Source organism: Sapajus apella, unplaced genomic scaffold (genome assembly GCF_009761245.1).
Source record: "Sapajus apella isolate SASKATOON/1434 unplaced genomic scaffold, GSC_monkey_1.0 scaffold53, whole genome shotgun sequence".
NCBI classification, from domain to species: Eukaryota; Metazoa; Chordata; class Mammalia; order Primates; family Cebidae; genus Sapajus; species Sapajus apella.
Window position 1 is genome coordinate 3,668,707 of NW_022436993.1, and position 123,146 is coordinate 3,791,852.

General features: G+C 41.8%; 1 protein-coding gene and 1 pseudogene across 2 annotated transcripts; one reads left to right on the forward strand and one right to left on the reverse strand.

The window, feature by feature from the left end:
* Nucleotides 1-17,125: 17,125 nt before the first annotated feature.
* On the forward strand, nucleotides 17,126-113,924 carry PRTFDC1 (phosphoribosyl transferase domain containing 1). Of its 2 annotated transcripts, XM_032243859.1 has the most exons (9): nucleotides 17,126-17,301; nucleotides 28,148-28,254; nucleotides 34,231-34,414; nucleotides 89,314-89,379; nucleotides 104,279-104,296; nucleotides 105,670-105,752; nucleotides 107,289-107,335; nucleotides 111,120-111,196; nucleotides 112,652-113,909. In XM_032243859.1, exons 1-9 carry the CDS (start codon nucleotides 17,254-17,256, stop codon nucleotides 112,697-112,699), a joined length of 678 nt encoding a protein of 225 aa, XP_032099750.1. In that variant the 5' UTR covers nucleotides 17,126-17,253; the 3' UTR covers nucleotides 112,700-113,909. The 2 variants fall into 2 exon arrangements, with proteins under 2 accessions (XP_032099750.1, XP_032099751.1); XM_032243860.1 differs by lacking the exon at nucleotides 104,279-104,296 and having other exon boundaries at nucleotides 112,652-113,924.
* On the reverse strand, nucleotides 99,401-100,428 carry LOC116527091 (annotated as a pseudogene).
* Nucleotides 113,925-123,146: the final 9,222 nt, after the last annotated feature.

Below are 123,146 nucleotides of genomic sequence, written 5' to 3' on the forward strand. Positions count from 1 at the left end.
AAGTGACGCTTCTGCCTCAGCCTCCTGAATAGCTGAGATTACAGGTGCATGCCACCATGCCTGGCTAATTTTTGTGTTTTAGCAGAGATGGGGTTTCACCATGTTGGCCAGGCTGGTCTTGCCCTCCTGACCTCAGGTGATCTGCCCACCTCAGCCTCCCAAAGTGCTGGGATTACAGGCATGAGCCACCATGCCCAGCCCCAAACTATTTTTTTTTAATAGAGACAGGATCTCATCCTGTCACCCAGGCTGGAGTGCAGTGGCACAAATATGGTTCACTGCACCTTGAACTCTTGGGCACAAGTGATCCTCCTGCCTCAGCCTCCCAAGTAGCTGGAACTACAGGTGCACGCTATCACACCTAGCTAATTTTTTATTTTTTGTAGAGACAGGGTCTTGCAATGTTATGCAGGCTAATCTCCAACTCCTGGCCTCAAGTGATCCTCCTGCCTCTGCCTCCCAAAGTGCTGAGATTACAGACCTGAGCCACCACACCCATCCCCGGATATGCCAATATCTTAAAGAAAGCATTCTCTCTATAACTCCTCTCTATAATCTGCCTATTTAAAATAGTGTATAAATGTGCAGTAAGTTGGATTTGACTCCCAACCAATGCTTAATTTGAGTAGCTTAGACATTTATGTGGAAATTTACGACAGCGATTACCCTTCCATCTAATGGGAAAAAATTTTGTTCCTATGGTAACTGTTTCAGAACAGTGCATACTTACTATACTTCTAAAATATGCAGCCCATCCTATGGGAGGAGAGATCATCTTGAAAGGATTTTTCCTCCTTCAATAAACATTGAATTTTCCCCCTTCTTCACCTGATTTCAGAATAAAATAGAACTTTGTAAGAATGGCTAAGGAAGAGCTTCAGGAAATGAGAACCATGAATGGGGCTGGACTCTTGCAGCTGTCATGGGAGAGAAGCAACACCATCCTCAAGCGGTTTCTGGAAACACAAGCTGGCCCCTCTCTAGCTGTATTTCTCCCAGACTCTTTTCATTTTCCATGCATCATCATGTTTGCTGTGTTTGGGATGTTGCTATGCAAAATGATGTAAAAGAGTGAGTTTTTTCTAAGGCAATCAAGCTTAGCAGATGCAAGTTCAAGATGATGCAAAAGTTTCTTAGAAAAGTTTTAGGCTTCCTTAGGGAATGTCATAAGAAATATTCCTGATAAAAGATGATAAATATCGATGAAGGCCTAAAATGTCATTCCACATGATAAAATTCATCAGCTACAGGGCTTTGTAACTATGGACAGCACTTAAGTAGCCGTTTTGAAAACTGCTCTGATTTGTATTTTTGCAAACACAGGGCCCCCTCCAACATTTTTCTTCAAATTCACTGCTCTCTGTGAATTTTTTTCCTTTAAAAATTATATGGTACAATCTTATTAAAGCAGAGAAATAAATACACCAAAACTACAGCTTGTTGTATTTGTTAGAAAAGTCAGCATCATGGTCGCCTTTTTCATTTTTTCCTTGTTATATGATTTTTTCTTCAGAACTCACTTATAAAAAGAGATCTGTGGATTCTGTAGTTCTGTGATGGACATGCAGAAAAAGGATTATGAAACAGTCATAGTATCTTGAGTATGTAAGACCTATCCTGAGCAAACACGACTTACAGACTCTAAAACTGTGACTCTTCACAGCCAAAGGACTGAAAACATTCATCTTGCTACTTATAAAGAAGTCAAATGTTCTGGTCTTGGGGGCTCATGCCTCATACACACATCATACACATATACACACACATATCATACACACACATCATACGCATACATCATACACATACACACATATGCACACACTATACACACACATATACTCACATCATACACGCATCATACACACATCTTATGTACACACATACAACATATCACACACACACACACATCATACATACACATGCACATCAGTGTCACTACTGTCCAATCAAGGTCATCAAAGGCATAAAGGAGGGTCAGGATTACAGTGAGACTGATGAAAAGTCTCTAGTAAAATTTGTTCGAGGACCTAAACATAGAATTAAGCAAAGAGTAACGCAATGAGAACTATAAGGCTTCAGTGAAAGAAAAAGAAGAACTAAAATTCACGATCCTTCCCGCTCTACCTCCACAGTGAGTATTCAGATCATTTGGGGGTTTATTCTCATTTGTCAGAGCCAAAGTCTTTCATCATTTCTGGGCAGAACATCCATTAAAGGCAGACCAGGTGGTACCAGCTGCACATGATGAAAGAAATCACACAGTTTTATTATGTAGAGTAATGACAGAAGAACAAGCAGTCCAGACCAGCTGGATCTGTCTCTGCCACTCTTTAGTGCACACACACACACACACACACGCACACACGCACACACATGCACACACATACATATGCATACACACAAACACACACACCAGAAAAAGAAGACTCAGCCGCTCTAAATTCATGGAGGCCAAAAATTAAACCTGGTACCCATATGGAATCTGGAATCTTTCTGGCCTGTTATGATGTGCAAAGCATCAGGTCTTCCTCATAACTGGCAGTAAATCTGATTATTTAATTAGGTAAAAGATAAATAAATAGTTATGATTTTTCGAAGCCATGAATAGCTAATAAAGTGAAAACCAGAGAAACCGCCACATTTTCTTCTCTGTTATAGAAACAATATCAAACATATATAGCTCTTACTAGGGTCTGTGTTATTCTAAGTGCTTCATCTAAATTAACTCACTTAGTCTTTACAATAACCTTATGATGTAGATATAATTATCATCCTCTTTTACTGATAGGAAAACTGAAGCATAGAGAAGTTAGGTAATTGTCCAAGATCTCACCATCAATAATTCATAGTAGAGGTGTTGATGGGTGAGAGTGTGGATGCATAAATAAAGGAATATGCTCAGATGCCTAAAGGGTTCCAGAAGTACTCTTCACTAAGATTTCACTTCATCTCCAGCATCCTTCTTGTATCATATTCCATCCATTTTAATCCTGACGTCTGCGGAGTGACACATTCTAACAGAGCGTGATTCCATTAAGAGAATAATGAAAAGGGTGTTGGAGGACTGGGCTTGCAGCCCAGGCTGCTCAGCGAATGCTGGAAATTGTCTCAGAGAGAAGGTGGTTCTGGTGTCCAAAAATGGCCCACAGCACTGGGAGAAAAGACTGAAGAAAAACGGAGGGGGTTGCGGTCTCAGCGGAAGTCGGTGCTGCTTTCAAACTTAATGGGGAGGTTGCACGTTTGACACATTGGGGTCTCTCCTTTATTGGCCTCTTTATTATTAAGGCCTTTCTTTGCATGCATTCCATTTTTCTTCTTTAAATATAAAGGTGGTATTGATGCCAAAATGGCAAATTGCGTAAGTGACATACTGAATTTTCTATTTTCTGGATGCAGCAGAGAGGTTCCAGTTTCTACTCTCCTTGCACTGTGCTTCATACACATTCTTCTAGAGGAAGGTGATGAATCTGGATGTGTTCTTGAAAAAGTATTCTTATGGGCATCCTCTATTGAGTCAATATCCAAATACTATTGCAGGTAAGGCCAAATATAACTTATTTTCTCTGCCAATTATATCTCTTATTCTGAAATTTTAATGTTCATACTCTGTAAATTATTTAACTAAATGTTCATATTAACCTCCCAAGTTATACAACCTCTACTAGATGCAAGAAACGAGACCAGGTTTCAGGTGGTTGTATATCTGTGAAATGTGTTTCATAATTTTGTATTTGATGTATTCTCATATAAAATCTTTAAATGCAGCAACTTTACAGGCCCACAACTTGCTGATTTCTATAGCTCAGTAGTGAACAAGAAAAGAGATGCAACCAGTGTTGTTCCAGAAGAAAAATCAAGAGGAAAGTATCCACACTTTTCAATAATTAGAACTCCTCAAAATGAAATGGAGTGCCCTGCAAAGGACTGAGTATCCATCCATAATTCTTCCCAATATTCCTCCCACTCAACCCTAAGGCATTTCTGATTATATTTCACAAAGAATTTAATTTTCCAGATTCATAGGCATCTAAGCACTTGGAAATTTAAAGAAATCATCTCAAGTAGTAAGAATTTGACAGAGTCAATTTGATGAAGCATGTAAGCTGCTTTTTCTGAAAACCCTGCAGAGGTGTGACTGATCTCTCTATAGGGCTGGGACTCAGAATCAAGGTTGGGCAAGTCAGTGAGGGCTGTGGCCCCTTGGAGGCCTGTGGACCAGACACACGTGGAGAGGAAAGAAGGAAAAGGAGGAAAGGAGGAAGAATAAGGTGAGTAGTGTTGATAATGATACCAGCATAATCATCACAACAGTCAAATCAATCAATTACAGTTATTCTCATTTGTTGGAAATAGATGCTCAATGCCACAAAGAAAAATTAGCACTGGGACAAAGGATTTTTCAACAACACAATTTTTACTTCCTGGACGGCAGGAAGGGTATCTTCACTAGCCATCATGCCATGAGAGTACAAAGAACAAAGAAAAACACATAAATTTATTCCTTACTCATTTGGGGATCGTCCTTACTGCTGTGTCTGATTGCCATTGGCTGGAGTCAGACCTCTCAATCTAAACTAAAACCTGATTGGCTAACAACTTAAAACTTTTCTAAACACATAAAAGCAATGGAGAGCTGGGACATGCCTGTGAGCATGCATGTCCAGCACAGATATTTTGGTTAAAGTACAAGGACATAAAATGTACTATGTGCCTGTAAGCATGACATGTTTAACAGCTACATGGAATAGGGCTTAACAAAGTTATTAGCACACTTTAACAAGGAAGAAAATTTTAAAAAGGAACTTTTCTACTTCCCACATCATTTTTCACACAAAGGAACTGAACCTTAGGCCATGAGTCCCAAGATCACACAGTAAGTGACAGAGTCAGGACATGGTAGATTTCACGGTTGGGATTCCTGATTCCAGGTTTTCCCACAATTACAGGACAGTGGCTTGTTCATCTTAGCCTGGATGGTCCTAATTTTTTTTTTAGACAGGATTTCACCCTGTCGTCCAGGCTGGAATGCAGTAACATGATCATGGCTCAATGTAGCCTCAACCTCCTAGTCAAGTGATCCTTCCACCTAAGCCTCCTGAGTCGCTGGAACTGCAGGGATGCACCACCATGACCAGTTAATTTTTGTATTTTTAGCAGAGAAGGGGTTCTGCCATGTTGCCCAGGCTGGTCTTGAACTCCTGGGCTCAAACCATCTGCCCACCCAGGACTCCAAAAGTGCTAGGATTACAGGCATGAGCCACGCTGCTCAGCCTGGACAGTTCCATCTTAAAGGCAGGTCTAAGAAGGAAAGCTTACTTCTAGATCCTTCTGTAAGCCTCATGAATTGAAAATATCATTACTGTGAGTAGTCATAAGTACATTGCTTAGATTCCCAAGAGTCATCTTCCTTTATATAAAATGGAAGTAATATCAATGAATCTTGGATGTCTATTAATATTATAAACTCCAAATTCCAATTTTGAAAGACTAGAAGAGAATGGAAAATGATTAATATTATATTAAAAAGAAAGTGCAGGTTTCTTGACTTCGGCTTTGTGTTTTGGCCTGAGTTTCATTTAACTTATGTTTCTCTATGTTTGAAACAATTTATATTTTCTTTGTGTTTATGTTTTTTATTCTAGGAGGCATGAAAGAAAGAACTGCTCCCTTCCCACCCGATCCTGCCAGAAACTTTTCTCTCATTATTCCCATATTTAAGAGAACTATAGACCTGTTGTCTACCGGTCTATCAGCTATGAGCCTAACATTTTCATTTATCTCCTAAAAACAGAGTAAGAAACAGCTGAGGCCAGAATAAGGGCTGTTACTCTAGGGCAGTGATGATTGCAAATAGCCAGGGATGAGTTTGTGCTCCTACCTTCTACCCCAACCACCAGGGACATTTGGCATTTTCTGAAGGCGCTGTTGATGGTTACAACTGGGGTTGCTCCTGGGTTCCCAGGGGCAAAAGAAGCCAGGAATGTTGCTAAACAGCTTACAATACACAGGACAGTCCCACAACAAAGAATCATGGAGCTCCAAGTGTCTACAATGCTAATATTGGGAAAGCCTGATCTGAAACCAGGTAAAATGCATGGGGTTTTACAAATCTGGGTACTTCCATTGGCAAAATCTTCTAAGCCCTCAAGTCTAGAGAATAACAGCATGACAGAGCTGTCCACAGCTTTTGACAATAGATAGAGAAGACTTTCCTGCATTCTCCATTAATCTTCAGACACTCATAGAATGTGCTGTGTGAAATGGGGAATGTTTCTTAGATCATTATTTCCACCATTTTTATTTTTCTCTAGGAAACAGCAAACTGGCTTTTGGGAATTTTTGGTTGCCTGTCATTTTACATCATTTTTCATGGTTTGCTTTTAATGTCAGAGTTTTTCTTTTTATTTGTCTTTTACAAGAAGAAAAAGGAAATATGAAAGGAAATTTGGAAAAAAAACTTTTCAAAAATGTGTAATGTCTCTAAGAAATAAGAAAAATCATCAGAACTGTATGTTCCAGGTTTTCCAAACCAACTGAAAGAGGTTTCTGAATAATAACAACTTCAATAACCATTCTGCATATTTACCATTTTAAAAGGTCTGCTGCTTTTAAAAATCAACCCAGTTGATTAGACAGTTGGACTGGACCTGAGAACTATGCCTAAAGCAAAAGCTCAGAAACACAGACTAGTTTTAAGACTCAGAATAAATGTTGAAAAAGAATACAGAAAGGTTACAGGTAACACTGCACACACAGAAACAGAATGGGAAAGGTAATATGACTTGTCTAAGAAGATGAAAGGTAATGTGTACAGAGTCCAGGTATGACTTTACAATTGCTAAGACATTCTGTGTGTGTCATTTAAGCTTTGGCAAAATCCCCAGACCCACAGAGAAGTCTGAGTCACCCATCTCTCATCCCTTTATTCTCTGCAAAAGGTGACCTGAGTGACGGCTGTGCTCTGTGGCTGATTGTAATGAACATGCTGAGAAATCTGAGAGTGGAAAGCCAGTGACATCAATCTTGGAGGTAGAAAGAAATTATTATTTCTGGGTTCAGCATCTGGCCTTGCCTTGCAAACTAGATTTTTCTGGTGTCCTGTTCTTTGAATGGCCTTCATTTAAAGTGTGTTGAAAAATTCTCACCTGTGTGTGTGACTTTCAGGGTTGTTTTCTTTGTGGGTTTGGTATGAACCTAAGAGAATCTGAAGGTTCCTTCTCAAGCCAAGAGACAAAGTGAGATAACAACAATGTTGACCTGAGCCTTGGGTTCAGAAGGATCATGATTGTAAGGTAAATTGAGTACTCGGATAAGAAAACTACCAAGCACAGTAACTGAACAGCATATAAAATGGCTATGGAAAGAGAGAACTGCTTCAACCCAAATACCAAATTCAATGCCCACTTTTGCATCAGGAAACAATCTTTCAATATGTATGTAATGCTTTTTCTAATCATTTTTTACAGACACTTAGAAAAATGCTTAAACAATTAATTTAAAAAATTTGATCCACTTACACTGTTCCTTAGAAATTAAATATTGAGATTTAATGATGTAGTTATGTTAGCTATAGAGCTTATTTTAAGTATAAGCATTGATTTTGAACTTAATACATATTATTGTTCTTCACATTCCAAACATTAAGAGCATCAAATCAGGTTAATTTTTTTTACCTAAGATAAAAATAATAAAGCAATAATTTTTAAAAATAGGGCTCTTAATTCAGAATCCATCACCACTTATACTAACTAGACAGAGATTTTCTTGTAAATTACTTTTGTTTTACATACTCACATATAAAGATATGATATAACATGTATAGAACAAGTTGATAACACAAGACATAAATATAATTTCATGGAAGAATATTAGCTCATTTACATAAATAGGCTTTTACGGATTGTAGGTTAACTTTTTTTAAAAACTGCTAACTGACCTGTTTATTATTAGTAACACAGAACTTCTAAATTGACCAGGAATTCCACTACAATAATTCTATTTTGATATTGGGTAGAAGGTATTGAGCACTCCTTAGGTGCTCGTCACTCTGAATACATTATCTTCTTTAATCCTCAGGAACTGGCATGATCTCCATTGAACAGATACGAAAAATAAGGCAAAGAAAATAAAACTTGCCCAAGGTCAAAATCGGGTGGTAGGTGGTGGAATCTGGTTTTAAAGCTAAGTCTGCCTGAGTTGGAGCCAAAAATCTGAAACACAGCACCGTAAACTTTTATTAGTCTAGGTATTCCTTTATGGACTACAACAATAAAACCACATTGTTTTAAAGTAGTGTAAAGAATTAATCACAAATTCAAACTGACTTATTAGTTCCAATTACTATGCTTTTAACATGTTAGCTAATATTCTTTTCCCTCTAACTTCAAAGTATTTTCACAGTAAAATTTTATTCACTTTCAGTGAAAAATCTTATACGGTTTACTGTATTCTTCCATTGAAAAAAAAGACACTCATATTGTAAGCTAACTTTAACAATATATATGTCGAGAGCCTTAAAATATTTATACTGTCTAACTTAGAAATTCCATTTCTGGAGAGTTTATCCTCTAGAAATAGTTAAAATGCACATAAATGTTTCATTACAAACACATTTATTTATATATTTATAAAACCAAAATTTGGAAGTAATATATTTATACCAGGGAACAGTTAAGAAAGTGATGGCATTGCTATTTCAAATGATGTTTATAAGGAATTTATTATACCATGGAAAAACACTTGTGTTATATGTTTATTTTGCTTAGTATGTGAAGCAGACAAGAAGGGAACAGAACTACGGCTGGAGCATTTAGTCACAAATAGGTAAGATAAACTTTCCAGAACCACAAAACTGGAAGAAGGCACCAAAATATGTTTAACATGCTTTCATATTTTACTTCTGTTTTTTCTATATTTTCCAATTTAAAACAATTTGTACATGCTAATTTGAAATGGAAAAATACCATTGCACTTTCTTTCTAAAAAGTGATAAGCAGAACAGCTGAGACACTGACCTTCTATGAGGCATGTTCGACTTGCCATGAATCTACAGGTCCAGCTGAGGAAGGAATGTCATTAAGAGATGCCTAGTTGGAAAACACAAGGAATGACCAGGTGTGGTAGCTGACGTCTGTAATCCCAGCACTTTGGGAGTCCAAGGCAGGAGGATGGCTTGAGCCCAGGCGTTTGAAACCAGCCTGGGCAACGTAGTGAGACCTATCTCTATTTAAAAAAAAAAAAAAAAATAGGCGGGGGATGGTGCCTCATGCCTGTAATCCCAGCACATTGGGAGACCAAGGTAGGCAGATCACTTGAGGTCAGGAGTTCACGACCAGCCTGGCCAACATGGTGAAACGCTGTCTCTACTAAAAATACAAAAATTAGCCAGGTATCATGGCACACACCTTTAATTCCAGCTTCTCAAGAGGCTGAAGCAGGAGAATGGCTTGAACCTGGGAGGTGAGGTTGCAGTGAGCCAAGATCGCGCCACTGCACTCCAGCTTGGGTGACAGAGCGAGACCATCTCCAAAAATAATAATAATAACAATAATAATAAAACAAAAAATAAATAAAATACAAGGAACCCAGTTTCTTAAAGTGCAATCCATAGGACTATCAGTATGAGAGCTGCAATAGATTCCCACCAGGAGAGTTCCTTGGAAAGAACCTTGAGTCCAGTAGGCCCACACCTTTGTATGACTTTTAATACCACATCCCAGCTCTGCCTCTTGGTTCACTGGGATATTCCACAGGTTGGCAATGTCTAAAAACAAACAATTACCTTTGCAAGCTACTACATGGTCACTGCAAGAGACAAAGCGGAATTGCCACAAGGAGATGGCTTTCATCTCTCTTGCTATTCAGAAGGCTGATTTTGTTCACACATGAGGGAGAGAAAATGGCAAAAATGGGAGTGGGGGTGGTGGATGGAGGTGGGGTAGGGAGGTGGAAATAAGTTTCTTGTCTTCTCGGAAAACACCAAGTTGCATATCAACTTGAAGAATAACCCAAATTGCAAATCCAGGGTATTTCACACAATGAGAAAGGCCTTAGCCATTTCCATTTAAATTCCTATTACACACTTTTACAAAGAAAAAAATATCCATGCACAGTTTGAAAACAGTATTATATTTAGAATATTTAGTCCTTTTAGTGTATCTTTAAGAATACATAAAACCTCTTACTTGGAGATAACATTAAAAGCATAGATTAAAACATTTCATAATACTGCAATATTTTTAAAAACCTTTATAAAACACCTTCCAGAAAGGTTTGCATAGTCAAAAAAAAAATGCTTGGGGAACATTGCATTTTACAAGAGTCTTCCTGAATATTGGCAGTCCATATTGATAAATTAAAGACTCCTAGAAGACCTACAACATAGAAGTTGGCTTAACTTTGCTTATCTAATTGTTTCTCAAACCTAATGAATCAAAACACCAACTTCTTCAAACATAAAGTGGATCAAACACACAATTAGGGAAGCGTTGCTCTTTGTAGGTCAGTGTCCGGTTGCTTTTGCTTTCTCCATCTCTCCCACTCTCAAGCCACATCTGTCAACCTCTTTCCCAAGCTCCTCTCACCTTAACTCTAAGAAGCAACCCAGACCCTGGCAATAACTGGATCATGTCTTGGGATATTGCCAGTGGCTGTTATACATCAGCTCTGATCTGAAGAGAATCCATGTACAGCTAAGAGAATAAACAGCTCCCTTCCCATTCAAGTTGGTTGTTTCCCCAGGACACCAGCCAAAGTCGCCGCTGACTAAGGAGGCCCCCTTATTTTTCTGTTTTTGTTTTTGTTTTTGAAGCGGACATCTTTCCCTTAGAAACTCAGCACTGGCTGAGGCACAAATTAATTTTGCATAAGCCGCCACAGCACCATCAGATGCTAATCCATTTGTTCATAACCACAGGGTATTGTTTTAGGGTCATGTATGTGACTTCTGCCTCCAGCCCTGTGGATTTATTTACTGCTTAGTCCCTAGTTCCTGCAGCTGTGTCCTTTCAATGACTGCTTTATGGTGGCCAAGAGAGTTGAGGTCGACTGCCAGGACTCTGAGATCTGGAGGAACACATGGACACATTATTCTTTTGCTTTGAAGCTATCCAATTCCTGTTCCGGTCAGATGGGGAGATAGTGGGAGGATATCTCTGAAGCTGCCCAGCACTTACTGCTGATATTCCTTATGTCTGACATTATTGCAAGAGAACAGACTTAGATCTACCCTCTATGTGTTCTTCAGTGGAAGGTGAGTTACTAACGAAAGTGTAGTAATACAAAACACAATTGAGTGTAGCCTTGACTTTATTTGTAAGACCTACTCTGAAGACATTATTTTCTTTACTCCAAGACTACGCATTAGATCCAGTCTGCTTCAAACAAGAGGCCGGGAAAGACGGGTTACTATGCTAATTGAATACTAATAAGGCCTTTGCTTAAGTTGGGTTTTGTTGCAATTATTTGCCACTACATTTCTTTTGTATTTATGTAGAGGGAAAACTAAAGTACCTCAAAGGTAGAGAGATTCTTACTTAGCCTGAGCACTTGCAGAAAAAAAACGATCTTGCTACTCTTTCTTTTGTGCTTGTACCATTTGTAAAGTGTTTTGTTCAGCACTATGGAAAAGCAAAATATCACCATCATTATTACTGGCCTTTGTCCACAGTGGATTTCATCCAGATTCTAACCAGTGACTCTGTGACTAACAATCTGAGTCACTATGTTTCAGATGTTTATGGATTTCAACACAATTCCCAGGCTGAAGGGTTTTTTTAATTTGTTTTCATGTTTCAAGACTCAGAAAGAATTAAGTGCCTTTCTGTATTTCCAGTCTAGTGCAGATATGATTAAATGTCTTTCTGTATTTCCAATATAGTGTCACTGAGTGACTGGTTAGGAACAATTCAGTGGATAGATTGAATTGTTGCTTCAATTACAGATTTGTATTGATGAAAATCAAATAATTACCAAAATGTCAAAAAAAAATTAGTATGTACCTCCAGGACAAATGTCTCCAGGCCAGAAGAGAATTCAGTTAATTATAAATATTTGTGTTTTCACCATGGTAGTGGCACAGGATAATTACAGAATTTAAAATGCAAAAAACCATGGTGCTGGGAAAACTGAATATCCACACATGGAAGAATGAAACTAGACCCTTCTCTCTCACCATATACAAAAATCATCTCTAGGCTGGATGCGGTGGCTCATGCCTATAATCCCAACACATTGTGAGGCCGAGGCAAGTGGATCACTTGAGGTCAGGAGTTCAAGACCAGCCTGGCCAACATGGTAAAACCCTGTTTCTTCTAAAAACACAAAAATTAATTGGGTGTGATGGCATGCACCTGTAATCCTAGCTACTCAGGAGGCTGAGGCAGGAGAATCACTTGAACCTGGGATGTGGAGGTTGCAGTGAGCAGAGATCGAACCACTGTACTTCAGCCTGGGCAACAGAACAAGTGTCTGTTTCAAAACGAAACAAAACAAAATTCACTCAAAATGAAGACTGAAATGTAAGATCTGAGACGATGAAACTAAGAGAAAGAAAACAAACACTTCATGACATTGGTTCAGACAAGAATTTTTTTGGATAAGGCCTCAATAAAAAAGACTGAAATCCCGTCATTTGCAACAACAGGGATGAACCTGGAGGACATTATGTTAAGTAAAAAAAAAGCCAGGCACAGAAGGCAAATACTACATGATCTTACACGCGGAATTTTTAAAAGTTGATCACGTAGAAGTAGAGTAGAATACTGGTTACCAGAGTCAGGTGAAAGGTGGGGAGGAGTGGCGGAGGTGGGAGAGGTTGGTTAATAGATACTAGGTTACAGTTAAATGAGAGGAATAATTCTGGTACTCTACTGCAGTGGTCTCAACCTTTTTGGCACCAAGGACCAGTTTCATGCAAGAAAATTTTCAACGGATTTTGAGGGGGGATGGTTTTGGAATGAAATTGTTCCATCTCATATCATTAGTTAGAGTCTCATAAGGAGCACGCAACCTAGACCCTCCCATGTGCAGTTCACCATAGGGTTTGTGCTTCCGTGAGAATCTAATGTGGCTGCTGATCGGACAGGAGGCAGAGCTCAGGTAAGAACGCTTGCCCGCCACTCCTCTCCTGCTCTGTGGCCCAGCTCCTAATAGGCCACAGACTGGTACCAGTTTACAGCCCAGGAGTTGGGGATGCCTGCTCTACTGTACAACAGAGTGATATATGTAACAATAATGTGTTGTATATTTCAAATTAGCTGCAAGAGACGATTTTGAATGTTCTCACCACAAAGAAACGAAAAATGCTTGAGATGATGGATATGCTAGTTATCCTGATCATTATGTAATGTATACGTATAGTGGAATATCACATTGCACCCCATAAATAATATGCACAACTATTATGTGTAAGTTAAAAATAAAACAACAAAAAAGCAACATAAACACAATATAAACACTAAAAATAACCCACAGAGAACCTACTGCTAAAAGGTGATAAAGAGAAAGATAGAAAAATGCAAGTATATTGACTGGTTATTAACTTAGCAAAGATGCACATCTTTATTCTTACAACTCCTTCTAAGGAATATTAGAAAATGGACAATCTGACCAGGGCCTACTTGAGGGTGGAGGGTGGGAGGAGGGTGCGGATCAAAAATGTATAAATCAGGTACTATGCTTATTACCTGGGTGACGAAATAATATGTACAGCAAACCCCGGCACCATGCATTTTTCCCATGTAACAAACCTGCATGTGTACCCCTGAACCTAAAAGTTGGAAAGAAAAAAAAAGAAAATGAACAATCTGAGCTAAAATACTCCTTTTTATGGAAAATCCCATTATTTTAATAATTTTATCATTTTTCTGTATTCATTCTCATACTACTTCTTGATTATCTCTAGACTATAACTATCCCTGATTGATCACTTTATATCAATCTTTTATTACTATTATTATTCATTTGTAGGAACAGGGTCTTGCTCTGTCACCCAGCCTGGAGTGTAGGGGTGCAATTATAACTCACCACAGTCTCAAACTTCTGGTCTCAATCAATCTTTCCAGCTCAGCCTCCCCAGTAGCTAGGACTTACAGATGCCACACTACCATGCCTTAAAAGATGATTCCTTGTCATTTTTACATGGAATAATTTTACAAATATTTGGTCATACATTTTTATAGTACAGCATCTCAGGTTAATAATACCTTACCGTTTTATAGCATTTTGCAAAGAAGTCTCCTGCATGTTATCTCACATTAAACTCATCATCATATAGAGTAGAGAATAAATGTGTTGCTCCATTTTACAGATGAGAAAATTGAAGTACATGACACTGATGTAATTGACTTAGACTTATTGACTAAAGTAACATGCATTGTTACAGAAAAATAGAGGTCCTAGTCCAAAGCTATTCCACTAGACATGGGCTATGGTTTGGCTCTGTGTCCCCACCCAAATCTCATGTTGAATTGTAATTCCGAATGTTGGAGGAGGGACCTGGTGGGAGGTGATTGGCTCATGGGGGTGGATTTCTCCCATGCCGTTCTCGTGATATTGTGTTCTCATGAGATCTGATGGTTTAAAAGAGTGTGGCACTATCCCGTTGCATACTCATGAGCGTGCTCTCTCCCTCCCCCGGCCCCCCACCCCACCTCATGGTAAGACGTACTTGCTTCCCCTTTGCTGGGAGGCCTCCCAGCCATACTTTCTGTACAGCCTGCAGAACTGTGAATCTTTTCTTCACAAATTACCCAGGTCTCAGGTAGTTCTTTACAGCAGTATGAGAACAGACTAATACAACATATAACAGAAATTCAAGGTTTAAAAAGAGTATCTGCCTCTATATCCTCATAATGCAAGATTAAAAATAAAGCCTGGACGGATTAGCTGTTATTTCTGGATACTGGTCTTTGCAAGTGCTATTTGGGTTATCAAGTATTATCTTGTATTATGTTAATGCTCTCCAAAGTATCGAAGTGTAATCAGATTGCACAAATTATCAAAATATACAAAGTTAATAAAGAAAAAACATTAGATTTTAAAAAACTATTTATTCATCATTCTGTGACCGTTATAGGATGCCCTATATAAGTCTATGTAGGATGTTCCTGAGCACACATTAAGATTCCCATTGTCTTTAAATCAAGTTACATTTTTCACTATGAACCTGTTGGATTTTTATGTTTAAACTAACAGCCTTTCTAAGGGAAGATTTATCTACCATTTCCCTTACATCTTCCACAGTGTCTAGGCTGGAACCAAAGTTGTTGCTTTTTGACTTCTGTATGGCAACTACTCCTGTGACATACTTTGAAGTTCCTTGTACCCCCACCCCCAATCTGGCCCTGCACCCATACTGACCCTCATGGCTAAGTCTGATAACCAAGCAATAAGATAGTCAAGTGGAATCCCCTAAAGCATGGTTCATGAACCACCCTCATCATACATCTGGGTGTCTCTGCAGAATTCTAGGTGCTTCCACAGATCTTCTCAACCCGGTGAAGCTGCATTAACCAGCTCCCCAAGAGAGTATTGTGAACTCTAAAGTTTCATCATCACTCTAATGATAGCACTTTTCAGCTCCTGGAAATGTTAGCAACCTTGCTTGTGAATATGATTCCTGGGCGTGGTCTTCCAAAATAAAAATGGAAGATGGTCCTTGACCTTTGGGAAAAGAGGTAAGAGGCAGACTACAAAAATGGCTCAAAACAAAGTCCTTGGCAATTTACTAAGAGAAAATGTTTACCAGTGAGCTGGGAAACAACACCCCCATTTCCGTGAGGCAGTTCCCAAGCAGATGCTTGATCTTAGGGATCCCTGGAGCTGCACCCTCCAAGGTGCTGGCCCTTAGGAACGACATGAACAGCCAGCCCTGCTAAGCGGGACCAGGGAGCAGGTCTGAATGACTAATATTTTTCCAAACAGAACGTCAAACCGATTAATAACCATTTCCCCTCTAAACCAGGAAATATCAGCATTCCTCTCCCCTTTATGTGCCAGAATCCAAAGATGAATGAAAGAGGCCTGCATCAAGAAAACTGCGTTCAGTTCTCTTGGGTTCAGGGCTTCAACCTGAAGTGGGCTGAATGAATGAAGAGGCTGTTGCCTTGTCAGGAACCTGGGGAATGAAGACACACCCAGGAAAAGCAGGACCCTGCAGGAATGGGCAAAGATCCAGGGCATCGGGATGCGAGAGGGCTGCGAAGAGGGGTTGAAATGAACAACAGACTCATACAAGAAGGATTTCTAATCAGAGGAGAGCGATTGTTTTAATAAAGCTGCAACCTGGAACAATTACAATCTGATCAGATGTTCTTGCAAAATTGGTAAAGCAGAGAATCTGTAAAAATCTCTCCTCCTCCTCCCCTGAGTGCAGTTAACAAAAGGCCAAACGACCGGATTCTCAAAGCCCAGATCTGATCACTGCAGATCACAGATCGGGGCCACCCTAAAAGCAATCAGGTGGAATCTTTCCAGCTCCAAGCCTGGGGATGAGGGAGGTGGGGGAAGGTGAAGGAAGGTAGAAGGAGGTGAAGGGAGGTGGGGGGAGATGAAGGGAGGTGGGGGGAGGTGAAGGGAGGTGGGGGGAGGTGAAGGGAAGTGGTGGAGGTGAAGGGAGGGGGGACATGAAAGGGGGGAGGTAGAGGGAAGTGAAGGGAGGTGAGGGGAGGTGGAGGGAGGTGGGGGGAGATGGAGGGAGGTGGGTGGTGACTCCAGGGTTTGAAAACACATCCAGGACACTTCCCCATCCTTGGAGAGCACCCTGGCTCGCAGGGTCTTTCGTGCTTCTGCTTGGGACAACCTCCTGCATGAAATCTGGCAGGGGAGGAGTCGAGGAGATTGTTAGCCCGAGGGCTGGGACAGTGGATCTGGGAAGCAGGGGCTGGGGGACACGTTCTCTTCCCTCCGCGGGCTGCCTAGTGCTCCCGAGTCCCCCGCGGGGCCCGGCGGCCTGGCCGGGGACTGCAGGCGACCATCCGGCAGGCGGCGGCGGCGACTGAGGCAGCCGCGAGGGACGCGCCCCGGGCCGCGCTCAGGGGGAGTGGGCGTGGCTCGGCAGCTGCTCCCCGCTCCCCCGCCAGGGGAGGGGGCGTCACGCCTCGGCCTTGGATCCGCGCCAGGCCGCTGCTTCCAGCTGGCAGACCCGGGGCGAGCCGAGCCGGCGGTCCCTGTCCCCGTCCCATCCCCCACGCAGCCTTTGCCCTCCCAGCTCCTTCCCTCTCGGTCTTCCCTTCCCGCGTTCCCCGGAGAAACATGGCCGGGAGCAGCGAGAAGGCGCCAGACTGCGGGCGAGGCGTCGTGGTAAATGCAAACTCCCGATCTCAGGGCTCGCCCCCTCCCCTCCCTCCCTGGCACCCTGCTTGTAGATTAAATGCCTGCCGCGCCTGGGGAGAGAGCTGGCCACCGCTTTGTTCTCCCTCCCTGCGGGATGGCTTCCATCCTCAGACCCGGGCCTCCCCTCCCCGCCCCCAATCTGACTAAACGCCGAGTCCAGTCCCTTCACCCCGAGTTCCCAGCGTCCCCCCACCGCGGCCCCCGTCCGGGAGCCCGCTCCAGCAGCGTCCCGCCGGCGCCCAGCCGGGTCCCCACCCCCTCGAGCCACCGCTTCTGTGAGCCGGGCGGGGCCCCGGAGACCCCCGCGTGCTGCTCGGGAGGCCTCCTTCTTCCTATTTTGTTTTTAAAAGGACACGGAGGGGTTTTGTAGGCAGCTAGGAAATAAAGTAGCTGCAGTGGACGGAGTTTGAGCTTTGACGCCTTTGGTACCCAGGTTGGGACTCTGGCTGTGGAGGCCTCTGCAGGAACTCTGGGACAGCTGGCAGCTCCTGAGTGACCTATGGCTTATTCGTAAAAGGGAGGAACAGCAAGCTGGGCTGTGGAGCGAACTGGGAGGATGCATGTAAAATATCTAGCAGTGTGTCCGGATGGGAGGGCGTGGGGTGTTCAATTTCCCAGAATTGAACCCCTTTAACCCTGAGAATCCTGGCAGTGTCAGCCAGAGGGTACCCATCTCTCAGGGTACTAGGACCCAATCCGTTCTTGACCTTGTGGCCACTTCCTCCCGGCTCCCTGAGTAGTGGTTTTCCAAGAAGCTGGTGGTTATAACTTGTGTCAGGCTCAATGTGAAACTCAATGGTGGTGAGGATGGTGGGTGGGGCCAACTTGCCATCTCTTTCCAGGGATCGGCTTGTCATTCACAGACAATCTGGTTATGAATATGAATGGCCTGAACTAAAGTAAGTGGGTTGGGGAGGGAAACGTGTCACACTCAGACAGAACCGGTCAGGTTAAAATATGGGGCTCGGTGCTTAATTTAACAGCAGGATCTTTCCTTCTTAAAGTGTGAGGAGTTGGTTTATTTATTAATTCCTCACGTGTACTGTGCTGCTTGGTTCCAGGAGGTGTTCTAGGCTCTGGGGGTTCAGCAGACAAAGGCCTTGTCTTCATGACCTTGCATTCCAGAGAAGACACAGGCAGGCAGTATGTAAGCAAACAGAAAATTTCAAATAGGAATATGTGCAATAGGAGGAGGGTAACAGGATAGAGGGTAACAGGAGGAGAAGCGGGGAGTGATGCTTTTGTCCAGGTGGTCAGGGCAGCCTCTCTGTGGTGACCTTTGAGCCAAGATCTGAAGGGTACACAGGAGTAGCCATGTGAACTGCAGGCAGAGACCCATATACCAAGTGCAAAAGAATCACTGCATCCTATTTATGCTTTTGCAAAAATCATTCCAGTTTCCCAGTAGGAAGGGCAAGCCTCGTGTTGGGATGGATGGGAGGGGGACTAAAACCCAAAAAGGGAAATCATTAAGTTTATTCTGGACAAATTGAGTCTGCAGCGCCTGTAAGGCCCACAGGTCAGGATGCACTCTAGGCAATTTGAAATTCACATTTGGAATTCAGGACAGCGATTGGAGAGATTTAGAAATCATCAGCAGAAAGAATAATATTTAATGTTCATGAGTGTTCAGCGAATATGGGAAAAACAATTAAAGCAACTGTTAAGGATGGAGGGCTGGAAAGTCCCAAATGTAAGAGGCTGCCTGTGGAGGAGAAGCCGGATGAAGGAACCGAGAAAGAACCCTGAAGGGTGGGAGGGCAGGCAGGGTGGTCGGTGCCTTGGGAACAGAGCATTGTTGGGCAGGAGGGGTGGTGTCAAGAGGTCATCAGAAGTGTCAGATGCCACAGGGACAGCAAGTTGGATACCACAATGGAAAACAGCCACTCTATTTAATAATTACAAAGCCATCAATAGGAAGAATCTTTTAAACAACCACTCCATTGGTAGAATGGTTAAAATATAGTACAATACAAGTTGAGCATCACTACTAATCCAAAAATCCAAAGTCTCAAATACTCTCGAATCTGAAACTCTTTGAGCAGTGACATGATGCTCAGAGGAGCATTCTCACTGGAATATTTTAGATTTCAGATTTTCAGATTAGGGACGCTCAACCAGGAATTATAATGCAAATATTCCAAAATCCAAAGGGAAAAAAATTCAGAAATTGGAAACACATCTGGTCCCAAGCATTTTGGATAAGGGGTACTCAACTTGTACTACCATAACATACTAGATTTTTTTTTCTTTTTTTTTTTGAGACGGAGTCTCACTCTGTCACCCAGGCTGGAGTGCAGTAGTGTGATCTCAGCTCACTGCAACCTCAGTCTCCCAGGTTCAAGTGATTCTCCTGCCTCAGTCTCCCAAGCAGCTACGATTACAGGTGTGCGCCACTACATGCCCAGCTAATTTTTGTATTTTTAGTAGAGATGGGGTTTCACCATGTTGATCAGGCTGTCTCAAACACCTGACCTCAGGTGATCCACCCTCCTCAGCCTCCCAAAGTGCTGGGATTACAAGTGTGAGCCACCATGCCTGGCCTCTAGATACTTTTAAAAAAGAATAAGGTGAATCTAGATGAACTGATGGAGTAGGTAAATTGTTGCAGTCTAAAAAAACAAGTGAGAGAACATTGTAAATAACCCAATCTATTGGTGTCTGTGGAGGTCCTCTTGGAAACAAGGTAATCTTGTGAAAGATGCAAAGAGGTAGTGGGAAGGGTACAAAGAGAGTAGAAGGTGGGGTGCAGTGGCTCACACCTGTAATCCCAGGACTTTGGGAGGCTGAAGTGGGTGGATCACCTGAGGTCAGGAGTTTGAGACAATCCTAACATGGTGAAACCCCATCTCTACTAAAAATACAAAAATAGGTGGACATGGTAGCTTATTCTTATAATCACAGCTACTTGGAAGGCTGAAGCGGGAGAATCTCTTGAACCTGGGAGGTGGAGGTTGCAGTGAGCCGAGATCACGCCATTGCATTCCAGCCTGGGCAACAAGAGTGAAACTCCATCTCAAAAAAACAAAAACAAAAAAATGAGTAGAAACCGGACCAGCTGCCATGGGGCCTGGTGCTTGCATGAGAGCCCACCAAGGTGGGAAATCATCCATGTATAATGGAGATAGTCCCAGTATTTACATTGTTTTCTCCAGTAGAACTTGGAAAAATTAGATTAACCTCAAGTTGGATGTAAGTAGGCAAATTCAGAGTGTACCCAAGCTGCTGGTAGAAGGCAGTTCATGCCATGTAAGGCCGGAGGGAAGGAAGAGCTGAGGAGGGTGAGTTTACTGGGAGAACAGAGAGCTCTCAAGGATGGGATACAAAAAGTCAAATTAGTACCATTTTAAAAAGGGGGCAGGTGGCTGGGAGCAGTGTTTCACACCTGTAATCCCAGCACTTTTTGAGGCCAAGGTGGGCAAATCACTCGAGCCCAGGAGTTTGAGACCAGTCTGGGCAACCAACCTCGTGTCTACAAAAAATACAGAAATTAGCCGGGCATGGTGGTGCATGCCTGTAGTCTCAGTTACCAGAGAGGCTGAGGTGAGAGAATCACCAGAGCCTGGGAAATCAAGGCTACAGTGAGCCATGATCGCACCATTGCATTCCAGCCTGTGTGTCAGAGCGAGACCCTGTCTCAAGAAAGGGTTGGGAGAAGGTGATAATAGCAAGCATTTCTGGAGCACAAGTCTGTATGGGAGGTCCAGGGTACTCCCCATTTTACAGAGGAGGAAACTGAGGCACTGAGAGTAAATCACCCAGGTCACATAAGTAGCAAATGGCACGGGCAGGATTTGAACCAGCTTTCAATCACTATGCTACATAGGAAGCTGTGATTCCAGGGTGGAATTTCAGGGTTGGGGTTGTCTGTAGGACTGGGGTATGTGAATGTATTGCTAAATGGAGAATAAGGATGTAGTTTGAGCTAAGGCCAGTGAAGCAGCTGCAAGATCAAGTGGCTGGAAGGATCGTCCAGGTAGGTATTGGAGTAAATCACCTAAGGAATTGTCCAGGAATTAGGTACAGAAGAGAATTCTGAGTTGGTAGAAATTTGTTGATAAAGAATGCAAGGGAAGTAGAGTCAAATGATATAGGCATGAAACGAGAAGTTTGTACAAGAGAAGGGAATATTAAGAGATTTAAGATGCTCTTGCCTATAAATGGTTTTCAGTTGAACTGAGGAGGTAGTACATTTATACCGTTAACAATAAATGGTAGTAAATGCTAAGTGCCACATAAGAGAGGTAGAGCCTAAGGTCAGAAATTTTGCTCAGAGTTGGCTTGTCAATTGATCTGGAGCAATAAAGTCACCAGATTCCTGGTTGATACCTCTTTGCTACTTCTCAGGGAGAGATAAAGATCTTCTCTAGCCACTGGCTTTTGGGGATTGGGTTATTAAACATGTTTTTGTTTGTTTGTTTTTGTCTGGTTTGGTTTTTGCCAAAGGATTATCAACTGAGCCACTGTCAGCACTTAACTGAGTTTGGTAGGAATGAGGAGAAGAGAAAAATCTGAGATGATTGTTGTGTTTCTGTTAGAGCTGACTTCCCATTACCCCCCAATTCATGAAAATATGGCAGTATCTGAGATAAGTAATAAGGCATAGCTTCATCAAAAGCACAGCTCTACTAGGTGGTAATGAGTTTTCTTTCTGAGGGGCAAACACACCACAGAAGAAGGCATGTGGATACAAGGTAGCTGGGCTGTCAAGCTTCCTTCGTTCCCCTGCTAACAGAACCTGGGAATCTTTTAGCAAACCACTTGTTCCCACTTTTCAAGATGTGTGGGCCCTTCCTAGGCCCCCCCGGGTCTGGGACTAGGACAAGAACCCCAGAATTCCTGCCTCGGATTCTGTGAATCAGAGTGAAGGGATGAAAGCCCCTTCCTCCTGCTGGTGGAGGAGAGATAACAACTGTAGCCTGAAGGAGAGGGTAGGGCCAATCTATGGAGCTCAGCAAGGGACAGGAGCAGAGATGAGATTCTTATATGTGTTTTCTCCCTTATATAATTTATTCTCCCTTATATGTGCAAAAAAATAGTCTAAGAAAATATATATATGTGTATATGTGTGTGTGTGTGTGTGTGTGTGTGTGTGTATTTAATGATTTAGAAAGTTTTCAGTGCCTCTTCAGTGAGAAAAAGAGAAACAGAATTAGTTCTGGGATTTGGATGTTGCATAAAATGACTCAGTTAATGAGTTTGTCACCTCCCCCAGCTTGGCTATGTTTTGCTGTTTTGAACAGAGAAAGCATTGTGCTGAATAAACGTAGAGCATATTATCCGTGATACTGAAACTGTCCAAGACTCTGGTTTTGATTTTTAAAAAAGCAGGTGAATAACAATTATCTCCGGTTATAGCAACCTCTATTCCTGCAGGTTTCAGCTTACTTACAACATGATTTGCATGCACCATTGAAGTTAACAAAGCATAAACCAGCATTTCATCATCTCAAACTTTCATCTCAACAATGAAAACTATTTCAGATTGCAAATAATGGCCAATTTGGATTATAGAACAGTTTTAGAGAAATATATTTTTTCTACTTTTATACTTTTGTGTTGTTTTCTTGAGACAGTCTCCCTCTGCTGCCCCATCCGGAGGGCAGTGATGTGATCATGGCTCACTACAGCCTTGACCTCCTAGGCTCAAGCTATCCTCCCACCTGAGCTTCCCAAATAGCTGAAACTATAGGCACATGCCACCACACCAGACTAATTTTTTTTTTTTTTGGTAGAGATGGGATCTCATTATGTTACCCAGGCTGGTCTCGCACTCCTGGGATCAAGTGATCCTCCCACTTCAGCTTCCCAAAGTGTTGGGATTACAGGCATGCACCAATGTGCCAAGCCCCAAATGTATAGTTTTAACTAAGATAATATGACTGGTACATAGTTTGAGGCACTTCTTTAGATGAATTAAAACATATAATTTGTTGTTAAATGATGGATGTTTCAGTTCATCTAAATGATTAGCATTTATTGCATAAGTACTGTAGACCAGATACTGATACGAGTCTTACATTCATTATCTTATTTAATGCTCACCATAGCCATATGAGGCAGGCACTAAAACTCTGTTTCCCAGAGGAATACACTAAGACTTAGAGAATTTAACATGCCCAAGGTCTCGTGGCTGGCAGACTTGTCCCAGATGTGTCAGACTTCTGCGTCCATGCTCCTAACACCCTACTCCTGCCTCTGGGCTGTGGATCCATGTTTCAGTTTTAATCTATAGGTTTGTTTCATTTGTCATTTTCTTATCATCATTTCCTATTTTTGGTATTCATTTTGGCACTTTTATTCTCTTTCCTCTTTTTGGCATCGTGTATCAAGCATGGTATTATACACCATGCAGTGTCCCAGGTATTCTAAATACATTACCTTACAACAACCCTATCCATAGGTTTTATTGTCTTATTCAAAGCAAGGGGATACTGGATTTCAGAGAGGGTAAGTCATCTCCCTAACATCACAGTGGTAAGTGCTAGAGCCAAGCTCTTGAACATGGAGTGGAGAGTATTCTCCGAGATTCAACCAGAATCTGTCCGTAAAAGATTGATGTGGTTGGAGGAATGGATTCAGAAGACCACTGGTTAATGGTACCACCACTGGAAGAGCTCCAGGAAATGGGGTAGTTAGTATGTGTGGTCTGGAAAGGGATCCAGAAAGTGCTATACACCTGGATAATCCCCCTGGGTCCTGGGGCCAGTCAGGGTTCTGCTGGTCTGGTCTTTACTGTGGCCTGCCAGAGCTTCTCCTAGAATTTCCTCTTGTACAGCGAATAGTCTAGACTCTGGTCAGCTGCTGTGGTGTTAGACGTTATAGTAGATACAAGAAGTTCTCCGGGTGGCAGCCAGAGGAGCTTGGTGCAAATCCAGCAGTCCCACTGGCCAGTTTGATGGTAGATGGAGAGCAAATTGGACACTTTTCAAATATGCAGATTGTCTGGGCATGGCGGCTCACACTTGTAATCCCAGTGTTTAGGGAGGCCAAGGCGGGAACATCCCTTCAGGCCAGGAGCTCAAGGCCAGCCTGGGCAACATAGCAAGAACTTGTCTCTACAAAAAAATTTAAGAAAATAAGCTGAGTGTGCCTGTGTACTCCTGTATCTCCAGCTACTTGGGAGGCTGAGGTGGGAGGCTCACTTGAGCCCAGAAGTTCAAGGCTGCAGTGAGCTATGATTGTACCACTGCACTCCAGCCTAGGCAACAGAGGGAGATCCTATCTCTTGAGAAATAACATAGATGGCCGGACATGGTGGCTCACACCTATGATCCCAGCATTTTGGGAGGCCAAGGTGGGTGGATCACCTGAGTTCGGGAGTTCGAGACCATTGTGACCAACACGGAGAAACCCTATCTCTACTAAAAATACAAAATTAGCCGGGCATGGTGGTGCATGTCTGCAGTCTCAGCTACTCAGGAGGGTGAGGCAGGAGAATTGCAACCAGGGAGGCAGAGGTTGTAGTGAGCTGAGATCGTGCCATTGCACTCCAGCCTGGGCAACAAGAGTGAAACTTGCCCTCAAAAAGTAAAAGTATTTTAAAATTAAAAAAAATTTAAAAACAACATAGATGATATATACCATGTGGCCATCAGTCAGCCAATGGATATGACACATTGGAATCTCCAGAACCTTGAACAGTGGTAGTCTTTACACAGGGAGACAAACTGAGAGCTCAGGCTGGAGTTCAGCTTTTCAGGCAGTCAGAGGATGGAGACTGTGTCATCCATTCATTCAACATTTTTGAGCACTTACCATATTCCAGATCTACATTCTGGGCACTGAGAGATTCAACAATGAATCAGAAAAAGGCTCTGCCAGAAGGAGCTCATGTTCCAACAGAACATACCCAAGCACTCACAAATCATCCAGGGGTAAAACATGCTCTGAAGGTCAGGGAAGGCCTCTCTGCAGAGGTAACATTGCACGGAGACTTGAGAGAAGTAGAGGACAGTCTTGTGGAAATCTAGAGGAAGCGTGTTGCAGGCAAGAGGAGGTGCAAGTGCAAAGCTCGGGAGGGAGGGGCATGATTGGCAGATAGGAGGACACACAAGAGAACAGTGGCTGAAGCTGGGGGAAGAGGAAGAGTGTCAGGGATGAGTCAGACAGGTAATCCCTGGTGAGCCACAGTGAGGACTCTGGTCTTTACTCGGAGTAAAATGATAAGCCCTTGAAAAAAATCTCAGCAGAAGGCTGCCATGATAGGATGTCCTTTGTTTGTTTTTATTGTTTGACAGACAAGGTCTTGCTCTGTCACCCAGGCTGGAGTGCAGTGGCATAGTCATAGCTTACTGCAGCCTCGAACTCCTGGGCTCAAGTAATCCTCCCACCTTGGCCTCCTGAGTAGCTCTGACTACAGGCATGGACCTCGCCTGGCTGATTTTTTCATTTTTTGCCGAGACAGGATCTTGCTGTGTTGCCCAGGCTGATCTCTAACTTACGGCCTCAAGAGGTCTTCCCGCCTCGGCCTCCCAAAGTGCTGGGATTACAGGAATGAGCCATGTACCTTGCTATGATGTGCATTTTTAAAGGGGCATGTCCACTTCCATATGGAGGGGCTGCAAAGTGGAAGCGGGGAGACAAGTGGAGAGGCTACTGGGACAGTCCTGGGAGAAATGATGGTGGTAAGAGACTAGATAAATTTCCAGGGAATTGAAGATATAATTATTTAGTGGGTTGCCTGAGGGGAGTGAAACAAAGGAATCAGTGACACCTTCAAGATTTTGGTCTGAGTACTGCAAGTATGGATCCCCTTTAATAAAACAGGCAAGAGATACATTTGGTGAGAAATAGCATACATTTGGTTTGCCTGGCATTCCAGAACCCAGAACTGTACTATACGTTCCACTGCCAGAAAATGAACACAGGGAAACTGGCTTTGAGTCCTGCCTGAGGAGGAGGGTGGAAAGCGGGGAATGTCACAGCACACAGTGGAGCAGGAGGGGGTCTAAGACAGCAGCAAACAGATCAGGCCGAGTGAGCGAGGGGATGGAAGGGACAGGTGCCTTCCCAAGGAGCCTGCATGGGAGCCTTGGGTAAGACAGAGAGCTACAAGGGGCACCAGGAATTTGGGAAAGGAGGTCAGAGGCTGGGAGCAGTCAGCAAGGCCTCCAGGAAGAAGTGGGTTGTGACCTGGGCTTCTGAGTTTAGAATACAGAGGTAAAGGAGGAAAGCAGGGGGCGGGCAGGGGAAGAGAATGAAGGGGTGCACAGCAAATGAATGAATGAAACCCAGAGCTGGGAAGGATCCTGTTTTGACTGCAAACCATTCTGAAGGCAGGAAACAAAGGTGTAGGAAGTTGGGCTGGAAAATTTGGGCGGGTCTGCATTGTAAAAGTCCTGGGAAGCTCAAAGCTGGACAGAGGAGTCAAAGTGTGTGGGAGTGAGTAAAAAATGGGAAACTGAGGCCAGGTGTGGTGGCTAACACCTATAATTCCAGCACTTTGGGAGGCTAAGGCAGGCAGAAGCCTTGAGTTGAAGAGTTCAAGACCAGCCTGGGCAACCTGGCAAAACCTCATCTCTACAAAAAACACATAAAAATTAGCTGGGCATGGCAGCGCACACCTGTGGTCCCAGCTACTCAGGGGACTGAGGCCTGAGGATCACTTGAAACTGGGAGCCGGGGTTTCAGTGAGCCAAGATCTCACCACCGTACTCCAGCCTGGGTGACAGTGTGGGACCCTGTCCCAGAAATAACAAAAAATTTTTTTTTAAATAAAAGGGAAATTGTATACAACTCGAGTAGGATTTGAGTGTGCATCACTTCATTGTTGCATCTTTTCTTGATGTTCTGAAAGTAAAAGTAACTCTACCTTCACCTTCCTCTTCTCTTCCACCTCTTTACTATTCTGACTATAAAACTAGCACATCAAGTCCTAAGCGAGAAGGAGAATTGCTGTCAGTCCATCTACTACGTGAATAGGCCAATTTTCTGGACCACCAGTTTCTAATAGGATAGCTGAAGTGTGCAACATAATACATCCTTTTAAAGTGTTTACTATAACGACTGGACCACTCAAAAGTTTGGGTCTACTCTGATCCCAGGAGCTATGTACTTTTAATAGGAAATCTTTTTCAGGCAGATGAGGCATTTACAATGAATAGAAATTTAATAGTATGTAACATAGTAGTGATACTGTATTATTTTAGAATTACAAATATGTTGTTTACTATAATATATTCATGATAATTATTTAATTTGGAGATAAATTATATATTAACATATGCACTCATAAATAATACTATCAGATTAGCTATAAAACACTGACTTCATATTTTTATTGTACGATAGGCCAGGTGTGGTGACTCACACCTGTAATCCCAGCACTTAGGGAGTCTGGGGCGAATCACTTGAGGTCAGGAGTTCAAGATCATCCTGGCCAACATGGCAAAAACCTGTCTCCACTTAAAATACAAAAATTAGCTAAGTGTGGTGGCATGTGCCTGTAGTCCCAGCTACTGGGGAGGCCAAGGCAGGAGAATCGCTTAGACCTGGGAGGCAGAGGTTGCAGTGAGCTGAGATCGCCCCACTGTACTGCAGCCTCAGTGACAGAGAAAGACTCTATCTCAAAGTCTCAAAGAAAACAAACAAACAAACAAAAACAAATATTGTATGATGCCTGTCGTTGGGAATTGAGTGCTCTGTTCATTTTAGTACTAAGCCTCATATCAGGTTGTGGAAACAAATAACCTTGTCTCACTAAACTTTTCATAGGTTGAGGGGATTCTGTTTACAAATGATATTCTTTTGTTATGTTTTTAACATAAATTTCTGATGAAAAATACCATAACCAAAATAATTTGATTTGCAGATTATGGATGACTGGCCGGGGTATGACTTGAATTTATTCACGTACCCACAGCACTATTACGGAGACTTGGAATACGTCCTCATACCCCATGGCATCATTGTGGACAGGTGAGTGTGATTTCCTGTTTCCGTCTTGGTCCTGTACTGGGCTGGCCCACTCTTGCATGAATCCTGCAATGTACTTTAGAACCCTATTCCTGAGCTGCTTTTTATAGTGGTAGAGAGAATTTTATATAGGGCAGTGAATTTGAAATAAAATGAATTTATGCTTAAACTGAACGATTTACCTGTACATTTGTTCAGGTGGTACGGTAATATGGTAAGGAGGCGAGACATGCACAAGCTATTGTAAGTAACAGCCTCAAAATAACAATGTCCTAAGATAGCTTTTCCGTGGCATAGAAGTCCCGCCCTCACAGAGGGGGACCAGTTCCATGATCAAATAAACTTTGGAAATTTTGTATCTCCCATATTTTTGTCTTTCAGTTGACAAAGCAAACATTAGCATATCACAAATATGGAAATTCCAGCCAAAAAAAAAAAAGAACAAAGGAAAGAAAGCTGCTTGACTTTAACAATTGATCCAACGTTTTTTGTGCAGAGGGAGACTCTGTATTCAGTTTACCTATTCATAACTCTCAGAAGAGATTTCCCTTAACAGTTTTACCAGTTTGGGAAGCTCCTAATTTAAACAAATTCTTGCATTTCTTACTTGAACTTTCTAATTTTAAATTAATTTAAAATCAGTCGGGACATGATTGACTCTAGAGTAGGGTTACCCCAAGCCTTTTCTCTATGCAAGAGACTCATCCAGTGAACTTTTAAAAATGCATATTCTTAAGCTTTATGTCTAGAAATTTCAAATTGATATTCTGGGGTGGGGCCCAAGAATGTCCATCTTCACCTTTAAAGTAAATTTATTAGCTCGGGGCTATGGCATGCAACTGTAATCCAGGCTACTCCAGAGGCTAAAGTGGGGAGATCACTTGAGTCCAAAAATTTGAGACTAGCCTGGACAATACAGTGAGATCTTGTCTCAAAAAAAAAATTTTAAGATGTAATTTACAGGGCTGGATACACTGGCTCATTCTGGTAATTCCAGCACTTTGGGAGGCTGAGGCAAGAGGATCATTTGAGTCAGGAGTTTGAGACCAGTCTGGGCAATGTAGTGAGACCCCATCTCTATAAAAAATTAAAAAACATTAGTCAGGTATAGTAGCACGTGCCTGTAGTCCCAGCTACTAGGGAGGCTGAGGCGAGAGGATCACTTGAGTCTGGGAGGTCAAGACTACAGTGAGCCATGATCATACCACTGCCCTCTAGCCTGGTGAACAGAGCGAGATCTTGTCACACACACACACACACACACACACACACACACACACACACAGATTAATTTATATACTACTGTGGAAAATTCACCTATTGCAGGTGAACGACTAAATGATTTTTAGTAAATTTTTACGGTCAGGCAGCCACCAGCGCCATCCAGTTTTACAACATTTCCGTCACTCCCAAAAGTTTGTTTGCTTCCACTTCCAGCATCGTTCTCTATAAATTTGTCTTTACTGGCCATTTTGTGTAAAGGAAATTATACAATACCTAATTATTCACTGCTGTATATTTAGATGTCCCATTTTTGGCTGTTGTGGAAATGCTTCAATAAACATTCAGTTTCTGTGAATGTTTTTGTGTGGACATATCTTTTCATTTCTCTTGGATGGATTTCTCAACTTGGAATTTTGGGTTTTCTGGTAAGTGTAAGAAACTGCCAGTTATTTTCCAAAGTGACTGCACCTTGTGACATTGCTACCAGCAGTGTATGGTGGTTCCAAGTCTTCCACATACTTGCCAACATTTAATACTGTCTGTCCTTTTGATGACAGCTATTTTTGTGGCTAATGGTATCTCATTATGGTTTTAATTTTTATTTTCCTAATCATTAGTACACCTGTTAGCGGTTTACGTGTCTTCTTTGGAGAGAGGTCTTTTCAAGTCTTTTACCAATTTTTAAATTCAATTATTTGTCTTCTTATTCAAATGTAAGAGTTCTTTATATATTTTGGATAATAGTCCTTTATCAGATATATGATTTGCAAATATTTTCTCCCAGCCTATGGCTTGTCTTATTATTTTCTTACTGGTATCCTTTAAGAAGAATGTGTATCCTGCTGTTGTGGGATGAAGTATTGTATATGTGTTACTTAGATCCAGTCGGTTGATGGTGCTTGTCAGTTCAACTATAAACTTATTATCTATTGGTTCTGTCAACTACTAATAGAGGGTATGTTAAAGTCTCCAAATTGTGGAGTTGCCTGTTTCTCCTTGCAGTTCTATTAGGTTTTTGACACTTTGTTTTCAGGAGTATGCACATTAGAAATTATTATGTCTCTTTGGAGAGTTGACCTCCTTATTATTGTGTAATGATGCTCTTTCTTCCTGATAATATTCCTTACTCAGAAGTCTGTATGTCTGAAAGTAAAATAGCTACTCCAACTTTCTTTTGATTAGTGTTAGCATGGCATGTCTTTCTTCTCCATCCCTTTACTTTTAATCTATCTGTGTCTTTATATCTAAAGTGAGTTTTTGTTTTGTTTTTGAGACAGAGTCTCACTCTGTCATCTAGGCTGTAGTGCAGTGGCATAATCTCAGCTCACTGCAACCTCCAACTGCTGGGTTCAAGTGATCCTCTTGCCTCAGCCTCCCAAGTAGCTGGGATTACAAGCATGCACCACCACACCTGGCTAATTTTTTGTATTTTTAGTAGAGATGGGGTTTCACCATGTTAGCCAGGCTGGTCTCGAATTCCTGACCTCAAGTGATCCGGCTGCCAAAGTGCTGGGATTACAGGTGTGAGCTATAAAGTGAGTTTTTTACAGGCAATATACAGTTAGGTCTTTTTAAAATCCACCCTGACAGTCTGTCTTTTAATGCTATTTAAATTCATATTTAAAGTGATAATTGATATAATCAGTTTAGTATCTATCGTATTTATAACTATTTTCTATTCACTGCCGTTGTTCTTTGTTTCCTTTTTCTGTATTCCACTCTGTGAAATTCTTTTTTTTTTTTGAGATGGAGTTTTGCTCTTGTGGCCCAGGCTGGAGTGCAATGGCCCAGTCTTCATTCACTGCAACCTCCACCTCCCAGGTTCAAGTGATTCTCCTGCCTCAGCCTCCCAAGTAGCTGGGATTACAGGCGTCCACCACCATGCCTGGCCGATTTTTGTATTTTTAGTAGAGACAGGGTTTCATCATGTTGGCCAGGCTGGTCTTGAACTCCTGACCTTAAAAGATTCACCCACCTCACTGTATGACTTCTGATGTCTGTAAGGTTTATTTTTCTCTTGTTTTTATTTTTAAGCCTCACTTACTAGGTATCACCCAGTGTCTGACCAGCTTAGTGTTCAGTCTACATTTGGTTAGACGTTGTGCTTAAACACTTCAAGCCAATAAATCTTTCACTCTCTGCTCATGGGGGTGTGTGGGGACTTGAAAGTAGATTCAAATTTCCAACGATTTTCAAATCTTTCTGGCTTCTACTTTCCTCTGAGCTTTCTTGTGTCTTCTCTGCACGTGTACATAGCCTCCGTTGTCCAGGGATGTGTGAGTGGCTTGAACTCACTCTGTTGTGCATATGTGCAGTCTCTGGTCAACTTGAGGTGCATGAAGAACTTACTGTGTGCCCCTGTTCTATGACTGTCTAACCTCCCTGGAACTTCCTATCAAATCCCCAGCCAGCCGGCCAGTGCATTGCTCAAAGGGGACTGCACCTCAGGATAATGGAATCCTGCCACCAATGTGACCATTTTAACTTACAATGTTCCCAATCAGGTGAGCTCCCCCTGGCAGTGCTCCACCTTGGTGGAACTACCTGTTTGAACAACAGAGGTGGGAATGGGGGGGTGATGGGCGCATCCACACACAAGAATGCCCCAGACTCATGCTGTTTCCGCCCAGTGTTCAGTGCTTTTATAATCAAATGCTTCTTTGTTTGTTGTATGCCTTTGGTTGATTTCCAGTGTGATGAGATGGTTGTTTTTGGCAGTTTTGCCCAGTTTTATAGTTGCTTTTCAGGAGAGGATATGTTGACATCATTATTTCCTCACACTGGAAACAAACATTCTTTTTTTTTTTTTTTTTTTTTTTAGACAGAGCCTTGTTCTGTCGCGCAAGCTGGAGTGCAGTGGCACAATCTTGGCTCACTGCAACCTCCATCTCCCAGGTTCAAACTGTTCTTTTGCCTCAGCCTTCTGAGTACCTGGGATTACAGGCACCCACCACCATGCCTGGCTAATTTTTGTATTTTTAGTAGAGACCGGGTTTTGCCATCTTGGCCAGGCTGGTCTCAAACTCCTGATCTCATGTGTTCCACCCGCCTCGGCCTCCCAAAATTCTGGGATTACAGGCATGAGCCACCACTCTTGGCCCAAATGTTCCCTCTTAAGGAACAAGCCAGATATTCTGATGTACATTTTTTATGATCATCTTTTGAGAAATGTTGCCTAAAACCATGGTTACCATTTTTTATGGCTATGTGTATGTATATACACATATATGTAAAATACATTATGTATGTATATTATATGTAATATTTACATATGTATTTGTGTGTGCACATTTACATATGTATTTGTGTGTGCACATGTACATATACAAATATATGATTTAGTTAATCCATTTTACATCTAATTCTATGTGAAGTGCCAATGGGGATTTTTTTTTTTAAGTATATGCCTTAGATCCTGCCCCCATTTAAGATTTTAATGCTGTGGCTGGGCATGGTGGCTCACACTTGCAATCCCAGCACTTTGGGAGGCCGAGGCCAGTAGGATTTCAAGACCAACCTGACCAACATGGTGAAACCCAATCTCTACTAAAAACACAAAAAATTAGCTGGGTGGGTGTGGTGGCGGGCACCTGTAATCCCAGCTACTCAGGAAGCTGAAGCAGGAGAATCACTTGAACTCTGGTGGGTTGGAGGTTGTGGTGAGCCTAGATCATGCCATTGCACTTCAGCCTGGGCAACAAGAGCAAAACTCGATCTCAAAAAAAAAAAAGATTTTAATGTTGTATGGTGGTTGGGCAATGGACTTAGAGACATGAAACAACGGGAAAAAATACAAGACGGTTCTGAATGAGGTATCAGGTGGAAGTCCCAGGCTGCCGGGAGATCACATGCACAACTCCAGGGGGCGTCCTTCACTTTGGGTTCCATGGAAACACTGCCTCCTACAATTGAACTCTGGGGCACCTTTCACGTGGGCAATGTGAACTATAACATAATGTTATTTGTCAAATATAAAATACATGTTATTCTTTTGATATTACTATAGGCTTGACTTTTCCTTCTGTCTCTTTTAATGTTGTAAAGTGGGTGACTCACTCTCCATTTCCTTTTTCTCTGCTCTAGAGTGAGTGTAATATCACCAGATACCATCATGACCTGGTTAAGGGTTAATAACCGAGCTCTATAGTGATAAAATAATAACAATCAGGACTTTTGACATTCTATTTTACACCTTAATAATTTTTGTGGCATTGAGGACCACATACCATTGATTATGTGGTCCCCAATGTCTTTCAGGAATATGTTTTAGACCAGGCATGGTAGCTCATGCCTGTAATCTCAGCATTTTGAGAGGCCAAGGTAGGTGGATCACCTGAGGTCAGGAGTTCAAGACCAGCCTGGCCAACATGGAGAAACCCATCTCTACTAAAAACAGAAAAATTAGTGGGGCATGGTACAGGTACCTGTAATCCCAACTAGACTTGGGAGGCTGAAACAGGAGAATCACTTGAACCCAGAAGGTGGAGGTTGCAGTGAGCTGAGATTGTGCCACTGCACTCCAGCCTGGGCGACCGATCCAGACTCTGTCTTTAAAAAAAAAAAAAAAAGTATTTGAACACCTTCTGTTCAACCTTAACAAAGCTTTTCTATCTGTGGGTTTCTGTTTACCAAGCTTTTCTCCATATTCCCCTGAGTAATTGAACATGTATAATACACCATGCATTTTTATTAAAGCAACACAAATACTCAGAAGTAGTTGTGCCTTAATGTATCTTTTATCCTTGACTTCTTCAGAATTGAGCGGCTGGCTAAGGATATTATGAAAGACATAGGATACAGTGACATCATGGTCCTGTGTGTGCTTAAAGGAGGCTACAAATTCTGTGCTGATCTCGTAGAACACCTTAAGAACATCAGCCGAAATTCAGATCGTTTTGTCTCTATGAAAGTTGACTTCATCAGACTAAAAAGTTACAGGGTAAGTTGTTACAAGTTCCATTTTATGATATTTTGATTTAATAACAATGCTTTTGAATAAAAGAATCAATAATGTTATGAAAATGAAGAGTACAATTTTTAAAAATTGAGATAAAAAAGAAGGGTACTTTTTCTTAATTTGCAAGAATACTGCAACCTACTGTAAGAATTCAAATGATATTATTTAGGGTGTGGGGTGGGGACTTTCTCTATATTTTCACATAGATGGGAAGACTCTGCAGTAATGATTTGTGCTTTCTTTTATGGTGATAAATCTAGTTGGTTATCTCCTGGTGCCCAGCCCCACAACTGAGTGTGGTCAGAGTATGAACACTGATTTGTTGTTTCTACTCTGGATGTCACTGTTCGTCCTGGGGACCTGTGGGAGAGTGTCCAGGCCACAGAGGAGTCTTAGTACTTGGGTGGCTGCAACCATGGCCTGGAAGTGAAGAAGGAAAAGCTATGGGGACAGCACATTGCCACGTGTGAGGAAACATAAGCCAGGGAGCTCCAGCAGAAGGCCCCTCCACCAGTTTACCCCATTAATTCTGGCTCGCTGTGGCCACCACTGGGCAGAATTAATGGGATTATTCTCCAAAGATGTTTCCTAACCAGATGCAATGACTCATGCCTATAATCCTAACACTTTGGGAGCCAAGGCAGAAGGATTCCCTAGGGCTGGGAGTTCGAGAGCAGCCTAGGCAACATATGAGACGCTATCTATACAAAAAGAAAAATTTTTAAATTAGCTGAGTGTGGTAGTGTATGCCTATAGTCCAGGTACTCAAGAGGCTGAAGTTGGAGGATTGCTTGAGCCCAGGAGATGGAGGCTGCAGTGAGCTATGATGGCACCATTGCACTCCAGCCTGGATGACAATGAGACCCTTGACAAAAAAAAAAAAAAAAAAAAAAAAAAAAAGCTATTGTTTCCTTAGTCTCCCTCCTCCTCTCTCTTTGATGCTTTTTGATTTACTCCATAGTAAAACATTAAAAATAAGTTGCTGTTGGGTGAGGACCTCTTGGATTCAAAACATTAAAATATTAACTAACCTGACACATTTTAATTCATGAATCACTCTCCGAATTGGCCTTCTATTGCCGTGTGGCCAACTCACCACAAACATAGTGGCTCAAACCAACATACACACGTATTATCTTAAAGTTTCTGTAGATCAGAAATCTGGGCATGGAGTAGCTAAGTTTTCAGCTCAGAGCCTTATAGGGATGAAATCAATGTGTTAGCTGGGATTTTGATATCATCTGAGGTTTGCGGTTCTTTTCCCAAGATCACTGGCTGTTGTTGGCCAGCTCAGTTCCCATTTCCTTGTTGACTGTAGGCTGGAGTTGGTAGACTCTCCACTCCTAGGGGTTGTCCTTGATTGTTTGTTTCAATTACCCCACAGATCGTTCACAACACCATTAGCTGTTTGCTTCTTCAAGTCTGATGGAAGAATCTTAGCCCTTCTTTTAAAGCTCACCTGATTAGATTGTGTTCACCCAGGTAACCGGCCTTTGATGAACTCAAAGCCACCTGACTAGTCACCTAATCTTTGGCATGAATTCCCACCATGTTTACAAGTCTTACCCACACTCAAGTGAAGAGGATTATGCAGGGCGTGTACACCAGGGGACCGCAGTCTTCAGGGCCACCAATCTGTCTTCCCTATTCCTCATGTGACTCTCAGTTGCCTCAGTTCTAGAGTAGCTGGAAATTAATTCTGATTTCTTAAGAACATCGCGTTTTCCTGATGACCTCTCAGACCAGAGTAAAGCTGGTTTTTGAAGACACCTCAACTCTAATTTCTTGGTTTTATCTTCTCCTGAGATTTTTTTCTCTCTTTAGATTCTCTTCTTTCTGGGTTAAACCCCTGTGCTTCCTTCTTACCAGATTTTTCTCATTCAGTTGGCCCTGACCCTTACTGTATTTGTTCCTGGTTAACAGCATTTTAGAAAACCTTTTAAAATCTTTTAAAAATTAAAGTCAGGTTTATTGAGCCATAGTTTACATGCAGCAACATCCATCCTTTTTAGTTTACAGTTCAGTGAATTTCAACAAATGCATACAATCATGTAAATCACTGCAATCAAGATATAGAAAAGTTTCCTTAACAATACAAAGAATGCCCTGTGTTTTTCATAGTCGTCTCGTGAACGCCTAAGTCCTGAAAACCACTGATAGGTTTTCTGTTCCTAAAGTTTTGCCCTTTCCAGAATGTTCTACAAATGTAATCATATATAGCCTTAGTAAATACATAAATCATAACGTAATGCATTCATCCATATTGTGTGTATTGTCGATGAAAAGAGTCAAATTCTGTAAAATATTTGAACAGATGTATTCCAAGCCAAATATGAGTGACCAATAGCCTGAGGCACAGCTCTCAGGAGATCCTGAGAACATGTGTCCAAGGTGATCAGGACACAACCTGGTTTTATACATATTAGGGTAATTGTCTATTTATGGATACTGACATTCTTCCAGCAATTATAAAAGCTGACTTAACTGGGTTGGGTAAATGTCAAAATAACGCTCAGGAAAAAATAATGCTTATTCATTTGGTCAAATGTCCTTCCTTTTAGCCTAATTTATCTCAACACATCTCTATTGGGCTTTGGCATTGAACTTAGATTTAAATACTAGATCCACCACTTACACACTGCTTGACCTTGGGCATGTTACCAAACATCTCAGATCTCTGTTTCATTATCTGTAATACAAATATAATAAGGCTACCTGTTTCGTATTTTATATCTACTACTGAATTAATCAAGTTTGGAGTTTCATGTTGGTAACACCAAGAGATTTTTGGAGCTAAAATACAACTCACAGTGTAACCACAGTAGGTGGAGAGATTTGCCACACAGGGGTATGTGAGCCCCTGGAGAAGCCGGCATTCGTATTAAAGAAGCTCATTAGAGCTAAGGGTTAGCCACAAACCTACTCCCTTGAGGGAAGAGAAATGCTAAATACATTTTTTTCTCTCTCATTCCCACATTTCAGAACGCAGGGTTTAAATCAGTCAGCCCTTGATAATCTGTGCTAGTGAGGAATAGAAGCAGAATGGATAAGCCAGGTCCAGTGTCTTTAGCTTTAGTGAGTAGTCTTCACAGTATGCCAGGGTGAACTTTTGCTGAACTGTTTCCCAGTAACAAGGGTGCCTGGAATTGAAAGCCTCCTTTTCTTGGCTGGGCTCGGTGGCTCACGCTTGTAATCCCAGCACTTTGGGAGGCTGAGGCGGATTACCTGAGGTCAGGAATTTGAGGCCAGCCTGGGCAACATGGTGAAACCTCATCTCTACGAAAAATACAAAAATTAGCTGGGTATGTTGGTGGGCACCTGTAATCTCAGCTACTTGGGAGACTGAGGCAGGAGAATCACTTGAGCCCGGGAAGTGGAGGTTGCAGTGAGCTGAGATCATGCCACTGCACTCCAGCCTGGGTGACAGAGTGAGACTCTGTCTTAAGAGAAAAAAAGAAAAAGAAAGCCTCCTTTTCTTTTTGAAACAGGAAATCTGTCTTTAGCAAAGTTTCACCTTGGCCTTAGGGTGAGGAAAAAAGAATCCAAGTCTTTGAAGACAGAAGAGTTCCTTAGTTTTGGGGGGTGCCAGATGGGTGGAAAGCAGGATTATAGGTAAGCACATGCACACACACATTTTTAATAAAAACAAAGAGAAAAATAAAGGAATAGGAAAGTAGAAGAAAATAAAGGAATAGAAGAGGGAAGATCAGCGACCAAAAAAATTCTTAAACTTGCCATATTTCATTAAATCTAAAGACATCATAGATTGTTACTTTATATACCACTAAGAAAGAAAAAATGCTCTAAATTAAGCCATGACTTGACATGGATTGTATATAAGATGTATCTTGATTTGGGAGATATTATAATGTAACAAAATGTGTAACTTGGAGTTAGTGAAAGTTGCTAACCCTCTTTTTCAGCAATCTCATTTGCAAGTGTTCAAACAGCTGAAATATAACAGAAAACACTGTCCTTACTCTCCTCATTTAAAAATGTTGGGTCCTGTAACACCACTTCAATACTCTTGCAAACAGTTGGGTATTTCCTTTGAAGCTATAGATTTTTTCCATGTTACTGTCTAAAGTAATTTTTAACATCCTCAAAACATTTTTGCAGACTTCAAAGGGAGAGTTATTAACTAAAGAGTAAATCAGGAATAGGCATGGGTGGTTTGAATCAGTTCACATAAATCATTAAAAATTAATCAAAAGTATGTATGAAAACCAGAATATAATATCTATGTGACCTCTGGATAGAGACGTCGAAACATCTGTCTTGTTTCTATGTGTACTGAAACAAAGTGTATTGATGGACCTGTTTTCTTTTTGACTTGTGGTTCTTAAGATGTATTTACTATGGGCTTTCAGCAGGGTATGGATAAAGAAACTTGGCATTAAACAAGTACCTAGTTTGGCCTAAAAAGAAATCATCTAGCATTGCTCTAGGCAAGTTTACTCCGAGATAGTAATTCTATGAAGTGAAACACTTTTTGTAAAGTGAAACCAAAGCCCATTTATGTAATAAGGTTAATCCGAATAGTTTGCGTTATCACTCCTTACAATCGTTTTATTTTATACATATCCATGCATTTTCTTAATATACATTCTTTATATTCAAATTTAGTTCTCTATAGAGATTCTAGTTAGAGTTTGTTTTTTCTTGTGAAAAGCAAACACTAAGAAAGAAAATAAGAGAATGATGCAGAAGTAATTATTAAATTATAGCAGCACTCAAGTGTTGAGAGATCACCCTGAGGACAGAGCTGTGCTGAATTCAGCTGACTGCAACAGGCTGGGGTTGAACCCAGGACCAGGAACAGGACCCAGCCCTGGAGCGGGCGTCTTGGGGAATGGACTCACTCTGCTACAGATGAGAGTTGAAGTCCAGTGCAACAGAGGTCATAAGTAGTTGACAGATGGATGAAATGGCCGGGCGCGTGGCTCACTCCTGTAATCCCAGTACTTTGGGAGGCTGAGCTGGGCAGATCACTTCATCTCAGGAGTTTGAGACCAGCCTGGCCAACATGGTGAAATGTCATCTCTGCTAAAAATACAAAAATTAGCTGGGCATGGTGGTGGGTGCCTGTAATCCCAGCTACTCAGGGGGCTGGGAAGGTTGCAGTGAACTGAGATTGTGCCACTGCACTCCAGTCTGGGTGACAGAAGGAGATTCTGTTTCAAAAAAAAAAAAAAAAAAATGGGTAAAAGATTATAGCCTTTAGAATTCCAAGCACCAGGTAGCCAGCATCAGCTCACTTGTATACATAGGTACCACTCCTAATAAAACGTAATATTCACTGACTACTTATGGCCAACTGCTGTTCTAAGTGGTTTATATGTATTAGCTCATTAAACCCTTGCAAGATCCTTATGAAGTTTCATAGGTGAGGACATGGAGGCCAGAGGGGTTAGCTGGGTTCCCAAGGACACACAGCTAGGAAGTGGAAGTCTGTGTGGCTTCCAAACCAGCTCCTTTAACACCACGTCTGTCTCCTGGATCTGTGGAAGAGGAAAAGGACTCTAGACCCTAGGAGGTGGACTGGCAGGAGAAGAAAGCCCCTCAGTTCTGCAAGACAGAGCAGAAAGACCAAAACCATCATGAGAAGCATTAACATTGAGTTGCTGGGCATGAGGCTCCAGTTGGCTGCCTAGCAGTTCCAGAGAATTCCAACCCCAACTAAGGTCCAGTTTGTTCCTAGAGATTTCATGAAGTTGAGCCAGTAGGGGAGGTGGGGATAGGATAGAATAGGGAGCAACTGACTTAACAATTAGGAGGGAAGAAGCTGGAAACTAGGAAGGGTCAGACCCACAAGAAAGTGTCTGTGTTAGTATTAATCACAACAGATGCCTGAAGATTTCAGTTGTTCTCTGCATTTCCTCCATTTATCATTTGAGAGCTTGTGATCCCCTGAAACTTAAGCATGCTATGTATATAAACAAAAAGTATGCTTGTATTAGTCTGTTCTCATGCTATAATAAATACATAACCAAAACTGGATAATTTATAAAAGCAAGAGGTTTAATGGACTCACAGTCCTACATAACTGAGGAGGCCTCACAATCATGGTGGAAGGCAAATGAGGGGCAAAATCATGTCCTATATGGCAGCAGGCAAGAGGGCATGTGTAAGGGAACTCCCCTTTATCAAACCAGCAGATCTCATGAGGCTTATTCACTATCACAAGAACAGCGCAGGAAAAACCTACCCTATGGGAGGTGATTCAGTTACCTCCCACAGGGTCCCTCCCATGACATGGGGTGATTATTAGAATTCAAGGTGAGATTTGGGTGAGGACAGAGATCCAAACCATATCAATGCTGTTAATCACTTTAACTTATATATATCTGATATTTCGCAAAAAGGATCTAATGATGTATTTTATTAATTTCCCCAGATAATTTCTTGTTTTCTGCAGGAAAATAATTGCAGGCAGCAAAATATTAATAATTATCCTTATTTTATGTTATTTTTATCAACATTTCATAACTGATGAAGAATATAAAATTTAGCATCAAGACCATGAAGATCTTTTTGAAATTACATATTCCATATGTATTTTATAAAATACATGCACTTTAAAGGCTAGGAAAGTTACCAGGAAATAATTTGGATTTGGAGGGGGAAAAGAAACACAGCTGATATGTTATTAAATAGTTTGGGGAAAATATTTATGGAAAAATAATGCCTTTAACAATTGTTTATGATGCTCATTGTACTATAATAAAGTTTGAGTTTTATGGTTTTATTGTCATTTTAGCTCATAGTGTATATTCCTTTCTTGCATGAGTTTGCCATTATTAAACACAATATTAATGTTAACCACTTAGGTAATTTCAGCATGCTTACAATCTGTAACTTTCAAGGACAAGAATTATTTTTCTACTTATTAATTTGGGGTTCATTTGGAGGATAGTTTTGAAATTTTTTGTTTGCCTAGCTTTTTTTTTTCCTAGAGAACAGAAATGAACTCAAACAGACATTGACACATTAGAGAAAAATGTCATTAAAAACAGGATGACTCTCAGTGAGGAAAAGGGCACAACAGTTCGTCAAGGGCCCCCACAACCCACGCCACAGAGAGGAATGACTAGGCAGAAGTGGAAAGGAAAAGACCAGCAGTTGGTGATGAGTCAGCAGTACTTTTGCTAAAAATGCTAATCTAATACAGCAGTGGGAAGTGTTGGTGCGCATGTGACCATCAAAGCCGGGAATGACTCCTTCCGCTCTGTGGCTCTCAGGTGTCCCTGCTGAAGGACCGGGATGGGCTTTGGTGCCCTATAGACCTCTGTGTGTTGTTTTGGGGTGTGGCTCCTCTTCTAATTAGGAAAGAAAGCTGGAAGGCAGGCTCAGAAGCCTGCCGCCACTCGAGCTTCACAAAATTCACATTGGCCTGTTTGTAAGAGATCTAAGAAATGAAAATGTATACTATTCTCCCTCATCTTCGTATTAAGATAATTTCTTAGGACAAAAATAGATTTTTAAACACACTCCTTACTCCATCAATATCTGAGCTCACTCAGGAAGTGATAATGACATCTTTGTTGTTTTTTTCCTTTAAATCAGCCTGTCTAGTTTTGCATCTTGGCCCCGTTCTCAATTTATTTCCTTTAATTGTAACTGCTGTGTTATAGGCAGAGAAATACTTAACTGTGAAAAGTGACATATCCTAGTTTTATTCTTATACTTAAAGCAAAAGCTACTTACTTTCAGTATAGGTAAATACAGATCTGCAAAATAAAATACCATTTCACATGCTTTGAGGTGGTGTTCCTGTAAGAGTTAGAATTGTTCATAATTTTACAAGATTAGTGAAATATTTTATTTTAAAAACCATTATGGAATTCCATGTTTGTTTCTTTTAATGGTTAAATTTAAATATCTATCAAATGGATAGATTATTATAGACTTTTTCAGGGATAGTTATTTTTCCATCAGCAGTATTTTTAGACTATTCTATGCAGAACACATCTACTAGAATGACTTATTTCCTTTTTTTAAAAAAAAATAAATTTTAAGTTCCAAGATATATGTGCAGGACATGCATGTTTTTTACACAGTAAATGCGTGCCATGCAGGTTTGCTGCACCTATCAACCCATCACCGAGGTATTAAGCCCCACATGTGTTAGCTATTTATCCTGAGGTTGTCCCTCCACACACCCTCCATCCCCAACAGGCCCCAGTGTATATCGTTCCACTCCCTGTGTCCATGTGTTCTCATTGTTCAGCTCCCACTTATAAGCGAGAACATGTTGTATTCAGTTTTCTGTTCCTTCATTGGTTTGCTGAGGATAATGGCTTCAAGCTGCTCCTGTGTTCTTGCAAAGGACATGATCTCCTTCCTTTTTATGGCTGCCTAGTATTCCATGGTGTATATATACCACATTTTATTTATCCAGTCTATCATTGATGGGCATATGGGTGGATTCCATGTCTTTGCTGTTATGAATAGTGCTGCAATGAACATAAATGTGCATGTATCTTTGTAATAGAATGATATATTATATTCCTTGAGTACATACCCAGCAATGGGATTACTGGGTCAAATGGTATTTCTGATTCTAAGTCTCCAAGGAACCACCACTGTCTTCCACAATGGTTGAACTAATTTACATTCCCACCAACAGTATAAAAGCGTTCCTATTTCTCCGCAGCCTTACCAGCATCTGCTGTTTCTTGACTTTTTAAAAATCACCATTCTGAATGGCGCGAGATGGTATCTCACTGTGGTTATGATTTACATTTCTCTAACTATTCATGATGTTGAGTTTTTTTTCATGTTTGTTGGCCACATAAGTGTCTTCTTTTGAGAAGTGTCTATTCATATCCTTTATCCACTTTTTAATGGGGTTGTTTCTTTAATGTAAATTTGTTTAAGTTCCTTGTAGATTCTGGATATTAGACCTTTGTCAGATGGATAGATTGCAAAAATTTTCTCCCATCTGTAGGTTGTCTGTTCAGTCTGATGATAGTTTCTTTTGCTGTGCAGAAGCTCTTTAATGTAATTAGATCCCATTTGTCAATTTGTGCTTTTGTTGCAATTGATTTTGACGTTTTTGTCATGAAATCTTTGCCTGTGCCTATGTCCTTACTGGTATTTTCTTCTAGGGTTTTTATAGTTTCAAATTTTACATTTAAGTCTTTAGTCCATCTTGAGTTAGTTTTTGTGGGGTACAGTTTCAATTTTCTGTACATGGCTAGCCAGTTCTCCCAGCACCATTTATTAAACAGGGAGTCCTTTCCCCATTGCTTGTTTTTGTCAGGTTTGTCAAAGATCAGATGGTTATAGATGTGTGGTCTTATTTCTGAGATCTCTGTTATGTTCCACTGGTCTATGTGTCTGTTTTTGTACCTGTACCGTGTTGTTTTGGTTACTGTAGCCTTGTAGGATATTTTTAGGAGAATGACTTATTTCTAAAATATCCTAAGATATCTTTCTAGTTTAATAGTACAAAGTATAGGATTTTTAAAAGTTGAGTTTATTTAAACTAATAATATGTTGATCACTCTTGAAAGTACTATTTTAAGTGCTTTATAAATATTACTTCATTAGTGCCCACCACAACCTGATGAGTTAGGCAACTTATTATCCCCATTTTACATGTAACGAAAGTGATCCACAGACAGTTTAAGACAGAGCTGGCTGAGAGTTGGGCTAAGATGCAAAACTAGACAGGCTGATTCAAGAGCATGGAGCCCACAGTCTTTCCACACTGCCTCCCAGAAGGAGGGCCCCATTACCACCATTCACTTTGGCAAGGAACTCATTTTTCTGGGTTTTCCTTTGTTCATTTGTAAAATGATGCGGTTGGATTTCAGGATCTGTAAAGTCCCTGACAGATTTGAAATTGTATAATCTTTAATGTCTTGGAACGTCTGTTTAAAAAGGACAGATTGGACTAGGCATAGTGGCTCACATCTGTAATACTAGAGCTTTGGGAGGCTGACTGGGGAGGATTGCTTGAGCGCAGGAGTTCAAGACCAGCCTGGGCAACATAGCAAGACCCTGTCTCAACAAATATCTAAAAATTAGCCAGGCATGGTGGTGTGCATCTGTAGTCACAGCTCTTGGGAGGATGAGACAGGAGGATCCCGTAAGCCTAGGAGTTCAAGATTGCAGTGAGCTAGAATCCCTACTGCACTGTAGCCTAGGCAACAAAGTGAAACCCCATTTCTAAAAAACAAAAAATATATTGACCACACATATTTGATTTGCATTCTCCACTAAAATGACATGGATATGTAATATGATATGATATAATTAAAAGTGACCTCAAATGACAAACTGAACAAGAGAGAAGATAATGACATAATGAACCAGAGATAATGAACCTAAAAGCATTAAGTTGGACCCAAGTGCCTGCAGAGAATGACACCAAAGAAGAACCCAGTTAAATAGGGCCTTGAGAGACTCAGTGCTCCAGTGATATCAGGGACAGCAGGCAATGAGATGATGTCATTGTACAGATCATCGGGACTCCCTGGTCTTTCACCCCACTCCCATCGCTGGAAGTCAGGTGACAGCTCTGCTTCCCCTACCCCCACCCAACCTCATCCCCTTCTACCACTATTGCAGGAAACTAAAGATAAGTTTTTCAGAAAAAATGAACCAAAGAGGTACCAAAAACACGGACACCAGGTAAAACAGAGGCTTGGGGATATCCAGCTAAACTTTCTATATGAGATTCTGAGACAGTCATTTCCCTTCCTTAGCAGCCAGGCATGTGACCATTTCCAGCCCCCATCAGTGAGGCACTGAGGTTTGACAGTGAATGTTCTTTGAAGAAACTGAATGGTTCTGAAGAAAAGACCTCCACCTATTGCATTTGGGACTCCCCAAGTGTAAAGGACATCTGTCTCCATGGGAACCCACTAGTAAATCCATCTGTCATCAATCTCTGCTCCCTGATGGACACATAACTCTTTCCCATCAGCTCTTTTGATGTCTCACTTAGAAACAAGGAGAACAGTGTCTAGCATGAAATACCAAATGAAACAGAACAAAATAAAAATAAAAAAAAAAAACTAAAAAAGGAACCCCAAGAAAATAAAGCAAAACCGGAAAACAGAAGAAAACATCAAAACATTATGTTTAACATTCCCATGGAGACAGAGTAAAATTTTGGTATCTCTAAAGCAAGAACAAGAGTCTGTAACCGAAGAAGAGAAGACAAATAACAGGAGAAGGAAAATTTCTCAGAAGTTAAAAATATGTATGCTGCAGCAGACGCACTTGCTTTTCCTATCCACCAACCAACCCTAACCCCACCACACTTTCTGCATCCCACTGCAGAGGCTGCTCACACCAGCAGCTTGCTTTCCCAGCCTCCCTTGCACTTAAAAAATGGGGCATTTGACAAAGTAAAGGGAAGCCTGCTGAGAGTCCTCCCAGAAGGAATGGTTTATTTCAATGATGAAGAAGAGATTATAGGAGGAAATCTTGCTCTCTTTAGCAAAATGTTATTTTGTCTTTAAGTGACTCCTGGAACTACGGCAATCTCCTTGGGACAATAAGAAGACAATCATATGAATACAGCTAACTATTGAGGATGGCAAAGAGGAAAGGGACAGTGCCTGGATCCTTAAGGACACCATTGAGCTGAGGATCTACATACAGGGCAATGAGAAGATACATGGTAATGGCATATATGATATTTGGACTCTAAGGGAAAATCTAAAGTTTAGGTGGAAGAGACAGCTTTGTCAGGAAAGACATGATGCTACTGAGGGTTCCAACAAGCTCTAAATTGCACAGCCCATTCACTCGCCAGATAGTTACACTCTTATGTCAGGGGCTTACAGTCTAGGTAAAACAGACAGGAAATTGAAAATAAAACAAGAAAATATGAAATATACCAAAAAGTGGAAAATGCTATGGAGAAACAGAGACAGAATGGGCTGTAGGGGTTTTGGGGAGTGGCCGGAGAAGGTGTAAGTAGCGCCATTGAAGCAGAGACTTGAAAGAAACAAAGCCTCCCGATACAGAGAGGGGAAGTCAGTTCCAGGAAGAGGAAGCCACAAGTGCAATGGCCCTTAGGCGGGAATGTGCTTGACACTTTTAAAGAAAAGCAAAGGAGGCCAGAGAAGAGTGAGAAGAAATTAGTCAGAGGTGACTTAGAGAAGCAATGAGAGGGGAAATCTTGTAGATTCTGTCAGGCCATCGTATGGAGTTAGCCTTTTGTTCCAAGTAAGTGGGAAGATTTCAATGGGTGTTGAACAGAGTGTCATGATCTGACTTATATTTTAAAGAATAAGTCTGTGTGTTGGGCTAAGAATAGAATGAAAGGGGTAAAGTTCGAGTTGGGAGATGGCTGAAAAGATACTGCAGTAATTGCAGTCAGAAATAATGATAGCTTGAACCTGGATGGTCACGGAGGAGCTGGTGAGAAGTATTTGGATTCTGTATATATCTTACAGGAAATGACAAAGTCATCACCCATATGTGCTGATGAATTTTACTTTGGTGGACACTGACATGGCTGTAAGGTTTCTGGCCTGAGCAAGAGTATAAACTGAGTTGCCATTTACTAAAATGAGGAAGACTGTGAAAAGAGGAGCTTTGGAAAGCAAACCAGGGGTATGGTTTTTGACTGTTTTTCCTCCTAAGCATCCAAGACAAGCAGGCAGTTGGATATAGCAGTGTGGAGTTCAGGGAAGAGAGGTGGATGATGGAGATACTAGTTTAAACGTGGTCAGTGCATAGAAGGGATTTAAAGCTGTGCTAAAGAATGGCTCATCCAGGGAGCGAAGGTGGATAGAGAAGCACTCTAAGGACTAATGCTGGAGCTTCCCACTATTTGGAAACTGGGAGGATAAGAAGGAACTAGTAAAGGAGTCTGAGGAGGAGCAAACAGGGAATCATGTACTGGAAGCCAAGCCAAGCAAGGGCTGATCAACCATGGAATGCAGTTAACAGAACAAGTAAGATGACTAAATATTGATCACCATAGTAAGCATGATGGATCCTGTTGGTGACCTTGATAAGGACTCCAGTGTCTTTAAGAACAAAGAGGGAAGAACAAAGAACCAATCAGTTTCAGCCAATGATGATGTGTCAGCAGTAGCAGCCGATCTGGACAACCGGTCATGGGATATGACCGTGAAACAGTGAAAATGACTCCTTCCCTGGGAGTGGGCACAATTCTAACATTGCCTAGAGGGATATGGAAGCCAAATGTGAGAAATGGTCATGAAAAGGAGAATAAGAAGCTCAAGTCTAGCAGGTATGCCCTTTGAAGCTGTTATTTATTTGGAAGCACGTTAAAGGAAGCTAAAAGGACCCATTTTCCTGTCCAAATGTCAGGAGTCTTTGAAAAGGCAAGTATAATGAAGAGAATATGGAAACCATAAGTACAAACTTTAGAATAAAGACCCATCTGGTGCAAATTCTAATATCACTCGCTAATTTTTGATACCAAGTCACTGAACCTTTCTGAGCCTTAGTGTTCTCATCTATAAAATAAGGCCAGCCACTTGTATCTCATGAGACTGCTTCTTTTCAACTTTCATATTAAATGCAGGGGTTACATGTGTAGGTTGGTTACATGGGCATATTGCATGATGCTGAGGTTTACGTTTCTATTGTACCCATCACCCAGGTAGTGAACATAGTACCCAGTAGGTAGTTTTTCAACCCTTGACCCCTATGAGAAGATTTTTTTTTTATAAGCAATAATTGGATGGCATATGGAAGGCCCCTAGTACTGTATCATCCAAACAGGTGATCAGCAAGTAACAACTGTGATTATTCTTACATCTTAGCTAGGCCTGAGGTGGAAGTTACTTGTTTTAATGTGAGAAAGATGAAGCATTTGTTGACATGAACCTGGTTGGAGAAGGGGTTGGCTAGAGCTGTAGTTTTAATAAAATTCTTTAAAAGGCATTTGTTATGGTCTAGACCTTGGAAGCAGCAGAACAGAGGTCTCGAGGCCATATTTTCTTGATATATTCCAAAATAAATCTCACTGACTTCTCTTAAACTCTGCTCTTCAAGCCAGATCATAGCATGTATAAGGTTAAGATAATATCACACCCATGGGATGCTGAGGGCAAAAAAGTTCACCTTGCTGCCTGAGAGTGTTGCCAGATGCCAAGAAGTACATCTTTGTGAGGCACAAAATGGCCTTAAGCTCACCTTTGTTCTGTGTTTTTCTTCTCGCCCTTATGTATTTTTACTTTAGATCTCTGAGTACACGTGGGTGTTGGCGTTATTCTCCCTGGTTCACAAAATAGAAAGCAGATAGAAAATGCCTGATATAATTTTTTGAGAGCACACTATGACTTTCTTTTTATTTTCACAGTAACTCAGACCAAATTGGAATACTTCTAGCAGAAATAGTCACATTCCTCAATCTTGAATAAAATATTTAGAAATTTAGCAAATGGATTTTGTGTCCTAAAACAATGTTTACTTGTGGCTATGATTAACTCCATTTTCTTATTTAAATATATGCTTTTGAGTCTTGGTTCTATGATTTATTTTTTTTTTCTATCTGATTTGATTGTGGAACTTGATGGCATGAAAGCACTTTGGCCAAGAAATTCATAGGGCAGTACTAGTTTTGGATTTCAGTTTTCGTATTAGAGTTCATGGTCATTCAGTTTATCAATGTACAAAAATTTAGACAAAATGGATATTTCCCAGAAGTCAAGCAGTTTCCCCGGAGGGAAAATAAAATTTCGCCAGTCTCTGAATTTAAAAATCTCCTAACCCCATTTAAAAATAACCATAGAAATCCTATTTCTTCACATAAGACTCAGAGATTTGTTTGTACACCTTGAATCCACAACTGCTTTGTGTGTTTCTTGACCTTTACTTATATAAGTTCTAGTCCCCATTAGAGGTAAATGGATTATAAAATTTCCTTTAAAATCATTGCCAAAGTGGCCTTATCTTTATTAGTTTCTGACTATATAATCTGAATGAGAATACATTCTAATAGGGGCATTGGAAATCATTGAGATTAACTTCAAAGGATCATTTCTGGCAGAGATGACAATTTCTAAATACTCAGATAGGCAATATTAAGCTTGACTTGATTCTAACCTCTTTGTTGTCATGACCATGGTGGAAATTTACTTAAACAATTCTCTGGGACAAAGGATTATCAGCTTGGGCCTGAAATAGGTTACAGTGATAGGAATTAACAGTAACAAGTATATCACTAATACCCAATAGAGAACATTATTACAATTTAAAACTGCGCAATTAAATAGAAATACCATTTGATCCAGCAATCCCATTACTGGGTATATATCCAAAGGATTATAGGTCATTCTATTATAAAAACACCTGCACACGTATGTTTATTGCAGCACTGTTCACAATAGCAAAGACTTGAAACCAACCCAAAAGCCCATCAATGATAAACTGGATAAGGAAAATGTGGCACATATACAGCATGGAATACTATGCAGCCATAAAAACAGGATGAGTTCATGTCCTTTGCAGGGCCACAGATGAAGCTGGAAACCATCATTCTCAGCAAACTGAGACAAGAACAGGAAACCAAGCACCTCATGTTCTCACTTATAAGTGGGTGTTGAACAATGAGAACACATGGGCACAGGGAAGTGAACATCACACACCGGGGCCTGTCAGGGGATGGGGGTCTAGGGGAGGGATAGCAGGAGGTGTCGGGGTTGGAGAGGGATAGCATTAGGAGAAATACCCAATGTCGATGACAGGGTGATGGATGCAGCAAACCACCATGGCACACATATACCTATGTAAGAAACCTGAACGTTCTGCACATGTACCCCAGAAGTTAAAGTATAATTTTTAAAAACTGCACAATTAATCATCTTATAAACCTAACAAACACATATGCATTTACCCAAAGGGTCAAACTAAAAGAACAGTAAGAACCCCAATATTACCTGACATTATTCCTTGACAATATTATACCTTCCAATATGATAGCTAACTTAAGTGAACCAACATGGGCAAGCTAATTACAAGGTTATCTCTGCTTTGGCATTGAATTATTCTGCTTGATGACTTTTCTATGAAAGCTGGGCAGCCCTAGCAAAGTTTATGTTTTCTCCATAAAGTTGCTGACATTTCAGTGTCCAATGGGCTTAAAACTTTTAGTTGCCACACTTGAAATCCATTATATTTTATTTAGTGAAAATATTTTATTAAACTTATTGTCAAATCTGATTTCAAAAAATTCTAAGTGGGATTTTCTCTATTTCTATAAGAGTCTGTAGTTTTTGACTTAGTAAAGGGATGGCTGTGGATGTTTTTGAGTGGAAAGGTGACATGATCTGCTTTACGGGTTAAAAGGCTCACTCAGGATGCCATGTTTAGGATAGGAGGGATAAGCAAGGCCAGTTCAGAGGTGACCACAGTAATCCAGGTGAGAGCTGATGGATCAGGGCGGGTGGGTAGAGGTGATGAGAAATATCAGATTCTGGGAGCACTGGACATGAGGTAAAAGAGATTGAGAGGTGTTAAGGATGACTTCAAAGTTTGGGACAGCGATTGGGAGAAAAGATTTGCAAAACATATGACTCAAAGATTTGGTATCCAGAGATATAGAGTTCTTACAGGACCTCTGTAAGAACACAATCCAGTATGTTTAAAACAGGCAAAGGATTTGAATGACACTCTACCAAAAATGACATACGAATGGCCTGTGAGTACATGGGAAGATTTTCGCTGTCATTGGTCATCAGGGAAATACAAATCAAAACCACAAAGAGATACCGCTTCATACCCAGAGGATGCCTGTAACCAGGAGGACAGATAGGAACAGTTGTTGTTGAGGAAGTTGGAACTCTCTTACACTTCCGGTGGAAATGTGAGACAGTGTAGTATAACTCTTCCGCAGTTTCTTTTTTTTTTTTTTTTTTTTAAGATGAAATCTTGCTCTGTTACCCAGACTGGAGTGCAGTGGCCCGATCTCTGCTCACTGCAACCTCCACCTCCTGGGTTCAAGTGATTCTCCTGCCTCGGCTTCCTCAGTAGCTGGGATTATAGGCACGCCCTACCATATCTGGCCAATTTTTGTATTTTTAGTAGAGACAGGGTTTCACTATGTTGGCCAAGCCAGTCTTGAACTCCTGATCTCAAGTGATCCACCTGACTTGGTTTCCCAGAGTGCTGGGATTACAGGCATGAGCCACTGTACCCAGCAGGCAATTTCCTGTAAAGAAAACCCACACCCACAAATATGACCTACAATCATACCCTCCTATGTATTTACCCAAATGAAAACACTGTTTTTTTTGAGATGGAGTCTTACTGTGTCGCACAGTAGTGGCATGATCTCGGCTTACTGCAACCTCCACGGGGCAGGTTCACCTGTTTCTCCCACCTCAGCCTCTTGAGTAGCTGGGATTACAGGCATGTACCACCATGCCTGACTAACTATTTTTAATGTATTTTTTAATAAATATGGGGTTTCCTCAGGTGGCCAGGCTTGTCTCAAACTCCTGACCTCAAGTGATCCACCTGCATCGGCCTCCCAAAGTGCTGGGATTACAGGCATGAGCCACTGCATCTGGCCAAAATTTATGTATCTTGTTAGAATATGTCAGTAAGGTCAGGTTATGGGCATTGAGAAAGGCCCTATGCTGCTAGTTTAGACCCCTACCTAATTCCTGAGGTGCTAAGGGCATCATGAGATTTCAGTAGGAGGTGAGATAAAGCTAAACGGCATTTCTCAGTGTAGAGGATAAAATCTGGAACAAGAACATTTGAAATCTAAACTTACTGCCAGGTATATAGCATATTCATCTTTAACTCTTGGAACAAAGGGATTTTTTTTCTATACAAAGCTATACAAATTTAAAATATATATGCAATATTTTAAAATTCATCCATTCAGCTAACATTTCCTGATATTCTCTGCATCACTGATTCTGCTAGATCCTGTGAATTAGGGGGACAAAAAAAGCTATAGATAGTTCTTGTCCTTAAAGGATCTATAGGAAGCTGACTTGCAAACCATTAAATGAAAGCTGGACCATGAGATAAGGGTAACGGCTATTTTAAAAATAAAAAGATAGCTTATATCCACATATGTATTTAAAGTTCAACAATCTCTTATCTTTGAGGTAATTAGTTCTTTTTTTCCTGCAATGAAAGTCTCACTGTGTTACTCAGACTGGAATGCAATGATGCAATCACGACTTACTGCAGCCTTGAATGCAGGACTCAGGCAATCCTCCTGCCTCAGCCTCCCAAGTAACAGAGACTATAGGCATATGCCATCATGTCTGGGTGTTTTTTGGGTTTTTTTGTTGTTGAGATGGGAGTTTTACTGTGTTGCCCAGGCAGGTTTTGAACTCTTGGCCTCAAGCGATCCTCCCATGTCAGCCTCCCGAAGTGCTGGGATTATAGGCATGAGCCACTCCACCTGGCCTGAGGTAGTTATTCTTATCTCCACTTAACATAGAAGGTAGCGGAGGCTCAGAAAAGTTGGATGCCTTATTTAGAGCTGATCCTTCTAGGATGAGAGTTTACATTTAGAAAAACTGACCTCCATCCTGCATTCTCACCCCAGCCAGAGGTCTTCTGGTTTTCTTGAGGTGGCTGGAATCAAAGGTAGGAAAAGGGGGATGTCTGGGTGATCTGGCTGTGACATCAGTCACCCCATTGATCTCCAGGGTTGATCTGGCTGGCTAAGCGGGTATCTCCTTCCTCCCTCACTGCTCCACGTGCATCCCTCCAAAAGCCGTATGCTTGGTTGAAGAGGACAACCATGCCCCATAGAGGAGGACCGGTCTTCGGGTCTTCGGTCAAAGGTATATGAGTGGCTGTGCTCCCCTGTGAGAATCTCCAAATAAGCTCTCAAGGAAAAGGGTTACCTCCAAAGCGCTCATTCTCCATTTCCACATCCGGTCTCAGTTACCAGGATCAGAACAGAATTAGGTCTGAGTTCCAGTGAGGTGAACAGTGGCACCTGGACCACTCTAGGGCTCACCGTCTTCAAGCCCTGGCTGTGCTCACAGTCTTCAGGAAGAAACTGGATGCTATATTTGCTGGATGATATATTTCTTCTTGCTTGAGGTTGTGAAAAATGTCAAAATATGTAAAAAAAAAAATTGCTGGATAAAAATATTGCCTTGAAATACCATGTGATAGTCTTTCAGTTCTTTATTCCATAAAAGACAGAGGGCATGACATGTTCAGTTCAACCCAATGCAACAAAAATGTATCTGCCGCAATGGTGGGAATATGAGACTATGATGTAGCCCTGGGCCCTGGGGGACTTTGCTGTGGATCTAGCAATACTCAGTGAAACTTATTATAAAAGGCCCTATTCAACATTCATTTTAAATGTCTTGGACCATATCCTAGAAAGCAGCGTTGCCCTCAAGTAAAATTTTCCCACATTTTAATGTTCCAAACACTCGGTTGCTAGAAAACTCTATGAAGAAATTTTACTGAAAATCAAACTCTTAGGACAAAGGTCATGCCATTTTGTTGCTGAGCCCTAGAATGAAATAGTCTTTTATTCTGTGTTCTCTATTTATATGAGTTAGAATATTTCACTTCAAAATGAACTTGTAGTTTTAAAATAAAAAGGGACAGAAAATATAAAAAAGAAAACAATTATTCCAATTTTTTTGTTAGACATTACATTTGAAAGAATATAACTTCTTCAATAATGTTAGTGAAGCTACCCAGGATACTCAGAACTCTAGTGAAGTGTAATAATGCCAAAAAGCATTATGTTGCTATTTTCATAGGTGTTTTTTGAGGAATTTCCCTTGAAGTGATTTAAGATGAATACTTGATTTTTACTTTCATTTTTTTTGAGACAGAGTCTCACTCTGTCGCCCAGGCTGGAATGCAGTGGTGTGATCTCAGCTTACTGCAACCTCCATCTGGGTTTGAATGATTCTCCCACCTCAGCCTCCCAAGTTACTGGTACTGCAGGCATGAGATACCACATCCAGCTAATTTTAATATTTTTTAGTAGAGACAGAGTTTCACCATGTTGGCCAGGCTGGTCTTGAACTCCTGACCTCAAGTGATCCATCCACCTCAGCCTTCCAAAGTGCTGGAATTACAGACATGGGCCACCATGCTCAGCCTAAGGTGAATACTCTGCAGAAATTCTAACTCATACAAGTCCCCATCAGTCCTCATTTCCTGAGTAATTTTCCATTTTTATTTCGTTTTTAGAGACAGGGTCTAGCTCTGTTGCCCAGGCTGGAATTCAGTGGTGTGATCATAGCTCAGAGCAGCATCTGATTCCTGGGCTCAAGCGAATCTCTAGGCACAGCCTCCTAAAGTGCTAGGATTACAGACGAGAGCCACTGCACCTGGCCCCATTTTGATACTTATCTATGCCATCCTATTTTTCTATCACATGTTTGTATGACTTTTATATTCAGGAAAGTAAAACATAAGCTGCTTTATCTGCTAAATGTATATAATGATATGCCTATATTCCAAACATATAAAGAAAGACGAACTAATAGTAAAACCAAGTACAGTGCCACAGCCTCCTGACAGCTTGTCCATCTCTCTCCTCTTTGGCCCTATGCCTTTTAGAACCAAAGGTTGTGAAGTTTCAAATGGGAGCAGGTAGCTCAGCCTCCGAAGCCAGCTCTCAAGAGCAGCTGAGGGAAACCTTCATGTGGGCTTCGTGGCCACAGTTGTTCCCATGAAATGAGGTTTCATAGCAATCTCCGTTTTATTTCCTTGATAACTAAACTGTTCCAGTTAACTGGCCCCTTAGCAGAAATGCCACAGATATCAAGAAATTAAAGAGAGCTTTATATGTTCCTTCTGTGTGATCTATATTCTGTCCATTTATCAAGGGGGAGCCCTTTGCTCCTCTACATGGTAAGACACATCCATTTATTCATTCATACAAGTCATTTGTTCCACATATCAGCATACTCCCGCTGTGTCGGGGAGTGTGTGTGTGTATGCGTGTGTGTGTGTGTGATGTAAGCATTCAAGTTACCCCACATTTTTGTAATTCTTACTATTTCTTCATATTCAATATATCAGAGTCCCCGTAAGGTGGGTGGTCCAGGTGTAACCAGCACTTGCAGTGTGATCAGAACCATAGTGAAGCACAAGCACAAAGCACAGGGACAGAGGCGTAGGCTTTTTCAGCCTAGTTGTGAATGTGGAGTGGGGCTCTCCAAGCAGCCAAGAGGAGAAGGGGAGTCGGAGGCTCAGAAAGTCATGTGTGTAGTTGCCCAAGGCTACAGGAGGAAGCCTGATCTGGGATGGATGCCGCACGGCATGCATGGGAGGTGACAGGAGCACATCTACAAAGATGAGGCTGGACGTCCTGCCATTTGCAACATGGATGGCACTGAAGGTTATTCTGTGAAGTGAAACAGGCCAGGCACAGGAAGACAAACGTTGCATGTTCTCACTTATTGGTGGGAGCTAAAAATTAAAACAATTGAATTCATGGAGATAGAGAGTAGCGGGATGGTTACCAGAGGCTAGGAAGAGGAGGGTTGGGAGGGTGGAGCAGGGATTGCAAATGGAAATAAAAGATAATTAGAAAGAATGAATGAGACCTCAAAATGTCGTTAAATAATCAATAAATACTAATTCCTCTAAGTGATTAAATTAGTCGATAGCTGATAGAATACAGTTGATAAAAGGAAGAGATTTGTGGTTTCCAGCTTGGGCATATGATGGATAATGTGCAATCACTAAGATAATGAACAGAAGAAAAAGCAATCGTCCAGCAGGAAAGATAAAGATGGCAGACAAGACACTTGAAAAATGTTCTTGAGACAGGGTTTCACTATGTTGCCCAGGCTGGAGGGCAGTGGCGTGGTCTCAACTCACTGCAGTCTCAACCTCCCAGGCTCAAGCAATCCTCCCACCTCTGACGCCTGAGTAGCTGTGACTACAGGTGCACACCACTGTGCCTGGCGTTTTCTTTTTCTTTCCTTTTTTTCGGTGCTTGTAGCAACAAAGTGTCATCATGATGCCCAGACTAGTTTCAAATTCCTGAGATCAAGTGATCTGCTCCTCGGCCTCCCAAAATGCTGGGATTACAGTTATATGCCACCATGCCTGGCCGGCGGACTTTTACAGATAAGAACTTTGAAGCACCCATGTCACACCCATGTGGAGACTTCCAGTAGGCCATTAGGAAGATGAACCTCGGTACTGTAGAGACACTTGATGAACAATAAAAGTAAAAAAAGGAGTCATTGGTGGAAGGCGGAAATTGACACTGTTGAAGGGATTGACTAGGGAATGGGTAACTCCCTTTGTTCCCATCAGATAAACTTCATCCACACGAGGTACCTCTGTTAAATTTTAGGGTTTTAAAGTTTAATTAGTCCAAAGAGTTAAATTTTCAAGTTTACAGTTTAGATTGGGGTTGAAGGTGGAGGACAGGATTTTGGATGAAATCCACAGAAGGTAGCAGGCTGATGAAAAGGGGCATAGACAGGATCAGTAGTGCAGGTAAAGGAACAAATAAGAATGGTCTCTCTGAACCATGACTTAGTCTTTTCTCCAGAATTGTTAGAGATCCCTACAAGTTCGGATGTATTCTTAAGGCGTTTCCAGAAGAGAAGACCTGGAACCGTAAGTCAGGAAGGGGGATCCATGAGGTGGCATACAAAGTGACCAGTTCACGGGGCTGAAGTGTCCCCAGCCCTCCATGTAGCTGACCTGCTGGCCTCCCTGATGTGCTGTCTCAAAGACCAGCACACTGACCTCAAAGCCTCACAGGAACCCTTTGGTACTTTGCTCTTGATGGAAACGCATGATTCCACAGATGTCTTTGAGGAGGAACAGCTCAATAAAGATATATGTTAATGTGACCTGTTCCTCACAGGTGGGTCATTCCCACAGACTAGCTTTTGTCCGCTTCATAAATGTTAAGAATATTTGCAAATATTTGCAAGTGTGAGATTCCTCGTGTGTGTGTGTGTGTAACATTTTAGATGAAAGAGAATCTTAGTGGTATAGATGTACAGGCACCGAAACAACTCCCTTTTTTCCCATCAGGTAAACTTCACATGAGGTACCTCTGTTAAATTTTAGTGCTTTAAAGTTTAGTTAGTCCAAAGAAAGCCTAAAATTTTCAGTTTACAGTTTAGAAAGAACAGAACAAGGCCAAGAAGGAATAAAATGATACTATTTTTCTCAGTGACCCTCTTCAAACATAGTTCTTACAACAGAACTCCAGCTGGTGCAGTGGCTCACGGCTACAATCCCAGCCCTTTGCGAGGCTAAGGCAGGAAAATCACTTGAACCCAGGAGTTTGAGACCAGCCTGGAGAAGACAGCAAGACCCAGCTCTATAAATGACAATAATAATAATAAATCAGCTGGGTGTGTGGTTGTGCTCACTTGTAGTCGCAGCTACTCGGGAGGCTCAAGAGAAGATCGCTGGAGCCCAGGAGGTCAAGGCTGCAGTGAGCTGAGATTGTACCATTGCACTCCAGCCTAGATGACAGAGCAAGACCCTGCCTCTAAATAAATAAATAAATAGATAGATAGATAGATAGATAGATAGATAGATAGAACTTTATCCTGAGGAGGAGTGAAAGCAAAAATGAAGAGAATTTCAAACCAGAAGACCAGCTTCTACTCCCGGCTCTGCCCAAACCAGCCGTGGGACCTCTCTGGACTTCAGTACTCTCCTGGGACTTCTTTTTCCATAAATATTATAGGATGATTGTGTTAAAATAGAATCTTCTCAGGAACTAGGGCTGTGCCTACTGATGTCTTCTCATTATTTGCACCTTTTAAAAACTTTGAAGTGTAACATATGTTCAGAAAAGTGTCCACGTCATGAATGTTCAGCTTAATGAATTTTCCACCAAGTGAACACCCTTGTGTGGAATCATTACCAGTGAACAACAAATAGAACATTTGAAACTGTCTGCTTTATTAGTCTTCACTTTACAGGGGATGCACAATAAATAATTTACTTAGTGAGGATGAATCAATCATAGTTTCTCACAACAATCCCTCTATTTTCTTTTCTTTTTTTTTTCAAGACAGAGTTTCACTCTTATCGCCCAGGCTGGTGTCCAATGGCACGATCTCAGCTCACTGCAAACTCCTTCCCCAACCCAGGTTGAAGCAATTCTCCTGTCTCAGCCTCCTGAGTAGCTGGGGTTGCAGGTGCCCACCACTACACCTGGCTCATTTTTTTTTTTTATCTTAAGTAGAGATGGAGTTTCACCATGTTGGCCAGACTAGTCTAGAACTCCTGACCTTAGGTGATCCACCCGCCTCTGCCTCCCAAAGTGCTGAGATTACAGGTGTGAGCCACTGCGCCCGTCCCCTGTATTTTCTTATTCAATTCACAGGAAAGAACTTAGCCAAATAATCTAACTCAGTCTTTCACAGACTTCTTAAAATCAGCAGATATTTGACAGAAGAATAAATGAATAAATATCTGAACCAGTAATTACGTCAGAGTACCAAGGCAATGAGGAAGAAGGAAATCTAATTGCATCTTGTTAGACTACATTTTGCTTACTTCTTATCTTGTCACTGTGTGGCGAGAGAAGACAGTTCTCTGAATTTGTCATTCTCTTTGGTCTCAGTGTGAAATAAAATATAAAAGTCAGCTTTCTCTGGAGCACCTAGAAAAATCGCCGTTCCTAAGATAGTTTGCACTGGAATGAATTTATGAATAAGAGATTCGAGTCTTGGTTCTGATGTGACCCACCAGACCACCAGGTCTTGGACAGAAGTTGACGGGGTCTTTCATTTGTCAAAGGCCTGAACTAGACAATTCCTAGAATTCATTCCTGCTCAAGGTTCCAATGACATGTACTTTTTCAAGGTGACCGGCTGTAGTGAAGGGTGTAGTCTGAGGCCATGGAGCTTATAAAAATAAACCGGGGCCTTGTCATAGTAACTCATTGGCATATCGGTCCACAGCACTGTGAGTTGGCCAATCAAACTAACCAGGCAGAGATTAATGACTAACTAGAATGTGGATTGCTGCTTTATAAAAGAGCAGTTTAAAGATTAAGGAGAAAAAAAAAAAATTCCTGGACAATCACATCCCTCCTCCATCCGGCTAAACTGGCAGTTTTGATGAGTAGTCCATTGATTGCTATGAACCATCAGCTTTCCCCTTCCCTTCCCTTTGCTACAGCAGCTTTCACTGCCAGTAACCACTTCAGCTGTGCAGGGATTGTCACCAGGACACGCCCCTCCACTCTGCTCGCCACCACCTCCTAACCACCACCCATGCCTTAGATAAAGGGTGCAGGAATCGCAACGATGGTCTTTGGCCTTTGTGGGTGGATACCTGTGCAGTCACCGTGCCTTTAGACCATCTGGGTTTGGAGAGTTGGATATTCATGCATGTTCTGGAAGAGAAATTCACCGCAAATGCAGAGCGAGCAATAACAGCAATTAGAGAGTCTCCCTGTGACTATTACAACATGTGAAAGATAAGAAATGAAGTTGCTTTGTTTCAGCCTCTGTTTATTTGTTTACTTAGCAATTTGACACTGGGTCTGTCACCTAGGATGGGGTGCAGTGGTGAAATCACAGCTCACTGCAGCCTCCTCCTCCCAGGCTCAAGCGATCGTCCCACCTCAGCGTCCTGAGTAGCTGTGACTACAGGCATGTACAATCATGCCTGGCTTTTAAAAAAAAAAAAAAAAAAAAAAGAATGGCTCAAGCCTGTAATCCCAGCACTTTGGGAGGCCGAGGCAGGTGGATCACGAGGTCAAGAGATCGAGACCATCCTGGTCAACATGGTGAAACCCCGTCTCTACTAAAACTACAAAAAATTAGCTGGGCATGGTGGCGCGTGCCTGTAATCCCAGCTACTCAGGAGGCTGAGGCAGGAGAATTGCCTGAACCCAGGAGGCGGAGGTTGTGGTGAGCCGAGATCGCGCCATTGCACTCCAGCCTGGGTAACAAGAGCGAAACTCCGTCTCAAAAAAAAAAGAAAAAAGAAAGAAAAAAAAACTTTCTGTAGAGACAGAGTGTCCCTACGTTGCCTAGGCTGGTCTCACACTGCTGGGCTCAAGCAATCCTCTCTTCTTGGCCTCCCAAAGTGCTGGGATTACAGTCCTGTTTCAGTCTTTAAAATAAAAAACATTTCAGGGTGTGTTAGTAAGGTGAGGTGGTGGTGGTCATTCCTCTTTAAATGAGACTTTTCCTCTATAACTTCTATTTTTATTACACTCTCTTAGGCCTGCTGGGTTCCGTCACCCTGAATTGCTGACATTCTGCCAACAAAGAAACACCCGCTTAGTTTATTTGTTACATAGTTGCAGGTTCCTTTTTTCTTATTGACTTGATGTTACCCTGCTCAGCCATTCAAAAAACAAGAACTAAGAGCATGATCTGGCCCCAGGAGAAACAGAACAATTATAATTGTGGCCTTGTGATACACAAACATACAGGAACCAAGATACACTTTTTTGATAGATTTGTAATGATGTCTGAAGCATGTGATTCTGAAAAATTTGAGAAAACTAGACACATTTCCAATGCTAGAATACGACTTCTGGGTTGTAATTGCTTTGTACCTTGATAATTTCAGTTTCTATGCTGAGACCACAAATTTCAAAATCTAATTGTAAACACCTGTTAGTGACAAGTTGCCATGAAATAATCTCCTATTTTAGGGACTTGCCCGGTAAACAGGGTTCTTCCTCTTTAAGTACAAGCTTTATTCATAGATTTTTATTTACATAAAATGTTTGTCCTGAGTCTTTGTAAACAGCACTTACCTCAGTTATCTATTTTTTAATTCTAAATATAAACATGTACAAAATTTAGGAAATAAAATTTCCCAAACTCACTGACTTGCAAACAATATTCTATAGATTTGTTGATTTGGCTTGTAAAATGTTTTTTATTCAATGAATGATTTTTTTTCATTCAGTGAATCACTTTGATGAGAATATTTAAAAGAATAAGAGCTGTGTATCAAAAAGATCATTTTTCAGCAAGTTATTTTTTCACAAAATTATTCCACACATTCCTTCTCCCTCTGTTTCCACTCAAGATTCTAGAAGGATCTGAGGTATTGCCTTTCTGTTAATAAGTCAGAGTAAGAGGGTAACTTTATGGAGGTGCAAAAGTTGATGGGAAAAATTCAAATGCAAAAATTCTAAGTTACCTAAGGCTAAAATATCAGCCACAGAGTTTCAGAGTTTCTGGCTTGTTGGTTTCTCTGCCTCTTCGAGCCTAGTTATGGAACAGTGTGTAAGCTACACACCCAGAGTAAGCCACTGGTAATCAAGACCAGGGCAATGTTCAGTTTCTCACATCTGCTCAAGATTGGCTTAGGTTTTCTCAATAATTTATATTTGGGGGAAATTCTGTAGGGGCAAAGTTATGTAACTTCTCCCAGTTGAACACTGTGGGAAATGGTATTGAATAAATAGGCCACTTTCATCACACTACCTGACTTCAAACTATATTACAAGGCTACTGTAATCAAAACAGCATGGTACTGGTACCAAAACAGAGCTATAGACCAATGGAACAGAGCAGAGGCCTCAGAAAGAATGCCACACAACTACAACCATCTGATCTTTGACAAACCTGACAAAAACAAGCAATGGGGAAAAGATTGTCTATTTAATAAATGGTATTGGGAAAACTGGTTAGCCATATGCGGAAAGCTGAAACTGGATCCCTTCCTTACACTTTATGCAAAAAATTAACTCTATATGGATTAAAGATTTAAACATGAGGCCTAACATCATAAAAACTCTAGAAGAAAACCTAGGCAATACCATTCAGGACATAGGCATGGGCAAGGACTTCATGACTAAAACACCAAAAGCAACGGCAACAAAAGCCAAAATATACAAGTGAGATCTAATTAAACTTAGGAGCTTCTGCACAGCAAAAGAAACTATCAATAGAGTAAACCGGCAACCAACAGAATGGAAGAAAATTTTTGCAATCTAACCATCTGACAAACGGCTAATATCCATAATCTATGGCGAACTTAAACAAATTTACAAGAAAAAAATAAACAACCCTGTCAAAAAGTGGGCAAAGAATATGAAAAGACACTTTCCAAAAGAAGACATTTATGCATTCAACAAACATGAAAAAAGCTCATCATCACCGGTCATTAGAGAAATGCAAATCAAAACCACATTGAGATACTATCTCACTCGTTAGAATGGCGATCATTAAAAAATCAGGAGACAGTAGATGCTAGAGAGGATGTGGAGAAATAGGAATGCTTTTACACTGTTAGTAGGAGTGTAAATTAGTTTGACCATTGTGGAAGACAGTGTGGTGATTCCTCAAAGATCTAGAAATAGAAATATCTTTTGATCCCACAATCCCATTACTGGGTATATGCCCAAAGGATTAGAAATCATTCTATTATAAAGACACATGTACATGTATATTTACTGTGGCACTGTTTACAATAACAAAGGCTTGGAACCAACCCAAATGCCCATCAATGATAGACTGGATAAAGAAAATGTGGCACATATACACCATGGAATACTATGCAGCCATAAGAAAGGATGAGTTCATGTCCTTTGCAGGGACATGGATGAATCTGGAAACCATCATTCTCGGCAAACTGAGACAAGAACAGGAAACCAAACACCGCATGTTCTCACTTATAAGTGAGTGTTGAACAATAAGAACACATGGGCACGGGGAGGGGAGCATCACACACTGGGGCCTGGGGGTTGGGGGGCTAGGGGAGGAATAGCAGGGGATTGGGAGGCAAAGCATTAGGAGAATTACCTAATGTAGATGACTGGGCAACGGATGCAGCAAACCACCATGGCACGTGTATACCTATGTAACAAACCTTCAGGATCTGTACATGTACCCCAGAACTTAAAAGTATAATATAAATTTTTTAAAATGTACCAAAAAAAATTTTTAAAAAGAATGGAAAAAATAAAATAGTCAATAAATAAGTAGGTCACTTTTCAAAAGGGAGATTGCATCAGTAAATTAGGAGAACTGTGGAATTCTGCCCATTGATGAAATAGCTTCAGTTTTTTTTTTAATGATTTTTAAACTGTCACCAGTTAGCAGTCTCCACATATCTACCATTTTCTTCATAAATAAAATTTGTGAGTTCTTTTCCAATCTATTTTCTACCGATGCCCTAAATCCACCAATACCAGTAAATGAGAGTCCACAGATACCCATGTCTGTATAATAAAGAAATCCACAGAAGCAGCATTATTGTTCAACTCAGAACACTTCCTGCAACATTGTTGGCTGTTCTCTAACTGAATTAGAGCATTTCATTGTTGTGGGAACATGTTTAAAATGACCACACTGACCATCTGTCTCTATTATCTTGAAAACTTGGATTTTAAAGAGCCATGATGTATTTTTTCTTTGTCTCTGAAGTATATGGTTCAGATGTCAGATGTGGCATCTCTGATGATAGCATGGTAGAGTCTACTTTCTGGTTAGTTAAAAATCAGTTTTAGAAATGCTCTGCTTGATTTCCATATAATGGGTAAATAGTTGTTTCCCAAAATCAATTCCTACCTCCTAAGTTTTGTGGAGGATGTGGTCGTTTGTCAGTGGCAGCAGGTCATTCTGTCTGGTCCCACTCAAAAAGCATAGCCAGGAATGGTCATGCACGGCTCCAAGAATATAACCCCAATCCAGATGATCTCAAAGCATTTCCCAACCACACAGTCACAAAGGAATGCCTTTACTTGCAATAAAATAAGACAAACTTGCGTTTTAACCTCATAAGAACAAGAGGTCCAACTATTGTGGAAAGAAAGCACTGACCAATAATATTATCAACTGAAGTTGTGGGAGACACAAATTGAGGGGTGGCTCCCTGGTTCCAGCAATTTCCCCAGTCGCCCCCAACTGTGTGATTCCATTCACCCCACTGCTCTCACAGGGGACCCACACAGCCCCGTGATCACAGCACTCCAAGGAAAGGTATGTATTTTAGTTCGTTTGGGCTGTTGTAACAAAGTGCCACAGACTGGTTGACTTACAAATAATAAAAATGTATTTCTCACAGTCCTGGAGGCTGGAAGTCCAAGATGAAGGTACTGGCATGGCTGGGTTCTGGTGAGGACTTCCAGTTTGCATGCGGCTAGCTTCCTGGGTCCAGGAGGACAAGCATTCTGGGGACTCTTTTATAAGGGAACCAATCCCATGACTTAATTTCCTCCCCAAGGCCCCACCTTCTTACGGCATCACACTGGGGGTTAGGATTTTAATGTGTGAATTTGGGGAAGACATAAGCATTCAGTTCTTCGCAATATCTCATACACGGTAGGCTGATCCTTATGCTTCACGTATATGACTGGTCCAGGGTTAGCTGTGTCATCCAAGCCAGACCAATTAAGACTTTCTTGGAATTTTTGATGCTGGAGTTGGAGGCAGAAGTCCTTTCCTCTTGTGTGATGAGGCGAGAATGTGAGGAGAAGCAGGGACAAGAAAGAGAAAAGGAGAGGGACACCTTAAGCCAGCTGGGTCCCCAGTTCTATTATAGATTACCACTGCCACTTGAACTGCCTTACTAAGCCTGCTGGTCCAACTCTTCATTTCTTTCTTTTTTTTTTTTTTCTTTTTGAGACAGGGTCTCATTCTGTCACCCAGGCTAGAGTGCAGTGGCACAATCATGGCTCACTGCAAACCTCAATCTCCCAAACTCAATTGATTCTCCCACCTCAGCCTCCCAAGTAGCTGACACTCCAGGTGCAGGCCACCAGGCACAGCTAATTTTTGTTTTTTTGTAGAGATGGGATTTCACCATGTTTTCCAGGCTGGTCTCAAACTCTGGACTTAAGCAAACTGCCCACCTTGGCCTTTGAGAGTGTTGAGACTACAGGTGTGAGCCACTGTGCACAGCCTCAACTCTTTTCAGCCAACCACTTTTCTGTTTAAATTAGTTCAAATGGAGTTCCTATCACTACACCTGAATTGGGCACTTATCCAAAAAAAAAAAAAAAAAGTACTTTATAATATCACTGCTAATGTCTGGTAAGCATCCCATGATAGGCATATCTGTACATATTTTTCAAGTATTTCTCCATCACAGAACATTTAGATTGCTTAAAGACTCCCTGCACCATAAATAATGCTGTGATAAACATCTTTATTCATAAAATATGGCGCACATTTCTTATGACTCCATTAGGCTTGCTCTTAAGACCACATGCATTTTGAAAGCTTTTGAGACCTTATGACCAAATTTCCCTGCCAAACAGTTGCATTTAATGTATATATCCAACAGCAGTTCATGAAACAAAGTGTCTGTTTTTTCACATCGTTGCTACATATTAGTTAAAAATTGGTCGCAGCAGGTCATACTGTCTGGTCCCACTCAAACAGTATAGCCGGGAATAGCCATGCACCGCTCCCAGGGTATAACCCCAAGCCAGTCGATCTCAGAGCATTTCCCAAACACACTGTCACAAAGGAATGCCTTCACTTGCAATAAAATAAGACAAACTTATCAATCCATTTCTTTAATATGTTTCTCAGTGTTAAAGGCCAAAAGCGCTACCTCATTGTGTTTTTAGTTTGCACTTCTTGGGAAAAACAGTCATTCTTACAAAGAAGCCCTGGATTTCCATTAAACTCTGGAGTGTCATGCTGGGGACACTCTTATCACTCTCCTGAAGGCCTCGATGGCTGACTCACTCTATCAAAATGCTAACAGGGTTTCCTGCCATCAAAGGGTTTTGTCAAAACATCACATTGCCTCATTTTTTATCCTTAATACCAACAACCTTCTTAATTCTGAGAGGAGGGGAAGAGAAGCCATCAGCGAACATCCTTACTGATGGACAAGGACCACAGGGAGTAGGAGTACTTTTTTATTTTGTCTGTTTTTTTAAGTTTAGACTTAGTAACTAGAAAAGGGATAGGAATACCCTTTAACTGACTCCAAGGAGGGGACTTCTATTGGTTCAGAATACTCTGCAGTTGAGGGTTTATTTTATTTTTTTGAGACAGAGTCTTGCCCTGTCAGGCTGAAGTGTAGCAGCTTCATCATTGCTCACAGCAGCCTCAAACTCCTGGGCTCAAGTGATCCTCCCACCTCAGCCTCCTAAGTAGCAAGGACTACAGGCACATACCACCATGCCCAGCACATTTTTGTATTTTTTGTGGAGATGGGTTTTGCCACATTTCCCAGGCTAGTTCTGAACTCCTGAGCTTAAGCAATTCTCCCACCTCAGTCTCCTGAGTAGCTGGGATCAAAGACTCACATCACCACATCTGATTAATTCTTAAATTGTTTGTAGAAACAGGGTCTTGCTATGTTGTCCAGGCTGGTCTTAAACTCCTGGCCTTAAAGGATCCTCCCTCTTTGGTGTCCCAAAGTTCTAGGCTTACAGGTATGAGCCACACCCGGCCTTTTCCATTTTTTACAAGAACGTGCTAAGTAGGATGTACTTTCATGGGTTATTGGAAAGACCTTGAATTTCATAGAGGACATTTCAGGATTTCTCCAAAGAGTGTTCAGTGCCTGACCACCCAGCATCCTCACAACAGACTAACATACTTTCTGTCTTTCCGCTGAACTGCCTCCAAATGAGATGCACTTGATTTCATCTTTGTCTCCCTTTTTGTTAAGACTAAAACTAGCATCGCACCGTCAGCAGTTGAGCTAGTGAACTCGGGGATTCTCGTGAGGAGGCCGCAAGTGAAGAAATGGCCTTTCTTCCTAATTAAAGACGTGGGGAAGCATCCTTTACAAGAGCAATCCCCCACCTTTTTGGCATGCAGGACCGGTTTTGTGGAAGATGGTTTTTCCCTGGACTGCGGAAAGGCGGGAGCATGGTTCCCAGATGAAACTGTTCCACCTCAGGGCATCAGGCATCAGATTCTCCTGCGGAGCGCGCAACCCGGATCCCTCGCGTGCTGCAGTTCGCCACAGGGTTTGCGCTCCAGTGAGAATCTCACGCCCCCGCTGATCCGAGAGGAGGTGTCGCGCCGGCAGTAATGCTCCCTGTCCCACCACTCACATCCTGCTGCTCCCAACATACCGCAGTCCAGTACCGGCCCACAGCCTGGGGTTTGGGGATCCCTGCTCTACAACACCTGCTGTTGACTTCCGTGCCCCGGTTTCCCAGGACCAAAAGCTCCTCTCTCTACATGTGTGGTGGGAGCACCGTGCCAGAGTTAGCCAAGGCCAGAGGTGTTTCACTGTGTCAGTGCAGTGAAAGAAAGCAGCGGGAGGAACTACTTTTATTTTATTTTTAGATTAAATATGTGTTCACATAACTTCCAGGTATCTGAAAATTATTATGTGAAAAACATTTTTCATACAGAAAGGTCTGTACTCATGATTATTGTTGTAATGGTTAAAAATTGCATCAAGGGATATTGATTTCCATTTTTTAATTAGTCTCTATATATGGATAGAGAGAATGCGTGTATGTATGTATATGTATTTACAGAGATGTATATGTATATAAATCCAGGCCAGCTGTAGCCCTCGTAGGTTTTTAGGTTTTCTTTCACTTCTATTCCGGTGCTGTTTCCTTTCCCTAAGTGCAGGCCAGGCTCCTCATGCACCAACCCCCACATTCTCTGACTAAGGCATAGAAAACTCCTGTAAGAAGGTGGAGGCCAGGTGCGATGATTCACGCCTGTAATCGCAGTGCTTTGGGAGGCTGAGGTGGGCGGATCACCTGAGGTCAGGAGTTTGAGACCAGCCTGATCAACATGGAGAAACCCCGTCTCTACTAAAAATACAAAATTAGCTGGGCATGGTGGCACATGCCCATAGTCCCAGCTACTTGGGAGGCTGAGGCAGGAGAATCACTTGAACCCAGGAGGCGGAGGTTGTGGTCTGCCAAGATAGTGCCATTGCACTCCAGCCTGGGCAACAAGAGTGAAACTCCGTCTCAAAAAAAAAAAAAGACAGACAAGAAAGTGGAGATTTCCAGAAGAAAGAAAAATCCACTCAGCTATAGAAATGGAATGTTTTGCAGGATACAGCTTTCTAATTTCAACTTGGTATGAAGCACAACTTCCCCCGACCTCAGTTTTCAGTTTGTAACAAGACAGGGATTGCCTTTACTCTAAGGTGGCATCCAGTTTTGTGAACTTAGGAGACACTGACTGGTATGACATAGGCAAACCCCTCTCTGCTTCAAGCCTGTTTGAGAGTCAGGCCCGGGGCTTGCTTTCATGAACCACTAGGCATCTCTGTCTCTCTTTCTGAGTTTAACCTGGTTTCCCTCTAGCTCACCAGCCACGGATGGGGCCAGACAATGGTGTGTGTCACCACCACTTCCTGATGCCCACTCTGATCCAGGCTACATTTGGGGCTCAAAGGGGTTAATTTGCCCAAGGCATATGCAATCCACAGAAGCAGAGCCTGGATTTGAACCCACTTTGTCAAACTCCAAAGCCAAGATCTTAACCACTATCCTGTGCTATCTCCCAGGAGGAGAGCGGTTTTCAAACTTTTTTTCAGCACTGAAACATTTTAAGTGATGTCTGCCATAAAACCTCAAAAATGGAGCTGCCCTGGGGATTGCAGAGCAGGAACCTGGTTGTGGGCCACTTAGCTTCATCTACAAACCTAGATTGGCTCCCAGGTACCTTCACAGAACCCTGAGCTACATGAAGTGGAAAAGGAAATCACTGTCCTCCCCAACCACACATGACCGGGACAGAGCAAAACTCACCTTGCCTGCCCAGACCCTCCCAGTGATGGTCAGTGGTCAGCATCCCCAGAGGCCTGAAGCCCAAGAGCGTGACTCACAGCTTATGCAGCACTTCCCACGGCCAAAGGGCGTGCAGTGCATTCCTATTTTCATATTTCCTTTGAGGGCCACAGTCATGTTATCAGGAGACAAGCAGTCTCTGCACCTCCTCTGCCTTGACCCAAGCATATTTCATTCAATAGATGCGATAAGGTGGCAGCCTGTGGGTGCCCATGTTGAGCACAGCTACCACCAGCATTGCCAAGTCACTTTGAATTGATATGTGTCATTTCCCTGAAGTTCAGCATGATGGTCAAACAGGAGGGCTCTGCTATGGGGCAGGCCTGGGTTCACATTCAGGCTCTGCCAGTTACCGAGGGGGCTTGGACCAACTATTTAATGAGGATTCCATTTTCTCATCTAGAAAATGAGATGGCGTAAGTACAACCTTGCACAGTATCCATCACTATAAAGGTTAAATTAGCTATTATTATTACTATTATAAGCTAATGAAACATATTCTTCTAGTAACAATAAAATGAAGAAGCCAGGCATGGTGGCTCATGCCTGCAGTTCCAACACTTTGGGAAGCTGAGGCAGGAGGATCACTTGAGGCCACGAGTTCAAGACTAGCCTGGGCAACCTAGCAAGACCCTCTCTCTACCAAAAATAAAAAATCTTAACTGGTTGTGATGGCACACACCTGTGGTCCCAGCTACTTAGGAGGCCTAAACGGAAGGATTGCTTGGGTCCAGGAGCTCAAAGCTACAGTGAGCTATGATTGCAGCACTGCTCTCCTGCCCAGGCAACAGAGCGAGACCCTGTCAAAGAAAATAAAGGAAGGGAAGGAAGGGAAGGAAAAATAGAAAGAGAGAGAAAGAGAAAGAAGAGAAAGAATAGAAAGAAAAGAAAGGAAGGAAGGAAGGAAGAAAGAGAGAAAGAAAGAGAGAAAGAAAAGAAAGAAAGATGAGTGTTTTCAAAACCTTTATGACTATATATGCTTATCTAATTATTAAGAGGTGGACTCATGAAAACTTTTTTTTAAGTTTGGATACTTTTAAATTGTGTTTGAATTTCAAGTGAGTTTTCTTTCTTAAATATATAACACTATGTAATATAGGATGTGGTACTTCTATTTTTCTTTTGATCAGGTGTGCTATTACAAAGACTGATATTATATGATCAAAATTTGGGTGGATTTTCTTATCTATTGATAGCTAAATCCCAGGGTTTCAAGAGAACCTAGAAACTCCATCTCCCCCTAACCCTCAGCCAAATACAAACTGGAGTGACAAAAATCAAACATTGTATGTGGCAGGTTTGAAAATCTTTCATGCATCCTCAATGTGTACCCATGTCTGCCAGTGGTACCAAAATTGGCTCTTAGGTCTTTAATGCCCCAGAAAGAAGAATCAAAAATGTCAGTTTTCTAGTGAGGAATACTTACTTCCTTGCCACTTGCCTTATGAAATACCCCAGTCTCTTTCTGCTTGTGGACCGGTGCATTTTATAATATGTACAATTTGTTACTAAATTTCAATTGTTGAGTTAGGAGCACTGGAGAAGTATGTGACCACAGAGCAGGACTGCATCACCTACTTGGACTTCGTGTCACTTTTCCATAAGAATAATGAAAAGATTATTTTTTTCTTTTTCTGTGAAGAACGTCACTTGTATACAAATGGTCAACAGGTACATGAAAAAATGCCCAATGTCACCAATCTTCAGGGAAATACAAATCAAAACCATGATGGGATACCACCTCACACTTGCTAGAAGCTCTATTATCAAAAAGACAAAGAAAATCACAAATGCTAATGAGGATGTAGAGACAGGAAACTCTTATACACTGTTTTTGGGAATGTAGCATAGCTGTTATGGAGAATAGTATGGGGTTTCTCAAAATATTCAAAAAATTCAAAAAAAAACTCAAAATAGAACTATGAGGTAGGTTTCAATAGCTCACACCTGTAATCCCGGCATTTTGGGAGGCCAAGGCAGGTAGACTGCTTGAGCCTAGGAGTTCAAGACCAGCCTGGGCAACATAGTGAGATCGCGTTTCTTTAAAAGAAAAAAAAAAAAAAAGAGCTATCGTACGATCCAGCAGTCCCATTACTGGGCATTTATCTAAAGGAAACAAAATCAGTATGTGAAAGGGATACCTGCACTCCCATGTTTATTACATATGACTCACTATAATCACCAAGATGTGGAACCCAACCTAAGTGTGCATCAACAGATGAATGAATAAAGAAAACGCGGCAGACACACACTCAACCATTAAAAAGAATGAAATCTTGTCATTTGTGACAACATGGACCAATCTGGAGGATGTTAAGTGGCCTGAGAACTCCAGCACGACAGTAAGCCAAGACAATCATAGGGCACACCTTATTCGTCTCTGTCTTGCAAGGACTTCTGTCCTTCATTGCTTGGTGTATCTTGAAACTGTTGTTTCATATATTTTATCTTTTCTTTTTAATGAAACAAGGTGTCACCCTGTTGCCCAGGCTGGAGTGCAGTGGTACGATTACAGGTCACTGCAGCCTTCTGGGCTCAAGTGATCTTCCCGAGTAGCTGGAACTACACCTAATTTTTATTTATTTATTTATTTTTAGGGACTGACTTTCATGTTGCCTAGGTGGGTCTTGAAGTCCTGAGCTCAGCCTCTCAAAGTGTTGGGATTACAGACATGAGCCACTACACCCAGCCTATCTTTTTTGTTTTCAAGAAAAGAGAATAAATCTGGTTGTTACTCCATCTTGGCAGGAAGCAGAAGTCACAGGGGCTTATCCAAAGTATAATGACATTTTTAAACTACAGCAATAAAAATCATTCCCTTCAAATCTTTTAAAATTAAAAAACAAGGTTTCATTATAGTAGGGATCAGTTTTACAAACTGTATTAAGGGTTTATCTTACATATGTAAGGATATATACCCATACTCGATGGAGTTTTATGATATATCATGAATTTTACAGTGAATGAATTTTACGTGATCACAAAGAGTAAATAGATTCTGAATAAAGTACTGAAATTTCTAACATCCAATGACATTTTCTATGTAGCTTTAACCCTTGGCGTAACTGGCCGGTAAATACAAAATTGGGTTCTTTTATGACCATGCCCAAAGTACATTGGATTTGGGTTGAACTCTTCCCACCTTCCTGAGATTTTATTCTCTAGTTATTCCTCAGGGTTCCCAAATGGGTCCTCCCTTGTGTCCACAAATCAGTCTGTCAGCAGCAGTTACCACAGAACATCTGGTACCTCCTCCAGCCCCTGCTGCAGTTCCTGCTTTTTCTGGTTCTTCCTGAGAAGCCTCTTCTAGGATCCTTAGTGAAGCCTTTGCTGATAGTACCTCTTGAGGGAGTGCCCCCATCAGTGCCAAGGGCCTATCCAAAGCTGCCAGGAAGGGCTAGGTTCCTCACAGAGGCAGGGGACTCCACATGGTTGTGAACATAGCCTGCTTCTGGCCTTTAACTCCTCCCAGGATCTTACAGCCTCTGATAAAAGCAGTTCAGCCCCAGACAGGGAACAGAGTTCATACCGCCCTCCCTCCTGTTCCCTCTTCCCTGCCATCCCGATTGAATCAAACAACTTCTCCTCCCTCCGTTACAAAACAAAGGCCCTCATGCTCAATCAGCCAATGACCACAAATAGTTGATAGCAGCAGAGGAAGAGAATAGATGTGTTATGTACCAGCAATATCTGAATGCAAAAACTGGACAACCCAAGTGCCCTGTTCCATAGCCACTGGGCCTTGCTTGGCCACGTACTGAGGATGTGCCTGACATTTGGAGCTCAGAGGTTGCCCTGTATGCAGCCTCAGGGAAATAGCTCACGGAAGAGCTGTTCTTAGATCCTCCCGCAAAAACCCAAGAGCAGAGGTCACTCTCCCCAGGTGATTTTGCGTTGCTTGTTGGCAGCCTAGACTACGGGACTCAATAGCAGCTTCTGATATCGAACCCTCCATTTCTCACGCTCAAAGGAGGCACAACCTAAGTCAGACACAAACTATGGTCTGGTTCTTTCTCCCCCTCCTCTTCCAGGCTCGCACCAACAAATTGGTACAGCAGAGTCTCATTTCCTTAGGGGTCCTGGAACTTCCTCTTCACTGTGATTACAAAAACATTTCTTAAAGGATACATTTATTCCTCAGGCACATTAATGGAGTCCAGATTCTATTTGGATAGTATGGACAGACAGATGTGCAGTGTTTTGTGCTACTTTTAGATGAGCAATGCTGTTTACACAGACTTTGCCCGAGACCACCCAACTCATTTCACATGGAGCCTCCAGCTTTCCAAGCCCTTAGCCTCCAGAGGAAAAGAAAAAATTTAATAACTCAGCGCCCCACCCAGTTTTGAAGACATGACTTAATACCAAAGGAATTCGCAAGCCTGCACTGCCAATCAACATGCCTACATCAAATAAACCATCTTTTCTTATTCCGAAAAATGGAAGGTGGCTCTAGAAACATTCTGCTCTCTGACTTTCTTCCATAGTGTTTGTTCATGTCTCATTTGAGACCTGGGGAATTTTGAACAAAGACTGTAAGTCTAAAAAGTGCTAACAATGCCTGAAACACTTGATACTTGCCCTCTCTCAAGCCTTCCACTTTCTATTTCATGAAATTGCCTTTTCCCCTTAGCTCTCGCTTATGCCTAATTATATTGTTCATCATCTTTTGCATGGAGAAGATTTCTTACATTTTTCGTAGCGTTTGCATATATCAGTAATTTGTTTGCTCCTTCTGTAACTTTGAGAAGCAGGTAAGGTCGGGTGTTAGTCCCTATCGGCTGCTTATAAACAACAGAGATTTCTTTGCTATAGTTCTGGAGTCTGGGAATTCCCAGATCAAGGCGCTGGCAGATTCATTGTGTGGTGAGGGCCGACTTTCAGACGAGATCAGGGGCGTTCTGGGTGGTGTGGCCATAGATGGTGCCTTCTCACTGTGTACTCACTTGGTGGAAGGGGCACGTGAACTCTTTGGGGTCTCTTTTCTAAAGAGACTAATCCCATTCATGAGGGCTCAGCCTTCAAGACCTAACACCCTCCAAAAGTCCCCACCTCCTAGTATCATGGTGATTGGATTTCAACACCTGAATTTTAGGTGGGGTTGGGGAAGGAGGAGTCACAAACATTCAGACCGTAACAGGCAGGTGGTAGCAACGTCTCTATTTTCCAGGTGAAGTAAATGAGAAATCAAGTGAGTTTGCCAAAGTGTCCCAGGAAGTAACTGGTTAAGTCAATTATTCCAGCTGATCATAATAATTTCTTTTTCCACATTGCATCTGGAAACCATTACCTGCTTTTAAGTTTGGTTGTGTTGGGTGACGTAGAGATATCACCACATTATGGACATATATCATATGTTATGTTGCTTTATGGTTTACCAAGCAAGACCTAAGGGTACATTGATGCCTTTTCTTTCTAAGCCCTTTCTGAATTTGGTCAGTGATGTGTATAGAAAACATGGACCCAGTAAATAATATTCTAGGGTTCTTCTGTAAATACTGACAAATTTTAGCTATATGAACGACTGGGGGCTACTCACAGAGCTAAAGGCAGCAGAGCTTGGGAGAGTAGGAAAAGCATTGGAATAAAAGCTAAGACACTCGGGGCTAGGTCTGGCTTTGTCCTTAATTCACTCCCATGTATGCTCCCTTCCCTTTTACAGACAATACAAGAGGAAAACTCAATCCAATAAACATTTATCAAGGGCCTATTGGGTAAAGCAGTTTAAATATGACATTTAAATTAAACCTCTCAACAACCCAAACAGGTAGGTGTCATTGTACTCATTTTCTAGAAGAGAAGACTGGCATCAGGGAGCTTAAGACAGGGGCGGGGCAGGGTCTGAGCCTCTCTTCGAGTCACATTCCACGTTCCTTTCTATGTCCAAGGCCCTGCTCAGTGTTAAGGAGTGTTTAAGGAGATAGATGTAAAGCTGCTTTCAAAACAGCAGAAGTGGGCCTGGTGCAGTGGCTCAGCCTGTAATCCCAGCATTTTGGGAGGCCAAGGCTTGAGGATCACTTGAGCCCAGAAGTTTGAGATCAACCCGGACAATGCAGCAAGGCCCTTGTCTCTGCAGAGATACAGAAATGAGTCAGTCCCAGCTGCTCAAGAGGCTGAAGCAAGTGGACTGCTTGAGCCCAGGAGTTTGAGACCAGCCTGCACAACATAATAAGACCCTGTCTCTACAAAACATACAAAAATTTAAAATGTAGAAAACACATCAGAGGTAAACAGATGCATATGCAATGAACAAGGGGTAGCTAGTGTAGCAAGGAAGTAACCAGGGCTGCCTGAATGGGAAGCACAAGCAAAGGAAGCAGACTGGCTGGAGAAAGCAATTCTGGCCAACAGTGGTGCTGGGGTGAGGTTCAGGTAATAGTTCATAATGAAAGTGGAACTTAATTTGGATATCTTAGCATGGTCATGATTTTGACAGGCAGAAATGTGGCAGAGAGACATTCTGGATAGAGGGCATATTAGTCCATTCTCACCATAAGGACATACCGAGACTGCATAATTTATAAAGGAAAAAGGTTTACTTGACTCACAGTTCTGCAGTGCTGGGAAGACCTCAGGAAACTTAGTCATGACAGAAGGGGAAACAAACACATCCTTCTTCACATGGTGGTGGCAAGGAGAAGCGCAGAGCGAAGGGAGGGGGGACCCCTCATAAAACCATCAGATCTCGTGAGAACTCACTATCACGAGAACAACGTGGAGGTAATCGCCACCGTGATTCAATTACCCCCCCACCAGGTGCCTCCCATGACACGTGGGGATTATGGGAACTACAGTTCAAGATAAGATTTAGGTGGGGACACAGCCAAACCATATCAGAGGGAGTATTAAGAAGATACAAAGATCTAAAATACAAAGATGGTAAAAAGCAGGGTATGCATTAGACTTAGCCCACAAGTTGGTGTGGGTAGAACCTAGACCCTGGCTACTCAAAGGGTGGCCTGTGGACCTGCAGCACCCCCTTCCCCTAGGAGCTGGTTAGAAATGCCTAAAACATTAGCTGGGCATGGTGGCACGCACCTGCAACCCCAGCTACTCTGGAGGCTGAGGCAGAAGGATCACTTGAGCCCAGGAATTCAAGGCTTCTTTCACTTGGTAATATGCATTTAAGTTTTCTTCCTGTCTTCTTATGGCTTGATAGCTCTTATTTGCACTAAATAATAATTCATTGCATGGATGCATCACAGTTCATTCATCCATTCATCTGCTGAAGGACCTCTGGGTTGCTTCCAGTTTAGCAATTACAAATCAAGCTGTTGGCCAGGAGCAGTGGCTCATGACTGCTTGGGAGACCAAGGCAGGCAGATCACTTGAGGTCAAGAGTTCGAGACCAGCCTGGCCAACGTGGTGAAACCTCGTCTCTACTAAAAATACAAAAACTAGCCTGCCATGATGGCATACACCTGTAATCCCAGCTACTCAGGAGGCTGAGGCAAGAGAATCACTTGAACCTGGGAGGTGGAGGTTGCTATGAACCAAGATTGTGCCACTGTACTCCAGCCTGGGTAACAGAGCAAGACTCTGTCTCAAAATAAATAAATAAATAAAGCTTCTATAAACATCTAGGTAATTTTTTGCAGACAGAAGTTTTCAACTCATTTGGATAAATATTAAGGAGTATGATTGCTGGATCCTATCTCATAGGATTGTGTTGGGATTCATGGAAGTAATGTGCTTACCAGTGTGCCAGGCATTTGGTAAATTTCAATGCTAAATAAATGATTCTGAGAGTCAGGCTTACTGACTGGCTCCCCTAATATTTATGGAGCCCAGGACAAGAGTACAGTGACAGATCCACATACCCTATGCCAAAATAGTTGAGGTTTCAAAACTTGATAGCTTTGTTCATGGCCAAGTTTAGGTTTTCACTTGACCTGGAAACTGACTAAAGGAGCCAGGCTTATCCCTACAGGCTGCAAGCCTGCGCAGATGATGGTATCTGCTGGGGAAGGCTGGGCATGAGCTGAAGACAGGGCTCCTAGGTGGGGCCAGGACCTTCCTGCACCCTGGATGGGTCTCACCCAGGAAGCTCTTCAGAGCTCTGGGTCCCCTGGGTCCTTCTCCTCCATGCCCCTCTTTTCCAACTCAGATGCCTCCAAGACTATACCTTCTGAGCCAAGGGGCTGAAGGGAGCATCATTATCTGGGGCGTCCCATCCTGCTGAGACACCTACCTGGGTGATTTAGGGTGGCCAACTGGAAAACATCCCTTCTCTTTGCCTGTTTCCCCGGGTAGCCTAGCCTTTTCTCCACCACTGCTCTCCCCGACACAATCTACTCTGCGAAGAGGAAGGGAGGCCTACTTCAGCACACACGTCCTCTTGAATAATTCCATTAGCTCAATCTGTTACAGAACTTTCCAAAAAAAACCTTCTTTATAAGACCAAAAAGAAAAACAGCAACAATAAATGTCTTTGTGTTTTGGTATTTGTGATACGCAGGGCTCCTCTTGCCTGGCTCTGTGGGTGGCTCTGCCCATTGTTATGATAAAATCAGACTTTCCAGGCATGGGAATCTTCAGAAATATTTTGAGCTGAGAAGTGACACACCAAGCTCAACTTTTTGGGCCCAAATACGGTAGGGTGGGAATGAAGATAGATTCAGTCAAATGCCAGAAGGTGGGTGAGGGTTCTGAAAGTTTCCATGGCTCCATGGCACAGAATCTGCCGCCACTTCTCTCCCTGGGTCCTTCCTCAACACCATGGCAACCCCCTGGCAATCTTAAAACAGTTTCATGAGAGCTGATTGAAGATGTTGTTACTGCTGAACAATCATTTTCATTTGATCATTTTTTAAGTGATAATTCTAAACCTTTTTTTTTTTTCAATTGCGTGGAGAAAATGGTCTCTTAGCCAGGCATGGTGACTTACACCTGTAATCCCAGCACTTTGGGAGGCCAAGGCTGCTGGATCAACTAGGTCAGGAGTTCTAAACCAGCCTGGACAACGTGGCAAAACCCCGTCTCTACTAAAATATAAAAATACACAAAAATTAGCTAGGCGTGGTGGCACAGGGCTATAGCCTCAGCTACTCGGGAGCCTAAGGCAGGAGAATTGCTCGAACCCGGTGGTGGAGGTTGCAGTGAGCCAAGATCGCACCACTGCACTCCAGCGTGGGCAACGGAACAAGACTCTGTCTTAAAAAAGAGAAAAAAAGAAAAAGAAAATGGTCTATTAAGAAATGATCATAGGATATCATCAAGCACATTTTAAAACATAAACTTTGCTGGAGTCTTTGGGGCCATTCAGATGTGTCAAGAGGCTCCGTGTGTTTGTCCTTCTGCTTCATGATTTAAAAACATAATTTAAATCAAAACAAGAAGTCCATACCACGGTTCAAAACAGAAGGATATCCTGCTTCAGTGTTTCAAACAAAGTTCATGTAAAGCAACATGGCTGAATCTGTTTTTAAACTGAGTTTCCTCTTTCCAGGGGTTATCTATAACTAAAGTGAAGTAAAGATCCATTCCCTTCTCCCCTCCCCTTTCTCCTCTTTTGTAGTGGCCTTTCTTTCTTCCCACTAGCCTGTAGCTTCTTCCCATCATAGCGTCCCTCCTTCTGACCCATCCTCCCTTTATTTCTCATAAAGAAAAGCGCCTTTCTCTGTGCAGTGGGGATAACTCTTAGCTAACCAGGATCCCTCTTGGAAACTGGGTGGAGCAGAATACCAATCACAATAGAGTGATAAATCATTGTCATTAGACAGAAAGCCATTTTGGCTTGGAAGAAAGTCACATCATGTTTCCAGAGTTAGATACACCAAAGTCAGGAAATGCAAGATGGATGTGTACTTTCAAATGAACTAAATTGTACAAGTGAACATATATATATAATATTTATATTATTTCTAATTATTATATATTCATATTTAATTTATATTATGCATGTTTATATATAAATATTTGTGTATATATAAAATTATATATGTTTATATATAAACATATTTGTGTATATATAAGTTATATATATATATAATTTTTTTTTCCTGGCTAAAATTGCTAGTTTCACTTGAAAAATGTATCCTTTACTCATTATCCAATGAACCACTGGTATTAAAACATCAAGAATTCATATTTTTATATTTCGAATGTTCAGAATTCACATGGCTTTTTGCATTTAGGTGGTTCTTTTTTAACGTTTTGAGGATGTGGGGCGTGGTGGCACACGCCTATAGTCCCAGCTACTTGGGAGGCTGAGGCGGGAGGACCACCTGAGCCCAGGAGTCCGAGACCAGCCTGAGCAACATAGTGAGACCCCCATCTCTAAAAATATATAAATAAATAAAAATAAAAAGTATATATTGAGGAGCTCCTCAGGAACTGAGATAATAAAATAATAGTAATGAGAATAAAGAAATGTAGTTTGGGTGGGAATCAGTCAGACATAACAGAGGAAGTGCTGCTTGCCAACATTTAGTGGCTAAAGTGCGTGAGGGAGAAGCATTAAAAATACAGCTAGCATGCATGCTTATAAGCTTCAGTCTGGCTTGACAAACGCTGAATGCTACAACATGCCAGCTACTGGGGGTACAATTAGGATGGAAATTGGCTGCTGTGCTGAAAGAATTTTCATTCCATCGGCAATTGCTACGTTCACAGAAAATTTCGGTCAGTTGTGCTTTGTGGACATCCAGATATGCATAGTGTTATTGGGGCACCCATGCAGGGGAAGCCAGTGGAGTCCAGGAAAAATTCCTAGAAGAGATGATGCCTCAGTCTCTTTTTCTTTTCTTTTTTCCTTTTTTTTTTTTTTTTTTTGAGACAGTCTCGCTGTGTGGACTAGGCTGGAGTGCAGTGGTGAGATTATGGCTCACTGCAACCTCTGTCTCCCGGGTTCAAGCAATTCTCATGGCTCACCTTCCCGAATAGCTAGGATTACAGGCACATGCCACCACACCTGGCTAATTTTTGTATTTTTAGTAGAGGTGCGGTTTCACCATGTTAGCCAGGATGGTCTCAAACTCCCGACCTCAGGTGATCCGCCTGCCTTAGTCTCCCAAAGTGCTGGGATTATAGGTGTGAGCCACCATGCCCCGCAAACTGAGCCTTGAAGAAAGAATAAGAATTACCCACGTGAAGAGAGATGGAGAGGTGTGGTATAAGCCACGCCCAGCCAAGACCAAGAACCAAACTGCATGTACTGTACCCAGAACTCTAGGACCCTCAGTGCAGAACAACGGTGTTCATTGGCCATGTTGAGAGGGGTCGCAAGGAATTGGTACTCAACAATGTTTACCAAAATTTGTGGAGTATTGACTTTCCCTGTAAGCTAGAGTGATCACTGAGGTTCTTTTGCTTACAAACAGTGAATTCTTTTTTAAATTCCCACAAGCTAAAATGGGGGATTTATAGAAAGGAGTTGGGGTATCTCCTGATCCCCAAGATAAAAATGCAGCCAGACCTGGAAAAATATCAGGAACTCTATGCTCATGTTCTACTACAAATCTTCTATCTCCATCCTGCAAAGCAGTTTCAGGATCACTCCATGCCCCACAGACTGTAAGTAACAGCTCTCTAGAATAATGGACATAGATCCAATGAGAACCAATAAGTACAAAAGTGGGTTACAGCATGATCTCCAGGTGACTGCTGTCCATTGAGAAAAACGATGAAAACAGCAAAGTGGGGCCAGGTGCTTTGGGAGGCCAAGGCAGGAGGATCACTTGAGGCCAGGAATTTGAGACCAGCCTGGGCAACATAGTAAGACCCCATCTCTAAAAATAATAATAAAATTAGCTAGGTGTGGTGGTGCACATCTGTAGTCCCAGCTACTTGGGAGGCTGAAATGGGAGATTGCTTGAGCCCAAGAGTTTGAGGCTGCAGTAAGCTATGATTGCACCACTGCTTTCCTACCTGGGTGACAGGGTGAGGCTCTGTCTCAGAAAAAAGGAAGGAAGGAAGGAAGGAGGGAGGGAGGGAAGGAAGAAAGGAGGGAGGGAGAGAGGGATAGAGGGAAGGAAGGAAGGAAGGAAGGAAGGAAGGAAGGAAGGAAGGAAAAAAGGAAGGAAGAAAGGAAGGAAGAAAGGAAGGAGGGAAGGAGGGAGAAAGAGAGGGAGGGAGGGAGGGAAGGAAGGAAAGAAAGGAGAAAACAGCAAAGTGGAATGATGGAAATTCTGCCCTCGCAATGGCTCAGTGTAAACCTCAGATGCTGTAGCATGGGAAATAGGGATTCACTGAGAAACCCCAAAGAAACACACAAATGAGTACCAGCAACGGAGAAATAGCAGTCCTTCTTAACCATGTGCCTCATGCGTCAGTCCACCTCAGTAAACCCTAACCACAGAGCACATGGCTTACATGTATGTGTTGTCTGCTATGTGAATGAACAAAGAATAAACCACAAAACCAGTGTCAGGAGATTCACACAGATGTGTATGTTTCTTAAGAATAAAGGCAAAACTAAAGACATGGTGAAACCTTATCTCTACTAAAAGTAATAAAAAATAAAAAAATTTAGCGGGGCTTAGTAGCCTGTAGTCCCAGCTACGTGGGAGGCTGAGGCAGGAGAATCACCTGAACCCGGGAAGCAGAGGTTGCAGTGAGCTGAGTTAATGCCAATGCACTCCGGCCTGGGCAGCAGTGCTGGACTCTGTCTCAAAAAAGAAAAGAAAAAATTACTAAAGGCAGATGTCAAGAAGATAGAGCATACTTTACGTACTATTTATTATAAAATGCCAGGCACTTTTCTAAGTGTTTAATGTGTACAAATTCGTTTAATCCTCCCTATGCTCCTATGAAGTGGGAACTCTGAATATCCTCTTTTTATGCGTAGGGAAACTGAAGCGCTGAAAGGTTAGGTAATTTCCTCAAAGTCAGTGACCAAAAGCGGATTTGTGGCCGGAACCCAGGCAGCCTGGTCCCTGACTCTGTGGGACACCAGCTGCCTGTTCGCTTGGTCTCCACATTCTCCCTTCTCCCTTCTCACCCCACAGAGAGTGCAAGTGTGAGTTCTCCACAAAAACAATCTTAGCAGCAAATGGGTATTTAAATGAACAGGAAACTGAGAAGAAGGTAAGTCAATTTCAAGGGATAAAAACATTAACATAATATTAGGTTGGTGCAAAAGTAATTGCGGTTCTTGCTATTTGAAAAAAGGCAAAAACCACAGTTACTTCTGCACCAACCTAATCATTTTAAAACTAGTTTTCTTGGTAGCAGAACATTTCCTCCCCAGTGTCTTCTTTAGAATTCATAAATACCTCTGGACTTTGTGGCTCGCGCCTGTAATCCCAACACTTTGGGAGGCCGAGGCGGGTGGATCATCTGAGGTCAGGAGTTTGAGACCAGCCTGGATGACATGGTGAAACCCCGTCTCTACTAAAAATACAAAAATCAGCTGGGCATGATGGTGCGCGCCTGTAATCCTAGCTACTTGGGAGGCTAACGCAGGAGAATCACTTGATCCCAGGACAGAGGTTGCGGGTGAGCCAAGATCATGCCACTGCACTCCAGCCTGGGCGACAAGAGTGAAACCCCATCTCAACATATATATATATATATATATATGGGGTTATATATATATATAAACATATATATATGTTTATATATATATAAAGTAGAGACAACTCTACTTGTCTGGTTGTGTATATATATGTGTGTGTGTATGTATATGTATATGTATATATAAAGACAAATTGTGTGTATATATATATATATATATATATAACCAGACAAGGAGAGTTGCTCTGCTGGAAGCAAGGGACAGGCACGAGAGCCTCACTGACCCCAGTTGTGCATCATCTTCCACTTTGGCTCCATGCAGCTTCAAAGATTGAGGGACCCAATTACAAGTCACATCTCACATCAACCATTGATTGGAAAGCTAGGAATGCTGGAATCAATTCACCTGTCCTGATTATCTGAGCTGTTATCAAATGCTCAGAGTTTAAAAAAAAAAAATTCATTTTGAGCCGTTTGCAACATTTTAATTAGGAGCTCTCTAGCTTGATCATTAAATCTTATAACGAAATGCTTCTGACTCTGTTTTGCATCTCTATCCATTTGATAGAGTATCAGCGAACTCACTGAACACAGGAGAATAGCTGAGAGGAAGGATTAGGATGAAAAAAGGGGAAAAGCAAAGTTAAGGCCTCTGTCGGGAGTGGTGAATATTGAGACAGCCTTTGTGCAAAGATTTGGAAGTAAGTTGTGCTCTAACTCTTGAAATGAATGGCTCAGAGGGGAGTTCTCTTGTTTATTTGTTTACTTTTCCTCTTCTGGTTCCTCAAAAGGACAGGATATTCAGGATCTCCATTGTTCCTCAGATTTTTCCTGAACGTTCTCAAAGCAGTCCAAATTGTCTGTTTGGTGAGGAACCGTCTCCCTACCATGCCATCTGGGCGTGCTTTGTGGGGTACCTAGACACCAGGTCACCTAAGCTAGTAACTTCCAAAATAGTTCTTCCAAAGATGCCTGACCAAAGGTCAGAGGTTTCCCTTTGTATTTAAATAAATCTACACATCCTCTGCCACCAGCGTTCTACCGAGATGTTGATTTCTCCCTGCCAGTTCAGCTTATGCCTCTGACTTCACTGATGCAGCCAGACACTGCACCCCTTGGTGTTTCTCTCCGGGGAGCACCTACTGTGTGCTTCTTTCCCCCAGGAATACTGGGGAGAGGCAGGGGTTACACCAGAATGCTTTGGAGTCAGGCGAATCTAGGATTGAACCAGGCTTGTTCACTTACTAGCAGCACCTCTTTGGAAAGTTTCTTTTTTTTTTGTTTTGAGATGGTGTCTTGCTCTGTCACCCAGGCTGAAGTGCGGTGGCACAATCTTGGCTCCCTACAAGCCCCACCTCCCAGATTCAAGCGATTTTGCCGCCTCAGCCTCCCAAGTAGCTGCAATTGCAGGCACGTGCCACCATGCCTGGCTACTTTTTGTATTTTTAGTAGAGTGTGAGCCAATATGCCCAGCCCTCTTTGTGAAAGTTTCTTACACTCTTATTGTCTCTGTTCCTTCATTTGCAAATTGGACATGAAATAATACCTATTCTAGCCAGGCACAGTGGCTCAAGCCTGTAATCCCAGCACTTTGGGAGGCTGAGGCAGACAGACCACTTGAGGCCAGGAGTTCGAGACCAGCCGGGCCAACATGGCGAAACCTTGTCTCTACTAAAAGTACAAAAATTTCTCCGTCGTGGTGGTGCACACCTGTAATCCCAGCTACTCGGGAGGGTGAAGTGAGAGAATCGCCCGAACCCAGGAGGTGAAGGTTGCAGTGAGCCAAGATGCTGTCACTGCACTCCAGCCTGTGCAACAGAGCAAGACTCTGTCTCAAAAATGAAATAAAAAATAAAATAAAACTTATTTTGAGCTCTACTGAACCTTAGCAAAACAGCTAAATCCATTTATATGCAGAATCTTCTAGTGCATAGAAAAGCCAACTTATTACATGAAGCCAGCCATAACTTTGCTTTAAAAATACACAAAGGTAGCAAAAGAAAATAAAACAATGGACCAATCTTACTTATACTATTTTATTTGGGATTGCTTATCTATCTTCAAACCAGTGACATTCATTAAAAACACACAAACATCAATCCAAGAAATATAGGATGACTTTGAACCATTAAAAAACTATCATGGCTAGGCCTGGTGGGATGGCTCACACCTATAATCCCAGCAACTGGGGAGGCTGAGGCAGGAGGATCACTGTAGCCTCGGAGTTTGAGACCAGCTTGAGCAACATAGTGAGACCCAATCTCTACTGAAAAAAAAAAAAATTTGCCAGGCGTGGTGGTATGCGTCTGATTAAGGAGGGGTACTGACTGAGCCAAATAGAGAAAGTGAACATCAAAATGCCTGTGGAGGGGAATATCAATGAGAAGTCGGGAGGTTGTGCCAAAAATTCCTGAAACGTTCAGGATTAGGTTCTTAGAATGTGGGGTAAGGAAGGAATGGAATGAAAACAACAAGACTGGCTGAAAGCCTTTGACTGGAGAAGCTGAACCTCTAAGTTAATCTTCACCATCGCAGTGGGAAATAAAGGGCTTATTTTTCTGGAGTGTTTAAACCAGGGGAGCTCTAGATTCCTGTGTGCCAGTGGAGGACTGAGGAGTAGCCATTTCCTGGAGGGACTGAGTCAGGTTCGAGGGTTGGGGGAAAGATGAAAAAGAAATCTGGAGGCTGAGGCAGGAGGATTGCTTGAGCCTGGGAGTTTGAGACTAGCCTGGGCAACACAGTGAGATCAATATTTCTATCAAAAAAAACACAAAAATTGCCTGCCTCTGCAGTTACAAGTCACCACCCTCAGCCCCAAGACAATTTTTACAAAGAACTGAAAAGTAGGCTTGCGCTACCAAATATTAAAACATATTAAAAAGCTATGATAAGTCCAGGCATAGTGGCTCACACCTGTAATCCTAGCACTTTGGGAGGCCAAGGCAGGAGGATCGCTGGCAGCCAGGAGTTCAAGGATGCAATGAGCTGTCATCACATCACTGCACTCCAGCCTGGGTGACAGAGCAAGACCCTGTTTCTTGAAAAAAAAAAAAAGAAAAAAGAAACAATTATGATTATAGCAATATGATTTGGGTGTTGGAATAGATACATTAATTGGACATGTTAGATTAATTAATGTTGAAGTAGATATCATATGTTAGAAAAGTATAGAAATTGATCCTTACATATAAGAATAAAGATAAGATCAAAATGATGTCTCAAACCAGTAGGGAAAAACAATAATTCAATAAATGATATTGGAAACATTGACAATATACACACTCGGAAGATATCAATTCCAGATGAACTAAGGACAAATCTAATATTAAAAACATGTATATACATGAATGAACTGAGAGAACATGCTGAGTGAAATAAGCCAGGCACAGAGTGATAAATACCATATAATTGCACTTATATGTGTAATATAAAAAAGTTGAACTCATAGAAGTAGAAAATAGAATAGTGCTTACCAGAGGCTGAGGGCAGCAGAGGAGAATGGGGACAAGGGAGAGGTTGGTCAATAGGTGCAAAGTTACAGGTAGATAGGAGTAATAAGTTCTGTTGTTCTATTGCACAGCACAGAGACTATAATTAATAATAATGTATATTTCAAAATAGCTAAAAAAGGATTTTAAATGTTCTAAACACAATAAATGATAAAAATCTGAAGTGATGGATATGCTGATTAGCCTTATCTGATCATTCCAGAATGTAAAAATGTATCATAACGTCGCATTGTACCCCATAAATATTGTATCAGTCCATTCTCACACTGCTAATAATGACACGTACCAGAAACTGCGTAATTTATAAAGGAAAAAGCCTTAATTGATTCACAGTTCCACAGGGCTAGGAAAGCCTCAGGAAACTTACAATCATGGTGGAAGGGGAGGCAAACATGTCCTTCTTCACATGATGGCAGGAAGGAGAAGTGCAGAGCCAAGTCAGGGAAAAACGCCCTAATAAAACCATCAGATCTCGTGAGAACTCACTAATTATTACAAGAACAGGATGAAGGTAATTTTCCCCATGATTCAGTTACCTCCCACTGGGTTGTTTCCTACGACACTTGGGGATTATGAGAACTGCAGTTCAAGACAATATTTGGGTGGGGACACAGCCTAACCATATCAAATATATACAGTAATTTTTGGTCAATTAAACATTTTAAAAAACATGTTTATACACTTGGAAGAAGTAAGACTTTCTTAAGTAACACTTGCTTGGCAGCATACTTTATGACTTTTAGCACATTTAGTTTTCTGATGTTTTTTGGTTTTAATCAATAGAATGAAGATGATAATAGTAGAATTATTCTGAAATTTACGCTGATCTGGCAGAGTATAAATCTCATTGGTTACATTAAACTTTGTGGTTTAGTAGTTGTATTCAATTCTGTATAACCCAGTCGCCTGGGAGTGCTGAAGTTTTATTTTTCCTGCTGCTATTAACAACATATTTAAGTCTAATGTGCAGAAATTCTTCCTATGCTAATTCCTTGATCTCAGCACCTCTAGCAGTGACAAGAAAACTTTCTCCTTTGACATTTTTGACAAGTCCTTAACCACTGTCATGACTACTTGTGAATATCTGATGATACATGTACAAAAACAGCAAAACATCTGTAAATTCTGAATATCCTTTGATTTTTCTCCTTTTGATATCAGTTCCCATCAGAAGAAAATTACTGGGTTTATCTAACTTGGTGGGTCATTTTCAGGATGAGTTAGTGTGTGAAGCCTCTCTCCTTGCCTGCCTGTGCTCCCTCCAACCATCCACGGTAAGGAGTGAATGCTTTACCAAGCAGAAGTTAAAAAAATACTTTGCCAGGCATAGTGGCACACACCTGTAGTCCCAGCTACTTGGGAAGTTGAGTCAGGAGATTGCTTGAGCCCAGGAGTTTGAGGCAGCAGTGAACTATGATTTTACCACTGCTCTCCAGCCTGGACAACCAAGTGAGGCCATGTCTCTTTAAAAAAAAAAAGTTAAAAATATTAAGGTCTTTTTATTTCATTTGAACAGCAAGGTAAAAATACAAAAAGTTTCTCATTGGCAAAACTGTCCTACTGGTGGATTGGCTGTTTTGTCCCTTCCCAGATGACTAACTCCATAACAAAGTAATTGTACCTCTAGATAGAGACTCAGTTACAAGTGAGAGTCCAATTCAAACTAACCCAAGAAAATTCCTAAGGGAATTGTCTTGAGTAGCTGGAAGGTCTGAAGTCGGCTATAGCTTCAGGCCCAGCTGGTTGGCCTGCACTGCGAAGGCTTGGCCCTACCTGAACTGTGCGAAATGGACTCCCCCCAGGAAGAGGGAGGGCCTCTTCGCAGGGATAAAGGAGGAAGGTGCTGAGCTAGCAAAAGTGACAGCTGTCCACAGCAGTAACTAAAGATGTTTCCTAGTTCAGCATGTAGCACATATGTTGCCTATATTGTCTTTTCTCCCCAAGGTTATTGTTAGAATCAAGGGATTGCAACATCACAGCATTCTTGCTTGGTCATGAAGCAGACTGTCTGAATATATCAGCTTTGGTTCCTTTAATGTGGGTCTGTAATGAGGCTGGGAGACAAGTGGCTGGTTCTCTTTCTTGCTTTGCCTCTGCGCCATTCTATTATGATGGTCACTTTGTAACAATGCATTTTGTTTGTTTGTTTGTTTTGTGAGGTTTCATTAGGACAGGATAATATGCTGTTTATAAACATCATGAAAGTGTATTGTCATAAACTCTAACAGGATTAGAATGAAAAGTCTTCTAAATATGGTTCTGAGGCCAGGCATGGTGGCACATCCCTGTAATCCCAGCACTTTGGGAGGCCGAGATAGGAGGATGATTTGGGCTCTGGAGTTCAAGACCAGTCTGGACAACATAGCAAGACCTTTTCTCTACTAAAAATAAAAATAAACTAAGAAAAAAATCAGCCAAGCATTATGGCATGTGCCTGTCTGTAGTCTCAGCTACTTGGGAAGCTGAGGCTGGAGGATTGCTTGAGCCTGGGAGATGGAGGCTGCAATGAGCTGTGGGCACACCACTATACTCCAGTCTGGGCAACAGTGAGACCCTGACTCAAAAAAAAAAAAAATATATATATATATATATATATATATATATATTTGTGTGTGTGTGTGCATACACACACATGTGCATATATATTTTTTACATATATACATATATTTTGTATGTATATATTTGTATATATGTATGTACGTATGTATGTATATAGTTCTGAACGTCATATTCTTAGGACTGCATAAACTGACTGAGGCCTCATCATTCCTCTCAGAAGATCTAAGTGCAGCACTTCTTGATTCATGGCCTGTTCCAATTGCCCTGGATGTCAGCTGAAGGGCTGGGTCTCCACTGGTGGGGAGTAGAGGAGGCCTCCAGGCTCTCGGGGAAGCAGAATCTGACTGTTCTCCACTGCAGGCCTATAGTCAGGGCTTGCTGGCAAAGCTGACATACTCGGCCCACCCCTAGGGCTCCGTATTTCTGCCTTCTCCAATTCTCTCTGCTCCAGGAGAGGCTCAGGCACCTTCCAGAGCGTTTTGCTTCATGTCAGGTTTGTCTGTCCTCTCTCCACTCTCCCACTCCCGCTGCACACCCAGCCTCTCCCCGCCAGCCATTAGAAAGCTTTGTCTCAAGGGCAGTGGCAGGAGCATGGCTCTTGGTAACCATAGGCAACCATGAATTCCTATTAGCTATTTGTGCTATATTTGTAAGGCACATTCCGGCCACTAACTGGGTAGACAGGAAAATGTGCTTTAAAGGTTTTCTTGTGCGGTAAGATCATCTCCCTGTTTTTTTCTCCTTTTTTGCAGAATGACCAATCCATGGGTGAGATGCAGATAATCGGAGGCGATGATCTTTCAACACTGGCTGGAAAGGTTTGTTAATGTAGCTGTGCTCGGGTCGCATTGATGTCTGGGGGCATTGCTGACCTGCATTTCAGGTCAGCACTCACAGGACATTTCAGATCCTCTCCCGTGTTTTCCAATTCATACAGATGGCTGTGTGAATCCTTTTAATGATCTCCCCTTTCTAAAACACTCTTTTTAGAATGCTTCCAAGACACCATGCAGACCAAATCTTTCTTCTCCACACTTCCTTCCAATCTTATTTCAGACAGCAAAACCCCTTTGCCCACCTCGTTCTAATCCTTTTCTACTCATCTTTCCAGGCACCCTCTGAAAAGGAAGCTTTCTCCTTTATTTATTCATGCCTTTTTTCTCTCATTCCTCCTCCGCACCCAGGCACTTCAGTAAGACATTTAAACATGTTCATTGAAATGTACAAAATTTGGGGAGGGAAGAGAAAATGACTTCTTAAGAGTGCATTTCAGCACTTTGCCTTTTTTTTTTTCTATTAGGAAGAATGTAAACTATTAGATAATAGGAAGAACACCTCCAGTTTTAACTGGGAGTTCCAAATCTGCCAGTGCTTAATAATTAAGTGAAAAGACTGTTTAGATTCTGACATAAATAAACTAGAAAGACGGGTTGTTTCCTAACGGATATGATGTTTGTGGAATGTTACTTGAAATGCAAGTTTGCTGTGAATAAAAGCAATCTGGAATTTGTTTTTGTTCAGCTGTACTGACCTAGCTTGTATGTCTTATCCCTGAACAGCTTCGGCTTTCTAAGTAAAATGGATCAGCCTATTACACAAGCTTCATCTCTCATTCTTGTGGTTGTTATTGTTATGCAATGCCTGGGTAGGGAAAAGGAATAGCAGCCACATTTAATAAAAATATGTGGAATAATCTTAGGATCATTATAGAGCCCCAAGGACTCTTTTTTTTTTTTTTTTTTTTTTTTGAGACAGTCTTGCTCTGTCCCCAGGCTGGAGTGCAGTGGTGCAATCTCAGCTCACTGCAACCTCCACCTCCCAATTTCAAAAGATTCCCCTGCCTCAGCCTCCTGAGTAGCTGGGATTACAAGTGTGCACCACCATGCCTGGCTAATTTTTGTATTTTTAGTAGAGATGGGGTTTCACCAAGTTGAGCAGGCTGTTCTCAAACTCCTGACCTCAAGTGATCCACCCGCCTCAGACTCTGACTACAAAATAGCATACTCTCCTTTACTCTGAAGACAGCATAGTAGACCTAAGTGTTAAACGGCTGTCTAGCAGTAAATTGTGTTCCATAAAAATCAGAAATAACTTGCTGATGTTAATGCATCACTAAGCCATCATTTGATGTTACCGTTACATTGGTGCATAAACAACATCCTAGAAAGCTAAAATACTCAAAGTAACTTCCAGAAATTCATAAATGTTATTGACCCCGGGGTGGTGTTTAAATAATACGTCATTTTAGCATTTTATTGTAGGACACTGCCTTACAGGTTTATTTCACAAAAGAAATAGCTTACTTGCGATTTTGCTATGGAGTCTGTCAAAGTGACAACTCTAAGATTCTCAAATGAATGCCAAGAAGAAATTTGCACATAGACAGCCAGGCACGGTGGCTCATGCCTGTAATCCCAGCATTTTCAGAAGCCAAGGTGGGTAGATCATTTGAGGTCAGGAGTTCAAGACCTGTCAGGCCAATGTGGCGAAATCCTGTCTCTACTAAAAATACAAAAATAAACTCCAGCTACATGGGAGGCTGAGGAGGGAGGATTACTTGAGCCCCAGAGTTAAGACTGCAGTGAGCTATCATTGCACCACTGCACTCCAGCCTGGGCGACAGAACAAGACTCTGTCTCTTAAAAAAAAATTATTTTTAAATTAAAAAATCTTTTTTTTTTTTTTTTTGAGACGGAGTTCCGCTCTTGTTACCCAGGCTGGAGTGCAATGGCGCGATCTCGGCTCACCGCAACCTCCGCCTCCTGGGTTCAGGCAATTCTCCTGCATCAGCCTCCTGAGTAGCTGGGATTACAGGCACGTGCCACCATGCCCAGCTAATTTTTTGTATTTTTAGTAGAGACGGGGTTTCACCATGTTGACCAGGATGGTCTCGATCTCTTGACCTCGTGATCCACCCGCCTCGGCCTCCCAAAGTGCTGGGATTACAGGCTTGAGCCACCGCGCCCGGCCTTAAAAAATCTTTATATTATGCCTTATTTCCGCTAGAGCCCTTTCCCCAAGTTGCAGTGTTTACCTTAGGGCTTATTTTTTATTTGCCTGTCTCCCTGACCAGGAAGTCGGCATGAAGTGGGCAGAGACCCCGCCTGGTCCATAACAAATTGGAATAAATATTTGGTGACTGAACAAGTGGACGATGCTCTTATTTAGAAATTAGAAAGAAGTCCTCTATTAATTTTGGGGAAGAGAAGATAAAGCAGAGGGAAAAGGTAAACATAAGCCCACCTGGTCACACCCAAGGACACGCCCACCAGCTGGTTAAGTTGAGAGGTGGACAAAAAAGGTGCAGAGTGAGGGAGGAGCACCCTCTATGTTGAGGCAGAAGGGTTTTCTTACAAGAGATTCAAGGGGAGGCTAGGTGCGGTGGCCCATGCCTGTAATCCCAGCACTCTGGGTGGCCGAGGTGAGCCAAGGTGGGCTGAACACACCTGAGGTTGGGAGTTTGAGACCAGCCTGACGAACATGGAGAAACCCCATCTCTCCTAAAAATACAAAATTAGCTGGGCATGGTAGTGCATGCCTGAAGTCCCAGCTACTCAGGAGGCTGAGGCAGGAGAATCACTTGAACCCAGGAGGCGAAGGTTGTAGTGAGCCGAGATCATGCCATTGCACTAGAGGCTGGGTAACAAGGGTGAAACTCTGTCTCAAAAGAAAAAAAAAAGAGATTCAGGGGGACTGAGGAAGTGAATGCAACACAGCTGAGGTGGAAGAGTGAATAAAAAATTCACTTAGCTATTAAAATTTCCTTTTCCTTAAAAAGATAAAGGCCAATATGCCTTGGCATAACACCAAGTAACCACCAAAAGTAGTCAGAGCCTAGTTTGAACATCACAACTGTAAGTGTTTGAGAAGCTATTTCTGGCGTCAACAGATCCTGTAGGTAGAGACAATGTACTGTTTGCGGAGTTTTTCAGCTATAGGGGCACTGTTAAAATCCATTTGTTTCTATTCAATAGGTAATAAAAATGATTAGTTGTCACTGGGTTTAGGAAACTTAAATGCCCATTACAGCCCTAGGGGAGGGTTTTCTGTCTGATGGAGTGAGTCTGTTAGCATTTAAGTTATAGTTGCTGCCTTGAAATAGTAGGCAGTTCGGCTGACGCAGTGGCTCATACCTGTAAATCCCAGCACTTTGGGAGGCCGAGGCAGGCGGATCAAGATGTCAGAAGGTCGAGACAATCCTGGCTAACATAGTAAAACACTGTCTCTGCTAAAACTACAAAAAATTAGCTGGGTGTGGTGGTGTGCACCTGTAGTCCCAGCTACTTGGGAGGCTGAGGCAGGAGTATCGCTTGAACCTGGGAGGTGGAGGTTGCAGTGAGCCGAGATGGCGCCACTGCACTCCAGCCTGGGCAACAGAGCTAGACTCCCTCCCCACCACCAAAAAAAAAAAAATAGTACACTACTACAATGACTTCTTTGGGTAGCCATTTTCATAAGAAATGAAATACAAGACATGAACAAGGTTAAAAAAAAAAAAAAAAAAAAGATAAAGGCCTTCACATGGCCCACCCTGTTCACTGATTCTTCATTCAGCCTCTCCATGAAATGTTATCAATTAAGTTAGAACAAATAAGCTCCAGTATTCAATGGCAATGTAAGGTGACTATGGTTAGCAACAGTGTGTTGTATATTTCAAAGTATCTAGAAGAGAGGACTTGAAATGTTCCCAACACCCAGAAATGACAGTCAAGGCAATGGTTACCCCAAATGCCCTGACCTGCTCATTAGACATTCTGTGCATGTAACAAACATTCACATGTACTCCATAAATACATACAACATTTTGTATCAATGAAAAAATAAAATTTTTAAAATAAGAATTGGCAAGATTTTACAAATTTTAGAGGCGCTCCAAAATCTTTCCATCATGAAGAATATACACTAGCTGTAAAAAAAAAAAAAAAAAAAGCAAAAGGAAAAGGCACCCAACAGTTAGTGGGTACTTGTTTTAATGCGTGTAGAAGAAAGGCTGAAACTGCAATAAATATCTTCACTGGATGAAAGAATTGTTGAGGCCGGGAGTCTGAGACCAGCCTGGGCAACATAGTGAAACTGCGTCTCTACAGAAGAAATTTAAAATGTAGCCAGGCACGGTGGTGTAGCCTGTAGTCCCAGCTACTCAGGAAGCTGAGGTGGGAGGATCACTTGGGCTTAGGAGGCTGAGGCCGAAGTGACTTCTTTCTCCTGTGGTCATAATACAATTTGTCAGTCATTCAATAAACTTACATTTAAAATACACTTATTATCATGTTATTATTCTGCCAGGAATTTGTTCCCAGCAACATACTTTCTCTTATTTAATGCTTGGCACTTTAAGAAGAGCCCCATGGGTCTTTCCACACAAGACTCTTTCCTTGGGTTTAAAGAAATCCAAAGAATGAAGGATTCCTCAGGATTCAGATCATCTTTGAGAGGGGAGGGTGAGCTTTAACTTGGAATAGAAAGGTTTGTGACTAACAGAGAAGATAGGGGAAGGGTACCCCGAATGGCAACAGTTGACCCCCAAGCCTCAGGGTACTCCTCAGTAGCTATCACCGTCATGTACCCAAATACAACCATCGCTCCCTCCAAATAAATTTAAAAACCATTAAGCCAGCCAGGGACAGTAGCTCACGCCTGTAATCCCAGCAATTTGGGTGCTGAGGCGGGCAGATCACTTGAAGTCAGAAGTTTGAGACCAGCCTGGCCATGGCAAGACTCCGTCTCTATTAAAAATACAAAAATTAGCCAGACATGATAGCACACACCTGTAATCCCAGCTGAGGCAGTAGAATCGCATGAACCTGGGAAGCAGAGATTGCAGTGAGCCGAGATCATGCCACTGCACTCCAGTCTGAGCGACAGGGCAAGACCCTGTCTCAAAACAAAAAATTAAACCTACAAAAATCCCACCAAAATTTAATATGATACTGCAACCTACTCTCCCACTAAAAATTAGCCCTAATCCTCCATAAATAGGTGAAGGCTTCGAAGAAAATCCCACAAAGCCTACAATAAGAATAATACTTAATAAAAATAATAACACGGAATAGGGGTAATCGAGAAAAGAATAGGATCACTGGGCAGGAGTGGACCAGCATGCCTGAAGGAAATTCATCAAAAACGGAGAAGTAGTAAGCAAAAAAGACTCCCAAAAACGGGGTTTGGTGTGTAGAACACATTCAAAGTCCCAAAGAAGAGGTGAACTTGCTCAGCAAAGCAAACAAGAGACACAGAAGTATTTGAGCAGAAATGACATCATAGAGCTGTGTTTTAGGAAGATGAAACTGACAAGAGGGAAGAATGGCTAAAAGGGGAGAGAGCAGTTTGGAGGCGGGGTTGGCGGATGCTGCAGGAGCACTTGAACTACAGAAGCAAAGTAAGGATGGAAGAGAAGGAATCGTGGTATCAAAAGGAGCCCTGACAGAGTTAAATGAAGGAGGGAGGGCTAGAAGGATTTTTTTTAATTAAATTTGTATATGAAAGAACTCTATAAAACATGGGGAAATAGCTCACCTACATAATCTTGTCATGCTATGAGTTAGGGGCACTATGAACCCATAACTCACTGTGAACCCATCACTGTATAATACTTCTGGAGCCCTTGAAGACATGGGATTAAAATATTTAGAAAAAAGGAGACTCTAGACAACCACCCACGCCTCCCCACCACCCCGACCTCTGGCTTTCTTTTCTTTCTTTCTTCCATTTCTTTCTCCCTTTCTTTTTTTTAAATAATTTTTTTTCCACTTTGAACCCTGAGAAACTCCTTTGTTTCTCTTTTCCTGTCTTTTTGCTTTCTTTTTTTGTTCTCTCTTTCTTCTTCCTTTCTCTCTTCTTTTTTTCTTTTTAAAATTCCTTTCTCTCTCTTCTTTTCTCTCTCTCTCTCTCACTCACTCTCTCTCTCTCTCTTCTTCCAAGGAAAGGAGGCTCACAAGGGAGGCTGTCTGAGTCATGGTTCTAAATAGGTCATTGCTGCTGAATAAAGGGATCCCTCAATGATTAAGTTAAATGGCCTCTTCAAAATGTTAAAAGCATTTTATTCGGTGTTTAAGCCGTCTATACAATGTATTCTCTGGCTGATTTTTTTTTGAAAGTTGATTTAATACTAGCACTTCATAAAATGTGTTTATCTATTAAAGCAAGATTGTATTCATATTCAAGAGAAACCTCTGAAAGGGTGGATAAAACAAAATGCATGGAAACAGGCTCAAATCTGCCAACATGAAAACAGAGTGTGCAGGCTAAGCCCAAGATTGTGGGAGACATGACCCCCAAACCCAACCTCAAATAATTTGGGGTTTTGTTTTTTTTGTTTTTTGAGACAGAGTCTCGCTCTGTCACCCGGGCTGGAGTACAGAGGTGCAGTCTCCACTCACTGCAACCTCTGCCTCCCAGTTCAAGTGATTCTCCTGCCTCAGCCTCCCGAGTTGCTGGGATTACAAGCGCACACCACCACACCCAGCTAATTTTTGTATGTTTTAGTAGAGAGGGGTTTTCACCATGTTGGTCAGGCTGATCTCGAACTCCTAACCTCAAGTGATCCACCCGCCTCAGCCTCCCAAAGTGCTGGGATTACAGTAATGAACCACCACTTGGCCTAAGAGTCTAATTAAATGCCAGAATGAAGCATCGGAACCTGCCAAAAGTTCCTCCTTGGCTGCCTTAACTGTTTACATCATTCTTTTTTTTATTGCATCTGACTAAGCTGAGAACGATAATGGAAATACCCACTGACTGACGATTCTGGAAATTTTGTGAATTATCAAAAAATTCACAAAACTACATTCCCTTCTCCATGGGGTTATATTCACATTCCTACTCATGCTCCACATCGACGACGCAGCTCAATGTCACTGCTGCCATTGCTCTTGATTAGTGTGACCACGGCCACCAAACTAGACTGCTGCAGATGAGACAGTGTGGGGCACAAATCACTGTGTGCTCTAAAATGCTAGAAGTCGGAATAACCCATTTAAGAATATCATGTAAATTTGTGCAATTCTTTCCTCCTTTCTTTTCTTCTTTCTTCCTTTTTCTTTTTGTTAGGAAACCCCTGTGATTAGTTCTGATCAGGATCATGCAATAGCGAAGAAAGCACACTGCATAGATTCTTCACAGAGTTTTTGCCTGAAGTTCCCAGGCTGCAGATTTTACTGGCTTTCTGGGAGGAAATGAGCCAGGTGTGAGGTGATGACTAAGGCAGTAACTGGCAAACATCTCAGATGCAGTGATTAGAGTCATCAGATTGGAAGTGTTTAGGAGGCACAGTGTGTACTGAAGAGAGAAGTTGCCTACTCAAAAAATGTGAATTTTAGGAAATTGCTTAATGCAAAATGAAAAGCAAGAGACACTGACGATAGCTTGGTTAAGGAGGAATTGCAGACTGTTAAGGACAAATGGAGGAGGTGAATCAGAAGTACAATGAACTAGAGTAAGTGAAAGAAGTGAGGTCAAAATTGTTGATTCACTACACAGGTATTTCTTGAGCAACTACTAGATGCCAGTCTCCATGTTATTTTTGTTTGTTTTGTTTTGTTTTGTTTTGTTTTTTTGAGACAGAGTCTTACCCTGTCACCCAGGCTGGAGTGCAGTGGCACCATCTCAGCTCACTGCAACCTCTGCCTCCCAGGTTCAAGCAATTCTTGTGCCTCAGCCTCCCAAGTAGCTGGGACTACAGGCGTGTGCCACCATGCCTGGTTAATTTTTGTATTTTTAGTAAAGATGGGGTTTCATCATGTTGGCTAGGCTGGTCTCGAACTCCTGGCCTCAGGCAATCTGCCTGCCTTATTATAGGTGCGAGCCACAGCACCCCGCCTCAGTGTTACATACTGATTATATAAAGATAAATTAGTGTTGGCTCCCTAGCTCTTTGAGCTAATCTTAGGTGCAGCCATATCTCAGAGTTATTGTGGCTTTGGTTCCAGATCACCACAATAAAGAGAGCCACATAAACTTTTTGGTTTTTCAGTGCAGTTAAACTTATGCTTATACTATACTGTAACCTACTAAGTGTGCAACATTATGTCTAAAAAATAACATACATAACTTAATGAAAAAATGCTTCATTGCTAAAAAAATGCTAATGATCATCTGAGGCTTCAGTGAGTCATCATTTTTCCTGGTGGAGGGTCTTGCCACGACATTGATGGCGGCTGACTGATCAGGCTGCTGCTTGCTTCAGAAGGTTGGGGTGGCTGTAGCAGTTTCTTAAATCAAGGCAACAGTGAAATTTGCTGCTTTGATTGACTCTTCCTTTCATGAAGATTTCTCTGCAGATTGTGATGCTGTTTGATAGCATTTTACCCACAGTAGAACTTCTTTCAAAGTTGAAGTTAATCCTCTCCAGCCATGCTACTGCTTTATTAACTAAGTATATATAATACTTTAAACCCTCTGTCATTTCAACAATGCTCACAGAATCTTCACCAGGAGTAGCAACTACTTTCTTTGCTTGTCCATAAGAAGCAACTCCCCATCTGTTCATGTTTGACTGTGAGATTACAGCAATTCAGTCACATTTTCAGGTTTCTTGCCATTGCTGCCACATCTGCAGGTACTTCCTCCACTGAAGTCTTTTTTTTTTTTTTTTTTTTTTTTTTTTTTGGGATAAGTTCCCCCTCTGTGTCTCAGGCTGGAGTGATGTGGCACAGTCATGGCTCACTGTAGCCTCAACCTCCTCAGGCTCAGGCTGTCATTCCATGCAGTTTTTGTAGAGACAGGGTTTTGCCACATTGGCCAGGCTGGTCTCAAACTCCTGGGCTCAAGCAAGCCTCCTGCCTCGGCCTCCGAAAGTGCTACCTTCATGAGCCACCACCTTTGGCCTCCACTGAAATCATGAGCCCCTCAAAGTCATGCATGAGGGTTGGAATCAACTTCTTCCAAAATCCTATTCGTGTTGCTATTTTGATCTCCTCTCATGGACGATGAATGTTCTCAATGGCATCTAGAATGGTGGCTCTTCAAGTTTTCAACTTACTTTACCTAGATCCATCAGAGGAATCACTGAATGGGCAGCTCTCACCTTACAAAATCTGTTTCTTAAATAATAAGACTTGAAAGTCTAAATGATTCTAGGGCTGCAAAAGGGATGTTGTGTTAACAGGCATGAAAATAATATCCTTGTAAATACCTCCATCAGAGCTCTTGGGTGACCAGGTAGATTGTTAATGAGCATAATATTTTGAAAAGAATCTTGTTTTCTGCACAGTAGCTCTCAAAAGTAGGCTTAAAATATTCATTTCAATAAATCATGTGGTAAGCAGATGTGCCTGTAGAAACAGGCTTTGTTGTTCCATTTATAGAACACAGACAAAGTCGATTTAGCATCATTCTTAAGCTCCCTAGCATTTGAAAAAAAAAAAAAGAGAGAGAGAGAGACAGAGAGAGAGGTAATAAAAGAAGGTATTCCTATACAGCAAAAGAGACTTTTCTAAATTAAAAAAGAAGGGAAGATCCAATGCATGGTATAGGTTGGACAAACCAGCTACAAAGGCCATTTAAGAAAAAAAAGACATTTATTCAGCGTCACGATCAGACTATTACATTTAGCAATCAACAGCATGGGTGCAAAACAAAAAAATCTACATTAAAACCCTTTGTTGGAATGTTTCACACTTTTCGCAGAACAGAAACTAAAATAACCTGTTATACAATTGGTCACAAATACAGTCCTCGAGTTTTTTGCCCATACACATAAGTATTTGTCTAAATCATGTCTTCTTTGTAACAGGAAGGCCCTGCCGCTACCGTGCTTGGCTGAGTTCACAAATCTGTTGTGACCTGTAGCTTCTCTGTCACTTCTCTGGCTCTCCTCTCCTGCTAAGCTTTGTTTCCTGATTAAAATGTTCTGCCACTGCCATAGCTGCTGCTGCTACTGGAACCACCATAGCCACCTTGGTTTCGTGGTTTGGCAAAGTATTGGCCACCACCACCAGAGGGGCCAGAGCTTCTGCCTCCATAGTTTCTTCCCTTCATGGGTCCAAAGTTTGAAAGCTGGTTGTTGTAATTGCCAAAATCATTGTGGCTTCCACCACCTCCAAAATTGCTTCCATCATTACCAAATCCATTATAGCCATCCCCACTGCCACCATATCCACCACCACCACGGTTGCCACCAAAGCCACCAGGACCACTGAAGTTTCCTCCACAAACAAAGTTGTCATTTCCAGCAAAGCCACCTCCACAACCACCACCAAAGTTTCCAGAACCACGTGGACCTCTCTGGCTGGATGAAGCACTAGCCATCTCTTGCTCTGACAGGGCTTCCCTAGCCTCACAGCCGTGGCCATTCACAGATGGTGTTTCTGAATGACAGTCTTACCCACAGAATCATGGTCATCAAAGGTTACAATGGTTACAAGCCCCTTTTCTTGCCACTGCCTTGGCCAGTCATGATTTCTATCACTTCAATTTTTCCATACTGTTCAAAATAATCTCTTAGGTGATGTTCTTCAGTGTCTTCTTTAATGCCACCAACAAATGTTTTTTTCACAGTTAAGTGGGCACCTGGTCTTTGAGAATCTTCTCTTGAGACAGCTGTCTTTGGTTCCACAACTCTTCTATCCACCTTGTGTGGCCTGGCACTCATGGCTGCATCCAGCTCCTCCACAGTGGCATGTATGATGAGCCCAAAGCCCCTGGAGCACTTGTGTTTGGATGTCTCATTATTACACAGTCTGTGAGCATTGCCCATTGCTCAAAATTGCTCCTCAGGCTCTCATCAGTTGTTTCAAAGCTCAGCCCTCCAATGAAGAGCTTCCTCAGTTGTTCGGGCTCTTTAAGAAACTCTGACTTAGACATGGCCACAAGGAGAAGAGAGACTTTAATGATGTGTCTTCGGTGGTGTCCACGGGCAGAAAGGGACAACTGGGGAAATTTGAATCTCTAGTAGGCTTTTTATGATGTTAAGAAATTATCATCATTTTTGTTAGATGTTATAATACTTTGGCTATACATAATAAAGAATGTCATGATACCTTTAATCTATTTTAAAGTACAGAAACATTTTTAAATACTTTAAACAGTTAAGCATGTTTCAAAAATTTAGAAAGTGTTTAGACTTTTCTGTTTTCAAGCATTCTATAATTTTTTATGTTTATATATTATAGAAAGGACAAGCTTTCTTTGACAGGTATATATTTATATATAAGGAAATATATGCACTTTCTATAATAAAAATGAATACACAGCTGGGCACAGTGGCTCATGCCTGTAATCCTATCACTTTGGGAGTCTGAGGAGGGAGGATCATTTGAGGCTGGGAATTTGAGGCTACAGGGAGCTATGATTGAGATACTGTCTCTAAAAAATAAAAATAAAATTTAAAAATATACATTTATACTTAAACCCTTTTTAAGAAACAAGCAACCTAAAAATCAATGTGATTTAAACATGTCTTTAAGTACAGAAATAGCTATATGAAACATTACTAAATCTATTTTTTTAGTCTTTGAGAATCATTACCAAATGATTAAAATAAAATAAGAAAAAGGAAACCAGAAAATAAAAATTAAGAAGTAAACAGAAAACAGCTAAAAGAGTTAAAAGTGACTATCTCTGGAAAACAAAATTGGGAGTGAAGAGAGATGAAGTGATGGGAGGGGTGTTTTTCTTTTAAAAACCTTTCAATGTATGTGAATTTTTTTTTTTTTGAGATGGAGTCTTACTGTGTTGCCCAGGCTGAAGTGCAGTGGCGCAATCTCATCTCACTACAGCCTTCATCTCCCAGGTTCAAGCAATTTCCTGCCTCAGCCTCCCCAGTGGCTAGAGCAACAGACATGCACCACCACACCCATCTAATTGTTGCATTTTTTGATAGAGACAGGGTTTCAATATACTGGCCAGGCTGGTCTCAAACTCCTGACCTCAAGTGATTTGCCCACCTCGGCGGCCCAAAGTGCTGGGATGACAAGTGTGAGCCACCACGCCTGACCTCAATCTATTTTAAACAGTGTTTATATTACCTTGATTTTAAAATGTATTTGAATAATTTTGACAGTGTTTCTGAGGATCAGTACACATCCAAGTCCGACCTTCCCACCTGCCACTATGTCTTAGAATTGAAGCTAATCTTTTCAACGATGACTCTATTGTTTTGCAAGATTTTGCACTGTCAAAAAAATATTTGATTACATTCAATACATACACTCTACCTAATTAGGCAGGAATGCAGACTCACACAATTTAGAAAGGTTTTTCTTTATAAAGTTGAAACAAAAAGAGATTGTGAACCAGAAAATTAAATTAACCACAACATTCTCCAAGTATTCTGTTTGGTTTACAGGCCTTATGGTAAACCTCAGTCAAACTAAAAATGCACCTCCCAAGTAACTGCTGCAAATTGATCGTTAAGATCATAGCAACCCCTGTTCAAAATACCAAGGGGACGTCCCCGGCAGCATGACTCTTAGAGTGGAGGGTACCATGACATGAGCTGCTTCAAAAATGGGCAAAATAATCTTATATCTTTCCGTGACACAATTAAGATTTTCAATGGACTTAATAAATAAAAATGCCATACCTGAGAGAAAAACACTTCCAAGAAGATACTTTCAGGTAAGAATGCATTTGACATATGGTGTGAAGTTAGCAGAGTTCTTGATTGGTTGGTTTCGTGGGTGGGTGATTAACATTTCTATTAAATTAAATCTTGCATTAAGTATAAGTAAGTTATCTAATATGTAGTATTTGATCTGATTTTTTTTTTTCTTAGTCAGAGTCTCACTCTGTCACCCAGGCTGGAGTGCAGTGGCGTCGTCTTGGCTCACTACAATCTCAGTCTCCCAGGTTCAAGTGATTCTCCTGTCTCAGCCTCCTGAGTATCTGGGACTACAGGCACCTACCACCACGCCCAGCTAATTTTTGTATATTTTAGTAGAGACGCAGTCTCACCAAGTTGGCCAGGCTGATCTCAAACTCCTGACCTCAGGTGATCCACCCACCTCACCTCCCAAAATGCTGGGATTACAGGCGTGAGCCACTGCGCTCAATCATGATTCTTAGAGTATTATATAATTCATAGGGATAAATGAAAGGTCACCTAAAGAAAGAAAAACACCATTACATTGAAAGAAAAGTCTCACCATTTAGTAAATTGGGATGGCATATTAACAGTCATATTTTAATTTGGTGGGGCAGCCCTGATATGTCACTACTAATCCAATTAATCGGTCAGTTTAAACTCATTAATAAGTTTAATCAGTTATTATTGCTTTATTCAACAACTATTTATTAAGCATCTATATGCAGGCATTATGCAAGTTTCTGGCAATGTGGTAGCAATCAAGATAAACATGATTCCCCACCTCGTGGAGATTAGAATCTAGTGGGGAAGACAGATCAAACAAGAAATTCCAATGCGATGCAATCAGCATGTATCAGTCCATCCTCACAATGTAAAGAAATACCTGAGACTGGGTAATTTATAAAGAAAAAAGATGTAATGGGCTCACAGTTCTGCAGCTGTATAGGAAGCATGATATTGGCATCTGTTCTGCTTCTGGGGAGGCTTCAGGAAACTTAAAATTATGGCAGAAGGCAGCCGGGTGTGGAGGCTCTTGCTTGTAATCCCAGCACTTCGGGAGGCTGAGGTGGGCAGATCACTTGAGGTCAGGAGTTCAAGACCAGCCTGGCCAACTTGGTAAAACCCCATCTCTACTAAAAATACAAAAATTAGCCAGGTGTGGTGGTGGATACCCATAATCCCAGCTACTCGGGAGGCTGAGGTAGGAGAATCGCTTGAACTCGGAAAGCGGAGGTTGCAGTGAGCTGACATTGCTCTCTACTACACTCCAGCCTGGGTGACAGAGTGGTACCCTGTCTCAAAAAAAAAAAAAAAAAAAAAATCATGACACAAGCAAAGGGAGAGCAGCACTTCACATGTCTGGAGACAGATATGGAGCAAGAGAAAGAGGGGTGGTGTCACATACCTTTAAACAACCAAATTTCAGGGCAACTCACTATCAAGACAACAATAAGGGCCATGGTGCTAAACCATTCAAGAGACCTGCCCACGTGATCCAGTCACCTCCCACCAGAGACCCCGCCTCTAGCACTGAGGATTACATTTCAACGTGAGGTTTGGGCAGGGACACAGATCCTAACCATATCACAGTGTTCTTAGGGGAGAAGCAGAGGAATGCCTTGAGAGCTTATTGCAAGGAATTTAACGCTCCCACTAAAAATACAGACCAGGCACCTCGAAGCCCTTTCTCTGGCCTACCCTCTTCATCTAGGTTGGCAATCCAAGAGCAAGTCCTGAGTCCCCAGGGATTTTGGTAGCTGTGCAAGAGTAAGGCTGTCACAGCAGAACCCATGATGCGTTTACCAAGCACACTCTCTCTCCATTAGTGATGCAGTTCATGTTGCTTTGTTTTCCTGGTAAACTCTTAACAAGCTTTGCCTCCCAAGGGAATGCTGGGGGTGGGGGGCCCTTGGCGGAATTATTGAGATGGGATGACTTTATGAATAGCTCATCAGATAGGTCTAAGATAAGCTTGCTTCTAACCCTGGAATGTTGCACCAACTAATTCCAGGGAACCTGTTCAAATGAATCTGGAAAACCTAGATCACCTCTAGTCCTTTGAATTAGATGGATCGGGAAGGACCATTTAAGAAAATTGTGAAATTCTAACTTTAAGCGAAAAAAAATATGTGTATGTATCCTGTGCATCAGATTGGCATCACATTCTAAAATATGGGTTTTATTTATTTCAGAATGTTCTCATTGTTGAGGTAAGCTGGCATTTCCTTTTCTACACTTGGAGGTTGAAAGAATCTAACAGTGAGTAAACTGTAAGCCTTGTTATCAAATTGACCAAGGATTTCTTGAGTTCCCACTGGGTGCGTACTCTCCAAATTTAATGAATAGGGGCCAACTAGCATCCCTGGTTTCAAATAATGTAGAATAAAAGCTTTGCAACAATACTCGTGGACGACTTCATCCTTTTTTGTATCCAGTTCCACATATCTCTGTGTTGATTTTTATACCTCTTTGTGAATCAGACAAGTTTAAAGAAGAAGAAACTAGCTCACCAAACCAAGTTCATTTCACAGTAAAAGCAACGTTAGAACTCTGTTTACCCTGAATTCAGTGTTTTTGCTAAGGGCATCTAATGATTTTGAGAATTCTCAAATACTTTCAACATCAAAATCATAAACACAATCCATTAAAACTGGTGAGCTATGGGGAAAGCTATAGTTTTTTTTTTTTTTTCTTTTGTCTTTCTGTTAAAAAAGAGAGAAAAGACAACGTGGGAACCCTGTGGCAGTAGTGGACCAATACAGCAAATGGCTACATTTCCTTCAGGAGCACACTTGTCTCATCAAACTGCAAAAAATTCAGGGGAACTGTTTTCAAGCTTTTGTTACACCATTGCCTGTGTGTGCCATGTGTATCTGCAGTTCTTGCTCCATATAACCCACGGAGTAGGCCCTCTCACCAAATGAATTGCCCAGCCCTGGCTACATTCAGACCTGTTGTTTTGATAATCAGCTCGCGACAGCTGATTCCTGTCCTTAGGACAATAAATCGCCGCTGCCCATTCTCCTCTAATTGTGCAGCAGCTCATCAGCAGAGATGAGCCTGAGCTCGCTGCAGCCGTGGACCCTCAGAATTCACAGGCTGTCACCAGCTGCTGTCCAGACACCTCTCACTTCCCAGCCATAGAATCCCTCATTGAGTGGAGGAGGACAAGGGGGAGGCATTTATCCATTCAGTGTATTCAGATGTACATATCCATGAAAATTCATGCGCCTTGTATTGTGTTACACAACCTCAGGGCCAAATTTAGTCCCTGACCGTGCATATACGAATCCAAACTAACTCAACGAGGAGTCCCTCATGCTGTCCAAAGGCTAAATTTGGCCCTTCCACACAGCTAAAGGATTCAAGGAGGAAAGAATCTCCAGTAGATTCCCCAAACTCAGCTTCCAGAAAGAAGTGCCTGTCTAAATAAAACATAACCAACTCCTCCTCCTACTTGGACTCCAAATTGGATGGCATTTTTAATTACAATGCATTATTAATCAGGAGTATCTCCCTGGATGAAAAGTCTGTGATGCCGCTCAAATGCATTTTGTTGAATGTATCTGTCCTTTCTGCAAAGGATGTCGTTGGAACTGGGAGGACCATGAATGCACTCCTCAGCAGTATAAAGAAATACAAGCCTAACATGATTAAGGTAGCCAGGTGAGTTGGATATTCATAGCATGGTGATTTCTGCTTTTCCAAGCAAGCCCAGAAGGGATGCTAACACAGGACGCTCTTTCCAAAGAGTATAATGTATTCCAAACTAGTGCCCTTTTCCCCCTGGGGTATTACAGTTTGACCACACTGAAAAACAGCCCTTGACTGCTAGCCTGAGAGAAGAAAGGGAAGAAGATGTGCTTTGCCGTGTTTCTGGGTTCCTTCGTTAGCTTTACTATGCCTTCATTAGCTGTTTCCAGGAGCAGCTGGACGAGCCTCCCTGCAATTGCTTTGCCCCCTGCTTTTTTTTTTTTTTTTTTTTTTTTTGAGACAGAGTCTCACTCTGTCACCCAGGTTGGAGTGCAGTGGCACAATCTCGGCTCGTTGCAACCTCCGCCCGCTGGGTTCAAGCAATTCTCCTGCCTCAGCTTCCCAAGTAGCTGGGACTACAGGCGCCCACCACCACACCCAGCTGATTTTTTATATTTTTAGCAAAGATGGGGTTTCACTTTGTTGGCCAAGCTTGTCTTAAACTCCTGACCTCGATTATCTGCCCACCTCAGCCTCTCAAAGTACTGGGATTACAGGCATGAGCCACCGCATCTGGCCCTTTTTTTTCTTTTGTTAAGAGACAGGGTCTTGCTCTGTTGCCCAGGCCAAGCTGGAGGGCAGTGATTTGATCATATCTCACTGCAGCTTCAAACTTTTGGACTGAAGTCATCCTTCCACCTGAGTAGCTAGGACAGCTACGTTTTTTTCGGGTTTTTTTTTTTTTTTTTTTTTGAGACAGAGTCTTGCTCTGTCACGCTGCTGGACTGCAGTGGTGCAATTTCGGCTCACTGCAACCTCAGCCTCCCAGGTTCAAGTGATTCTCCTGTCACAGCCTCCCATGTAGCTGGGACTACAGATGCACACCACCACAACCAGCTAATTTTTGTATTTTTAGTAGAGACTGGGTTTCGTCTTGTTGGCCAGGCTGGTTTCAAACTTATGAGCTCAAGTGATCTGCCCTCCTTGGCCTCCCAAAGTGCTGGGATTACAAGCATGAGACACCCTGCCTGGCTGACAGCTACCTTTTAAAATTTTTTAAAATATTTTATTTATTTTTTGAGACAGGGTTTCACTCTGTCACCTAGGCTAGAGTGTAGCAGTACAATCATGGCTCACTACAGCCTTCAACTCCTGGGCTGAAATAATCCTCCCACTGCAGCCTTCCAAGTAGCTGGAACTACAGGCATGTGCCACCATACCCAGCTAATTTTTAAAATTTTTTTGTAGAGACAGGGGTCTCACTATATTTCCCAGGCAGATCTTGAACCTCTGGGCTCAAGTGATCCTCCTGCCTTAACCTCCCAAAGCACTGGGATTACAGATGTCGCCACTGTGCCTCATCTGCTGTCTTCTTTTTATCCAGAACCATCTATATAGTGCCACAGTAGCGAATTGTATTTCAAGTATATATTTTAATGAGGCTTGATTCTATTTACAGTTCATAGAGATTTGATTGGGTTCACTAAAGCACTTCTTTTTTAATGGTAGTTTGTTGGTGAAGAGACAACCCAGAAGTGACGGCTTTAGACCTGACTGTAAGTGTTTTTTTGGTTTTTTGTTTGTTTTATGCTTGTATTGTTTCATTTTATGTTTAGGAATCTTTGGTTTCCTATTTGACAGCATTGCATGTGGAGTGGAAACTGCATTGGGCTGACAGTCCCACAGATTCCTCATGGTCTCCCCAACCTTTGTAGGGAAAACAGAACCCTTTAAAATGAGGGTCTTCAATGTTCTAATTTGCATCTTTCACAGGAACTCTGTTCTGTGCATTGGGTGTTTTTATTTGTATGTTTCACACAGCACCTTCACTGCAGAGAAGGCAGCTGAAAAGTTTCAGGGAGTAGAGAAAGACCTGACTCCCCTGGACTGACTCAGACACATAGCATCCCACCTTGGCCTCTGTTCTCACCAGTCAGACAAGGAGAGGTGCTCTAGGGGTTTAGAGGGATTCTCATGCCATCATCAGTAACTGTTACCAGACAATGCACAATGGTGACCTTTAGCAAGCCTGAATTTTAATGCACAGAAGGGGAAATCTAAGACAGCTTCCCAACACCTCCAAACCAAAGCTCCATTAACACAGAGAATTAGCAGAGCAGATATCTCTAGATATAATCTTCACACTTGACTTCAGACGTGTGTTCTGCAGGGCTTCCTCATCTAGGACACTCTCCTCCCTTCTCCCCATAATAAGCCCGGTTCTAACACCGGGAAGGGTAAACACGCAGCCTGATTATTTATTATTCTAACACTAGAGGCGATTTTTTTTTCACTTGCATAGGCAGACTTCAGCTTGATTTTTATAACTTACATTGGCTCCAAAGCCCCTGGGACAATTTGGCTACAGTTCTCTTCAGCAAGCTGAACAAACATTAGCGAAAGAGAGGCACAGTATGGATGGGTGACAGGCCAGCGACATTTAGCCAGTGACTCTACATTCTAAAAACAAGTTTCATTCGTGTGCTGGATGTGTTCACTCTAGACCATGTCAGTTCTGGGCAGAGAGACCCAATCGCATGTGTTACTAGTATCAAAGGTATAATCTGGATGAAGTGGAGGTTGCATGAGGTTACTAAGCAGAAACTGTCTAAGGAAACAGTACAGGATACTCAATGTATAGATAAGATTTTAACTGAAGTTGAAAAACATTTTCTTCAAACATAACCGATTAATGACAAATTTCTTCTATCACTTATAATAACAACAGTAATAAAAGAATAGCAGCTAACACTAAGAAGGGTTTTGATGTGCCAGACTATTCTAAGAGCTATACAGAGATGAGCTCATTTCATCTTCACAATAGCTCTCTAAAGGTAGGAGCTATTGTTATACTTATTTTACATATGAGGAAATTGAGCACAGTCAGCTTAGCTTGCCAAGGTCTTGTAGCTGTGTCAGGCGAGTATTAAGCCCAGGCAATCTGGTTCCAGTCACTGCCCTGACTCTTGCACTAGATCTGCAAGTAACATGTGCTATTTCAAATGTAAGCGCAGGAGCTGCCCGCATTTCCCAGCTAAGGATAGGTCACTTTGATTCCTGATTGTCCTACTGATCCATCATCCTTCTTTTCTGCTATGACATTGCAAGGTTTGGTCTTCTAAATAGGCGCTGGGCTCTCATTTTCCCAGTGTGAGTTGCCTTGCCTAATGGAAGGATTGCATTGCTCTCTGTCAAGTCATTATTACAACCCTGCTTACAAACAGGGTTTCCTGGGATTTGCTCATATATTTTTCTTTTTCTTTTATTTATTTATTTATTATTGAGACGGAGTCTTACTGTGTCGCCCAGTGCAGTGGTGTAATCTCGGCTCACTGCAACCTCCACCTCCAAGGTTCAACCAATTCTCCTGCCTCAGCCTCCCAAGCAGCTGGGACTACAGGCACCCGCCACCACGCCCTGCTACTTTTTGTATTTTTAGTAGAGATGGGGTTTCACCCTGTTGGCCAGGCCTGTCTTGAACTCCTGACCTTAGGTGAGCCATCCACCTCCGCCTCCCAAAGTGCTGGGATTACAGCCATAAGCAACCGCGCCCACCCCCTTTTTTTTTTTTTTTTTGAAATGGGATCTCACTTTGTTGCCTAGGCTGATCTTGATCTCCTGGCCTCAAGCCTCCTGCCTCAGCCTTCTGAAGAGCTGGGACTGCAGGTGCACCCCCGGCTTCATATTCTTTAGCTCAGAGTCTCTGTTCCTTCTTTCTCTCTGGATTTATGAGGCTTTGTACTTTGTGTTCCTTTCTCCTGAGTCTTCATTTTATGCTCAATGTAACTTCTGACCTCTTCTGCTCTTGCTTCTTCTCTCTGATTCTTTTTTTCAAGAAACTCTGCAGTTTGGAGGAATCGAACAGGCTTCCTGGGAAGGGGCTCCATAATGCAACTCCCTAGAAAATAAGACCTTCACCTCCAGTACTTTCTGTAGGCAGGAACAGCTATTTTCTTCTTGTGAAAGCATCGTTGGTCATAGTCACCATGGAGATAACTTTGCCCAGGTACAGTTCCATTCAAAGTAAGCAGTTAAATCTCTCACCTATAATGCTGTAATAAACAAACTTGTAAGATTCCAAAACATTGAAAAAGTTTGAAAATCATTGGACCAATGCCCCTTTATTCTGTTTCAAGACCTCTGAAGAAAGAGAGCTATCATCTGTTCCTTAAGAATTCTCACCAGTAAGTATTAGCCAGGCATAGTTGTGCATGCCTGTAGTCCCAGCTACTTAGGAGGCTGAGGTGAGAGGATCAGCTGAGCCTGTGGATGTAGAGGCTGCAGTGAGCCATGATCACACCACTGCACCTCTGCCTGAGCAGCAGAGTGAGACCGTTTCTCAAAAATAGCCAAGTGCACTGACTCACACCTGTAATCCCAGCACTTTGGGAGGTAGAGGCAGATGGATCACTTGAGGTCAGGAGTTTAAGACCAGCCTGGCCAATATGGTGAAACCCTGTCTCTACTAAAAATACAAAACTTAGCCGAGCATGATGCCTCATATCTGTAATTCCAGCAACTCGGGAGGCTGAGGCAGGAGAATTGCATGAATTCATGCCACTGCACTCCGGCCTGGGTGAAAAAGCAAGACTCAGTCTCAAAGAAAAAAAAAACAAAAAAAGAATCCTCTCTGATAAAAATCATCATCTTTTCAATGAATTTTTCTTTTGCTTATTGTAAGTACCTTGAACTGTGCATAAATCCATTTCCTCTCATTCTGCCCTTGATAGAGAGCTCATTAATGTCCTCTGCACCATGAACCCAAAGACCAACATTAATGTAAACTTCACATTCTCTTCCTCAAGTTGAACAATCCCCTTGCCTTTCATCTTTTGTCCAGGTTTTGCTTTCCAGCCCTTTAAACAGCCAAGACACTGAGTACAGCGGGAGAATTGCTTTCTAGTTGCTGTGGCCCGCGCACCTGTTCACATAATGCAGCATCGTAACGCCTTCGGCTTGAACTTTCCTTTGTGTTGTTGAGAGTGTTTCCTTTGGCATCGTATCACTGCAAACTGCTTGCTTTAGAACACCAGGGCCACGTGACTCACTTATGCATATTTCTTGTTATGCACTGGGCTTCCTGAGGCCTTTCTCAACTCTACACGCTGGATCAGTCATTCTTCATTGTAGGCTGGCTTGTTTGCCTTCCCTCCTTCCTCCCGAGTAAGTACTCCTTCTGGTCCAGGTCCCTCTTGGGCTCATCCTGTGCATTGCTCACCATTTCTCACTCCCTCCTGCCTCAATGAAAGGTCCTCGAGTTTGAGTGCCGACAGCAGCATATGGTGCATTTATATAATCTAAATTTTGTTCCTTTTTTTTGTTCTCTCTCTCTCTGCTAAGACGCTGGATTTGAGATTCCAAACTTATTTGTGGTGGGATATGCCTTAGATTACAACGAATACTTCAGAGATCTGAATGTAAGTCTTGCATGCAAACCCTAACCCCCTTTTTATAAGAACTTAACAATTGAATAAAGTATTGAATGCAAGCTAGTGATGTCTGCTATTGATCATCTTCTGTGTCAGGACTATGTGAGCACGTTGCATCCATACTCCCAATTAAATCCCACTACTATTCTGCAAGGTAGGTATGAGGATGATGGAGGCAAATTACGATTATCTCTGTTTTGTGCTAAAGACATAGGAAGCTAAAAGCAGAACCATGGTTTGACACTGATTCTTCTCCATAGTCATTGACTGTGCCCAACCAACCATAACAATAGCCAATATTCTCTACACTGGTTTGTGTTCGTGCTTGAACTCTAGCGGGTTTCAATTACAGTGGCATGCAGCTCATAACGGTTCCCTCTTTGGGGTAAATGATCTCAACACGCAAATGTGGATCCCCAGTGTGGACCCCAGCTGTGTGACCCCGACCAACACTGCATGATCTAGAGGTAGACAGCTTACCCAAAGTGGACCAATCAGTCTGTCTCCTGGAAATTAGAAACTTAAACCAAAAGTCACAGAGACTGAGCGTGTTCAGACTTCAGCCACTAGGATGGCACCATGGGCAAAAGCCTCTGGAGTTGCCCTTGTTTCTGCCTTCTAGCTGCTTCATTGCCCAGCTCATCCTTGGATTCTGAGAGCTACCCCTGTATTCTACCAATAAATTCCCCCTCCCCCCTTTTTAAAGACACAGGGTCTCGCTCCAGGGTCTCAACTAGGCTAGAGTACAGTGACTCAGTTATAGCTCACTACAGCCTTGAAGTCCCAGGCTCAAGCAATCCTCCCACCTCAGCCTCCTGAGTAGCTGGGACTGCAGGTACACACCACTATGCCTGGCTAATATTTTTACTTTCTGTAGAGACAGGTTCTTGCTATGCTGTCCAGGCTGGTCTCGAACTCCTGGCTTCAAGCGATGTTCCCACCTCAGCCCCCCAAAGTACTGGGTTTACAGATAGGGACCACCATACCCAGCCAGATCCTTCTTTTTTGCTTACATTAGCCTGGCCCCTTTTCTGTTGCTTTCAATCAAAATATTCCTAACCCATTTCTTGTTGCCCAGAAAGGGTTGAATAAGAGCCCATGTTGTGCTTGCCACTGTTATTTCTCCATTCACCCAAGAAGTTGTCATCTTACCAGTAGGAGACTTCTGTTTCTAGCAGGGCTAAACATACTGCTCCTTCAGCATTTCTGGGTTTTAGGGACCTGGGGAGCCAGCTTCAGAATAGGGCTCCAAACTAAAACCACAAAGAACCTTTTGTCAAGCATTTGAATGGGTCTCTTTAGATTTTACCCACACATATAAATACACACATTTATATTTAAATGATCAATAGCCAGTTACAGGATGGTATTTGTTTGTTACTGCATCACATTTTCTGTGTCTCATATTTTGTAAAGAAACTGATGAGGGCTTCATTGTTTCAGCACATATGTGTGATCAACGAGCACGGTAAAGAAAAATATCGAGTCTAAAAACATGAATTCTCAGCACCGAAGTCCCGGATACCATCATACATACGACTGTACTCGGGAAGCCAGCTGTCAAGTTTGTCTCCCCAGGCGTCTTCACTCAGCAGGATATAAAAGAAAAAAATGTTCTAATGAGAGCGCTTTCTTTTCTGAGGTTAATATAAAGAGTATCAAAGGTTTTTAAGGAAAAGAAAGCAGTGCTTTTATTTGACTTGTTCCAAACTAAACACTCCGCCTTGTGACTCAGCAATACTCTCTACGTTGGAACTCCTGAGCTCCGCCTTCCTTTGTTTCGATTCAGTCATTATGTTTGATTACTATTCCCAGGAATACCCCCACCTAGTTACTCAAATATTTTTCACTTAACTTTGTATACTCTATTTCGGTAATAAGCTTACAATATTAAGAAGCTGGGGACCTTTTTTTTAACTGAAGCCTTGAGCCCCACATAGCAGGAATGCAACTACTAATAGATTCCTGTATTTTAAGAGGAGGGAAAGGACAATTTAATATAAATTTCTGTTTGCGCATTTCTGACAGGCCGTTATTATCCTCTTTGACAAAGCCTTTCTGAAACTCAGTGTACAATGAATCTTAATGATGTTATGAAACGGGTTTTGCTCAGGGCTCTTGATTGGAGCTTCCGGTATGTGACGACAGTATGTCATGTATGCATGGATGTACTCAACTGTGTTTAATTCTCTGAATTTTAATTAGAAAAAAATACAATAGCAGCAAGGCCCTGGTTTCTAAGCTGTATCCTTTTATTCATATGGGACATAAGCAAATGGCAGAATTAAGGGCGAGTGCTTTCAATGCTCCAAACTAAGCAAGTATAAATTTTTCCTCTTATTTGCATGAAAGGACAAGACACTGCTATGTTCCACCATAAATGTGAAGACAGAGGATGAATTATTTTTTAAAACATCTTTAAAAGACTGATCACAAAATCCAAAGTGCTACAAGGAACAAGCATACTTAAGAAAGTTTTTCCTGAATCACATTTTTCCCAATTTCTCCGTTTTATGAGACATTTCCTAATTCATGGGGATTTTAATTGAAAATAAACGTGAGTGCCAATAGAGCTGGTTTCTTTTCACTTCCTACAAAATGCAAATGCAAAATAAATAACTAAGCAGCTTTTGTTTGGTTCTGAACCGTATGTGGCGTATTGTTATTAGGTTCTAGCTTCCTTTAATAAAGAATAAAAAAAACTTTTTACATTTTATCGCTGCTGTTTTTCTTCCTGCCTTCATATTTTTAAAACACTTTCAGCCATGCTAATGTATGTGAGTCAGTAGCTTAAATATACGACTGCCTGTACCTATCCAGTGGCTTTATTTTTGTTAACTTGGATGAACTCCAGTATATGCACTAGTATAACCAAATGATTAAGCCTGGCTAAGTCTGCTGCCTTTCTTCTCGCTAAGCTTGTTTGTAAGAACAAAGAATTTTAGTTGTAAAAGAAGATTTTCCTGCATATCTTTGTTTCAGTCAGAGAAGAAAACAAGCCACACCCCGATATCCCAAGGGATAAGTCAGCAAACAGACTCTCTTCTAGCTTTGTTTCACAGAGGCATTGGTACCCAAGTTTAGCTTTATAATTGTGTCTGACTGGCAAATTTCTTGAAATATCAAAATTAATATTCTGAACATAGTTTTGGTTTTTTTTGTTGTTGTTTTTTTTTTTTTTTCACAATACCATGTATATGTCAGAGGACCTAGAAAAAAATCCAGTCACACATTTGGTTTTAAATGTAAAATTATCCATAAAGTATACAGTATGAAAATGTTTTCTTAAAAACGTTGAATTTTAGTAAGTTTCAGTATCCTTTCTGAGGAGAGTCTGTTTACTCAAATTAGAAAGGAAATTGATCTACTTCACAAGAATGTGAAGACTTGTATGGTTAATGCTGAAAATTCACTAAAGACACAAGAAGTTTAATCATGCTTGCAATTTTTTCCTACTAGACAATATTTTAACAGTGATATCCAAGGAAGTCATCTTGGGAAAAATAATATTTCCTTTTCTCTTGCAAAACTCCTGTCTAGTTAATACCACCAAGTTTATTCACTCTTAACCAAACATGCAAAAACTTATTACTTGATTAACAACAAATCCATTATGAATTTAGTGTTCCAAAGCTGATTTGTAAGGCAGAAAATGCCTGAGTTTGTGTGTGTGTGTATATGTGTGTGTGTGTGTATGTGTGTATTTCATTGGGAAGTTTGGATTCAGTTATAAACAACATAATTAGTAATACTCTGGGATTTTCCAAACAAATTAGAACCCCTCATTATAAATGGGTCTTTTCTTACAGGGACTGGAATGTGCTCATTGCTGACCCACGGACCCCCTAGATGTAAATGGCAAATAGTCAAATCCCAACGTACCTTGTTAAATTTTTGCATATAAGATGGTTTGCCATGTTCCAGGCCTTTTGAGACTGTGAAAACAGTCTTTCAGAGCACAGTCAGGCATTTGAACAGCCTCCTGTGAAATCATCTTGTGTTTTCTCAATGGAGAGAAAAAGCAGGCTATCCTACGTCTAGAGACCTGGTGTCATGGAAATACGCCCTCCCTTTTGTAATAGAGGTAGTGTGTTCTAGGAAATCGAAACCCAAAACCACGCTCTCCACCCAGTTGTCTGACTAATTTGGGCAAACTTAGCATTTGGGACTTTTACTGACTTTGCAATCATGAAGCTTCTCTGGATCCCAAGATGACACTTGAGAGCTGCCAATAAGCTAGTTTCAGGAAGGGAAGAAGGGGATCCCAGGAGGAGAATTTGCATGCTGCTGACAGGAGGTATTCAGAGATGGGAAGAGAGTGGCTCACACCTGTAATCCCAGCACTTTGGGAGGCCAAGGCTGGTGGATCACGAGGTCAAGAGTTGAAGACCAGCCTGGCCAAGATAGTGAAACCCTGTCTCTACTAAAAATACAAAAAAAAAAAAAAATTGCCAGGCACAGTGGCAGGTTCCTGTAATCCCAGTTACTCTCGAGGCTGAGGCAGGATAATCACTTGAACTTGGGAGGCGGAGGTTGCAGTGAGCAGAAATCGCGCCACTGCACTCTAGCCTGGGCAACGGAGCAAGACTCTGTCTAAAAAAAAAAAAAAACCAGTTGTATTCATGGTTATCTTTGTGCTGTTTAGTGAAGCTGACAGGCCAGCCGCTCTGCATATTTCATTGAGGAGCACGGGGAAGCTTTGGGGTTAGAAGAAGCAGGAAAGTAGCTCCGTGCCAGCATCCCAAGCTCTACAGTTTGGGGAGCACTGTGGATGAACGGGCACTTCCCAAGATGCCAACCTCCAGAGGCGTCAAGCACCACAGACATCCACAAGGAGACCAGAAGTCACGCGAGAGAAATGTGGATAGACAAGCTCCAAAAAGCTCAGAGCACCCCAGAAACCCAGTTACGGCAATAGCTTGTGCACCCGCACTACTGGTGCCCTCACAAAGACATCAAGCCAAAGGGAGCCGTGGACCCTGGCTGACCACTGCATCAGCCCTCAGGAAGATGTGCCTTTTCCTAAAAAGACGGTCTTTTTCTAGTCCTCTCAGAAAGATAGGTTTTTGCAATTTCTCAGCCAGGAGGGAGTAGCTTTTTAAGACAGGGTGGGGTGATGAAGCCCTATATTGCCCAAGTGGGAGAAAGAAGCCTGAACTAAGGTTACCATGACCTCCTTTGCATCCAGAGCCTAGTGAGGCTGGAACAGAAAGCTGTGAGTGAGGAAGTTGTTAAGGAGCCACTCAAGAAGCCTGGCTGTGAAGAGAAAAAGACGTATACGGTCATAGCGGGCAGGCTTTTAAAAGATGGGAGATTCCTGTGAACTCACTTGGGAAAAAAAATGATGCGAGAGACTTGCAAGTTTTTATTTGCTGTAGAGAACAGCCACAAAAACCAGGGGAAGTGTATTCCTTGTTAATTGGGGGTGGGGGTTGAGAGTGTCTCTTGCCTGTCTTTGGGAAGCTGAGGTGGGATAATCACTCGAGGCCAGGGGTTTAAGACCAACCTGGGCAACACAGCAAGACCCTATCTCTACAAAAAAAAAATTTTTTTAATTATCCGGGGGTAGTGGCAGGTGCCTGTAGTCTCAGCTACTCAGGGGATGAGGTTGGGAGGATTGCTTGAACCCAGGAGTTCAAGGCTGCAGTGAGCTATGATCATACCACTGCACTCCAGCCTGGGCAACACAGCAAGACCTTGTCTCTAAAAAATAGTAAATAAATAAATAAGTAAATGTTGTTGATTGCTTTGTAGCAAATCATTCCAAAACTGAGTAGTTTAAATCAACAGTAATTAGTTACTCTCTTTAATGGTTGACAAGAGTTAGGAATGCAGAGAAGGCATACCGGAGGTAGTTTGCTTCTGCTCAGTGATGTGCGGTGCTTCAGATAGAAGACTCCAAGGCTGATGGCTGCAACCAACGGAAACTGAACTGCACAATGTGACAGCAATTATGCAGTTATTTAAATTAACTAAAGTCAAGTAAAATTTAAAATTTACTTCCTCGTTTACACTAGCTATGTTAGAACTGCTCGATGACCGGATGTGGTAGTAAGTTATCAACCATATTGGACAGTGAAGACATAGAACATTTCCATTATCACAGAATGGTTTACAGAAAGCTGTAGTCGGAAGGCTTGTTTTGGTCTAGTGATTAATGTTAGCTGTTAGCTGGAACCTTAGCTGAGGCTGTCAGTTGGAACTCTAACATGTGGTCTGGGCTTCCTCATAAAATGGTGGTTGGGTTCCAAAGTGGAGGGAGACAGAAGAAGGTGGAAGCCATATTGCCTTTTACATAGCAGGCTCACTTCCATCGTATTCTGTTAGTCAAAGCAGTTACAAAGTTTTGCCTGGGTTCAAGGGGAGGGAACACAGACTGGCATCACTTGATGGAAGAACAGCAGCATCATATTGTAAGAAGAGCAAGTCGAATAAGATGTATATTGATGGTGGTCTACAGAAAATACAATCTGACACAGAAAAGTTATGTGCCCTTCACATGTTATTTTTTTTAAATTATTTTCTTTTTATTTTGTACAGAGATAGGGTCTCACTAAGTTGCCAAGGCTGGTCTCCAACCCCTGGCCTCAAGTGATTCTCCCACTTTGGCCTCCCAAAGATGTGTACATTTTCTATTAATACAATTACTGAAGGAGTTGATTATTCAGTGGTCATAATATGTAATTATGAAAACAAGCCTGCTTGCATAGATTTTATAATTACAGAATACTATCTAGGAGATGACAGAAAGAACACGAGACAGTGTGCACACATACATGTTTGCCTACTGATAGTGTTTGGAATAGATTATGAAGACGTTAAAAGAGCAGATTTAGGCTGGGTATGGGGGCTCACCCCTGTAATCCCAGCACTTTGGGAGGCCGAAGGGGGTGTATCACCTGAGGTCAGGAGTTTGAGACCAGCCTGGCCAACATGTCGAAACCCCATCTCTACTAAAAATACAAAAATCAGCCAGGCAAGGTGGCATGTGCCTGTAATTCCAGCTGCTCAGGAGGCTGAGGCAGGAGAATCACTTGAACCTAGGAGGTGGAGGTTGCAGTGAGCCAAGATCGCACCACTGCACTCCAGCGTGGATTACAGAGTGAAACTCTGGCTCAAAAAAAAAAGAAAGAGCAGATTTATTTCTAAGTTGTGCAAGTTTGCAATGTGGAAAAGTTTAGGAAAATAGTTTTTACTTGTCTGCTTGTCAAGCATTCTGTAAGTGTAAACTCATACTGAAATTTTAGTAGCACTTCTATTTTTATAGAAAGAAATTGCATAATAATTTGGGCAAGAAACTAATCCAGAGTGGGTCTTCCTTAAATACAATAAATGTAACTGGGTGAACTGAACCCTATATAATATTATATTTAATGTTATACCTGGAAACAGTAATCCCCAATCAATTAATAAACATTTTAAAAACACCAGATTATTGACAACTAACAACACAGTTTTACAATGAAAATTGCTCTATCTGATTTCTCTAATCTCCTAATATTGAGTGGTAGAGTTGGTTGACTGAAAAAAGAAATGGATGTAATCTGTTTTATCTTTATTTTAACAAGTTTGTGCCCTGTGAAGAATATTCTTCATTGCCTGAGTAATTAACTTATACTACATAGCTCCTGGGTGACTGCACAAATCTTTATAGTTGTACTCAAAAGAGATCTGTCCTGAGCATAGTGAAGCATATTGGAAAAGATTCAAGCCTAGGCCCTCAAGTTTGTTGACATTTCATGAGCAATTTGGTTGCAACTTCTGTGGATCATGCACTCATCACTGTACAAAAACTTGACAATAATTCTTTTTTTTTTTAGACAGGGTCTTACTCTGTCACCTAAGTTGGAGTGCAGTGGTGACATCATAGCTCACTACAGCCTCAACCTCCTAGCCATCCTCAAGCCATCCTCCCACCTTAGCCTCCCGAGTGGCCGGGACCATAGGTATACATCACCATTCCTGCCAGTTTTTAGAAAAAAGTTTAGTGGAGATGGGGTCTCCCTATGTTGCCCAGGCTGGTCTCAAACCCCTGAGCTCAGGTGATCCTCCTGCCTCAGCCTTTAAAAGTGCTGGGATTATAGGCATGAACCACCAAGCCCATCCTGAAAACTTAATAACTCTTAATTGAATACTTAGCAAAAAACATTGAGATAGGAATTGGCGTCTCCATTTTAGAGATAAGTAAGTGTCAGAGAGACTGAATCACTTACCCAGGGTCACACAGCTTTGTTCAAAGCAGGAAATTGAACTAATGCTATTGGGCTGCTGAGTTAGTACTCACATCACCACACAGGACTAACCATCATGTGCAGCTGGTTTGGGTCTATGTCCCCACCCAAATCTCATGTTGAATTGTAATTCCTAATGTTGGAGGTGTTGATTCGTGGGAGGTGATTGGATCATGAGGGCAATTTCTAATGGTTTGGCACCATTTCCCTAGTGCTGCCTCATGATAGGGTTCTCACAAGACCTGGTCATTTAAAAGTGCATAGCAGCTTCTCCCCTCTCTCTCCTTCTCTCTCGTCAGCCATGTGAAGACGTGCTTGTTTCTCCTTTGCCTTCTGCCATGATTGTAAGTTTCCTGAGGCCTCCCTGCCATGGTTCCTGTATAGTATGTGGAACTGTCAGCCAATTAAACCTTTTCTTCATAAATTACCCAGACTCAGTTAGTTCTTTATAGCAGTGTGAAAACAGACTAATAAAACCATAGAAAATGTATAGACAGACAGATAGATGGCATTCAGATGAGGATAAAAAGAAGGGTATGATATAACAGGAAATATATTTGGTCTTTGTTCCCAGTCCCTGGCACAGAGCTCCTGAAACACTTGAATTGTCTTGAGTTATAGGAGCATCTTTTGTTATTCGTAAGAAACCCCTTATGAGTTTATGCTAATGAGGTGACTTAGGTTGGAGTTGGTCACCAGAAAGACCAAGTGATTAGAGGGTTGGAAGTTTCAGACCCGCCCACTGAGCTCCAGAGTGGGGGTTGGGGGACTAGAGATTGACCTTTATAAAAACTCAGTCAAGAAAATTCAGAGAGTTTCCATGTTGGTTAACACACTGCCATGAAGGGAAGGTGGCATGGCTTGATTCATATCTTTAATAATAAATCGTTCCCTTTTTATATATAAGAAAAACATTATCCTGAGTTCTCTGAGCTGTTCTAGCAAATTATGGAAACTTAGGGCATATGGGAAGCCACAGATTTGTAGCCAAGTTGAACAGAAGGGTGGATAACCTAGGGACCCGATATTTGTGACTGGTCTCTGGAGTGAAGGCAGTCTTAGGGAACTGAGCTTTCAGACCTCTGGAGTCTGATGCTAACTCCAGGTAGTTAGTGTTAGAACTGAATTAAATTGTTGAACATCCACTTGGTGTCCAGAAAACTGGAGAACTGGTTGATGGAAAGAGAAAACATTCCAGAAAGATTGCACTTAGCACAGAATTCTCAAGCTTCTAACGTTTACCAATCACTTGGGAGACAAATAAATATAAATTACTTGGACCTACCCCTAGAGGTGTAGATTAAGTAGACCTAAGTGAAAACCTACATTTTTAACAATCCCTTCATCTTCTCCAAATGATTTTAATACAGATAATACTCTAGTCATTCATCAATCTAAGGGAACAGGATCAGAATTCTAAATGACCCTTACAAGAGTAGAATCAGGAAGAAAAAAAAGGGATGAAGTTCATTAAGGACAAACGTAAAACCATTTATTATTGAAAAAACAATACAATAGAGAAAGAGTCACTGTATGTGTAAAAGAAAAACACTAGAACGCCCTAATTAATAAAGTATGGATCAGACAAAATGGGGATAAACATTAGAGACCATTAAAACAGTGATTTTCCAAGCTTTTTATCACATAAATATTTATAAGTAATCATGCTATGCTTAATAACAGGAATACATTCTGAGAAATGCATTGTTAGGTGATTTCCTCATTGTCTGAACATCATAAACTTGCACAAACCTAGGTGGTATAGCCTACTTCACACCTAGGCCATATGACAGCCTATTGCTCTTAAGCTACAAACCTGTACAGTAGTTTTACTGCAGTAAGTGCTGTAGGCAATTGTAACAGTGGTATTCATGTATGTAAATATAGAAAAGGTACAGGAGAAATAATGATATTATAATCTTATGGGACCCTCATTACATATGTGGTTTGTTGTTGACTGAATTTTTATTATGCATTGTGTGACTGCATATAGGAATACTTCTTTCAAGCACATTTCCAATGTGATCTTCCTGTGATGAATTCTAAGATTTTGTATGCCTGAGAATTTTTTATTGTGTTCTCATATTTGAATGAAATATTTACTGGCTATCTGTATTAGTCTTTTCTCACATTGCTATAAAGAACTCCCTGAGACTGGGTAATTTATAAGGAAAACAGGGTTAATTGACCCACAGTTCCACAGACTATTCAGGAAGCATGGCTGGGGAGGCCTCAGGGAACTTACAATCATGGCAGAAGGTAAAGAGGAAGCTGGCAAGTCTTACATGGCCGGAGCAGGAGAGAGAGAGAGAGAAGGGGGAGGTGCTACACACTTTCACACAACCAGATCTCATGAGAACTCACTCACCATCACAGGAGGAGAAAGGGGGATATCCGCCCCCATGATCCAATCACCTCCCACCAGGCACCTCCTCCAACATTGGGGATTACAATTTGACATGAGATTAGGAAGGGGACACAAATCTAAACCACATCAATATAAAATTATAGGCTCAGTGTCCTTTCTCTTCAATAAGTGAACACATACTATTTGTTCACCATCTTGCATCCAGTATTGCATCTCAGAGGACTCAAACCTGAGATTTTATATTTATTACCTTGCGAAGTGCAAAGAATGGGGAGAAAGTCTAGGATCCATGCACTGAGGGAGTCTGATAGAAACACCTATGGCAGGGCCGGGCACAGTGCTTCACACCTGTAATCCCAGCACTTTGTGAGGCAGAAGCAAGCGGATCACTTGAGGCTAGGGGTTTGAGACCAGCCTGGCCAACATGGCAAAACCCCATCTCTGCTAAAAATATAAAAGTTAGCCGGGTGTGGTGACCCATACCTGTAGTCCCAGCTACTCAGGAGGTTGAGGCAGGAGAATCGCTTGATCCTGTGAGGTGGAGGTTGCAGTGAGCTGAGATCATGCCACTGCACTCGAGCCTGGGTGACAGAGTGAGACACTGTCTCAGAAAAGAGAGAGAGAAAGAAAGAGAGAGAGAAAGAGAGAGAAATACCTATGGCAGAAAGAAAAAATAATCATTTATAATGGAGCCAGAACTGATGGGTGGATGTTAGAATTCACAAACATCATCATTAAAATTCCCCCAAATTAGGAAAATCTGCCTGTCTCAAAACTTGGTGTGAAGCAAAGATGAAAATATCTCCCTGAAAATTCAGAACAACTAGCAGCCCTTACTTAAGTTTGCAGGCCTAGTTTACACATAAAGCAAAAGAGTGAATTGAAGAATTGTACAATAAATCTGAATAAATTACTCAGAATACAATGCAGAGAGATAATTGAACAGAAAATATGAAACCAAGTTTAACACACAGCAGCATAGAAACAGAAGATGCAACCTACATTTACTCAGAATTCTAGAAATGATAGATACAATGGACAAAGGCATTATTTGCAAAAAAAAAAAAATAACAATTGTACCTATTCGAGAACTGGTAAATAATACAACTCTATAGATTACAGAAGCCCCATGAATCCCAAACTAAATGTATTAGTGAAAGGAAGTCTAGGATATGCAGTGACAAAAAACCGAACTCAGATGTCACTGGCTTAAAACAAGAAAGATTAGTTTTTCCTCCGGCAAAGTAAAGTGATTCAGGTGACCCTACTGATTATGTAGCTCTGCTAGGTGGAATGTACTGGCAGGGAAGAACAAGATGAAAACCAAATATTGATTATA

Excerpts from the sequence above, each read along its gene's own strand:
- PRTFDC1 (XM_032243859.1), top strand. The coding sequence starts at position 17,254 with ATGGCCGGGAGCAGCGAGAAGGCGCCAGACTGCGGGCGAGGCGTCGTG. Across the intron at positions 105,753-107,288 it reads AACATGATTAAGGTAGCCAG|TTTGTTGGTGAAGAGACAAC; the intron begins GTGAGTTGGATA and ends TTTTAATGGTAG. Across the intron at positions 107,336-111,119 it reads TGACGGCTTTAGACCTGACT|ACGCTGGATTTGAGATTCCA; the intron begins GTAAGTGTTTTT and ends CTCTCTGCTAAG.